Source organism: Oreochromis niloticus, linkage group LG1 (genome assembly GCF_001858045.2).
Source record: "Oreochromis niloticus isolate F11D_XX linkage group LG1, O_niloticus_UMD_NMBU, whole genome shotgun sequence".
Classification (NCBI taxonomy): Eukaryota; Metazoa; Chordata; class Actinopteri; order Cichliformes; family Cichlidae; genus Oreochromis; species Oreochromis niloticus.
The window spans coordinates 7,295,211-7,420,501 of record NC_031965.2 but is presented as its reverse complement, the minus strand read 5'-3'; the positions used below and the strand labels follow the sequence as shown (position 1 = coordinate 7,420,501).

Sequence of the window (125,291 nt, the reverse complement as noted above, 5' to 3'; positions counted from 1 at the left end):
CCAAAAACCCTCCATATCCCATATGTGTCTATTGAACCCTGTTCCCTTCTCATATAAAAATAATACACAGATTGTAAAATGAGGTAAAAGCTAACTCTATGTGAGGAGGCGGAGCTCTGGTTAAAATCACAAACTTTTAATCCAGGAAGGCAAATAGATTTATCAGCCTCCTGCAAAGTGTAACTTTTTAGTCACCCTGCTACTGTGAACCTTTTGTTAATTTTTAATATATGGAACAAACATCTACAAAACCAGCACCCTGCCACATATAGGTTCTTAGTTAAACCGAAACAGAGACCTAATTTCTGCAGGCACTAGATAATGAATGATTGCTATGCTGCTCTTAAAGTAATGCACTAAAAAAGGTCTGAAGTAATATTTTTGAGTAAAATGCAACTGAAATATATAACATCGAAGGTTTAATCAAATAATCAATTATTAAGGAAAACATGCTTGGTGTAAACTGAATTTATACCAGTCAAGTACATTTTGTTTGACCTGATTCCATTAAGTCAGTCTACTACTCTAGTACTTAAAGTCAGTACTTTGGGCATAAATATTTTTTCCAGTGTATAAATCACAAACCACCACTGAGCACCAATTTAATTAGATCATGAGGCTTTCAATTCATTCAAAAAATTTAAGAATTTCAAGTAAGGTGTTTACAGCTTAAAAAGCCCTCCAACTTTAACTCTTATGTCTTTTTTTTTTTTTTTTTAAATATCAGACTGAAAGACATCATCTTAATCGACTGAGCAGAATGAGGTCTTTCAGTATCCCTTCAGGGGAATCCACATTTTACCTGAACTCAAAAGGAATTAATTTATTTGCATATGCTGTAACAGCTAGCACATTTCTGTTGAAGAACATTTTTCCATAACATCCAGCTCTTTAGATAATCCCACATACAATACAAACAGAGGTCTAGCTGCCTCTTGCACTTCCAGGTGAGAGGCTGTAGATGGCCACAGCATTCAATTTATGATCAGAAGCTGCTCATCTGCTGTGTTTCCACTTGCACTTTTTTGGAGAGCATCTAAACAGACATGGTGGTTGTGAAGTTAAATTTGTTTATTGTCCTGGACTGTAACACTGAATAAAGTCTGAATAATCCCTTGCAGTAAAAATCAAATCTGCTTTTGATTTTGATTGTTGCAGAGTGTTTGATTTTTTTAAATTAAAAAAAACAAAACAACTTTACTGCTATTCATGATTGAAGACAATACAAGTCAGAGAAAAAGTTAAATGCTATAGTAAGCATTGTTTTAAAGAAACTGTCGTTATCTTAGACTCAAAAGGATAAAACAAATTCAAGTTTGACTGTGCCTGCCATCTTTTTGCAAGGGAAACAAAATCTTTAAACAGATATTTAATCCTAGTGTGTGCTTAAAAGAACAGTGAATGTAAAAAAACCCAACCCATACATTAAAGCAAGATGGGACCGCTTTGTTATTATACATGTTGGTGACTGGCCTGCTCATTGTTTATTAGTCACTGGAGGGTGCTCTGAACACGAAGGATCAGATTTCAGGAACACCGTGTCCTTCTACACATTCACACCTAGAGCTGACAAGTACAGTGCCGTGGAAAAATATTTGCCCCCTTCCCAGTTTCTTAGTTTTTTGCATTTGTAATTACGTGTTTCAAATCATCAAACAAATTTTAATATTAGTCAAAGCTACATGATAAAATATAAAATGCCATGTTGAAATAGTAATTTCACTTATTAAGGGAAAAAAACCTCACCAAACCCACCTGGCTCTGTGGGATAAAAAAGTAACTAAAATATCACGATCAGTGCAAATACTTCTTGATGCCACTGTAGATGTTTATGTTCATGACTGCTGTTCTTTTGCCTACCTCCTTATTTAGTGTGCATGCCAAGAAGTGAAATGGGCAACCATTTGCTAAAATGTTGCTGTTAATTTTTCAGAAACACATTCCTTTTAATTTTATAATTAAATACATTTGTTAAATTTGAACACAAACTGTTTATGTGTGCAATAAATGAAATACAGTATATAAGGCAGAAACAAAGTTAGTACAATTCTGACAAACTTGAAGCTTTCTTAAAGCAGTCAGGAAATTTGCCTAGGCTTCAAAGGTCTTCAATAATATTGGGATTAGTTTGGGATTATTGTCATGCTGAAAAATGTAGCTGTTACCAGTGATACCCTTTAGAGACTACAGAGCCCCCACTGTGTTTTACCGATGGCTCAAGACACTCATTTTAGTTTCTCTCTCCTCACCCCTACCATACTGATGAAGATTTGACCCAGAATTTTAAAATTCATGTGTAATTTGGCAAACCTCAACTTTTCTCCCTGCTTCTTTTTCTTAAGAATGACTTCGTGACAGCCACCTTTCCTCTGAGACCATTTCTGATGAGGCTTCAGAGAAAAGTAGGTGGATCAGCTGAAGGGCCAGATGCATCTCTCACACCTGATACTGGTCAGGTTTCTGCTGGATTTATTTTCTCTGTTTCTTTAGGACTTTCAGATACTGTTTACCTGCTGTAGGTAGTTTTGTTTTTAGGCCGGCCATTTCTTTTTATGTCCTCCGTTTCCTCAAAATATTTATAGACACACTGCACACCCCGCTGAGATAAGTCATATTTTTAGTTAATAACTCTTTGGGAATCACCTAATTGTTGAAAAAATACTAATTTGTCTGTCGAACTGTGTTACATTTGGCTTTTTTCATAGATTCAGCTAAAGAAATGGGAACAAATTATGTATTTTTGTGACAGGCTGCTAGTAAAAAAGGGCCTAAATATACAAGTTAAAATTGGCGCTTTGCCAAGTTTTCTGTTGTGTGTAGACACATATGTTTGAATGATTCATAGGACAGTGTTGCGGATTAACAAAAACAGCGACAACAAGAAAACACACTTTTCTGGTTCCTTGGCAGCGAAATATGAAGAACTGAGGGTTGGCTCAAGTCTTTTGCACAGTATTGTATATGTTATAATGAAAAGGAACAGCTATATAGTGCTTTATCTTTGGTGTAAACTCATATTGTTCAGTGAGGGCACAGTGGGGTCATTAAGAACCGGACGATTAAGGAAACAGAGCATTCCAATGAAAACTTGTGGAGGATGTGTTACTCACTGGTGAATGAGCAGCAGAGGACCGTTGAATGAGAGGACTTTGCTCCCAAAACTCTTTATGGAATTTGGGGTATTTTTATTGTTTTGGGAGCTTGTGAAAAACTAAAACTAAAAAGAGTAAAAGTAAAAGTGTTTTGTTTATTGGACTCTTACAGTGATAATAGTGTGCAGCACATGGTGCTATTGCTTCTTTTATTTCTTTCTACTTCTTACTTCTTCTGTTTCTATTGTGGATCTTTAAATTGTTTGAATATCACTCAAAATGTTAAAATGCGACATCAACAAAATCAAATTTTCTCAGAGGCTGAGCGGCAGAAATTCTGGTTATACATTTGCTGATATATTTAAGGAAGCCTTGATTTGGGATAGGGCTTTCTATATCAGCATATTTTTACTTGATGTTAAGCACATTAAAGATTTACTGATTGTTTGATTTTGTTCAGTTTTCATTGTCATGGGAAAATCAGCGCATCAGAGTTAAAGATTGGCTTCAGTTTCATATCAACAATGCACAACAGCCACCTTGCTACTAACAGATGTTTTTGTTTAGGGCTGCTTTGCTAAAGGAACTTCTTTACCGTTTCGTTGGTCTATCACAAACATATAACACACAACTACGGTTCCAAAAAGCTGGGAAACTCCGTGAAATATATATATATAAAAAAACATTCATTGATCAGATGAAACCCGTGTTTAATTGGAAGTAGTACAAAGGGGACGGCTGTAGCTCAGGAGGTAGCACAGGTGACCTATTAAGCATAAGATTGGTGGTTTGATTTGTGGCTGCTGCATCTACATGAATGTGTGTGAATGTTAGTCAGTGTTGTTCTGAGAAATTGTGCTTGCATGAATGGGTTAATGTTGTGAATTGCCGGTAGAGTAGAAAAGCACTTTATAAGAATCAGCCCATTTACCACTACTTGTTCTCCGTGTATCCATAGGGAATGTTTCTGAGAATAGGACATGATTGTGTTTCCCTTTTTTATTTTGTCATACTACCTCATCTTTTCACACGAGTCTTTAAGTCTTTGGTAACTCACTGTAGTTTTGAAATCCTAGTATTTCACCAGTGGAGCTTGAGAGTGAATTTCAGTGCCTGCTTTAGTCATATTTTTATTTCAGAGTAAGTCAAAACTTTTCGGTGGATGACAGCGCTGGATTGCAAGCAGGCCAGACTCCTTCTGTGCAGAGCCACGCTAATGTAAGAAGTGTAGTTTTAACTTAGAGATTGTCTTGCTGAAAAATGCAAGCCCTTGCCTGAAACACAGCTCTGGCTTTAACTCTTTTTAATGTAATGAAAAGTAACCTGAACAATGCTCGGTAAAGCTAAGGGGGACAGGGGAGTTAGCGATAAATTTCTGTGACTCTGACGCTTTGAATTAGTTCAGTGAGACTCAACTCTTATGAGACAAACATTAAAAGGATTTGCAAGTATTCAAGAACTATCACGATTACCTGAAAACACATTTAATCCCCACAACGCATCTCAGTGTAGTCGCACTGAGAATGAATAAGTGAGTAATATGCTGAGAACCCTGCCGTGTTCTCAGTGAGAGCTGCTCTCCAGAGGCACTCGCAGATATGGAAGTGAGAAGACCCCGACTGGTGGAAGTTAATTACGGTAATAAAGTGAGCGGTGGCGTGTGGGACTGAACGCCGTGTCTGAGTCTGCTGCGATTGTTGTACTCTCTGCTGGCCATTTCATAAAACAAAAGAAGAAGTGCTGTGATGTAAATGCTTTATCTTGAACAATATGATAATCAGAGATAAACTGAACACTGGGAAATCAGGATAATTTTACTCTATGCATCTCCCCGTCTCTGAAATGAGTCAATAAACTTTAACCTTACTCATCTTATCCTAAAGGGAACCCACTTGAGAATAGCAGCTAAAAACAGCCATTGGCTATAAATGAAGGGAGATATTTGAAGCATCCAGATGGAGCCTCATAGCAGCAGCAAATGTGTCAGCAATTTAAAACTTCATGTTTTTCTGCATCACTTTGAGCAACATCTAATACTGTGTAATGCCACCGTGTATCAACTAATTGATTTCAAATGTCAACGTTGGCCCAAACTGCCCTGACAGACTCGCAGTGTTAAATAAGCTTGGTTATGCAATTAGTAAGCTGAATTCAAACTAATTCAGCAATAACGAGGAGTCTAGAAGACAGGATTCCTTTAAGCAAGAGGATGTTTTTTATTTTAGTCTGAACGAGGACCAACAGCTAATATATACTGATTTATTACTTTTGATGGGGGATCGCTACTCGAGTCTAGCTCGCTACAGCACGCACCATCAGTACTGGCGTCTCCTCAACCCTGGGAAAAACAAAGAAGTAATGCAATTGCTACGATTACTATATAACAGATATAGGTCGGTATGAAAAATATTAATTTAGAAGATCATCAATGAACTTGAAAATAGGTAGGGCGTGAGCCACACAACACATCCACTGCATTACGATGAGCTGGGAAGAAACGGATGATGCAAAATTTACTGTGCATATTTAAATAAAAACAGAATCTTTTGTGAGTGATTAATCCAAAATGGTTAACTGTGTTGGTTGCTACTGATAAGCCTTGCACATTTTGCCAAAACACATTCACTAATACGTAAAAGATGTTTCTGTTGCATACAGTTCAGAGTGAGGCTGTTCTTTGCCCCAGAAAAGAGACAAAAAATGCACTGTAACGCTAAAACTAAATTGAAACAAAGTTTGATTTTTGCATCTTTTTTGCAGTTTCCCAGCCCTACCAACTGTCCTGCTTTTTAATGCTGTTTCACAAAACTGAAAAAGAGTGCATTGGGCTCTGTCAATAAGGTTACAAGAGGGTGGCACTTGAGGTTTAATTATTTTGTCGGTTGAATTTAGGTTAAAGAAGACTTCTTCTTGTTCCTGTCAATGATTTTTTTTCTGATGCCCGTGTTGCTGACTCAGATAATTCCCATAATAAGATGTAGGCTTGTCGGGTTCTGAAACTAGGCCAAACTCTTACTGTCTCGTCCTTGATCTAGTAACATCATTACAGTGGCACAGATAACACTGGGTGATTGCTAATTTCAGACAGCAACTTTTAGAGGGAGTAACATGATTAAAAAAATTTAAAAATAAAAATGACAAAAGACAGGGAAAAAGTAAAGCTGGAACTTCTTTGTTTTCCTCTACATAAGAAGACTCCATTTAAAAGCCAAATGACATTTGTAAGTATGGTTGTAAGCATGTAATCATAGCCATGGGATACAACCTTCGTCAGAGGTGTGGTTAGCATGCTTTATAATTTAAATTTAATAATTTATAAAGGCTATATTAGATGATTATTTGTCTAAGAATACATACAATAAATGCCAGGAAACCTTTTCACGAAGACTGTAGCAAATGCTTAATGACCAAGGTCAGACAGGAAGTTGCATCATGACTGTGCTGTCTATTATGAATTTGGTTTGCGGGAAAGAACAAAAAACATAAGAATAAAAGTACCTCGCTGTGTAAGTGTTTATGAATGTGTATTTTCATTGCCTCTGATGAGAGTAGCCAATACCCAGTCCTTCTCAGGGGATTCTGGGAAATGTAGGGATCAGTAGACTGAAGAAATTCATAGATAAATATAACAAGTGACCTGTTTTACAAGAGACACCTGAAATAAATTGAACAGAATAGTCTGAAAAATGGTTTGCAGCCATTAAAAGCAGGGGATTTTCATTTAAATGTCAGACACTAAAAAGAATACTGACTGTGCTGGAGAAGTCTTCTTCTCTGCAACAAAGCAACTCCACTTTATTCCCGGCTATCCTGTCAAATACTCGCACCTCTTAATTAAACAAAAAAAGAGAAAAAAAAAATCAAGAGCATTATATCCAGATAATCTGACTGAGTCTGACTCTCCGAGTCCAAAAAACACGAGGGGGGAAAAAAGCCCCAGAAGCAGTAGATATTGTAGGATGTTCCTGTCATGCTGCTCCTCCTCCTCCTCACTGCCATTCCCCTATTTGGGAGTTCAATGGCAGGGTTACGGTCTGCATTTGAACTCGAGGTCCAAAGGCGTTAGGGGTCAAAGGTCGGCCTCATACACTGCTGACCAAAAGAACAAAGGTCTTTAACTAAAACCCTGTGTGACCTTTTTTTTCTTTTTCTTTTTTTAGCATGCTGCATGTTAATACTGATAACAAGCAGGAGAGAGTGGGAAGGGGAGGTAATGTTTAAAATGATTCTGTTTTAAAAGACTGTTATAGACACGCAGATGTAAATCAGTTTGACGACGCGCAGTTGTGTCTGCGTGGAGTGGGGCATTTACAAGGCTGGAGCCCATAAATGAAGCTAAAATACAAAGACACTTAAGAATGACAGTGAATGAAAGACACTGAGGCTGCCAGCCGAGATTCAGTCGGGGCCGGCGTGAGCTTTGTTTTGCCATTTGTTTTTGCCCTCAGAGTTTGGGTACAGAATCAGCGAGCAACATTACATAATAGAACAGAATAAATCAGGGAGCAACGTTCAAGAAAAAGCTGCAGTTAAATAATACAAATGCTAGCAAATACGCAGAGGTTCATATGCAACGACAAATAAAAGTACATGCTGTGATCTTGTTTAATGGGTTCTTGATCTTTAGCGTTGCCTCACCAAAACACAACCAAGGGGACCCACTAAAACCTATGAAATGCAAATAAAAGGTAAAATGAAACACATTGTGCACCGTAAATATGGGCTTGTACAGAAGGACAAATAAAACATTTACACGACTGTGTCGCCTCCAACAAAGACAACTTCATACTGAAGTTCGCAGATGACACTACAGTGATCGGTCACATCACTGGAGGGGACGAGATGGCCCACAGGAGTGAGGTGGCCGGTCTGGTATGGATGAGATCAATGGACTCTTCGGGGTATATGAGGTAGACAATTTTAAAAAACAGTCAAATGCCTTTCTCAGATTAAGAGATTGTGGAAAAATCTGATTGGTTTAAGCAAGGCAGGAACACAGATGTGAGGAGAGTTTGGAAAATTCACAGGTGCATGTACCTGTATTCTTTAGACTGAACTCTGGCTTAGCTTGACCTTAAAAGTCATACAAAGCAGGGCTTTGTAGAACTTTCACCCATATTGCTCTTTACGAGGATATTAATATTTGCTCAGTTGTCATGAATTGTAGAGAATTTTTTGCGAGCATCTGAAGGGCGTCTTGTTCACGTTAGACTCCATCTGCCGACGAAGATCACGTGACGCGACTGAAGCCCAAGAGCAGCTGCTAAACAGACCTGAGCTTGTTTGTCTCGTTCATTAGTTGTATTTTCACTTCTTTCCAAATGTTTGCATTCTGAAAGCTATGCGGCGATCGCCACGCCATCTGTGAGAAGACATAAGAAAATTTGCGAATCCGTCTTGAAGTTCTTTACTTTTCGCTCCACTAATGATGTTGCCGTACACATTCGTCTCTGGAAACAGAGATTAGCTCAAACAGCTCAGATTTCCAGGATATTCTGGCAGGCAGGTTGGCCTCCTGCCAGCAAACAGCTAATTTGATTGTGCACCTGTTATTTCTGCCACAATGGTGAAAGTAACATTAAACAGATTTGGCTGTGAATCTTGACAACGATGTTTGTAGATTCGAGTAATCGACTCGCTCAAAAAGTCCAGTGCCTGAAAATGAAGGGTCTGCAATGATTTCAATGTCTTTAATATTCTGACTACAACAGGCCAATCTGCCTGCTAAAAAATCTGCTTTGCAACAACAACTATAAGGTTTCTATTAAGTTTTAGCTAGACATGCAGACTCACTATCTTTTCCTTCTGTTGAAAACCCGTCCGTCTCTTTATCGACATCTCACCCAGTTTTGATAAAATAAAGGGAATCGATGAGCAATGATGGTTTTTACCCTGGACTCACCCCATTATGTCCTTCATTAAAAAGAGAAAACTCCCAAAGTAGCTTGTACATCCACAGTGGGTGTTTGTGTTTGGTTTCATTTGTCTGAGAGCGTGTTTGCGTGTTGCACAGAAAGAGGGCTACTAAGAGGAGGTTTTTTTTCCTGCTTTCTGCTTGCCAGAAAGCAGGAAAGGGGGGGGGATTTCTGAGGAGGGGAGGGTGAACTGGGTAGAGGGGGTCATCCAAACAACAAAGGGCAGCGGGGGCGATAATCCCACCTAGTCCCTGCTGTCTGCCCCAAATCTGCGGTGGCTCTCTGGTGAGTGGCAGATTGAGTGCACTCATGCAAAAGGTTACTTTGGTGATCAAGTGCTCTTCTCAGGGGTGGGGGTGGGGGGCAGCTCATGCCGGCTGTCTTCAGCAGACGCTGTGGGCCCTGGTTCATTTGGAGCAGCAGCAGAAGTAGAAGTGGCTGCTGATTCAGCAGAGTTCGGACTGCCGTGTCGTCTCTGGTCATGATTTATGTAACAAGCCCTGCGCTGGCTGAACAGGACATTCGCAGACTGGGATGCTCTTTGACACGACAGTGGGGTCAGGCAGGGATGAGGCTGGAGTGAAAGCGTAGCCCAGTGTTCAGAATCATTGATCCCTTAGGTTGAAAAAACATTCTGTCCAAAATGCAATTCTGCTCATCACTCCAGGCTTTCTACTCTTATATAAACACTACAAGAAAAGAAGAGTTTTCAATTCTTTTTCACATTTGCAGTGCCCAAAAAATTAGGCAGTCCAACTCCTCCAGGATGGCACATTAATATGTGTCATTTCCATAAGGTTTGCTGTGTCTCCCAGCACAGTCTGAAGAACATGGAGGAGACTCCAGGAGATAGGCAGTTACTCTTTAATCCTTCAGCAGGAGGGTATCTGATTCTTTGTGCAAGGAGGAACAGGATGAGCACCGCTAGAGCCTTACAAAATGACCTCCAGCACACCACTGCTGTGAATGTCTCTGACCAAACAATCAGAAACAGACTTCATGAGGATGGCCTGAGGCCCCTTCTGGGACCTGTGTTCACTGCCTGCCACCGTGGAGCCCGAATGGCATTTGCCATAGGATAAGAGAACTAGCAGGATCACCCATGGCACCCTTTTTTTTTTAGAGATGAGAGTAGGTTCACCCTGAGCATGCGATACAGACGTGAAAGGGTCTGGAGAAGCACCTTTCATATCCCGTTAGGTATTGGGATGAAATCCTTGGACACATTGTCAGAGCCCACTGGTGCAGTGGATCTTGACTTTCTCCTGGTGCACAACAATGCCTGGTGTCATGTGGTGAGAGTATGCAGGCAGCTCCTGGAGAATAAGGAAATTGATACTACTGACTGGCCCTTTAAATTTAGAACACCTCTGGAACCCTGGAATAGATCTGGGAGGAGACCCCCCCCCCCCCCCCCAGGACACAATCTGTTGCTGACATTGTCAGCACATGAGGGCCATACAAACTGCTGAGTTGCTGCAATGAAATTATGGCAAAATGGAGTAGCCTGCCACATCATTGTTCCACTTTGATATTTAGGGTGTCTTTAAACTCAGCCCTCTGTAAGTTGATAATTTTCATTTCCACTGAATGACGTAGTATCCTTTTATTTCTAACACATTACCCAGCCCATATCAGTATAGACATCCAGCATGATTTTTTCCCATTGAGATTTGATGTGTTTTCAAAGTGTTCCTTTCATTTTTTGAGCATTGTATTTGGGTGGTGATCGCAATAGGATAAGAAGGATATCCTAGATGTCCTTTTCCCCAGCAACATTTTCCCATTCCAACCCAGATAATTTAAATCATCTTTTCAGCAAATCTGTCTGCCCTAGGTCTTCTTTCAGCTGGGCTTGCCTGGAAAAACCTCACCAGGAGGCACCCTAATTAGATGTCCAGAATCACCTAATGAATCCAATCAGCTCCAGTCAATTTAAATAATTATTAAAGGACATTCTTGGAAATGAAGGTACCAGTGTAAGCGAAACAGCTCCCAAATGATCTACCAGACAACAAACTGACAGTGCCAGACAGAATTTTAAAGTAAATTTCACCCTTTTAAAAAATCTGACAATTGTTACATGTACGTGTTGATAAACAGCTCATATTAAGCCCAGAGGACATGAACTCTCTCAGCATAGTAATGATTCCCATTAGCACATGAAGCAGTCAGAGATGAACTTCACAGGTAACCTTTATTAAAACCACTTCACCACATGGGATTGTTGTCACATTGCTGGCTCATCTGCTTTAATAAAAACACATTTTGGTGGATATGTAAATTTGCTGCAGCGCAGCGAGCTGACAAATGAGGTGAGCTTAGCTCAAGGGTTTTAAACGCCTTGTGTGAGATAAAGGAATTTTGAGCTAAGGGATCTGAGTGAAGGGTTGGCAACAGTCTTCACTGGACAGTGTTCAAGTTGTGCTTAATCTGCTCATGTGAACTCTGCTGCCGTGCCCATCTGCTCTCAGCTACAAAAGCAGCAAACCATTGCCATTCTGTAAATTATTTACATCTCTCTCATCAACACAGGTAATTTCACAGCATACAAGTTCATTTGAATTGTCTTCTGTCTTTATGGCATCCCTGTGCTTATTCAATTGAGGGGAATTGGGTTTTTCATTTCACCCTGACATGTGACTATAAGACCCTCCATCATTCTCCTGTTTTTTGTGACATGAGAAACATGTTTAAAATAATTCTAAATAGATTAATTTCATCATATGGGGCTGTAAACAAACAGTTCTATCTCAAATCCCAGAGGAAAGCCATCTACCAATGAAAATAATTCTCAGAGTGTTTCTCAAGTGTTTTTTAAAAACTCATTAATGAGAAGGTTACTCTAATGGCATTGTGCTTTTACATTAGCTAGAGTGGAAGATCTGGAAGATCCATAGATTACTTAAAGTTGTAAAAATCACATGTTTCTTACATTTAATTAAGTTTTAAGCTGTGAATTTTCTGCTGTTTCGTGCTGCAGAGGGTTGGAAACAACCTGTACCCATGACGTGTGGTGTCACCAGACGCTGTAAGTTTATAGTTGCAAACTAACCAGATCACACAAAGGCTTTAAATGCAAATTTGTGGTAACATTTTAGAACAACGTAAATGTCCATTTAATTGTCCATTTAAAAAAATAACTTTTTTAAATTAAGAAGCAACCTCTGGGAGTTAGAATTGAAGCCAGTGCAGACTGTCTGGTATTCTGAAGCTAACTTTTCCTTTTTCATTCTTATTTTATTTATTCAATATGTGTGGATGATTGTTTTTGGTTTATAATTCAGCTGTTTAAAGTGTGTTACAACTTAAAGTTATGCATAAACATCCATATTTTTGATTGTCTGTTTTAAGTGACAGGTGGGTGGCTATAGCTGCTAGCATTCTGTTAGGCACACCTTACCTATTTCACACCACCGAATTGGCCCTGTCTACCATGTTAGCTGTTGCCTTCTGGAGCATTTTTACTGAAATTTCCTGACAAATAATAAACTGAGCAGTTAATTGTGTAGGTTTTGTACGCAGTATTTTCTGTTTTACTTAAGAATTGTAGGCATCTGTCTTTATGTGATACAGCGACACAGTATATGAAAGCACCTTGATGACCTAGTTACTTAGTTTAACTGGATAGCTTAGGATTCCACCCTCTCATCCCAAGATGGTCACCAAGATGGTGACAAAGGCATTGCAAAAAACCAAAACGCTAGTCTATAGACAAATTGATGGCACAGTTTTTGTTTTTTTTCAGTCTATGGAACATGGTCAGGACAAGCATCTCGGACAGTGTGGCATATTAATGACAATTAATGTGTGTATCCAGTGTTACGAAATAAATATATATTCTTAGTGCTTATTTTCTGATTATATTGTTTTATGTACTTTAATAATGAAGGCTTGTAAAGCAAGGCCAGTTTTGACTCACAAACTAAGTGCTCAGCCAGACTGAAAAAGAGGAAGTTAGTGTAGAGCTGTGCAAGGAAGGGAAGATGTTAGGATTGAAAATGTTTGATTTCTTTTTGATTTCTAGAATAAGCGTTTCAAGGGCTCTCTCTTCCGGAAGATGATTGAATAAAGAATTATAAATGTTTTGACCACTCCTAAGTCGAGTTTTCCCTGTTCTATCATGGGGATCAAAGAATCGTCTTTGGCCATAGTCAGCCATTGAAAAATGTGCTTGTTTCATACTCATAGGAAGCTACAGCTATCTCTGTTTAACAGGGTTTTTATAATACAGAGACAGAAACTAACAATGACTGGAACTGAGCAAGCTACGACACTGGAAGCTTTTTCTGGTAGATTATGGATAAACCTCTGGTCTTTGATGGTAAACTGATCACATCAGTGTGCGAAGCAAGTCGTTGCTGGCTCAGCTTTCACTGCTCTGATATCAGCAGTTACAAGTTAAACAACCCTTACCGATTTGTCATCGTAAAAGAGGAGGTTCCTCTTGCTAACCGTCTTAGCCACACACGTACACAAAAAGTTGTTAATGACTTCTCTAGTACATTACCAAGGACAGCTCGGACCATGATTTAGAGGGGGCAGCAGTTCTATGTCTATTCTTATAAAACAGACCACGAAGTTGACAATTTTCAGATTAGCATCTATGAGAATGTTGGAATGTAATATGTTTAACCAGCTGCTTTGCCAACAGTCCACATTTAATTTTTTTTCATTCACATTTTTAATCCCCCAAAGGATATTGACAACTAACCATGTCACAGACTGGTCAAACCTTTTAAGTCAGTTGATTATTTTGTTATTAATATTTTAACATACTTTTTAAAAGTTGAGATGTAGGTCTGCGTCCTCACAGGACAGCCACTGCAAACATATGATTTATCGAAAATGATGCTGACATTAAACAGAATATAAAGTATTTAAAATGAGGTCATAATATCAATAATGTTAATCCATATAATATTGATGGGGAACATTTTTCTGCAGAATAATTATTTTTACTTTTGATACTTTATCCACAATTTTCCAATAATACAGTTTTATGTGTAGTGAGGTGTTTTTGGTGTTTTATTGCTTCTTTTCCTAAAGGAACGTTTGGAAAAAATGGAAAAATCCAGAAACCATAAGCTCTGTACCTGCTTCCATAATCACATATAACCTTTTGCCCTCTGACTAAAGGGTTGGGGTACTTTCCTGCCCAGTATTTGGATGCTCTACACAGCACCTATTACAGGTTGTCTTTCACATGTGCAGGCGGTTTTTCTTGAGCAGTGAGTGACCTTGATGCCATGATGCCATGTGGAGCCAGGGGAGCAGTAGATTCTCTCTCTGGCCAAGCCTCTGTGACTTGGGATCGTAACTCGAGAAAGCAGAAAAGAGCAGAGAACATTACAACCATGTCCTTGATTGGTAGCTCATCTCCACTGAGCGCTGCTCACCGGCTGGTATGCTGTGGCACTTTATGGCGGATCGAAGCTGCTCGACTTTAATGTGTTTGTGGCTGTCGCGGCTCTGACAAAGGGTGCAATACATAACACAGGGGTAATAGAGGAGGACAACCCAATCAATAGCTTGAGAGGCCGTTTGACCCACACTTTAAAATGACAAATTTCCAGCCGTGTATCACAGAAAATGCATCTCCACTTTCAGCTGCTGCCAGCGTCTGCCTGCAGGGATGGTGTGCAAAAATAACCAGAGTGGACACAACGTCTGTCAGGTGAACGAGTCTCCCTTTCACTGGCATCCCTTATAGCTGATGTGTATGCGTGCACGTGTGTGTATGTATGTGTGCAAAATCTCTGTTTCAGGTTCAATCTCAAAAAGGCCAAACTGGCAACAAGAGTCTTGTAAGTAAAGACGGGGGTTTCACCTGTGAAAAAGAGGCTTTTGTAGAAGCTGCCTCCTGTTTCCTGGCAGATAAAGCACATCTGCTTCTGCAGGAGATAACACCATGCATACGCTCACACAGCCCTGCTCACTCTCACGTTCACCTTTTCTTCCACTTTCCCTCCACTCCTCTCCTCTTCATTCATATCTATTTTTGTAATTCCCTCCCTCAACTGCATATTTTTTTTGCTCGCTCTCATTTTCTTCTCTTTTTTTTCTTCTCCCCCTCATCTCTTCTCCAGGCTCATCTTCAGTCTTTTCCCAATCTGCCCAAGCACCAGCTGCTCCATACAGACACAGTCAACTCTGTTATAATGCCCTGAAGTGGCCTGTCCTGGAGATTACCTTGCCCTCTGTCAGGTTGCAGCCTCTAGGATTAGATTGCTAACCCCATGGGTCGTGTGTGTGCGCGTGTGTGTGTTTTCTTTTTGCTCGAAGGGAATAGGACAAATGCCTCAAAGGGAGCAACCTGCTGCTGTTCAGCTTGTGGAATGAAAGATAATTATTTCTAGGCAGCTAATAATGAATCTGTGGCTCACTATGTGTCTTTTTTTATACCATCAACAACTAAGAAAAAAATTATTTCCAATTATTATTTTTTTCACATTTAATCATCTGTTTCTTATTTTATGGTAAATGGCCTGTATTTGTATAGCGCTTTACTAGTCCCTAAGGACCCCAAAGCGCTTTACACAACCGGTCATCCACCCATTGGTGATGGCAAGCTACATTGTAGCCACAGCCACCCTGGGGCGCACTGACAGAGGCGAGGCAGCCGGACACTGACGCCACCGGGCCCTCTGACCACCACCAGTAGGCAACGGGTGAAGTGTCTTGCCCAAGGACACAACGACCGAGACTGTCCAAGCTGGGGCTCGAACCGGCAACCTTCCAATTACAAGGCGAACTCCCAACTCTTGAGCCACGATCGCCCCGCGATCCTTTTATCCCAAGGAACATTTCCAATCTTCCTTGTGCTTGCATGATAATGGATAAAACTGGCATATTAATAGCAGGCTAAAGAAAACAGTGGTATGAAAACACATACCAGCACCAGTTCTCTTCACACGAACCCACACCAGCTGATGTAATGCAGGGTTATCCATACACTCCAGTTCCACCATTACTGTGTAACTCTTGTAGGCAGAAGCTGGATTACTTTGGCCAAGAAGCTGCTGTAACTCTAACGCAGTAGCAAAAGAGAAAAGCAAGACTTACCCCTCTAGTATTAACCCTTTGTCATCACCTTCCATGTAACCTGACATGCACCTCCTGAGAAATGTAGCTACATGTCAGGTTGATGTAGCCCACAACAAGTCTGATTATGTGGAAGATTACGGCATAGGGTTAAGAGGGGTTTCCGGTAACATTGTAAGTAACTACATTGATTTCCTGCTAAGTATAATTCATGCATTAATCACGCATTAGACTGCAGCCCTGAACTTTTGTAGTCATTTACCAGAGTTAGATGTGAGTAAGCAATTGTTAGCCAGTCTTTACCTGCCAGCTCCATATTATGAAGCCTCTGCCAGAGTGCACAGATTTGTGCAGATTTGAATTCTCTGTGAGTGAGTGGTCATCCTGTGTTCTCTCCTAGACGGAATCCTCGTGTGAAATGACGGACGTGAAAGAGGCTGATGCAACTTCTGCTCTGTTACATCAGCCTTTATTAGTTAGCAAGGTGTAGCTAATAAAGTGTACTGTGCTAGCTAATTGAGTTGGACCCTTTTGCCTTCAGAACTGTCATAATCCTTTGTGGCATAGATTTAACAAGAAACTAGAAACATTCTTTGGAGATTTTGGTCTTTGTCTGGTACATGATAGCATCACACAAGTGCTGCTGAAAACTACACAACTACAACTATGCCATGCTTAAAGTCCATTAAATCACCTTTCTACCTTTGCCATTCTGGAGCTCGGTTTAAACATCTTGACCATGTCTGCATGCCTAAATGGATTCATTTGCCTTCATGTGATTGGCTGATTAGATATTTGCATCAATGAGTGGAAGAACAGACTGATGGCGTACCTAATAAAGTGGCCCGTCAGTGTAGAAGGTTATTTAAACGTAGCATACACAAACATAACTGAACATAGCCAAGCACCTGAGCAACACTGCAGGATATTTACTAAAGAGCATTTACTGTCAGGAACTTCTTACGGCATCTATCTGTTTTCTCAAAACTACAACTCTCTCCCCGCTCCTCCTCCTCTGCCTCCTTCTTTGGTTTCAATATAGATTAAAGAGGAGAAATCAATAAGCTGTTTCCTGGATTCGTCTCATGCTGCACTGTTTTGGGGTTGATTCTCAGCATTTCATTTCATTTCAATTACCTTTTAAGTTTTTTGGCCTTTGGAAATGTAACCTTTGTTGTGGAGAAGGACAGAGACAATGGTAAATGTTTGACTTTTGAACTCAGTGTTTTTCCAGTTGCAAACATTTTTGTATTGATACCGCGAGGATTTTTGGACAATTCTGACACTGAGCAAGAAGCTATAAAATGTATGCTGTGATGGACATATGGATTGGACAGATGCTACGGACAATATTTTTTATATTCATTTCATAACCATTTAGACTTTAGGTTGGCCTTTTCTGCTTGTGATGTGATGTCCATTTTCAACGTTTCACGCTTCCATATTTATGTACTGGAATAATATTCTTCAACTAATGTAATTTTTGCTTTGGTGCTAGCTCGGCCAATAATAACTATCAAGAAAATCATGATTAATTTTTTAATATTGTCATTACATAAAAGATTTCACAGATTTTCATTTTATGTCAGTGTATTTATATATATTTAGTCTATCTTCCCAAGCCTGGTTCTGCTGGAGGCTGGCAGTTCCTTCCTCTTAAAAGGGAGTTTTTCCTTCCCACTGTCGCCCAGTGCTTGCTTATAGGGGATTGTCTGATTGTTGGGTATTTCTCTGTCTTATTGTAGGGTCTTTACCTTATAATCTAAAGCACCTTCAGGTGACTGCTGTTGTGATTTCATGGTGTATAAACAAAATTGAATTGAATTATGTTTCATACAGGCAGGTTTGGCCAGGCTTGCAGTGGATCATTAAAAATGTGACATAATTTTTAGTTTAAAAATCTTAACATCAGCTGTCATCACCTAATCCTGTCAAAAATTGCACATATATTTATGTAATAGGCATTGCATACATGTGTATAAATAAATACATAAATGTTTGAAATACACGATGCCTGATACATGATACATATTGGCTCTCACAGTTTCCTATAGGGTTTACAAGGAGATAGGGAACATACATAAACACATACATCATTATAGTATGATACTAGTAGATGAACAGAGGTGTTCAGAAACATTTTCTCTTTGCTTTGTCTGAGGAGAAATGAACAGAAGGGGACACACAGGGACACCAGATAAAATAAAAGCAGCATCAAAGTACATACAACATTGATTTGACAAACAAGACAGAGCCAGAGCAATTGATTAGAAAATCCAGTATTAATGACTTTGCTCAGCACAGTACACAGTGTTATTGCAGCAGAATCACCCGAGGAATCAAATCAGACCAAAGTAAACACTGTTTGCTTTGAATTACTTTCAGTATCAATACGATCTAATATGCATATGAAAATAATAAAATCTCACTCCACTAGTTTACTCATGGTATCACTTAGATAGCACTGAATTAAACCGGGGGACAGAATTACAGGTGCAGCACTTCATACTGAGGGCTGTATGTAAATATGTTTTAGAGTAAATGCAGACACTGCTGCATCCTGGTGTGATATTATAATGGGAGACAGAGAAAGAGAGAGAGAGGGCATGCGAACGTAGAGAGGAGGTGCGAAGGTGTTATTGGGATGGGGGTGCGGGGTTTGGTTGGCGAAGCTCATTCATCAAGTCATTACGGGAGGTGGCTCCTGCGGTATTTCAGGCTGTCCATCAGTGGAGGAGGAGGAGGATGGGGAGAGATTCCCAAAGGAGGACCAGTGCTCGGCTGCCTCACCCACTCACCCATACCCCCCCGGCTGTTCCCACTCTGCTTTTCCTCTGACAGCTCACCTTCTGACTGCTATTACTCCCCCTTCTTCCTCTCCTCCATCACCTCGACTTCCACTTTATCTGCCCCCTCTATTACATCTTCCATCCCTCTCCAATTCTCCATCTCTCACTCTCTCCGGTACACACACACACACACACCATCCTCCCTCTACATTCTCAGTACGTCCCTCACTCTCGTCCTTTTTTACATTTCTCCTGGGAGGCAGCCCCTGACTCTCAGATGTCCCTCGCATGCCAAAAATTACTATTGACATTTCAATTCAGTGGGGTTTTTTTCTCCCACTGCTCTCTGCTGATGCCTTATAGCAGGAGGACATTTACATGTCAATGGGCCAGACAAAAAAAAGGAGGCAGAGTGTGCCCGCTCCCGTGTCCTGAAGACAGTGGCTGTAACACTGAATTTGTGGTGACGAAGAGGCTTTGTGTGCTGGGCCCCTCTGGATATGTAAAATGGATTATTAATATATAAAGAAACCCTTTGCCAAGGATAAAGTATCATCAGCATTTTCTTGTGGCTTTACAAAATGTGCCACAACCCCTTCTGATCTGTGAGGCAAAATCCTGGATACATTCAGATCAGACAGTTGATCTTCAATCTGTGAACCGATCAGTGAGTCTTCCAATCCCCCCCCCCGAGTTGCCAGAAGATGTCCAGGCCATTTATGTCCACAAGCCACCAGTTAATGTTTGCGAATGTGTATAAATAATAATAAAAAAAATCATAAGCATGGCCGTCACAAAAGATGTTTATCCAGTGAATTTCAGAAAATCCCTTATTTCTATTGCTCTCCACACGATTACCTGCATGCAACCAGAGCTTGCCAGATGCCATTGGTTAGTTCAAGTGGACAAGAAAAATTAGGAAGCCATGTAGAATTAAAAAACAAAAAATGACAACCAACTCTGTTGATAGAAACCTCTATTAAAATTGCACATACGCTTTTAATACTTCTAACTAACATGTAATCTGCAGTGTTGCATCAGGTTGTGCACAAAGTGAACAAGTCACAAGTTCCAAAACCAGTTGTGAAAATGTTGATCTGGAAATGACTTGCAAATTTCATAAAGCCACATTTTATTCACACTAGAATGTATTTTACTATTTCATGAAAAATAATGTTTCGTTTTGAATTTGATTGCAGCAACACATCTCAAAAAATTTGGACAAAAATCAGCTGGAGGAACAAGACTGGGTATAAAAAAGAACAGTGTCTACAAATTGTTGAACTATTTCAGAAGACCGTTCTTCAATATTCATCAGTTGTGAAGACTCATTCGTCACCTACAGTACATAATTTCATCAAAAGATTAAAGAAAACCTAGAGAAATCTCTGCATGCGAGGGATGAGACTGAAAATCAATACTGGATGCTCATGATCTTCTGACCCTTAGGTGGCATTGCATTAAAAACAACCATGATTTTGTCATGGAAATGCATGCACTCAGGAACACTAAGAGAAATTGTCACACAGTTCACTGTGTCATCCACAAATGCAAGTTAAAGCTCGTTCATGCAAAAGACCCATACACGAACATGATCCAGAAACATTGCTGTCTACTCTGAGCCAAAGCTCATTTAAAATGGACAAAGCAAACAAAACAGGAAAACAATATTAACTCCTAATTACAGCCAATAAGAAACATGTGCAAACACGTGGTTTAAGTCAAATTATTATTATTAGTGCACATTAAACATCCTGAAGCTCAGACTTGCACTTTGATGCAATCAGTTTTTGACTGAAGGTGCTGTACTGTTGATAACCTCCACAGCATGGACTGAGTGTGCAGGGTTGATCATAACTGATTTCAGATTTTTCTCTCCGCCACTTGCGGAGTTCAGACCTGATGACAGAGCCTTCTTGATAAGTTTTTCTACTTCCTGCCACCTTCTTCTAACAGCACACAACAAAAAAGCAGCACACTAGCCACCACTGTATTATGGTAGACCCTAAACAGAAAGGGTTAGCAGATATTCATCAGGAAATAAATAAATTCGTCTTTGTCCCTTACTGTACACTCGCTCCATATGGCTCTTCCAGTCCAACTTACTATCGAGTGGCAGACCAAAACACCAGTGGTTAAAGACCACTTCCTTCTCAGTGCCGCAGATGGTTTATTGGTGTTTGTTGTATCTTTCTCCTACCCCTCTTGAAGTCCGCAACCCAAGAGGGTTTTTGCAATGGTAAGATGGAGATGACTGCACTCCAATCTGGAAAGTCCTTACTTTCTCCTCTGTATTCCACATCTTCACCTCCTTTGATTAAGCTGACAACTGGTGTATCATCAAGAAAATTTGGAAGGAAGCAGCTGTCAGTGTTGTGCCGGAAAGCTGCCATATAGATGGTGAACAGGAATGGGGCCAAAAAGGTTCCTTGTGTTGCTGGGGTGGTGTGCGACTGTCAAATCTGTGAAAGAAAATCCTGTTTGGATCGTCAGCCAGATTCTGATCACTATCAGTTAGTGATAGTGATCACTTTTTCCTCCATCTTGCTGTAGCTCCTCTCTTTAATGAAACTAAAAGTATGACAAAGAAGACCGAGGACTGTGCAGCAGCTAGAATATCATCTATATCAGCTGGTCTTCCTCAGTCTCCCAGGCATGCACAAACTATTGTTAAAAGACAAGGAAATGCTACACAGTGGTAAACATTGGACTTGTTGCTGTCATCAAATTCAAAATAAGCTAATTTTTTTTTTTTTAATTTACATAAGATAACCTTTATTAGTCCCACATGTGGGAAATTTGTTACATTTACTCAGTTTAACATTTTCTATGTTCCTCTGTTTACAAGTTTTACAGATCATTGCGTTCTTTTTACATTTACATTCTACACAGCGTCCCAACATTCTCGGTATTGGGTTTGTATACTTCTGCAGAAACCTGACTAACTTGGATAAAGCTCTATTTACTTTTTCAATACTGAACACAGCTGTCAGTATGTTATTTAAGCACGCTAAGCAATAAAATAAAGCACATTGTAGGCAGTGTTTGACTGTCTTTGTCTGCAGCCTATAAAACCTGATATTGCATAAGAAAAACAAAGAAAAAGAAAAAAACATTTTTTTCTTTTTTTTCTTTCTTTTTTTTCTTTTTTACTGGGGGCACAATATGGGTTATGTGGGACAAGACAGGGATTAGAGATATTGATTGCTGGTGGAATATAAGCAGGGGCGTGAGTTGTCCCTGAACCTTAAACACAAGAACCGTTTCTGCACTCTTGGCGTAATGCGACTTCAATTGATTCCATAGTGTCTTTGATATAGAGTCTACCCAGAATGCAGTCAGTTTATTCATGCATGAACATGTTGGAATGTTTTTGTGCCTGAGTATATTTCTCTCATAAGCAGGTTTTTCAGACATGCATCTTCATTTCCTAAGCCCTGTAAGGTATCACCACCTGACGGGTCCCGAGGCACCAGGGATTCCGCCTTGCTGTGATTATCTTAAAGGAGATGTATTGCATATGTAAATGTCCTCTTTTGGAGCGAGCTGGCAGTTGTTCAAGCGAGTGGAGGAGAAAAAAAAACCCTCAGCATTGATCTGCCCTTCTGCATTTAGTCTGGGTTAAGTGTTCAGCTTCCATTAGGACCAAATTCATGCAGGGGTTTGTATAATTATGCCAGAGTCAATCCCCATTACTCCTTAGCACTATCGAGCAGCTGCTTACTTTAATAAAAACACATGTCAAATTCAGGGAGAAGAGCTGCTGTGTATGTCCGCGTGCCCATGTTTTCCAGGGTGCGTGCATATTCTTGTGTTTGCACATAATTTGAATCAATACACACAGGAAGGAGGCATTAAAGCAGCAAACCAGTTGCAGAAGGCAGAAAAGCAGCAAGGAGGCCTTGTGCACCAAATGTTCTGTCAACTCCACAGTCCTTTCAATCAGTGCAACAAACAACTCTTTCAACATTTGTCTCTTTCTCCCCCAGGACACGATTCCTCTTCTCCGCTCCGTACTGGAGTCCATCAATCTGTAGCTTCTCCCTGTTGCCCATCTTTCATCATTTCTGCTTTTTTTCCCCTTCCAATGAGAGCTTTCAAGCCTGACCTTTTCTGCCCTTGGAAAGGACTCCTGTGGGTAACAAAGACTGCCAACCAATCACAGATTGGTCCAACTGGCCTTGGGTATGTGAGTCTCATCCTTAATGATAGGAAAGCCAGATTTTGGAATTGCTGCTGCTAACTCCTAACACGCATGCAGACATGTGATCACTTCCAACTCTGAGTTTACTGTGCCCCTGCCCTGACTAGCAACTTGTTATTTTTTACAAATGATGGTCCCAATAAAATGTTCAAAAGAGGACCAGTAATCTCTCACAGCCTTTTTGTAATGTCATGAATTTACGAACACAACAAAACCTTTGCTAGAGGATTAAAGGAGTAGTTTAACATTTTCTCAAATACTCTTGCTTACTTTCCGAGAGCTTAATCAAAACCACAATTTACAGTACTGTGCAAAAGTCTTGAGCCAGCCCAATTTTCTTTTACAGTTTGCAAGAAAACTTGGAAATAAGTGCATTATTGAAATGTGGAAACAAACATGGAAATACAGGTTGCTTGGAAGCAAAGCTGAAATGCTCTCGCACCTACTCTTGCTTCCATTGTCATGCTTCTGTGTTCTAACATGTATTTCCCCTCCCGCGGTGCAGACCTCCCTCGGTAATTCCCTTCCCCTTTGGACTGTGGTGAGCGTGTGTTTTGTGAGTGGCTGTTGGTGAAGAGTGTGGAGCCTAGACATGTGTTACTTTTCCCTGGATTTCTGGAGTCGCGTTTCCCCAGCAATGTTGTATATAGCACCTGGTGACTGGACTGTAAATAAATAACTTCTAATTGTACGATTTGAAGTCCTACCTGGCATCTATGACAACCACACCAAGATATGGCAACTTTTTGGCTACAAACTCGTTGGGAATCACCTTAATGTATAAAAAGGCTATTTAATGCCTGTCAAACTGTGTCATCTTTGGCATTTCCAACCAAAAGGAAAAAGGAAAATCGTAGGCAGTAGGCTTCTAGTAACAAAGTGGCTAAAATGTCATTTAAAGTTGGTTCTTACTGTGTCGACTGTCATATGTTGACAAAACTCAGATTCATCTCTTTAGTTAGGTACTTTTAAATGGCAAGTAAAAAGAACTGATCTCAGTTTGACCAACACTTGTGTTTTAAATAAAGTGTTTATCCCAAAATACTAAGGCAAAGATTGAAACAAATGCTTTTCTGAGACAATGTTCTGTTCAAAGCAAGGGCGTAGATTTGGCATGGACGGAAGGGACATGTCCCCACCAATATCCAGCGATTATTGAATTGTCCCCACCAATAATTTGATCGCTTCTTGTAAAGAAAAACAAACCCGATAGAAAGAAAAAAACGATCTGTCAACGTCTCATTCACCAAGCAGTGCAGAAAGAGTTAAATTACGTTCTCTACTGGAGTCCTGCCTCATGTGACAAATATGGCCAATGTGATTGGCTGTGCCTTTCAGAGAGCTCTGTTTAGTTTTAGCAGCGGCAAGCCTGCGCTGCGAGGACCTGCAAGGAGGAGAGGAGGATGGCAGCAAAAAGGAAGAACCTGGATACAAGAAAGTATTTTTCAAAGAAACCTGTATGTCACTTAAAGCCAAGTTAACTCATAAAATGTGTCCGTCATAATAACGTTACAGGCTATGCTAGGCTTTGGCCCACATCAGTCTAAAATTGTATGTAACCATGAATAACGTTTTTTGGAAACTAACTGCACAATAGGCAGCACTATTAGTTATCTCAGTCTCAGGGTAACATTTCTAATTTTGATTGAAAGTGTCAGAAAAAACAGCAGCCTCGAGTAAGCCAGGATATTAGTTTAAAGAGGCTGTTAAAATTATATGTCTAACATTAAAATGTTGGTGACACAATAATTTCATCCTAGTGGCACTGACATATTCATAGGGTTAATTTTTGAGACAAAATATCATGAGGTAGTCATGATATTGCAAATATTCCACCTTGTAGTGCAGTTTGCATAAATTGTTTTAAAAAAGGACTCACCCTACAAACATTACTGATGAGTTAAGATCTGCACAAATTGACAGAAACACTGAAGCAGCTACCCATTTTATTCTTATTGTCATGTATGTCCTATTTGTCAGGTGACAGAAGAACCAACACCAAGCTCAGAGAGCAATGGTGATACAAGATCACAGGTGAAATTGGATGTTGACTTGGTGGTTCATTACTGTATTTGAAGCACATATGTGACTGCATGTATTTGGAATGTCTCACTGTTATTTGTCAGGTGACAGAGGAAGCTCTGCCATGTTGTAGCTCGGACAGAGGTGAAGAGGCGAGGTCACAGGTGACTGACTGATGATTCGGTGCTATAGATTAACTAGTATTTATTATCATGACAATTGTTAGGCTGCTGATGTAAATTGATTCATTAGTGTATATTTGACAAAGAATCTGAATTGACAAGTCTCACTTTTTATATGGCACGAATCAATGTGTTATTTTATCAGGTGGCAACATGTCCTAGTGCAGTCAGAGGGGAAGAGCCAGGGCCAAAGCTGAGGCACATCAAGCACATAATAATAATTTTGTGGTAATCTTAGATGAGTAGTTTTATGGACAAAAACCACCAGGTCATTCAGTGTTCCCTTAGTGCTAATGTATAAGAGATGTTGGTGTACTATAACTGAAGTAATCTTGTTAAGATAAGATAAGATAACCTTTATTAGTCCCACACGTGGGAAATTTGTTTTGTCACAGGAGAAAGTGGACAGTGCAAAGTTATATAGCAAAAATTAGAATACAATAAGAATAAAATACTGTACACAACTGTACAGAATAGAATAGAATAAAATAGTAGAATAAAATAGAATAGAATATACAATAGGATAAGAATAGAATACAAATGCTATATACAACTGAGTAAAAATACAACTTTGTCAGAAAAGAGTATTGCACTAGTCTTATTGCACATGTGTGGGTTTGTGTGTGTTTGATCAGCTGCAAAAGTCTTTGTTGTGGAGTCTGACAGCAGTGGGGAGTAAAGACCTGCGAAATCTCTCTGTCCCACATTTAAGTCCTTAAAGTCATATTCTTTTATTGTCTTGACTGTATTTGAAGCTATTTTTATTTTTGTATGATACCTAATTTATATGGAATATGGCTGAAGTAAACTAAAGTCTAAAATACTTAGTCATTTGTTTAATAGTAATTTAACATTATATAATTCACATATAAAACTATGAATTGTAATTTTAAATGGTTTAAAAGCATGTAGAATAGCATATGTAGGCAAGTATATTTCTCCTTTTTTATCAAGAAGCAAAGACAAAAAGGGAAAAAAAAGAAACAGGGCAGGGTTCGGTGGTTGAAACACCCGTCCCCACCAATGCCAAAACCAAATCTACGCCCTTGGTTCAAAGCACAAAAATGAAGGAACAACAACCTGAGTCTGCAAAAAAGTCAAAATACAGAGATTGCTTGCCCGTGAATTTTAACGGATTACGCTGCTTTCACATCATCATGGGAATAACTTTGGTTCTTTTGGATAGCTTGTTGTTGTGTTTGTCAAAAAATTCTAGTGTTTCAAACTTCATGCCACATATGTAGAGGTGAGAAAGTAAGGACGATTTGAACAGTGTGTCACCACCCTGATGAATAAAGCATAGCACACAGGAGAAGAGTTGTGTAATGTCTTAGATGGGCTGGCATTAAACATCACACTGGGCTGCACATCACTATGTGTGAGCTCTTACAGTAAGACATCGAAACACCAAGAATACATCCAAGTACTGACTGTCTAAAAGTAAAATTAAGTAAAATAACAATAATTAATACTAATAATTAGTAAAATAACATTTTTGCATTCACAAAAATCTTTTAGCATAAAGACCAAAAACAGGGGAAACATTTAGCCTGGCCGAAGGCTAAGTTATGAAGGGCTACTGGTGTTAGCTTTAAACTGTATTTAGATATATATAAATGTGCAAAAGTATTGAGACAACCTTCATTTCTTCATATTTTGCTTCCAAAATTTTTAAAGTCTTGAGAAAGTTCTTGAGGAAAACCTTTGAAAGCCTTTCAAAGTTTCAAAATATCATGTATGTGACATCACCACTGTTTTTGAACTAGTGCGAAGTAATGGTCTAATAAAATACTAGAGCAACAAGGTCCAATTTAACAACTTCCAGTAGTGGATGAGGCCTAGTTAAACTCCAATCAACTACAGCTGTCTGTGTTGGGACACATGTTTGCATATAGTTCCATTATCGAGGAAGAGTTATAAAAAATTGCCCCTACTCAGGGTTGTTATGAAGGGATAAACTATCCTCAAAGTTCAAAACCATCATTTCTACCAGGCTGTAACCCTGATTTTGAATGCTGTAAAGTTTGCCATTTTAACATGGGAATGTATGGAGACTGACTCGCTTTTGGAGCCAGCCTCAAGTGGACATTAGAGGAACTGCAGTTTCTGTTAATTCCAAGTTGGCTTCATTTTTTTCAGCTTGGGAGGCTGAAAATCATTCCACAATATCATACCATGTCTATCTTGACTGATTTAACACCTGTAACGCACACAAGCTGGCCTTTGGTTTTCTGCATGTGTTCATCATTTACTTTAACAAAGATGTCTGTGAAGGTTCTCAGTCAAAGATGACTCCCTTTGTCTGCACTACTTCTTGTAGGACACAAAATTAGAAGTAAATAATGTAAAAAGACTGAAGTTTTTGATGATTTTAACTGTTTTGAACTCCACACTCCACACTCTGGGTTTATGGCTTGTCATGTAAAGATGAGGAATTCTGGGACAGAACAAGGGGACAGAAATTTTATGCATGCAGATTTAGGGGAGTCTCTGGTGCAATAGATGTGGCTGTCTGTGAGAGTGTCATTATGATTACACTGATGTAGTGGAACAGAGAGTGAACACCACTGCTGATGGGAGGGAGATCTTGGGTGTTTTATAGATGGAAGTAGGCCAGGGAGTGTGCAGGGAGGCTTCTGGGTGCTGTAAATGCAGAGTAGGTGGAGTTCACTGATGTATCCACATGAGAGAGAGATTTTTGTGGAGCTGTCCTTCTTCCCTGACTGCCACTGGAAATGAAATTGCAACCAATTGCACTGAAAGTAATTTACAGAGATGCCTTTTCCAGTCGATTGTGCAACATTTGGTTTGAGCTTTTCCCCCCAAAATAATATACTGTGATCTTTCTTTTAGACTTAAAAATGTAAGGCTCGCTAACGAAAAAGCTAGGGCATAAAACAATTGTCTCTACTGAACAGGTTTAGTTTGACAAGGAAATTTGAAAGATTTCAATCAGGTAAACTAACAAAAGCTCAAACAAGAGTGCTAAACCAGAAAAAAAAATGCTTTAATTCAAAATCACATTGTTGGGAAATAACACATATAAGAGGGAATAATAAAAGTCCAATTTCATGCAGATGCTGTAAAAACCCAATAATAATCTCAAACCAGGGGGAGCTCTTCAACCTCTATGTCAGGAGCAAGAAGGGCAATTATTTTATTACCTCTTCCATTTTTATTTTTATCTACCTGGTCCCCTTTGTTGCTTCAGGTTAGCTAGCTAAGGCTAATTAGTGAGTTGCATAGCAACAAGAACAATAATGAATGCTCCTTCAGCCCTCTGAGCTCCTGTTCTCTCTGTTGCTAGTGAACCCCACAGCTGAGCTTTGTAAATGAGCTGGAAAAAAAACCCCTGGATCAAATCGCAGCCATGATGATGGTCATAACAATGGCTCTGTAATAAAACCTGATGAACGTTGTCTGCAGATGCTGTAGATCTATATTCCTCACAAATGTTTTTTCTTCATCTGCTTTCCTGTGACGTCCTCTCCAACGCAGTAATTACTGGGGATTTAATTAGTCAGAGAACAAAGACAGCTTGACCTTCTCTCTGCAGGTTCAAAATAGTTGTGTGCATCACACAGTGAGCACACACTTCCTATTTTCCTCAGGCTAGTGTTTTTCCTTAAATGCACTCGGGTTTTGATTCCTAACGCACAGAAACCTTGATGGAAACTCACATCCAGCTTGTTTACTGAGATGACATCGATAAAATGACATTGTGTGTTTCTGGGTGCCACAGGTTTGCTCATCTTCACTGAGTTCCACGGGAGGGAGAGAGAGAGAGAGGGAGAGAGAGAGAGAGAGAGATCCTTGTTATCTACCCAGCGCTCACAAAGACAGTAATTACACAAAAGGCCATTCAATAAAGGAGGCCATGCACCTACACGGGTAGTTACGAAAAAAAAAAAAGAAAGCAGAATCGTTAATTAAATGATTTAAACCTTGACTCAAGGCCACCGCACTGAGACCGGCCGCAAAAAGAGAGATGAGAGACGTCCCTCGGCTGAATCCTCTGATCAACACTGGAGGGACACAACAGTCAAAATAAGTGAATAAATAAAGGGAAAAAAGCATTAATACGTTTCTGCTGGTAAGAGATTTTCTGATATTTGCTTAAGGTTCTGTTTAATCAACTAAAAAATAAATTTTAAATGAAAGGAAGAAAAAAAAATGCATTCCACACTATTCCAAGTGTATGTTCCAAATGATTTTAAAGCTGCTATTTTAAGGGGAAAAGTCAATATTGTTACCGTATAGCAGACAATGGTCTTTCCTGAACTCTAACCATACACCGCAAAGAGCCGACAAACATAAAAAGTACAATGATGCTCTTCTCACTGCAAGGGGATATCTGTACTGCAAGACTGGAGAGTTTTGGAACACACAATGTTTCCTCGTGACAGTAATAGAAAATAATGTAAAGTAGCTCAAGTTACCTTTCCTGAAACACTTGCTTTTGGAATTTTATCCACTTTGTCTGACAGAAATGTATGAAATGAACTTAACCACATAAAGAACACGTTACATAGTTGGTGCACATAGCATGTTTAAGCTATGTGTGAGTGGCATGGAAAAACCAAGAGAAAGGAGCTTTGTCCTTTTTTTCCCCTCCATGAGCATGATCGGTCGGGATTGGGAAAGGATCATGGTTGCGGTTTTGTGAATAACTGTTTGCCGTCCTTCTGTAATCTTTCGTTCCGCACTTTCTTTTTGTTTTTTGAAGACCACATCTGTGGCCACTTGCAGTCAGTTGATAGCTTCAAAGCAACTTCCTCAAGATACCAATAAAAGACAGACTCAGTCTGCAATCAGTCTGCTACCAGTTTGCAGTTGCATTGGATCAAGGCAGTTACTTGCAATCTGTTTGCGATTATACAATTATAAGCTGTGATAAATCAGTGAAGATTCCAAATCTGTTGCCATCTACATACACAGGAATTAATATTAAACAGAAAGTTATATTGACTACTTAAGGACGGCAATTTTAACTGGAAATGAACGCTCAACAGCCTTGCTTTTATATAGCAATATAACCACAATACAACTAGCTCTCAATTGTTAGACAGCAATTATTTGTAATTGTTTGGGACAGGTTGCCTCCAGCCAGGCAGGCAATCACCTTGCAATTGATCATGGTGACTGCAGGGTTGAGGGTGTTGCAGAGTCAACCTCTGGGTGACCAGAAAGACATGGTCATCAGTGTAATCACAGAACAACTAGATTTTTTTCTGGTTAAAAAGCAGTTGCCATGCTATTTTCATCACTGAAAAAATGGCTCAAAATTCTGAAATTTTAGGATGCAGACTTGTTGTCTAACGTATATACACACCAAAAGCATTTAAATGAAATCAGCAATAAGCAATGATGAACTGGTCCTGATGTTTCTAAACTGGGATTCTGGGTTCATCCAATTCTAACGAGAAGGCAGCAGGAGGGAGGATTTAATGGTTTGATCCCAGAGTTGAAGCTTTATCATAACCACTTTTGTACATATGTCAGGTTGGTAGATTTGGGACCACATCTGAGGAGGCAGAAAAATCATGAGATCACAGTGTCTAACTGTGCGTCTGAGGTAAAACAGTATTTTACTGTTTCCACATCATTGTACATTCAGTACTTGTGTTTATTTTGAGCTACGAGAGCTCTGGTTGCCAAATGCAGTGGCGTGATTGGTCAGATTGGTTTTTTTACATTTACATGCAGAATTACATGTTTGGTGTGAAAGGATTTATTAAGAATAGATGAGTCTGAAAATGAGTTTTCAGTCACAATATATTTGCATGAATTTCATGTGTCCGGTGTGTAAAGTGCTTAAGTCAGATATTTCCAAGTGGGGAGATGTTTGCTTGTACTAAATACTGAGGTTACAGAAAAAGTTTATATGTTTTTTATTTGTAAGAAAAAAAAATGCAGCACCAAGAAGTGATTATAAGTGACAACTTGGGACAGAGAGACGTGTTTTATGCATTTTAACAATACATCAATATGTAAGACGCTATAGGCTTACAATACCTTACCTTATAAATGCTCATCTTACAATATGGAGTGCTATAGGAATTCAGTTTAATTCAATATATATATTGAATTAAACTGAATTCATTTTAGCTTTCACATTGAAAAGAAAGTCTGAGGAAATTGTAAAGAAATACTTGATATATAATTAGAACTTCATGGTGTTTGTTGCTGCAGAATTCATTGAATTTGCTCTCAGTCAAAAATGAGACGTTTTCTATTAAGGGTTTAGTTTTAATGAAGTGCAAATGTTGCCTTAATTATGTGCCATGTATCCTTAAAGACCTTGTTTGTATTTATGCAGCATTTGCCAAAGAAATAGTGTTTAATTCATCTAACAAAAGACATCAAATGCTTTCACATTCTCTGCCGAATCCTTTTGAATTTCACTGCGTGGCAGTGCAGAAAGGAGAGCTGCTGGATAAACAACTGTGACACGGAGGTTATCATACTCAATTAAGCCGCCATAGCTGAGAAACAGATCTTTTGTCATGTGAAGGCAGAAGGGGCCGAGGGCGAGGCGGTGTCTCATGTCGAGTGGCTGCTGTTAACTCTCAGGGCAAACACAATTGACACTGTGTGCCAACTATAACAGCTGTAGTGCGTCTGAGTGAGTCTCAGTGTGTGTGTCTGTGTGTCTGAGAGAGAGTGTGCCAGAGATTTGCGTCATCAGGGAAAAAGAAGAAACGCTGGCGCCAACGGAGGGTTTCACAGGGCAGAAGGAGAAATTCTTCAGGATTACCAGAAGAAAAATCCTCTTCAGATTCTCTGACTGTCTTAAGTCTCATCAGTCTCTAATTCTGTTTGCTGTTTGTATGTGACTGAACTGCTGCAGCGGAAATGGAAATGTTTCATTAATGCTAAATGTCTTGGAAGTCCTTGGGAGCTTGTCTCTTTTGTTTCTTTTTTGTTTCTCAGCATGGCTCTGACATTCAAAAAAGATTAAATGACTCACTATATTTTAAAAGACAACAAGGAAAGTCTTCAAATGTTTTGTGTCATCACAAATGAAGCCTACTTCTCTTTTGGTGTGGTCACTTTGCTTATTTGACCTTTTTTTTCTACACCTTGTTTTGTAAAAGAACTATATGAATGAAAATGAAACCATCACTGTTAATTATATTTACAGTATGCAAAGTAATACAAGAAGTTCTCAGATCTTTAGTACATAATCAGCTGGTCATATGGCAGCATACGCAAAGCATTTATGAATGTAGACATGGTGAATGGGGAAGAAAGACAATTTAAGTGACTTTGAATGTTGCATAGTTGCTGGTGCCAAACAGGCTGTTCTGAGTATTTGAGAAAATGCTGCTCTAGCAAGATTTTCCATCACTGGTGGTTTACAGAGAATGGTACAAAAGGAACATATCCAACAGGCTGCAGTTCTCTGGACAAAAATGCCTTTTTGATGTCACAGGAGAATGGCCTAGAAGACTGCTTCAAACTGAGAGGAAGACAACAGTAAGTCAAATAACTGCCTGGTCCTACAAAGATATGTAGAAGAGCATCTTTAATCACACAATTCATCAAAGCTTATAAACTGAAGCTACAATTCACAGAGGCTCACCAACACTGGACAACAGAAGACTGGAAAAACATTGCCTGGTCCGATGAGTCTCCGTGTCTGCTGCAACTTTCAGATGGTAAGATCAGGATTTGGCATAAACAACATGAAAGCATGAATTCTGATTCAGTAAAAGGACTAGATGTTGCAATCCCTGATAATGCATTGCTTTAAATGGAGAAAATCTTGAGCGATGGCTGTTATGAGGAAAGGCAGCCCAGAAACTTTACCAGCTACACACATCGTTGTGCGCCTCTTTTACCCAAGCTACTCTGCCATTTTTTTTTTCCTTGGTTAGGTTTAGGAATTAGAGATTTGATCTAGATTATCATATTAAAATTTGGGACACATCGTCAGTAGTGGACCTTGGATCCATCAAAACCTTGTATCATTGTTTCGGGGTGCTGCTGGTGCTGTAATGTTCTTCAATTGAGAATCATTTAAACACCACAGCATACTTGATTAAGTTGCTAACCATCTCTTTATGACCACAGTGTACCCATCTTCTGACGACTGCTTTTAAAAGGATAATTCACCATATCATAAAGTTAAGATCGTCTCAAAGTGGTTTCTTGAACAATGAGTTCACTGTGTTAAAATGGCCTCCACAACCACCGGTGGAGTACTGCTCCAGTACTGAATATTAGGGATGTGGTATCAGGTGGAGTTCTGAGAGGCTAAATGTGTAATCACATTTGCAAAATTTCAAATTTTCAGATTTATCAATTTTAACAAACTGAGAAGATTGGTTTGAAAATTGCTCTTTTGTAAGAGGCACAAGCAGACCCCTATATGTTTACTGTCATTTTTTAATTTAAACTCTGAAACTGAAGTAACAGCTCTTTTGAAATGAAAATATATGGACTAAAGGAAACAATACAAAATAGTATCACATGGAAAAAAAAAGTTCAAGCAAGCCACCAATATTGCAATTTGTTGTGCATTTTCTTCCTCTGTGAATGTGAACATCTGACTGATTAGATTTCTCCTTTCATGTCTATCAAACCTTTAACTGGCAGCTGGAGACAGTCAGAAAGAAATACTGATCTTCAATTCCTAAAGACTGATATCAAAATTTGGTGTGTAATGTTGTTTCACACTGCTGCATAATCTTATGCCCTTCATCTAAGCAAGAAAGTGGGTTTTTTTTTTTGGCCCTTTTTCAACTTTGTTCAATAGACACAGTGAAGAGAGGACAGGAAAGCAGGGGCAGAGAGAAAGGGGAAGACATGCGACAAAGGCCCGGCCTCTCTTAGACGTATGGCATGTGGTCGCCCGCTCAATGCACTGAGCTAGCACCCAAGTGTTAATATGGAATCTAGAACACACAGAACCAAGTCAAATAACAAATGAACATCATAGCTTATTTAATTTTAATCACAGTTGTAGTCTTATAATGATTTTTATCATTATGCTTGAGTTAGACATGTAAGTATTAAAGTAAGTGTTACAAGTAAAATAAAATTCTCCCATTACTTTCCAGGATTTCAAAGTCTTGTCATTTGTCTTGTGACATTGTAATGCTTTAAGAGGCAGTTTTACCCAGAAATTAGCCTCAATCCAAAACAGAAAAGAATACATTTCTTTGTATTATGTCTGACTCCATGCTTTATTTAGTGTGAGCTTGCATCTTCCAGCGTTGTTTTGGCTCCTCAGCCAGTTTGTGGTGCAGGTTTGAAAACAATTTTTTTTTTTTAAATCAAGTTTTTGCCAAAGCACCAGCCTCTCCCAGCGTGCCCTCTTGACCCTCCCAGTGCTGTGGTTGGCACCCTCATCAGCCAGCACAGCCATAATGCTCTCCATATGGCAGACAACATCTCCTGCTGAGGGACTCCTTGATTTCTATTAATACACACACTGTAATAAAGGGCTCAATTGAATTAATCAGCTTGAAGACATTAATCAGACATTAATGAAGTATTAACCTCTGCACTGCACTGCTGTTCGCGGTGTCTGCCTGCCTGTTTACATCTCCACTCACATCGACCTGCTGCTCTGTTCCTTGGAAGGCTGATAGTTGAAGATCTGCTTTTCAGGGTGCTGACATGAAAACTGACTCTGTGGCTAAGTTTCGTATTTGATAAGGCGAAATAAATTATCCACATCATCCACAATGGAAAAGACATTTTTCATTTTTTAATGAAATGGAAATGTGGTGCAGCAGGTGTGGTGCGGTGGTGTGGTTTAGTCTTGGCCGTTGGTGTAGTAGTATGAAAAACAACATTATTTTGTCATCTGAACTCATATTTTTCCTCATATTATATTTTTTTTTAATAGGATTGCATTTGATAATTGATATGCATTTGAAATTTATTGAAAAGCTGGAAAGTTTCCACTGGAAAAATGAAACAGTTGAGTTTTGGTGTCACAGATACAAAGAAGTAACAAGGGATGACGCTGACTGTGAAGTAGTACAGTTGCCAAATTTCACCATTCCCGCCTCTATCTTACACAGGCTCAGGGAGCAGATGTTGCTGCATTGCAACAGGGGTTTGCAGATGTGTTTTCCTCCTTGCCTGGTTGTACCAATTTCATAGACCACCATTTCAAAACGCAGCCTGGCATGATGGTGTGTTCACGGCCCTAGAGGTTACCTGATCATAAGAGGCAAATTGTTCAGAGAGAATTGGCTCACATGCTGAAAATGGGAGTAATAGAAGAGTCACACAGCATGTGGTGTAGCCCCATAGTTCTTGTAGCGAAGAAAGATTGGTCTATATGGGTCTGTGTCGACTATCGCAAGGTAAAATGAATGAAGTGTCACAGTTTGATGGTTATCCCATGCAGAGGAGGTCGACGAGCTCCTAGACTGGTTAGGCACTGCTTGCTTTTTTTTTTTTTTTACCACACTGGATGTTAGGATTCAAGGGCTACTGACATGCCCTTGTCTACAGGGTCAAAGGAAAAAACGTTCTTCTCCACTCCATACGGGTTGTACCAATTTGTCACACTTCTGCTCTGCTTCTTCGGAGCTCCAGCCACTTTCCAGTGCCTCATGGACCAGTTCCACAAGCTGCATATGCTGTCGCCTATTTGGATGACGTCATCATCCACAGTGCCACCTGAAAGGAGCAGGTGCAGTGGATGGCCGTGGTCCTGGAGTCCCTGAGGCAGGCAGGGCTTCACGGCCAACCCAAAGAAGTGTGCGGCTGAATGGAGGGAGGTACAGTATTTGCGGTACCACTTGGGAGGTTGCATGTGCACCCCCAGATGGATCAAAGAGCAGCCATTGCATCCTGCCCATGTCCCAAGACCAAAAAAAAGGTGAGACAGTTCTTGGGGCTGGCGGGTTACTACCGCCGGTCCGTACCTAGCTTTGCAGAGCTGACCAGCCCTTTGACTAATTTCACCAAAAAGGGTGCCCCAGATCTGGTCCGGTGGACAGAACAGTGCCAGGTGGCATTCGTGCAGGTGAGGAAGTCTCTCTGTGATGAACCTTTGCTCTAAACTTTTCCCTCCCTTTTATTCTGCAGACTGACGCCTTGAACAGAAGGCTGGAGGTAGCTTTTTCCCAGCAGGTAAGGGGGGGGGTTGACCGCCCAATTGTGTACATCAGCAGGAAACTGTGTGAGTGGGAGGCCAGGTGGTACGGTGGAGAAGGAGTGCCTGGCCATCCGGTGGGCGGTAGACTCTCTTCGTTATTACCTCCTGGGCCACCCCTGTTTAAGTTATTCAGATTTTCTTAAGTACCATCAGTAATGTTTCTAAACAACATTAACACTGAATAAGACCCTAAAGCACAGTAAATTTATTGTATAATTTGCCCCTGTTGGAGGAAGATGGGGCTACTCTTATCCAGGCTGAACTGAAGAAGCAGCAGAGTTCTTCTTCCAAAAAACCTGAAGTGCTTTTTCTTCATTTTCAGGTGAAACGCTGCCTGAGGGAAGCAAAGGACACCTACAGGAGGAAGGTGGAGCAGAAGTTGGAGAGGAACAATATGAGGGAGGTCTGGAATGGTGTGAAAACCATCACGGGCCACAACACCAAGAACAGCACAGTGGGGGGGACTGTGGAGAAGGCAAACGAACTCAACAACTTCTTCAACAGGTTTGACCAGCCCACAACCCCCCCACCCTCACCCTCACATCCACCGTTACTACAGAGCCCTCTCTCCACTCTCCTACCTCCCTCGCTTCCCCCCTTCCTGACACTATGACACCCCCCTCCTCCAACCCCTCTCTCAACAGCAGGACCCCCCCCCTTCCAATCATCTCCCAGTGTGACAGTGGATTAGGTCAGAAGACAAGTGAGGAAGGCAGCAGGCCCAAACAAGGTGTGTCCTAGGATGCTAAAGGCATGTGCTGCTGAACTTGGGGAGCCGCTACAACGAGTCTTCAATCTCAGTCTGCGACTGGGGAGAGTGCCCGCCCTATGGAAGACATCCTGCATCGTCCCGATCCCCAAAAGGAACCGGCCCAATGAGCTGAATGACTTCCGACCGGTGGCACTGACGTCACATCTTATGAAGACTCTAGAGCGGCTCTTCCTCAACCTCCTCCGACCACAGGTACAACATGCCCAACATGGCATCCTCTACTCCAACACCCGCCTTGTATGTGAACTGCATACAAGGCGGGTGTCGGAGTAGAGGATGCCATCCTGTACCTCCTACATAGAGCCCACTCACACCTGGACAAGGGAAAAGGCACGGTCAGCATCCTGTTTCTTGACTTTTCCAGTGCCTTTAATACCATCCGGCCCTGTCTGCTCCAGGAAAAACTAAACAGGATGCAGGTGGACCCCTGCCTGGTCACTTGGATCTCCGACTACCTCACTGACAGACCACAGTACGTCAGGCTGAAGGACATTATGTCTGACACTGTGGTCAGCAGCACGGGAACACCACAGTGAACTGTGCTGTCCCCTCTTCTCTTCACCCTGTACACCTCTGACTTCTGAATTATGCCATATTCAGAAGTTTGCAGATGACACAGCCATCATGGGGTGTATCTGGGATAATCAGGAAGAGGAGTACAGAAGTCTGGTGAGGAACTTCGTCACATGGAGTTACACAAACCACCTGCAACTCAACACCTCAAAGACCAAGGAACTGGTTGTGGACTTCGGGAGGTCCAGAGCAGGTCCACTGCCGGTTCAGATAGAGGGAGAGGAGGTGGAAGTGGTCAACAAGTACAAGTACCTCGGGCTGTGGGTGGACAACAAACTGGACTGGTCATGCAACACAGAGCACCTGTATAAAAAAGCCCAAAGCTGACTGTACTTCCTCAGGAGGCTGAGGTCTTTTAACATCTGCAGGAAGTTCCTGAGGATGTTTTACCAGTCGGTGGTTGCTGGAGTACTTTTCTATGCTGTGGTGTGCTGGGTGAGCAGCACAGCAAAGAAGGACTCATCCAGGCTGGAAAAACTGATCAGGAAGGCTGGCTCTGTGGTCGGCATGAAGCTGGACACTCTGGTGACAGTGGCAGAGAAAAGGACACTAAAGAAATTGCTGGACATTATGGACAATGCTGGGCATCCTCTGCACACGGCCATAAACAACCAGAGGAATCTGTTCAGTGACAGGTTGCTTCTCCCAAAGACAAGAACCAACAGACTTAAAAAATCCTTTGTCCCACACGCCATCAGACTGTTTAACTCCTCTCTGGAGGGGAGAGGGAGGGGAAACAGGAGGACAAAGGAGGGGGGGACAACTACCGTATTTTCACGACCATAAGACGCACTGTACTAAAAGGCGCAGTCTCAGTTATGTGTGGCATTACTGTATTTAACACACACATAAGGCGCACTGGATTATAGGGCGCATACAAGTACCGTATGCGTATTTAAAAATAAAGCGGGAGCAAACCTGAGTTCGGTACCTTACTCACATTTCTATTACCGGTAATCGTCATCATCAACAACACACAAGCATACAAGTGTGCATATTTAAAAATAAAGCAGGAGCAAAACTGAGTTTGGTACTCACATTTTTATCATCAATCAAACCCATCGAAGTCCTCATCCTCTGTGTCTGAATTGAACAGCTGCGCTAAATCTCCATCAAACATGCCAGGTTCACTTTCTTCACTGTCAGAGTCACTTTCCGTGCCGTGCGGCTCCTCGGAAATGATGCCGGCTTTTGCGAAAGCTTGAACAACAGTGCCAGCAGACATGTTAGCCCAAGCATCTACAATCCATTGGCAAATTGTGGCGTAACTCGCCCGGCGCTGCCTTCCACTCTTGGTGAAACTGTGGTCTCCATCCGTCATCCATCGCTCCCACGCCGCTCGCAGCCTTACTTTGAACGGGCGGTTCACACCGATGTCCAGCGGTTGGAGTTCCTTTGTCAGGCCTCCCGGAATGACAGCAAGCTCACAGTTCATTTGTTTCACTAGTTTTTTCACATCGGCTGTGAGATGGGCACGCATAGAGTCACAGATTAAGAGCGATGGTGATGCGTGGAAAAAAACACCTGGTCTCCTTACATACACCTCCCTCAGCCACTCTTTCATCATTTCCTCATCCATCCAGCCCTTTTCATTTGCCTTAATGATGATTCCTGCTGGAAACTTCTCTTTAGGCAAAGTCTTTCTCTTAAAAATCACCATAGGTGGCAGTTTCTGTCCATTAGCATGGCAGCCAAGCACAACAGTAAAAGAAGACTTTTCATACCCCGTTGTGCGTATCGCTACCGTGCTGGTCCCCTTCTTCTCCACAGTGTGACTCACCGGGATGTCAAAAGTGAGTGGGACCTCGTCCATGTTTGTGATGTGGCTGGGCTGGATGTTTTTGTCACCGATGTGTTTGCTGCAGTAGGAGCGGAAGATGGCCAGCTTTTCCTTATAATCCGCTGGAAGTTGCTGCGCTACCGTAATGGCACCGTTTCATAAAACGAAAGCACCAAGACGGGCCTCCTTGGAAATGTTCAATGTTCATCTCTTCAGCTAGTGAAACTGCTTTTAGCCGAATGGTGACCGTCGAAACGCTTCTCCCGCTCGTTCTTTGCTCGATGATCCACCGCTCGAGTCTTTCCTCCAACTCGGGCCACCTCGCCTTATGTCTGCGGAAACTCAGCTGCGTTTTCTTGACCTGCCGGAGCTTGTTTTCTAGCTTCCTCCATTTGCGAACCATCGATTCGTTAATCTTAAATTCTCTCGCCGCTGCTCGATTTCCATGTTCCTCCGCGTAGCTGATGGCCTTCAGTTTAAACTGTGCTTCGTAAGCGTGTCTCTTTGCCATTTTCAGGGTTGTTAAAACAACGATGTCCTGCATAACGCACATACCTGTACTTTTATACAGGTATGTGCGATCGTATATACCGCTACAGTCAACGCCCACACTTCACCCTTTAGCGTTCTCATGGTGTTCTCTACTACGTCCTCATTACAACACACAGGGCGCACTGTACTATAGGGCGCGCCGTACTTTTTGAAGACAATCTAAGACTTTTAAGTGCGCCTTATGGTCGTGAAAATACGGTAAGCTGCAGTGCCTTTTCACTGTGCAATACTTTTTGCTAATATTCAACGGTGCAATAGACTTCAATAATTGAAATGTGCAATTCCCTTGTATTCTTATTCCTATTTATTTTATTTATCCCTTTTGTATACTCTTTATTTATATATGTCTCTGTATTTATATATGTGTATATATAGTATTCTGCTCACATTCTGTAACTTCTGTCAGTGCTGTGCTATTTGGAAACTGAATTTCCCAGAGGAACCCACCCGAGTTATTAATAAAGTTTTATCTAATCTAATCTAATCTAAGGTACAGTTGTTGCAGATCTTTGTTCTGTGCTATGAGGTTTGTCATGTCACCGAAAAGCTCTTCATACTGCAGCTCAAGTTTCTTCCAAAGTTTCTCCAGTTCTTCTTATTTTGGTTGCTTTTCTTCATGCTTTTCTTGGAGTTCTTTGTTTTTCTCCTGCAGTTCTTTATATTTTTCTTCTTGAACTTTCTTTTCCTCATGCATGTTATTGTTGTTTGTTGTACTTTGTCATGGACGGCCAGTAACTCTTGATATCTCCTCTGCAGATTGTGAAGCGCACACCGGATGTCTTTATGTATTTTTTCCTGTCTTCGCTTCTACTCTTGCATTTCAGTGTTTGTGTATTGAACTTCATTATACAGTCCTTGCAAATGTTTTTTTGGGGGGGACTAAGGGGGTAGACTCCACACCATAATCCTCCCTCAACAAAAATTACACTTTGCACAATGCGATCGAGACAAGTACCATTCTCGTGGCAACCGGCAAACCCAGACTCATTACTAGTGGTAGCGTGCTTTACATCACTGCAAGTGATGCTTTGCACCAACCTCCCACAGGGGTGGCTGCTGAAAACACATGCTCAGCACCTGAAGATTTTTCTCAGAGTAATTTCTGGTCATTCATCCTACAGCATGTGTTACAAGTACTGCCTTTTCCTATGATGACACGCACATGCACACACAAACTCACCAAGTGAAAACAGCTTCACTATTGCTGCTGGCAACAATTTGTCTGTTTACATCTAATTACCTGTTTGGCAAAATCAAAACGTTTACCATCAGATGGGAAAGCTACAATGATGCATTTGACTGTCACGAATTCTGATTGTCCATTTGCAATGTTCTTGATTAGTGAGTAATGGGACAATGGTGGCCAATAACTGTAATTACGGTAATTCACTAAACCCCACACAATTATTCAATGAGGTGCCTACAAAACGGCAGCAAGAAAGGAGAACACGAGCGAGACAGCGAAAATCAAGAAGGAGGTAAATTATATACCATTAGACAAATCTAGCCTTTGTCTCTGCGGCGATGTAAAGAAACAGTGGAGGCGCTAATCATCTCCAGTCAGTCAGCAGATCCACTTGTGATAATCACGCATTGTATCGGGGTCGCGGGGGGTCAATTCTCTTCCAGTTCAATCAGCTCTCAGAGATTCTTTTGAAACTCTGAGAGCGAAGAGAAATAGCTGCACAAATCCAGTCCTGCGGGGGAAATAATTAACTTGGGAAAATAATCACCCAGTGAACTTTCAATTTGATTTAATTCAATCAAGTTTTACACTTGGAACTGGCTAAATTAAAACTGAAGCAGTGCCTGTGTCTGGTTTGCACAAAGCTGTGGGTGACATTTTAAATGCATGCCATTTTTCACTTTTTGCTTAGGAAATGCTAAATTCTGGCTTTTCTGTTCTCTTTTAAACATCACAAAACTCTTTTTTTCTGTTTTTAATCCCCATTTTCAATTACCTTCTTCAAATAAACCCCAAATAATGTAAACTGTTATAATAAAACATTTGGTATGAAAGATGTTAAGTAAGACCACGTGGGAAAGATGAGCAAATGGAAAGCATGAGCCTGCATGCCTCTGATTTAGAGAATTATTTCACAGCAACCCCACTCACGCCAAATGAGCTCCAGATTACAATAATACCACCGGCGGGCAATTAAGTCCATATAAACAGGGCATGCAGAGCGCTGGCACCAGGATAAGCCACACACGTTCCCACAGGTTGATGTGGGCGCTCGGAGCCTTCACCCTGTCTTCCTTCGAATCCGTCAGGAGCAGATGAAGGCTAACCTGACAAACATCCAATATTACCAGCAGCTGCCTGGGCAAGGATAATTAATACAGCCAGCAATTTGGCGGAGCTATAAATGTCCTGACGCTGAGACATCAAGGGCTGACTGACAGAGAAACTATCATTAACAGAGAGGGCAGGAGGGAAACAAAGAAAGGAAGAGGGAGAAGCAACGATAATCCAGGAAACAGAACAGATCTGTCTGCAACACACTAAGAAAACCAAACGTAATTATCACTGTCAAAGGACAAATCCACTTTAAAGACACTCCTTTGTTCATTTACTGCATAGTTGATGTTAGCTGACTGGCTGTTTGGAGCACTTTCAAGGCTGATATATGTAAACTCTTCATGCTGAGTAACTTCAAAAAAATAAATAAATAAAATAAAATCAGGTAAATTCAGAAGCACAATTTGGTTTTAATAAAAAAATCAAAAGTACTGACTCCTAAATGTAATTTTAGCAATGATTCTCTTCACATACGCTGCCTGACTGGCATTTTCTTTATGGTAATGGAGCTAATGAGTGTTGCCTACGTAGGACTGCCAGTAAGAGACAGAGGTAAGTGGAATGGAAATGAAATTCACAGACTTGTAGAAATGCCAGGCAAACTAACAGTTGGCAATTTAGACGGTCTATTATAGCAAATACCAGTAGCGGAGATGTGGTTGTGTGGCATATGGCTCCAACGCTGGGTGGGTAACAGGTTGAATTCATCTAAACTTAGAGGTGTACAATTGAAGTTATCACCAGAATGGGAAGTCTTACCTCCCCAGCCAGAACATGGAGTTTATAGTGGCTCAAATAATTATTTGATTCCACGCTGAATTTGTAAGTTTGCTCATTTACAAAGTAATAAACAAATAATAATCTTCATGTTTGTTTCATTTTAATGCAGAAAGACTATCAGCCAAAAACAGAACAAAAAACACACACAGATTATATTAAAGTTATAAGCTGACTGACGGCATGGAGTGAAAAAGTATCAACCACCCAGAATTCGGACTCCCACATATTGTGTGCCTGTGTTTACCACAGATTACAATCAATCAATTATAGATCTCAACTCATTTTGTGTATAAAGCACACGTCCACAGAACCATTTCATTTCATTCCAGCCTCTCCACCACAATGGGCAAGACCAAAAATGTCAAAGGACAGCAGGGACAAGATTGTAGAGCTGCACACACCAAAAACACCAGCAAGAAACTTAGTGAGAAGGTGAAAACTTGGTGCGATTGAAGAAATATAAATCTGATCATAAATCTCCACTCATACAAGATCTTGACTCATGGGGTGAGGATGATCATAACAAAGGTGGTGGAACGACCACAGAACGGCGTAACGGATTGGAATTTTGCAGCGCCTGCAAGATCCCCCTGCTTAAGAAGGCACATTTATAAGCCCTTCTTAAGTTTGAATCGACCAAAGAACAACAAACACACAGTCAAGCACAGGGGTGAAAACATTATGGTTTGGATCTGTTTTTTTGGTAAGGGTACAGGATGACTTTACTGCATTGAGGAGTCAATGGATGGAGCCATATACTGAAAAACCTGTAAAAAGAGAATCTTCTTCCCTCAGCTAGAACACTGAAGAGCACAAACATACCACCAAGGTTACAAAGGAGTGGCTAAAAAAGAAGAACATTAAGGTCATGAGTCGGGCTAACCATTCTTTAGACCTCAAACCTACTGAAAAACTGTTGAAGGAGCTGAAGCTTTAAGTTGCCAAGCAGCAGCCAGTAAACCTAAAGGATTTAGGTGACCTGAAATCTGTTTTGTTGTGACCTGAAATCTAAGTTTGAGTAACTACTCAGCTATGCTTTGCTTGGCGATCAAATATTTATTTCACTCAATGACATGCAAATCAATTTCTAACTTTTCAAGTGATCAAAAAAACATTTCCCCCACTGTACATTACCACCGACTGTGTTACAAATGTGGTGCATGACAAGCTCATTGGTTTATGCGTGGATGACTTAAAACTGATGTTAAAAATGTGCAAATGTCCATGTTCAGCCATTTACCTTTGTTAGCTAAGCATGTTGTTAATCAAATTAGCATTGACTGGTCAGAAAACATTGTGGTGTTTAACAATAACAATGGAGTTCCAACATATTAACACAGTTGAAGTTAACAGGCAACATGTTAAAGCTAATTCAAATTGTAATTGCTCTGTAACAATCATATTGCCTTCATATATACTGAGACTATATGAGGGCCTGGATCAAAGGACTGAACACTGCAGATCCACAACATGTGCCTACACACGATTTGAATAAAAGTACCCACATGCATTCACACCCGCTCTAAGAGACCGAACAGCAGAGCCAGAGCAGCCATGTCTCCTCCTGCTCATCTGTGGCCTATGTTAATATGATTAGACTGGATTATGGTAATGTGCTGGGGGATCTGGTGGGTGGGGGGCGATGCCTTGCTGCTCTCGTTTCGGGGAATAGTTAATTGGTTGGGCTGCTTTGATGTTGTGGTGATGAGAGAATGGGGTTGGTGGGAAAGGCTGGCAAAGGGGCTCTACAACTCGAGCCCATTTTATTTTTGGCCTATGAGGGATCTGTGCTGGCGAGTGGTAAAAAGGAATGAAACCTGATGAAACCAATGTGCAGATCTGCAGCTGAAACACTGTGACTATTCAGATGAGTGTGGGAGAAGCGCGAGCCATATTTGAATTCTCTGTCACTTGACTGTGGCATCTTGAGTCAACTGTTGATCGCTATTATTACCAAGCATCGTTTGTGATACAACTAAAAAAGGCTTCTTCTTTTTTTAAATGTAGGTATTCTTTTAAATTCTGGCACCTGAAAGCATATTGATTGAGTGCTTTGGATATTCAAAGCATATAACCGTCAGTAACAGATGTTACCTTTCACAAATAAACCGTAACACTAATCCAATATTTTACCCGTAGTCATGAAGTCATTTTCAAATAGCAAGCTGATGAGTTCAGGGTGCAAACAGATTGATATTTTAGCTTTAGCAGTTTTTAAAAAAAAATCTAAACAGTCACAGCAGGAATAAAAATCCGCTTCACTTTATTTACAACTGTGGGGTCAAGACTTTTAAGTGTTTTGTTCTGGCCTCACCACAGAGAGGGCTGGCAGGTGTGCTGCCTGTTGAGGCAAAACACCTGCTGTGAGGATAGGCTGTACAGATAAGCATACATTTACTTTGTAAATAAGTATTCAAATAAGTATTAGAAAGTAGGCCAAGCCTGCTCGCAGCTGTGTTGACTGGCTGATACAAACCAGGATTGTTTTTCATACAACTTCAGCTTCATTTTGTTTTTTAAAAAAAGGAAAACTCTTGGTTGGTTTTGCATAAAGTGGATTGCTGCCACAGTAAAAGTGAATATACATATGGCACATAACATCAGGGTGCAAGATGCTAGGAGGCAGGGCATACATGGAACACCATAACCAAGTGGCATAATATACAGAAGCATCTGTGCTGAGTATGGCCTGGAAGTCCCCAGGTCGACCATTCTCCACCACCAATGGGGTGGAGAATGGTCGAGCCTTCCAGATAAAGACGGACAAACTGGTGGTGGTTAACCAACTGGACATTTTGGTGGTAGACAAACAGAAGAAGACGGCTGTAGTGATAGATGTAGCAATTCCCAATGACATCTCAGTCCTCCTAACAGCTAAGATACTGCGCAGGACCCTCAAGCTCCCAGGCCTCTGGTAGTGGACCCGAGCTTGAAGGATAGACAAATCCTGGTGGATAAAGATACAAGTTTTGCTTTGGCTCTGTACACCATCACAGTGGATTTTAAATCAAATAATATCTCAATGTGTGACTAAAGTTGCAGACCTTCATCTTTAATTCAAGATCTGTTAAAGAATATTCACTTTTTAGGACTTACTGACATTTTTACGCACATTTTCAGAGGCTTAAATTTAAGTAGACAAACTAACCTAATTTTAAATCTGTGGATTGTTTTTAATGATTAGCTGTCTGAAGTGTAGAATCCATGGACATCACCAGATGTTTCCTTCCTTGAGGTGCTCTGCCAATCTTTTACTGCAGCCACCTTGATTTTCTGTTTGTTTGTCGGTCTCTCTGCATTCAGTTTGGTCTTCAGTAACTAAAATGCTCGTTCGATGAGGTTGAGATCAGATGAAGAATATCCCACTTCTTTGCTTTGAGAAACTCTTGGGTTGTTTTTGAAGTATGCATTGGGTCATTATCCATTTGCACTGTGAAGTGCTGTGTGGTCAGTTTTTGAAGCATTTTGCTGAATCTGAGCAGAGAGTAGAGCCCTGTACACTTTACAATTCATCCTGTAGCTTTACAGTGCATCCAGGAAGTATTCACAGCAGACTGGAGTCCAGCTGTGGTGAATTCAGTTGACTGGACATAGACTTGGAAAAGTACAAACCTGTCTATATAAAGGTACCATAGTTGACAGTGCAAGACAGAGCACAAACCAAGTCTTGAGGTTCTTGGGGGAATTTCCAAGTGAGCACAGTGGCCTCCATTATCCATAAATGGAAGGTTTGAAACCACCAGGACTGTTCCTAGAGCTGGCAGCCCAGCCAATCTGAGCAGTCGGGGTAGAAGAGCCTTAGTCAGGGAGGTGACCAAGAATCCAGTGGTCACTCTGACAGAGCTCCAGTGTTGCTCTGTGAAGAGAGATACTTTCAGAAGAACAACCATTTCCGCAGCACTCCACCAATCTGGCTTGTGTGGTAGAGTGGGAGACTAGTCAGGCTCAAGGGAAAAGTGAATGTAGCAATGTACAGAGACATCATTGATAATAACCAGATCCACAGCGCTCTGGATCTCGGACTGGGGCGAAAGTTCATCTTCCATGAACTTCTCCTTTTTTGTTTTTACTAAAAAGCTGATCTCTCAGCTGTAGTGCACACGTTGGACTGCTTATATCTTTGGATTAAAAACAAAGATGGAGTCTCATAAGTAAAAATCTTGCAATTTTATTTGCATATAAAGGCAGCTAAATATATCACAATGAACTGAAAGAGAGAACTAACATTTCCATGAAGAGGGATACAATCAGAGAAAGAGCGAGAGAGGAACAGAGCACGAAAAGAGCATTTACAGCGGCAAAGTTGAGACAACTATTGGCAACTTTTTTTGTGCTAGCAAGATTGCATTTACACACAGTGCAAAATTAGAAAAAAAGCAATAAAACACAAATACTATCAAATTTACACTTTAAAGGACAACTTAACCATGTTTAGGCAGGTGTGTTGTTGGGAACAATCAGCACCTGTTGGATTGTGACAAATTTTTCCTCTCTCATCCAAAATAAACATCTACCCTACTGGGAGAATTGATACAAAAATCATTAAAGAAACGTCTCAAGAGATTTTTAACGAGAGAATTAAAGAAACATGGCAAACATACTGGTGCATACAGAAAAAATGCACTTTTTTTTGTCAAACACAACTTTTAGTACAGATGTTTTACAACATGAATATATAATATATATATTTTTATACATTACATTTTCCAAATCAGATCAGAAATCCATAACAGGGCGATACAAAGGGAATTTTTCCGGCTGTAACTGGATAGTCTTCTGTCCCTGCGTTGGTTAGGTGTTGTTTTGCGGGGATGATGGGTAATAAATAAGGACTTTTTTTCTCTGAGCTCGCAGAGAAGGGGGGCTCTAGCTGAGAACATTAAAGCTAGTTTAAGGCAGCGTCCCTGTCAGCCAATAAGAAAAAAGAGGAACTGACGAGAGGTTCGAAACAAACAAGAAGAACCCAAATATGAAATATTGTGATGACACATCCATGGTATGCATTGTCTGGCTAACACAAACCAAACATTAAAAAAAAAAAATTATACAAATTCACATAGCATCATTTATCTTACAGATCTGACCATTATTTATCAAGAGCAAGATTGTTTAATCACAAAAATCCCCCTAAAAAGGAGAATACCAGTATCAGCCAGGCTCATAGCTCAGCAGTCCCTCCAAATCTGCACACATTTAGACTTTAAAACCTTTTTATTTATTTTTTTTTAAATTCAAACATTCCAAATTTCTGCTGTAACAAACAATGTGATAGTATGGAAGCCTTGAAAGAGAATATTCCTTACATTTAATTTTGTATTTAAAAAAAAGAAAAAATTCAATTTGAGATCACAGATTTCTTCCCTGTGGCCAAGTAGTGTTTTAAGAGCGTGCAAGTTGAAAGCATTGTTCTCGTCTGCCGTTTTGCAGTAAGGTAACATCTTTTTGAGGGATTAATTCTTCCTGTGGCTGACAGGAAGCGGAGTGTGAAATGAAGCTGCACCGACATAATAAACACTCGACCCTACACAGTCAAAATCAGGACAAAAAGTTTCTTCAGGGATTATCTTTGCTTTGTCAAAGCTGTTTCTCATATTGAACAAAGCTGGAAAGCATGCTGGAGGAAAACGGGCCCTGATATCCGCAACTGTTCTGACTGTGTGCAGATGAACAACAACAATAATAAAAAAAAAAGACCGGGACTGCTGGCACAAGCTTAAAAAAAAAAAAAAAACGGAAAAGAAAACCCTAAATAAAAACAATGGTATTCTCCTTTAACACTACCACACACGCTCCCACCCCCACCCTACGTCTTTAAATCTTCTCTGTCTCACAACAGGTTGGAGAAGATTCAAAGTTTCCAAAGAACCACTTATAACTTTATTTTTTTTATTTTTTTTTAAACTTGACATATTTTTTGAAAAGAAGTTGTTTATCCAGCCCTTGACCCTCCCCGCCCCCCCATCCTCTGATCTCAGGAGCTGGAAGGGTTGGGCAGGTCGAACACGATAGGGGGGTTGGTGGGCTGGAAGCTGACGGTGCAGGTTGACGCGTTGATGAACGTCGTGTAGCCGTCTGTCATGATCCCGTACCCTGGGGAGGCAGGAAGGGGAAAATGAGTGCCAGAAATAGGTAACATTCGATCATGTAACAGAGTTTGTAATACACTGTTTTTACCAAATCACTCCTTTGTTCACTCAATATACCAATTTCACACAGTCAGTTTAGCAATTTGTATGCTTGAATTTACTTTGAGTGTTTCCATGAATTCACAAGGTTCATTTGTCAGCTTTATTCTACTTTCTCATCTTGCCACTAATTGCTGTGAACTGTTTAATTTGGGTATGGTTAATATGCAGCGGTGAAACACTTTAGACCACAAACCCCCCCCCCCCCCCCACACACACACACAGTCAGAATAAGCTGCAGGTTCTTTGCATGTTGCATCAAACAGCAAGACGTTAGCAGCAGATCCTTTAAGACCTATAAGCTGCGAGTGAGACCGGCAGTGGATCAGGCTTGTTCAAGCACATCCCTCCAGCTATGCCTGGTTTTTTGCTGTGTTACTTCCTTGGACCACAGGCAGCTCATGCTCACTAATGCTGTGGGAGAGCACCACAAAAGCATCAGTGTTTGGGAGATGAAGTTCTGTGACCCACTGCTCCTGCAACCAAAACCTAGACTGCAGTAAGTGATTGTTTAATACGTCACAGCACTGGCCCGTGGGGTTGGTATGAGTCAATCAACGTTACTTATTCTGTTCTCAGTTAACTGATCATTCGCAATGCCAAGGAAGTTATGTGATTAGTTCTGTTTGTTTCTTGGTCAAGTGGAAATCATAGTAGCTCATTTGTGCTTGTTTGTGTAGGTATTTGTCTTCACACAACAAAGGACTTTGGCTTTTCAACCAACACAGCTGCATGTGTGTGCAGTTCTCCACAAAACAACAGCACAACAGTCAACTGGCTGCAGGTCTTCACCCTGAAAAGCTTCACCTTGTAGACTATGGTCTGCAAAAAGCACTAACGCACATGTGTTTGTATTATGTGTTCCCTGGCACCAAAATGGACCACACTCAATGTCACCACCAAGAAAATAGACCAACAGAAAAAAATAGTGGTTATTAAATAAATGAATAAATGAATATTGTTCAAATTAATATTTTTTTCCTGAAATTCATGGGCCCTGAATCTGTGCATCCCTAGAAAGGTAAGAAATGTCTGATAAAACATTGGATTCGTCTTGCTTTGTCTTGACACGTGTTTTAAAATCAACAGAGCACAATTTATTGATTGTGTGCATGTGCGTGTGTGTGTAAAAGATCCCTTTTCTACACTTGCACTTGCCAAATGCCACCTCCCTATCATGCAATCAGAACGTATTCTCCTCTGAGGTCCCCAGAGTCAAAGAGAATTAACAGTTTGGGTTTTATTGCCAGTACCTTCGTGTATGCCTCCAAAGGCATGAAGCTTGGGTCGCACCCTTTTCTGGACCGTGTTGAGCAGCTCTACACAGCCAACCCGCTGTAGCTCCTTAGGAACCCAGTCTCGGAAACCTGCAGAAAGATTTCACAGCTGTCAAAACAGTCCTGGTGTTACTGTCTTTGCTTCCATTTGATCAAAACAACTGTGACCTGTAACACATCACCTTAAAATAAGCAGCAGAAAGATGTAAGTTAGCATTAATGACGTGAAACCCCAACAAGAACAGCTGAAAACAAAATGTCTCAAGCGTGAATGTAAATGTGGAAACAAACAAAAAACAAATCACCACCAACATACATGTGCGCACACACATCACTCTGTACTATTACCTGGACGACTCCATATGGCCAACACTAAGCTGTACAGTAAAAATATCTGGGAATCTACGTATATCTTCATCTATCATGTTCTGAACATAAAATGGGTTTTTATGTTGAGCAGATTCATGCTGACGTTAGCAGCCATTTATCACGAGTGCTGAGATAGTCTCCATGCACAAGGTCAAATCAACTTTCCCTTACAGTTTGAATTACTTGAGTCAGCAGTTCAGAGCATTAGGACTACTACAGGTCAAATTGGGAGGGGACCTTTTGTCCCCCAAACTTTTTCAGCAGATATTTAAATTTCGGTGAATCACTACCAATTCACGCACAGCTTTTATTAACTCAAACTACCATTTGAGGCCCACTTTTGGCACAGTTTGACCACAATAGAGAATTGTTATTTCAGAAGAATTATGTAATAGCAGAAATAAAACAAATGTTCATTTACTGGGTTCATATCTGAATTTCACAGCTTTAAAATGTATCTGATGAATCCATATTTTTTCTCCACACTTGTGCAACACCCCTCTTTTCCCATCTCATTGTTTTGGATCTTCCATCTTTGGAGAATCATCCTAAATTTTCATCTTAAGCTGCCCCCTTCCTCCAGTGCTGCTTTCTTATCCTACGGTCTCTCTCCAGTTGTTCGCAGCATCTGTCACACTGCTGCGAAATCGAGTTTCCATGCAATCAAACAGCCACAGTGGCTGCCGCAACAACAGCGGCAGCAGCAACCCTCCGTAGGCGAGAGGAAAGGAAATCACTCAATAAAGCCAGATGGAAAGCACAAGGAGGAAAAACACAAAAAACAACACAAACACACACACACACACACACACACACACACACACACACACACACAGAGCAAAAAACAACAAAAAACAAAAACAGGAACCAAACAACCAGAGGGAAAACTAATACAGCCAGTAGTGAGGGAAAAAAAAATAAAACAAAATATATTGACTTTGTTTTTCATGAAGTCAAACACAAACATTGAATTATGAAGCATGTCGGAGTGTTCACTTTAGTTACTGTTGGATTTAGATGGAAACAACATTGATTATAATGTAAGACATGCGGAGATCTGCTCAAACACGGCCTACTGTCAAGCCACCAGTGACTTCACATAGATTTTGAAGAAAGAGCCCCGACTTCATTAGGAACTGCAATGCAGGGGCTGTGATTGGTTAATTGGACTCACCGAGTGGAGGTCCGTGGGTCATCAAGATGTCGATGCCCTCAGGGATGAGGTTCCATTTATCCAGCAGAGACTGTCCTCGAGGCAGGTTGAACCCCCAGCCGTTAAACCAGGGAGTCCTGCGGAGGCAGAGGGGAAGAGGTCATATTAACATCACTCGGGAGAGCAACTGCATCATGATTACGCAAAGCAAAGATGATATCAGAAAGCAATAAATACCACAAAATGTATGCACCTCTGTGCAACATTATCAAGTCAGTGTAGCAGATAAATGGCTGTTTAATAAAAGCACATCTCATCTTGTGTCCCGGTTTATTCCACTGACTAGAATATTATGTAAATGCTACATTTTAACCAGTTAAAAACCAAACCAAGGATTACTGAAAAAGGTAATATAGTAGCAATAACAACTGGCAAAAAGGCTGATACAACGATAATGCAAACTTAAGCGTAAAATGTTTCCAGACTACAGAACAGGACAGGGCTTTTCTTATAAGACAACTCCAGGAAGTTGTGCAACACATAACTACAGTTCAATTTGTCCCATTAAGGCCTCAGTCACATAGGCCTATAGACTGGTTGTGCCCCTAGCAACCACCGGTCGCTAGGCAAAAACTGAAGAGTCCAAAGAGTGAGACCATTTGCCGTCAAAGTAAAAGTTTCCACTTTTGAAATGTGGTGGTTTCAGCAGGGAGACACCAGTTTTGCTTTGAAGGCGATAGCGAGATACTTACCTTCCCTCAACCCGTCGCCAGCCTGTCGGGGAATCCACATTTCTCCCAAGCAACTGGTGATTATCAGGATCTCTGGACGAGCTTTAGGCTCGAGTGACTGGGGCTTTAGCAATCAATTTCACTATGACTGCCAGCAACAGCCAGCCCCCAACTTCAAAAAGTTTAAGTAATACTCATTTTTTCCCCAGCAACCACCAACTGGTTAATCATGTGCTGCGTGCCTCGTGCAGCAGAAGTGGTATCGAGCTCTTTCTATAAGTGGGTCTTTTTTTTGTTGGCATACTGAGAGCTCACAAAGTTACAGATTTGGCAGCAAACAACTTAAAACAAGTCTAATGTACGTTTGCATTTTTGTTCATGTGACTTTTTCCTCCTTTACGCCACCACAAGGAATCACGGATTAGTCCCTACACTTGGATGACTGGATGAATATATTGTCTTTCTGGCCATTAGTTCACAGCCTGTGGGTTTATTGGGATAATTTTTGTCATTTCATTTAGCTTATTTTATACTCTGCTTACTTCGGAATTCAAACTGCATCAATCAGTCAGTCGGGGGATTTTGGACTGACAATGGCTGAATGGAAAATTTTAAAGTTGCTGTGCAAAACTAGTAGAGTCAGAGTCTGTTAGTGGAATCAGTTTGCAATGCCTGAACAGATTGATGTTTTTTGAAAACGTTTTTTAAAATATCTGTAAGTAGTGTGACATATTGCAAGAAGGCAGCAATTTCCTCTCATCCTTAATAACTGTAACTATTTTTATGGCTGCAGAATCATTTTACATTGAACAAAATCATATTCATCTGTCTTCATCAAAAAAATAAATAAATAATCACAACACATTTTTTTAGTAATACTGACATTGCTACACCAAAATGAACAAGATAACCAAACCACAATATATTACTGTACAAGTCCAGGTTACCTTCAGTCAAATACACAACATACTCACAACTAACTACTAATTGGGGCGACTGTTTACCCTTGAACATGGGAGTGCTTAGTTTGGAGGACTGGAGAAGCTTTAAATTCAAAGGGTCACAATCTTGATTTGTTCATATTAGAAGCCAAAATAAATGACTGACTGTGCAGGCCTGGTAGGAGGAAGAAAAAAAAAGTGAATTTCTAAACAGCAGGGATCCACATCACATGTCAACCCCCACTCCCTCTGCTTCCTTTCTACAGATTGATTGACAGCAGCCGGGCCACCTCCAGCAGCCTGGATGGGAGTCTGCATCTCTGGGGTGACAGGCAGCATCTCAGCCTTCCCCAGCAGACACAAAGAGCCTCGATCTGGCTGAGTGGGAATGAGGAATAGATGGATGGATTGGATAGATGGATGGAGAGGGTAGAAACAGATGAAGAAATAAAGTGAACTGCACAGGGGTTAGATATAGAAGCAGAGTCGTGGAAACCAAAGGGAGAAACAGAAATCGAGGAGAGGCTGGTTGATAAATTGAGCCTTCATTTATCACAATAGTGGTAATAGCCGAAGAAGGCTGACAACACAGGAAAGGAAGATAGATTATCATCACATAATACCTCAGTATATAAGCTGACCTACTGCTAGAAACCCAGAAAGAAAAAAAACAATCTTTTGATTTTAATTTGAGGGTTTTAGGTCAGTGCAGCAGAGTCACTGATGAAAAGATGACACTATTCCCAGGTTACTTTGGGACAGACTGCAGAGTTTAGACCAGCTTCCTGTCACTTAGCAGTGGTGCTGGGTATGGCATTTGACCGAGGGGAAATCAGGGCTCCACAAACATCAATAGGCTTTGTTACAGTGAAAGATGGACGCTCCAGCGCAGATCAATACCTACTGTTCCAGAGGAGTTCCAAGAGGGGCTAAACAGAGCTAGCACAGACTTGAGATGTGTAAAACATAAGATCACAATCCCCCCTGTTCATTCTAAAACACAACTGAACAACAAACGTACACTGCTGAAAATAAGAGCCTTAAATTTTTTTTTTTTTAAATCCCATTAATTCACTGTGGTGAGAGAAACAAGCATTATAATGCAGTCTAAGCTCCAGCTCAACCTGTTTGGAGTATCGAGTGTTCTTGTGTGCTTGGACAGAAAAAAAAAAAAAAAAAAAAAAAAAGAAAAGCCAGTGAAGCTTGCTCTTTGATTTGCTCGCTCAATCGTTGCCTCGTTCTCTCGCTCAGTGGAGAGCTGAGAAATGAGGTTAAAAATGAAATGTGAGGAGCGCGCAGGGGAGTGAAGGCCACAGACTGAACTGATTAATTAGAACTAATCACACAAATCGGAGCTAATGGAAGTCTAATGGATTACTGGGAAGACTCGCCACTTCTCCGATGGAAAGAGTGCTGCCGCTGCGGTGTGGACAAACTTAGAAAGCTGGTGAATCAGAGCAGAGCTGGCCTGGTCGGCTCGCTGCACATAGAACGCACCAGCAGGGCATTTGTCTGCCTCAGGTTTTGACTAATAGCAACAAGGCCAAACTTTGAAAAATAGCCAGACACATTGGTCCCCCCCCTCCCACCTCCAGTAAAATAAATCGTGGTTTCTTGCAGCAGAAATAAATAAACATCTGGAGCCTTGATTTTGCTCTGTGTTTCACATGTTTTCTCTCACATAAACACATTCATCTGAGAGATGAAACATAACCCCTGACATGAGCTGTGGATCCAGAGCCAAACTGAAAGATCCTGACTGAATGCAGTACTGGCTGCTACAGCTCAACACCACAATGCCCCCATTGTCGGCTGTCTGCCTATGAAATATACCTTCTATGCAAGTGCATTTGTTAACCTCTGCCAAGATTAATGACATCCCAGTCGCATAAAGGAGAGACTGTTTCCTGCGTGGCTGTGACACAGGTTTTATTATACTGTACTGCTCAGTGTGTGTGTAGTGGGCAGAGTGCGCATCCAAGAAGCTTCCGAGTAGGATGTGAGCAAACAAAATGTACTGCTACCAGTCTCCTCTCTGACTGCATATATGCAGGCCAATGCATGTGTATGTGTGTACATTCTGAGCCCAGTCTTGCCTTGACACTTGCCATCTGGAGAGCGTCGCCGTGGCAACAAAGGAGAAGCGTCTGGAGGCAAGCGCAGTGGGAAGTAAAACACGGCCACAGAAATAGAAGCAGAAGTAAGAGAAAAGGAGAAGAAAGGGAGGAAGGATGCGCAAACACCGCAAAGATGGGAGAGAAAGAGGAGGAGGAGTTGTGCAGATAATGTCGAGAGCGAATGAAAAAGTTCACCTGTCAGATGTTGTCTGGTTGCTTTTGTGCAAACTTGAGAAAAGCGAGTGTTTAAGTTCAGCGGGAGGATAATCAAACGTCACGCAATCATCAGGAAAAGTAAACCGTCTTTAACTCGAACACCACCGGCTTCAAACACCAACACACAAAACAAAAAGAAACGCTGCATTAAATGCACAAGAAATTGGTAACCATAGCAACAGGAACATTAAACGACCCCCCACCCCCACCCCACCCCCAACCCCTGAGGGAATCAAACAGTGCCAATGGGTTAAAAATATGCAGCCTTAGCTGGCAGTAAGAGGTAAAGCAGACAGAAGCCATTTAGCCCTTGTGTGCAGAACGCCAATATTCAATTAGGCCGGTGGACATCATTAGGACGGCAACACGACGTCTCTCTGGGCGTGACACCACTCTTAACCCCCTGTACTCCCCCGAGCTGTTCTTTCTGGGTCCTGTGATAAGCTACAGGACCCCCACCCCCCCATCACCACACACATACACACAAACAGAATGCTTGAATGCTTGATTCTTCTCATTACATCTTTTATTCTGACTCCTCCCTTCCTAAATGGATAATTTAAAGCATTTTCTTTCCCTCCACATCTCACTGGATCAGCTGTTTAATGGTAAAGGTCCACATTACATAACATCATGATGAGCCAACATGATTTTGGCGTTTATGTTAATAGTTTGAAATAAATTGTGATTTTGTGACAGTACAACTGATATCAGACTTTCAGTGATTATCACCATTAAAAAAAAGTATTAATTAACAGATAAGTAATCAGGTTAGTGCGGTAAGCTTATTTGTTAGCGTCCTGTAAACAAGAAACCTCATGCACTCAGGGGAGGAGATTAGAGAAACACGACACCCTCTTGTTGATTTCTGTGCCGTGTTTACACATAACCTGGTTTCTAATCTACTTACACGACAAAAACACGTACACACAGCAAAAAAAGATAAATTTAAAAAAAAAAAAAGACTCGATTGAAGGAGAGAACAAGTCACAGTAACAGGAGCCAAAAGAAGTCTCAATCGTTCGGTTTTGATATCAGACAAATAACTTTACCTAAAGAACCAATCACTGCTAGTCCATATTTGAATGTGCACCTTCTGTTTTAACAAAAGACATCTACTCAGGTTTTTAATCATATAACACTTATAGCAGCATGTTGACTGTCACTGACACTGTTGCTCGACACCAGCTTCTTTGGTATGGATGAGCTCTTTGTTTAGTGCAGTCTAACATATTTTTTAGCCTTCATAATATAGATCACAAAGAATAACGCAGTAAGATGACTGTAAATTGTGCTGCTTTTTAGTAATTGGCCCCTCCCACCCAGTCTAAACTAAGGTCAAACTCTTTCATTATGTTCCTAAATCTCTCTCTCTCACACACACCTGCATTTACCCTGTGCAAAGAGACTGTTTACCAAACACAGTGCAGACTCACAGCCACTTCTTGTCATATCTCATTCGACATACATCTGAGTCGGCGCTACAGACCTAACAAACATGACGGAGCTTGAAACATTAGGCAAACACTGACACTGTGCTACTGTATCACTACACCTCATTTATTCTTCAAGCTCAAAAACCGAACAAAGACTGGCTCCTCACACACTGTAACAGGGCCTAAAAGGCTTCGGTGCACCTGTTTTAAGTTCATACCAACTGTTCATTTGTAATCTAAGGACAACAAATGATGATAAGCACCCATCACTTTTATATATTTCCTGTGTACAAGACGAGCCAACACACCAATGGATTTATCATCGAGAAGGGCAGCTAGCCGCCATAAACAACATTAAAAACTGGCCACTTTGAGACCGCAAAACTTCCAACCTGATTCTAAGTTTCCTTACCTAATTATAAGGAAATCTGGCCAGTATTTATTGCTAGTTAGACCGATCAATGGCTGCCACCTCAAATACATGAGCACCCACTAACATTTGTTTTAAAAAGCACACAAACAGTGACATAAAAAGACCTTTGATGTCAGAAGCAAAGGACATGCTTCTTTTTAGTTGGCATTTGCATTCAGCAATCACAGAAAGACAGTCTCACAAGCAGAAACAGACAATCATTTGTGAAAGCAGAGAAGTAGGAAACTCACCAGCATGCAATGCAGCTGAAACAAAATCAAGTTTAAGGGGCTCAGGTTAGGTTATTGCCTGTTATCACACTCTTTCTGAGCCACACTGCCAAAACCAAAGGTGAAAATGCTGCAAACTCTCAATGCATGGAACAGTATTGTCTTCTTTTTTTTTTTTAAATCAGGTCAGTGTGTGACCGCACCCATGTTACCCAGTAACCAAGAGTGTGTTTCATTTAGAGGATTCCTGCTTCTTTTCCATGCTTAATAATGGTTTGACACTCAACTAGACCCCTAAGGAATGTTCCAGAAGGATGAAAAAATTGTGCATACACGTGTGCGTGTTTTGGTCATGTTGAGAGCAGAGATAAGATCGAAACATGTCGCAGGTAAAGTATGATACTCTGGCTAAAAGCAGGAGCACAGCTGCACCCTGGGATATCAGCTGGGTGCTGAACACAAAACAGGGACCAACAAGGTGTCTGTGACCAGCTCAGAGATAACAGCAGAAACAAGGAGGGAGAGTTAAGAGTGTGTGTGCAGGTCCAGCGATCCATCGTGTCTGACCTCTGAGTCAGAGCAGCCCTGGGGTCAGCAGGGGGAGGGGTCTAATTGATCAACCTGTCAGAACCAATGAGGAGGGCCATGTTAATGGGACTTTTATAAGCCCCGCGGGACGCACCACCTGACACTGAAAGCCGTATGAGTATGTGCAAAGCAGAGTTCATTCCCTGTGTGTGCGTGTGTGTGTGTGTGCGTGTGCACAATCCCAGAGCCCAGGTAGCCTTATTAAAAGGAGCCAAGTGGAGACTCTGGCTGGGTTTTGACAAATGGCCTCTCAACACCAAGGCCACCTTTGCAAACTTTGGGGACAAGGTAGAAGGCGAAGTCACAAGGGTGAAGGGGCCATGTTGTTGTGTGTGTGTGAGAGAGAGAGTGGGAGAGTGTGTGTGTGTATGAGCCCTGCTCCAGCACTAATAACCTGTGCCTAGTGACTGATGGAGTGTGGAATGGATTAATCTCGCTGCAGTCATGGTGCCAAACACAGAGGCGCTAAGGGTTAGCCACCAGACTTAGCTCACTTAGGAAAGGCTACAACCATGGGGACTGGCTGTTTTATACACACACACGGAGACACACACACACACTCACTGTCTCCCAGGGGTTCGTCTCCACACCGAGATGCAGCCAGCTGCAGTTTGACCTGCGGGCTGCTAATGTAAAACAAGCACTGCAGACACCTCAAAGCAAACACAGCTGCTCCCGACGACCTGGCAGCTCCCAGCACGAGAAACAGAGGAAAAGAAACGGCAAAGGGCCAGTGCCCAACGATGTAACAGGAAATCAAATAAGAGTAGAGAGGGTCAGAGTGTATCCCCTGCCATTATTACATCTAAGAGACTTCCTCAATAAACACCCAACACCCCCCCGCCTAGCTCTGCAGCACAAACTCACAGCAGCCGTAGGTACAATGGATTAGCACAGACATCAAAGACTCCACTAACTGAACCTGAAAGTGACCGTCTATGAAAATACATGCAATGCATCTGTGTGTGTTGTCTGTTTTGCCAAGAACTGAATGTAGAATGTGGAAAGCTATGGCTTTTATGTAGGAACTACTCATTAAGTTAATATAATGGAACCAAGAGTGCAGAAAACGATTTACATCCAACCCACAGAAAAATGATGACTTACAACTATTCAACAAAAATAGAAAAACAAAATCAAAACATAATTTGCCTTTTTTTTGCTGGTATAAACGCCTCAGACACTTCTGACTTCTGTATTTTGATTACAATGTAAAAAGTGTAATTCTCACAGATGTACAAAAAACCCCCCTGAAACAACAATCTGGTTCCCAAAACACCAATTCTGCATAATCAATATACTGTAGGAGAAGTGTATCAATAATGCATTACACGGCATTATGGTAAATTAACCTATCATTTTTTTGTCCCACTCTAATCATAGATTGACCTCAGTGTCAGTATTAACTGGTGTGGCACTGGGTGATAATTCTGCCCCAATGTAATATTAGGGCTGAAACAGACATCTCTCTCTCTCGTTTTTTTTTGTTTTATCTCAAAAACTGAGAAAATGTCCACCATAGTTTACTTGATTTTCAGACTGATAATTATCAGGAAGTCCTAAAAACTCCCCGAAAAGCCTTCAATTAATCCAAAATGCTGCAGCAAGAGTATTGACAGGGATTAGAAAGAGAGAGCATATTTCTCCTGTATTGGCTTCCCTTCATTGACTCCCTGTTAAATCCAGAATTGAATTCAAAATCCTGCTCCTCACATACAAGGTCTTAAATAATCAGGCCCCATCTTAATGACCTTGTAACGCTTGTGACCTTATAACCCTATTAGAGCACTTCGCTCTCGCTCTGCAGGCCTACTTATTGTTCCTAGAGTATTTAAAAGTAGAATGGGAGGGAGAGCCTTCAGTTTTCAGGCCCCTCTTCTGTGGAACCAGCTTCCAGCTTGGATTCAGGAGACAGACACTATCTCTACTTTTAAGATTAGGCTTAAAACTTTCCTTTTTGCTAAAGCATATAGTTAGGGCTGGATCAGGTGACCCTGAATCCTCCCTTAGTTATGCTGCAATAGGCATAGGCTGTCGGGGGACTCCCATGATGCATTGAGTTTTTCCTTTCCAGTCACCTTTCTCACTCACTATGTGCTAATAGACCTCTCTGCATTGACTCGTACCTGCTATTAATCTCTGTCTCTCTTCCACATCATGTCTTATCCTGCCTTCCTTCTCTCACCCCAGCCGGTCGCAGCAGATGGCCGCCCCTCCCTGAGCCTGGTTCTGCCGGAGGTTTCTTCCTGCTAAAAGGGAGTTTTTCCTTCCCACTGTCGCCAAAGTGATTGCTCATAGGGGGTCATATGATTGTTGGCTTTTTCTCTGTATCTCTTATTGTAGAATCTACTGTACAATATAAAGTGCCCTGAGGCGACTGTTGTTGTGATTTGACGCTATATAAATAAAATTGAACTGAATTGAAATAATCAAAATAAAATAAAACTGTAGAGATGACAGTGGACTTCAGGAGACATCCCTCAACTCTGCCCCCCCTTACCATATCAGACAGCCCTGTGTCGACTGTGAAGATCTTCAAGTTCCTGGGTACCACCATCTCCCAGGACCTGAAGTGGGAGACCAACATCAACTCCATCCTCAAAAAGACCCAGCAGAGGATGTACTTCCTGAGACAACTGGGGAAGTACAGTCTTCCACAGGAGCTGCTGATCCAGTTCTACACTGCAGTCATTGAGTCTGTCCTGTGCTCCTCCATCACAGTCTGGTATGGTGCAGCCACTAAACAGGACAGGAGCAGACTGCAGCGGACTGTACGGGCAGCAGAAAGGATCATCGGCGCCCCCCTGCCCTCCATCCAGGATCTGTACCTCTCAAGAACCAGGAAACGGGCAGGGAAAATCATCACAGACCCCTCACACCCTGGACACAGACTTTTTGATCTGCTGCCCTCTGGCAGACGGTACAGAAGCCTGCAGACCAGGACCACCCGACACAGGAACAGTTTCTTTCCCCTCGCCATCTCCCTTCTAAACAGTTGACCTGTCACACTGCTCCCACTTCCAGACTGCAACTGCACCTTATGTACATTCTGTAGTATTCATTCCACCTCATTTCATTTCTGTATTTTTATGTATATAAGTTTAGATTAGTTATTTATAGTTGGTTTACACAGCTTTGTGTATGTATGTGTATGCATGTGTAATGTATATATAGACACGTGTGTGTGTGTGTGTGTGTGTGAGAGAGAGAGAGATTTACATTGCTGTGCTTGAGAGCCACCATCTACCGGAACCAAATTCCTTGTATTTGTCTGCACATATACTTGGCCAATAAACACGATTCTGATTCTGATTCTGAAAATGAAAAATGGCAAAAACTATTTTTAATTTCTCTTTAAAAATGCTTATTAACTGATTGTCAAACTGTTGTAAAATAACTTAATAATCATTTTTGCTTCAGTTTTAACATATTCTACATTTATTTTCAGATTTTATTAATCTTACCAATTTCCTTTCAAGTCAAGTTCACAGGACCAGTTTCTACTTAGCATTACCCTTCTGAGGCATGAATGCAAACATGTTTGTTAGTTGTAGTGACTTTGTTTTCTAGACCATCATTTGCCTTCATCGGTCCCACTGAAGTTTAATGTAACTTTACAATGCAGTAAAGTCCCATTTGCAACAGATCTCAACTTAAATCTGTTTTGGTGCCTGTGAAATGCTTATTACAAGGCTTTGTGTGAAGCAGCTGTAGTAGCAAGATGAGAAAAGGTATAAGAGCTGCTTGTGGACAGCTCAGGTGGGGTTGGAGTGAGCAGTGAGGTGTTATGGGAACATAGACACGACTACATGGAACATGGAGTCCAAACACTTTGAAATATGGATCCGCCAGGAAGGAAGGCAGGTCTGAGAAACTGGAGCCCAGACTAATAAAGAGAGGGGATCTGGGTCCTATTCAGAGGCTGTATGGGAGCTGGGGGCAGGGGCCAAGACCCATTCAACCTTCCCTGAGACACAGGGACAAGGGTCCATTACCCTCCTCCATCCCCGGCCTCCCCGAACTTGATCCTGGAGAACAATGTATGAAGGGGGGGAGGGGCGGCGGGAGGGAAAGTAGTAAGGGGAGAGGATAATATCTCTGGGAAATTAGTGAGTTTTCTTCTGTGACAATAACTGACAAGCAAGGTTTCATTACCCAGCTCTGCTCCAAGGACCATGGCTGCAGCGTTTTTTCTACGCATTTCAAAACGGGACAAGGTGATCTGAAAATGTACTGAACGCATGCAGTCGCACAGGTGTGTCTTTCAGACAATTACAAAGCTCTTCCGTCTTACTGCTTTTCTTCCTCGGCACAAAGACGACAGCTCCGGGTCTACAAGTTAATTGAAAAAAAAGAACTGAAAAAGCTGTTTTGAACAGTTGAACTTTCATTTCTGACATACAATACTGACAGCAGATAAGACATGAAAGGAAATTATTAAAGACAGCCATTGTGCGTTTTGGCCTCTGCCAGTTGTCGTACCAATTCAGGCCCAAAGCTGAAGGTCTGCTGCACATCAGACATGAAGAGAATTTAAACAGAGTCAAAGAATAAAGAAAAATAAATTGAGTTGTTTGACATGGAAAAGTTATAACTCAAGAAGAATTTGGACTTCAAATCCTTGTTTCTTTATGAAAAAGACACACTGTGTTCAAAATAAATCACTTTTCAAAACATCAGGTCAAGTATTATCTGCCCCAGGTCCCTGTGCATTCTTTTACTAGTCAGCAGAAGACACTTTGCAATGCTAGTTTTCATGCCCTGCATTCAAGAACACTTTTCTGAATGGCCTCTGCCTTTAGAAAAACTTCACGGTCAGGGTAATGTCAGATTCTGGTGACTGACACCAAGTCCCACTTACAAGTGGATTTTTTCTTTCTCTTTTTGACCCCCTTCTCCAACCATCTTCTCTAACTTCTAAGCTCAGAAGTGAATGGCGACTGCTACTCGACCTGTACATACAACATAGCATCACTACAGATGTATTAGGAAATTGCTTTCCCTATAGTACAAGAACAGTTAGCTGCAGTGTTTCCAAAAGAATTTGATTCAGGTTTTGGCAGTAGAGCGGCACAAGAGACAGGAGATGCATTTGTGGTATCATAAATTATTATGTAACACTACGCGTACTCACTACCCACTTTATAAGGTATACCTTGAAACCAGCTGGACCCCCTTGCTGCCTTTAGACCTGCTTTATTACTTTGTAGCATAAATTTAACAAGGTGCAGGAAACATTCCTTACAGACTTTAATCCATGATCACCAATTGCTGCAGATTTGTTGGCTGCATATCCATGATGTAAATCTCTCATTTCACCACATCCCAAGGGTGCTCTGTTGAATTGAGACCCGGTGATTGTGAAGTACAGTGAATGCTTAAACAAAGGGGCCCAAAGTGTGAGAGAAAACCACTCTCCACACCATTACACCACTACTACCGGCCTTTTCTGTTGATACAAAGGGGGAGCAGAGCCAAGCTTTCAGGTTGTTTATGCCAAATTCTGACCCTACCATCTGAATGTTGCAGAAGACCTAGCATCTTCTTTTGTCCAGTTTTGGTAAGCTCTTGTGAACTGTAGCCTCAGTTTCCTGTTCTTAGCTCATGAGAATTACATCCGATGTGGTCTTCTGTTGCTGTAGTCCATCTGCTTCAAGGACTGATATGTTGTGCATTAAGAGATGCCCTTCTGCAAAGTTTAGTTGCAACACATGGTTTTATGAGTTTTTATTGCCTTCCTATCAGTTCGAAGCACTCTGGCCATTCTTCTCTGAAATCAAACTTGACCTTTCCACCCAGAGATCTGCTTCTTTCTTACCCTAGTGATAAGTCTCTGAAATACTGGCAATAACAACCAAACCATGTTCAAAATCACTTAACTTCAAACAGGTCATGTGCCTAATGGCACTGAGTTGCTGTTTAGGTATTTCCAATAGTGAGCAAGTGAACAGATATACCTAATAAAGTGTCTTTGTTTATTGTTACCGATATATTATCAATGAAGCAATAATGCCTCTCCATCAAGGTGAAGAACTCCAACTCCACCTCTTAGCGTCTCTGGCTAGCAGTTGTAGTTCTCATTTAGCTTTGCTCAGTGTGGCAGCACATGAAGCCAGGCTGCAGGTTCTCATTAGAGCGGATCTCTAACTTGCAGTATCTCCATAGCAGATGAAGAACTCCTTTCACCAGCTGCAGTTTAATATGTGGACCTGAATCCCACCCAACCACAAGAAAAAAGACTGTCTGGAAAAGCAGCTGTCTGAAATGAATCTGTCCCCACAGCAATGGAGTCCGATGGCTGAATGGGACAGACAGGGCTGGGGCTAGCTTCAGTGCAGTTTTACCGGACCCACTAACAAAACAGAGAAGGATAAGTAACATATATAGGTCAGTTTCACACAGCAGTCAGTTAAACTTTAAATATTTCAGATCACCTTTATCAAATATGCTACGGTTAAAAGTCCTGTAAATGGAGAAATGCCAAGGGGGTGGAGGCTAATTAATTCTTTTTTTATCTTAATTTAACATCATGATAATCTAGTTTATGATCAAATTACCCGCTTTGATTATATTGCTATTTGTTTGTCCCATAGGGTAGAATTAGTCCCCTCAGAGACTAATGGGAAAGAAGGAAGCACATTTTCACACAGTCCTCTCAAAAGGCCTCGAGCACAGCCTGCCTTGTCCTGACATGACAGGCCAACCAGTATTTGCTGCAGAAGTCAAAGGCCAAGGGAGGAGGACGAGGGGTGGTGTTAAAGGCAACAGGAAGGGGCACGAGGTCAAGCCGGTGCAGATACATGGCACTCTGTCTGCAGCTATTGTCTCGACCTTACAACGAGTGGATGTTACCAAGGGCACAGAAACATAGCGGCAACAATAGGCACCGGGAAGCACACAAACTGGCATTGTTACTCTCATGGGTTTGTATACAGAGAGCCAGAACAGAGTCAAAATAAAACACAAGGCTGAAAAGGGCAGCCAGTGCAACGGAGCGTAGGAGTTATGCAGATGCACCCATAAAATATAAACAACAAAATAGCAAGTTGGTGTAAATACAGACTTTTTTGGGGACAAATCCTATTTATTAGATATCCAGAAGCACAGGGAGCAGGTAAACTTCCTTGTAAAACATTTTGATATTTGATTAATAAGTAACCTATCAAGTAAAACTGGGAAGATTTTCTGCTTTAAACTTAAAAATTACTGGTTACAACTCTATAGGCAGCCCACTGACCTCAGAGCAACTAAAGCTACGTCGTTTTCGTTTCAAAGGGGCATCGTTTTCTCTCCGTTTTGGCCTCCCGTGCACACTGAGATGGCGTTTTCGCTCAAGGAAAATGCAGCATTTTGAAAACGTATACATTTGAAATCGGTGCTTTCGCGTCACAGTGTGGACAGCAAAAATGGAGACTTTTTGAAAACGATGACACATTTTAGTCATGTGATGGAGTCAAGTGACCAATTAAACTAAGATAGCGGAGGGCATTATACAGCAGTTGTTGTGTTTGCTCTCAATTTTGACAGCCCTATTAAAGATTAATATCAGTTTGTACATACTCCAGATAGCTTTTCTTCAAATTCTTTAACTCTTACTTACTTGTTTGCCTGACCCTGATAACTAAACAGAGGTCACACTTTTCTCACCTATTTACGACACTACATCCTTGTTGACACCTGTGTGTTCCTACAACCACCATCGGGGGTCTAAATTCAGCAAGTGGAGATAAGCAGAGTCCTGTCCTTGCTACTGAAGCTGTGCAGAGGTCAGCAGGAAGGAAGGGAAGTGCTGCGGGACAACGTGAATGCTATCACAGCCGAGCAGAAACCAGTCGGTAGGCTGCCCTTCTGTTTACAGAGCTGTCGTTACTGCTGTGATTGATGGCTCACTACAGACAATCCACATCACCCTCATGGGCCACACGGTGGGAGACCAAATGGGAAAAGCCAAAGTCTATGAGAGAGTGAAATAATAAATTTGATGAATTTTATTCTTTCATTTTTCTGGATGTTAAAATTAATGATATTTCATTTGCTAGTGTCTAATGAAGCCAACTTTAATTATCTAAATATCACTTTAAGAATAATTTCCAATTGAATCCTAAACTTTTATAAATAAATAAAAAAAATACATAAAAATGTTTACACAGTAATCCAAAAAATTAGATGGCTAAAATTATACGGACAGTGGAATATTAATTTCATCTAATGAGAATTAGAGGAAGTGGGAAGTCACCATAAAAAGCTCAGGGACTAACTATAGGTTAAAGCCAGTGCCTTGGGTAAAGGCCATAGCAATAGGAGAATTAACCTAGCATGTTTCTGATGGTGGGAGATCAGGGGGAAGTTCATCCCAAATGTGTTTGATGTGGTTCAGGTCAGTATCTGTGCAAACCAGTAAAACAGTTTTATTTTTATGGCATTTTTTATTTATGGGCCTAGCTTTGTGCACTTGGCCATTGTGTTCAAACACGAAGGAGGCTTTAAAAAACAACCTCAACAAAAATGGAAGCACTATTGTCTAAAATATTGTTGTTCATGTAAGCGGAAATTTTCCCTCAACTGGAACTAGACACACAAAAAAAGCACTTTCAGAGTCGCCCACTGTGGCGCCCCCTTGTGCATAAATAAGCTACTGAAAGTCGTTTCTTTAGTACTAAGAAACCCAAACAAATTAAAACCAACTCAAGATCAAAAAGTGTGTAGATTTTTGTCCAGACACCAGAACTTAGCTTAATTATCTTTAGTGAGAAGACTGAGGTGTAATCTTCACACACTAATGTGAACTTTCATACAAAAGACCGAACCTGAAAGGTGGTGTACTTTTAGAGACTAGCTACTGTGAAAAAGTAACATACTGGCTGAGCCTTCGCTTCATCCTTTCACATTTCGCTCCATCTTAAATGATTCATGTTTTCTTTCCTTTACAACTTGCAAGAAAACTCAGTGGAGCTTGCACCTTTTTTCACTCTATCAAAAACCTTGCAGCACTTAGCATCTGCAGGGCCGTGTCCAGACTTGTTGTCATTGATGGTATTTATTATTTATTTGAGCTTTTTATGGCTGTTGAATTCAGCTGCACTGCCACTTAGATTTGTGACCTTTCACACTGAGCTCTGCAGACAATAATGGCAAGGACAGTAAGGTACACTTTGAGCTGAAGTCTATGCTCAGGTGGGGAAAAAATAAAAAAATAAGACACGGTGGTAAAAAGTGCAGCTAATGCAGGGCTGCCACTCCTCAGGCCTCGGCAGCTGGGGACACAGGGCTTCCTCTGCTTTTCAAATATTTATCCCCTCATAGCGTGAGGCACAGCATGGGACAGAAAACAAGATGGAGTCCTGCTGGGCCCAGGAACTGCCAGTGTACACACACATATACACCAGGACAAACACGGCAGCGAAAAAACAAACAGATGGGCAGATCCGGAAACATACATGCACCCAGTTTTTAACCAGGATTACAGTGCTGATAATGATGGCAGCGGCTATGAAGCAGCAGCCTGTTCTGTCGTATGAACAGGTAGCCCGAGGTCGCGTTCAGGGGGTGACCAGAGGACCGTCTGCTGACAGATTGCCTTTATTCCCTGGCCGGTTGTTGAGCCATCTCGGGCTTCCATCCAGGCGATTCTGATTGCATTTTATAGCCTTGAGCAGTCTCCTCATGTTATGTATCCCTCATCATGTTTTAGACATCTGGGTAGCTCTGGGCTCTTCTAGTCACTCCTATGCTCCCTGCTGTGCTGGATCGTTTGATTAAGCCTGCATCGCCTGTAATCAGACTCAGAACTTCTTCCAACCTCCACCCCATACCTCCAGACCTGCTTCCCAACTTCCTGACCCCAACAAAAGGAATAATAAATGAAACCACTGCAGCAGGTCCCTTCTAGTCTGAGAGGTTAGAGGTTTGATATCTAAGAAAACTGCCACCATGACTTTTTATCCCCAACATGTTTTGTGTCTAGTGTATCAGATAGAAATTCTTTAAATCTAATATTTCTGTTCAAATGTTAATCTTATTTACAGGTTACAAAAAAAAAGGAAGATATTGATCTAGTTATTTTGTCAGTGTGAACAAGTAATGGAAAGCCTTTTGGTCTTTACACTCTCATCCTTCAGAATGCATAAAAGGTTTCTGATTTTCTTATGTCTTTTATCATACATAAATTCCACATTATTGATATTGTTTTTTTTATAGCAAGCAAGAAGTGATGAATTAACACTTCTTGAGCTATTTCTCGTTTTTACTGCAAAACTGCATGTTTTTAAAAGTCTTTTATTTTAACCAAAAAAGAGAAAAAAAGAAAAAAAGAAAGAAAGATATTTCGATTTCAGCTTTAAAACTCAACTTTGGCAGACTGCTTGCTGGGTGAGTCACTCATCTTTTAACACACTGTGAGACAAATTGTGTTATTCATTTGCATTTTCTAACCTGTTAAACTGTGAGCCACATGGAACCCATTTATTACCGCATCCTCACCTGCCCCATCGCTAAGCTATTTATTATCAAGGTGACTAACCTGCACAGCCATTAGCTGCAGTGCTATTCATATCCTGTTAGTTAGTGCAGGTATGCTGTTAATGGGCGACGTGCCATTAATTCTGCAGGTACAAAGAGACGTGACCCCGTTTCAGAAAGCCGTGGTGAGCCGGTGCGGTGCCATCACATGACCGCCGTGTGGTTAACGGGCCTCACAGGGGAAACAGACTAACAGTGTGTTTACACAGTGGCATCTCTGAGCTGGTATTAATAATAGAGCCACTTAGCATTCAGAGGCACTGGTCTCAGCCACGCTGTTTGTTTCACAGGTCATTAAATTTATGCCGCAGCCCTAATGTTCATTACAGCAGCAAGCTGGCCAGGGGTCTGTAACACTCGCTCACTGTCTTTAATCCCCCGCTGTATCCCCAACACTGGCTCTCTTTTCATCCCTCACCCCTTCTCGCTGCATTTGCTTGACAACAATCTCTCCCTGGTTTAATTAAAAAGACACTGCCAATGCTTCCAGGTTTCCTGTCTTTCTTTCTTATTCTGACCGTATCTTTAAACCTCTGACTGCAGGGCTAAAAGAACAATTTCAAACAAATGCCTCAACAAATATTTTCGTGTGAAGGAAAGGTTTGTGTTTTAGAAAAACTGCACCCTACAGAGAAGCAATTCTTCTACCTGTGCTGCTGTGAACTGTGCCAGTTTCACCTTGGTAGCCAAAACTGGCAAGAAGAAGGTGAGCCCTGCTCACACTTAACTGCTGCTAATTCCACTTCCACTGTGAACAAACCAAAGTCACTGTGTAGCAAGCTAGCTGAGACTGGAGGTCAAAATGAAAGACAAAATCCAACACACATTGTGAAAAGTCATTAGGGACTAACAGACATGATGGAACTGGGAAAAGATGGGAATTTTTAGTAACTAACACAAAAACATGAAGCAATTACTCTTTTTTTTTTTTCCTTCAGCCAAATAATTTATTCTTACTTTTTTGTCCATTACTCTCATATTCCTACTGTCAAAATATAACAATTAACATATCACATCTCCCACATCTTTTGTTAACATAAGTATTTAGTTTATAGCTAGCTTATAGCTATAAGTTTATAGCTTTTTCCTAGCAACACTTGCACTGCAAACAATGTTCTGACAATGGATACTTGTTTAATATTACATGCTGATATTACAGATAGTGCATAAGGCATGGCGGGAAAAGTATTGAGACATTCCGATTTGGCCATCCCTCCCAGTAAAACTGTGTGCAAGCCAGACTTTGTCGTGGCAGATGCAAGTACTGCAAAAGCTGGTTAAACACACAAGCCCTCGACAGCTTTTCATGTACTTTAGAGTGACCTGGGTACTTTAATGTAGCATACCAGAGTTGCAAAATGATTACAGGCTAGATATGACACATGTCTTGGGTGTTTTAGTTTGTTAATTCATTAAGCTTCTCTTCTGTGTCTTGTACCTCTATATTCTACTTGCACTGGGGTGCAGTGCTCTTCTCTTGTAAGGTGCTTCTAGAGCAAACAAACAAAAACAAATCATCTAATAGAGGGACTAGGTGGGGGCACGTTTAACATGCGTGCACACTCTGTAAATCAACACTGCATGATTGCATGTTGGAGCCACAAACAACCGTCTTGTCCCATAGGCTCCAAACCGCCAACCAACCCATTCATTATTCCTTAATGTGGCTGATTCTCATATTCTCTCTAGGAAAAGACAAGAAAACAAAACAAAAACCCAAAACACTGCCACACTTTCCTGCAGGACAAAACAAACACAGGAGCAAGCAAACAGTCTGTTTAATTGAAATAATCCTCTTGGAAATTCAGTGCACCGTACAGCTGCTGGAGGAAAAGGGAAAAGTTTTGTGGGTCGGACACCAGAAAAACAGCGACAGTCACTTAACAGCTGAGGCAGATACAGATCACAAACCTAAGAATGACGCAGATGCACAATAAAGTACAATTTTCCATTAAAAACAAAACAAAAACACACAAAGGGTGGAGAAGTATATTTTAAGGGGTTTGCTTATGTGTCATCCATTTTGAATGAATGTTTGAACATTTGCTGTCACAAAACAAAAGAATTACCTAATAATGAAGGCAAACAGCTTTGTAGTAAGCCTGAGTGCATTTACTGCTGGTACTTGTGCCGTGGGTCTGCATGGCCCTGAGAACTACCAAGGACTTTTTGTTACGAGCACAAAGCCATCCTGATGCAAACAGGACCAGCGATCTGCAGCTGCATGCTGGACCTAAGCTGAAATGTATGCACGCAGCAAGACAATAAAAACACGGTCTACTCATCTCTACTCCATCATCATTAAGTAAAGAGTGGAGAATGTGAACAGTTGTTATGTTACAGCTCACAAACCAGCAATCATGTACGAACATTAAATCAGAACTGACACTCTTTGGCTTCAGGTTAGAGGAACTCAGTGCTAAAAGCAAGAGCTAAGTCCTTGTGACCCCAGCCAAATGGAGCATACAGAAGACAATTCAACACTTTAGCTTGCTGGACAGTCATAACAGGTCATAATAGGGCTTTCTGCTAGCACCATAAGAATACTATACTGTCTGTTCTCAACCGCCACAGTTTTTCCATCATCCCTTTTCTCTTCTGCATTTTCTTTCCATCTCAATTCAGTTTAGTTTTATTTATCTAGCGCCAACTCACAATAACAGCTGCCTTATGGTGCTTTGTATTGTGAGGTAAAGCTTTTACAATAATACAGACAAAACCACAACCATCAGACCTCCTTTGAGCAAGCACTACTAGATATTCAAGGGTGCATGCAGAGCTGGGTCTCCAATTCACTGAGCATGGCTTCCAGAGGTTTAAACGGGCTACATTTCTTACAAGTATCATTATTACTATAGAAGGCCAGGGAGTAGCTGAACATCTGACACACTGAGTGGGAAAATGCGTAAGGGACAGGTGAAGAAGCCATGCTGCTAAACAAGCGAAATCCTAAAGACAAAATGAGTGAATAAAATGAATATATTTAGCAGAGTGTGCATGTGAAGAAAGCACTGTTCACTGTAAAGGCTAAAAATGCGGAAAGACAATAACAGGAATATAACAAGATAATCTTTTTCTATGATGTAGTGGTTATATTGTTCTACATATACTGGTATCAACAATGAGAACCAGATACAATTTGATTAAATATTGATAAAATGTAATTGCTGCCCAGTTGTTCTTTTGAGCTCCTGCCTTTGATAGCTGATGACCTCACGTGCTCTGTGTGTGTGTTTTAGTCATTACATGCATCTGTTGTCCCTTCTGCCCGATCAGGCCTGAATCTGAGGGTTAGCAGTCTAGGATCACAGGCTCTGCAGAGCGTCGCGTGGTGTGCCTTTCTAATTAAACCTGACGCTCCAACTGAAGCCCGCCAATCCCAGGGTCAAAGGTCACCACCCAACCCCTGATACAAGCAGGTACTCAGCCAGTGTGAAACAGGCTGAAAGGCAACCCCCGCCAACAGTCTCCCTTCCCCCATTTGTTTAACTCGACACTTTCCCTGGTCCTTGCTTCTCCTTTCCTTTTCCTCCAATTTCCTCTACTGCTTCTCAGAGTTTTGTCTTAAAAAAAGGGTGGGGGGTGGGGGCGAAGCCCGCCTTCATTCATTTATCTCGTCCTGACATAGGAGAAAAAGTAGAAAGAAGAAAAGGAAAAGAGCAAGGGGAGGAAGAGGAAAAGCTTTTAAACAATGACTGAACATCTATAGGAAACTCACACTTCAGAGTCCTTTTCAGTATGAAAGTGTGGGAACCATCGCTCTGAAGGCCATCAGCAGAGGGCTAAACATGTCTGAAGAAAAATAAATATACTGTAGGTGAAGCAGTTAACTGCTGCACGCTCCTCTCATGTGAATGATCCCGTGTGTTCATCAGAACAAAGGAACAATGTTGACCTCTACATATCTGTTCTGTAAGAGACAAGTGGAACAGGACCTTCTTGAAATACAGTGAAAAACTCTTTGGGGATGCTGAGCTAATCAGAACAACTGCACCAAAGAGGTCCATTTAATCACACTAACAAAACAAAACAAAAAAAGAGTGAGGGAGGACAAAAAACAGTAACCGCTTCAACGGCAGCGTGAAAGTTCCTTGATGAATTATGTCCAGCAGAAATGAACCTGAGCTGTAAACACAAGTCACACGGACTCAGAGATCTCTTGTTTACTGGTCAGAGTTGTAGCAACACGCCGACCCTGGAGGTCAGACACAACAGGCTGCAAAGGAGTAATAACTGCAACTTTTTTTTTTTGCCTCTTAGCTTTCCAAACCAAGATCAGCTGCTGGTTGTTAACATCCAGCTTAACACTTTCCTACCCAGAAACTATTGTGCTGTTTTCTTTGTTTTTTTAAATGTAGTTTTCTTTTACATGAATTTACATGGTCTCTCCTATTCTATTCTTGTCTTGTGGTTTATCTGATATGGAGACACATGCAAACACACTGACAACCTGAATGCAAAATTACAATGTATTGCACCAGATGTTACAGTTACCACCCATCGCCCATAATGAGACTTATTTATCAGCATGAATCCAGATAATATATCGGGTTATTACGCATTTTTATTAAATTTATAGCAAATAAATATTTGTGGAACAGAAGAAATGAGTGAACATGATCCAGTCTTCTATTTTCTCAATCACTTATCCCACTTAAGGTCACAGATATCATATGGTGGAACATTGGGCACATCTTGACCAGGTTACCACTCCTTCCCAATGAGAGACACAGAAAGCCAGAAAACCACATGTTCCCAAAAAATTTATATATTTATATTTATATAGGATGCAAACTTTTCTTTTGGTAGGTTATATTTTTATTAAAGATCAGAAAGACAGACAAAAGCTCACTTACACTCAGTCAGGATCAAGAAACTGACAAAATGAAAATGAATCCAAGAAACACATCCATCTCTGTCACACTGCAACCAAATTTAGCTTAAGATGAGATGCATCTCCTCTTCACCTCCTGTTAAGTGTCTCACAGCCACAGATGGATGGCATTTCTCACGCTTGTGCAGAAAATCAAGGGCTTCCACATAAAAGATGGAAACCATATTAGGTGAAAAGAGCCAGGTGACTCATAGCAGGCAGTGCTGCGGATTTATGTCATTTTTTTATGTAGAGACTGTGCTCTATATTTCAGGTACATTTTAGATGCATTATTTTCCTTTAGTTTGGCTTCACAAGTTTAAGAAGAGGAGGAAGTTTCTGTCCAAGGGATGAGGTCACTGCCATCTCGGATAGTGCGGACCGAGCTATCACGCTTTCTGAAAAAATACACACACCAGCAAACCGTCAGGAACAATTACCTTCCAGACGCAGGCTCTGCGCATTCTGCAACAAGAGCCTGTCCACACTACTAACAGCAACCTGACCTCAGCAGCACCAACAGTCTGCTACACCACGAGAGAAGAAACACAGCTTTGGCTCAGCAAAATATTAAAATTATTACTTTCATACACAGAACGCTTATGACTGTACTGCTAACATAAACAGAGCAAACGTTTGAAATTATTCATCATCCTTATAGAAGAGGAGAAAAGGAGGGAAAATGTCTCACTAAATATCAAAATCAAGGGCAACTTTGGTTTATTATGCATTAACTATGTTATTTTTTCATTTCTAACAGAACTGATTCTCTGATGAAAACTGAGAAATCCTACAACCAGAGACACACAGAACAGCTTCAATCCAAAACAACAAAAACAATCAGTCAATACAAACCAAAATCTGATGTCCGGAGAGGCTTCTAAATCGATACCAAACTAAATGACTAATCTGTCTTTTATTGGATCCACCACAAGTGTCAAGAAAACGTCACCACAATTCCCACAGCGTCTGGATATGAAATGGACTGGATCAAAGCAAAAGGAGACAGCAGGGGTTTTTGTTGTCCCATTGGGAGATTCTGAGATGACACTAGATTAATGTCCAAGTGTTTCTTCTTGAAAAACTGTAAACCTGTACACCGAATCTGGCAGCTGTGCCAGGGTTTTCATGAAGCAGATTTAAGTTATGCCATGTTAAAGTAAAACAGCTGTCACCTGGAATGAAATTCATTGTGATTTCACTGCAAACAAAAACTTGATCTTATTCCTGCAAACTTGAAACTTAACAAGCTGACAAGATCGAAAGCCAGAGTAAATGGATTATCTTTTTTTTTTTTTCCCAAGTGAATCTTGCACTTCAGCCCAGAGATCCAGAGCAGGATTTTGGCTGTGTCAGCCTTTATCCAGGCCTGCGAGTGTTTGATGGAGCGGCTGGCCGCTGCGTGGAAGACCTCTGCCTGCCCAGCCGGTGACTGATGCGCATGAGGCCATAGAGGAGAGCTTTATTAAACGACTGCAAAGACCCATCACTCTCCTTCTGACATATTGGGGGCTCACCTTGGGCTGGGGATGGGAGGTGCAACCAGAAGGAGTCAGGGAGACGTAAAACACTTAGTCGGCCTGTATTAACACACCGCTGTGAGGATGTGCACTACAGTTGTGCTTTTTTTCCCCCTAGTACACTACACATTTTAATTTTGATGTTCTTGTTGCATAATGCCCATTTGACAAATATACGTGCATGCAGGCGTGTGTGTATAGTGTGAGTCATTTAGAAGGAAACACTGGAAGCCATCATAATGCGGAGAGTGAGGGCGGGATGACAAATCCATCACTTTTCCCTCTTCTGACGCACACACTGGAAACACTTTACACAGCTGCTAACCTGGATGCCCCCATCCAGCCTCCAACACCAGCTGCAGGAGGCTCCACACACTCTGCATCTCTGTAACTCTGCAGCTGTAGTAGCACCCATGGGTGCGCACATACAGCAGGCGCGTCCACCACAATAGAGCCCAGGAAACAGATGCTTGATGATTTCTGTTTTATGCGCCATTAAGCTAAGGTGGCACATTTGAACATCAATAAATCATTAGCTCATTAATGAGCTGAAATATTGCAGTAATTAATGGGACACTTGGAAGTCTGCAGTCTGGGTAAAAATTTATGATTTTTAGATCCGTAGATATAAAAGTTGTCGATATATTTCAGTTTCAGATGATCACCTACTTTTTAACTCTATGTACACTTCTTGCACTACACTAAATGCAAGCTTCAGAAGGAATTTAGTACCAACAGAGTGTATAGGCTTTAATACTATAATTAAAAAAAAAAAGAATAAATGAATCACTCCACTTCAGTAAAAGGGAAATTAAGAGCATGACTATAAGAATCAGAGTCTTGAGACTTAAGTCAAATCTGATGAATTGCTTTAGATGGTAAAAAGACAAAGAGGACTTTTGCAACAGGGGTTAAATGGGTTAAACTCTTTAAAATTAAAGATAAAATGTCTTTACACCCTGGTAAGTATTAGATTGTTACCGTGAGTTTATGATTGTTTCATCTTCATAGGTTGCAGGTTCCCAAAGTCTTATTCTATATTCACATTACTTGTTTTAACCCATCGTCAGCCCTGAGATTAGTAGCAAAGTTATTTTTTTTAATAGAAATCTGAGAAGAGAATGATTTGCATTTTAATTTATAAAGTAATTTATCAAACAGCTGTACATTAATTTTCTAAGACATATTGCTTCCATCCATTTTTTTCTATGACATTACAAGAATTTCTGGATAAAAAATTAACTAAGCCATGGGCATGCATTTACACAAAGATTAAGTGTTTAAATTTTCTAAGTGCAAGTGCTGTTACCACTCTGTTGTTTGAGCATAATGTGACATTTCAGGTTCAGAAAGTTTCACTGAGTGAGGTCTCTGCAGAGTGAAAGAAAGAGGGCAGAACGGCCGTGAAGCCCTTGACTTTTTGGTGACGGACATTTATCAGGGCTCATTGCCTCATTGGAGGTGAAGCTGCCATGTGTTCTCACTCTGACAGGTAAAATAGTGTGTCACCATATGTGTGTGCGTGCGTGTTTTTGTGTGTATGTGGTGGGCAGACGGCCAACAAAAACTAACAGAGGCTGGCGCCAACAGAGAGGTGACTTAGGGGTGATTAAGCTAAAAGCAGCCAACACAAATGCCAGATCTTGTTGACGTGGACAAATGAAAATAGCACAAGTTAAAACTGCCTCCACTCACTTTACTAAAGTTTGGAAATAACTGTATAACTGTGAGGAAATTGTTACAAATTATTATATATTATGTCACAATGTCACAGTTTGGTTACCAGAAGATGATTTACTTTTGTAAAGTAAATAATAAAGAGAGAAAGGAGAAACATGACTTTAGTTTCTTAAGTGCCAATTAGTATATGCTGCTAATAGAAATAATGAAATCCTTAACATTGCATATTTGGCCCATAACAACCTCCCCCACCGATAAGGATGGATTTGGGCCTAAGAAAGAAAAGCTAGTTCGACAAAAAGAAGACATAAAAGTTAAATGGAGAATTCAGCGTCACACTGCGAGGGAACTGTGGTATATGTGGGACTTTAGGATCAAAGACCAAAGTAAAGCCGATACTGCTGACACATTTCTGTTGATGTGCTGTAGTTAATTAGTTGATATAAATAAATCCACTGTGCAGTTTTGCTATACTATAACGTGACAGGGCTGGAACCTATCCTAGCTACCAAGCACATCCTGCACAGGTCACTAATCTATCTCAGGGCTAACACAGAGAGACAGACAACCCATGTGCACACACATTCACACCTACAGCCAATTTAGAATCACTATATTAACCTAACATGCATTTTTATTTTCAGACTTTGAGCCTTCTTTTTGGTTCAAGGACCAATTAAAGACTGTAATACCCTGCCTCTTGCCCTGGGACAGGCTCCAGCCCCTCTGTGGCCTTGCATTAGATAAGCAGATGAGGATGGATCAAGGTGTGCATAAAAAGAGGTGGATAGAAACCAAACTGTTGTTAGAAAGGTTCTTTCTTAAAACAAAGTCAAGTAACACAGTATTGTTTAACATGTAATCTGTAGCATAACGATTTGCAGTAAAAAGTAAAAAGCTTTGGATCAAATGCAGACAAAAGTATGTGGTCAGGGTGCTTGTATAGAGTATCTATCTGGGGAGATGGGGAGAGGAGGCAAAAATGACTTCAGAGGAACACAAACAGCATAGATCTGTGCCCAACAACTGAGAATAAACATGCCAATATTCAAACATCATGGATATGTAAACTACCTCTCTTTTTTTTAAATTTTATTTATTTATTTATTTTTACGCACACACACACACACACACACACACACACACACACACACACACACACACACACGGTTGACCTTTACAGTGAAAAATGAATACATGAATACAGCTAAAATCTGCAAATGACAAATCTGCATTTGGCCCTCCAGGTTTCCCCTGAGGTGCGCTTCAGAGAGTCAAATGAGGGCAGTCGGATTTAATCTGCCACCTCTCGGAGGCACACACTGAGACTACTGAACCTACCAAGCAAACCTTGATTGCTATTTCGCTGGTTAACAGAATAAGTACTGAGAAGACCGACGACAGGAGAATAAAGAAAAGGGAAAATGAAATAGAACAGAGGAGAAAAGTAGGAGAAACCTAGTGACTCTAAAGTGGACGGCAGAAGGAGGAGGGCTGGGAGGATAAAGGAGAGAGAACACAAGGATCAGTAACAGTTTAACCTTCAGCCAAGGAGTTAAGTTGTGGTCAAGTCCAGAATCACAAAACAGGCCCGTCTCTACAGCAAGCAGAGCTTATCAGAGTCTGAATGCACATCCCACCCCTCTACCAATGTGTGAGCTGAGCATGCGGTGCATGAAGACGATCCATTTCTAATTTAAAACAACAACTACCGCTACAACATTATGTTTAAACAGCTTGTTTAGCCTGACAAACACTGACAGAACCCAAAACAATACAGCAAACAGTCAAATAAACTTGGAATATTTCTGAGTGAGAGAGGAAATTTTATAGCAGCTGAAAAGCCAAATTTTAAAAGCTCCATTTGACGACTGTGCTGACCTCTGAAGGAACAGAGCATCCGACAAGAAGGCTTAGTTTGTAAATAGCTACAATGTCACCAAGACTGCAGAGCCACATATTTTAATGGCGCTAAATTATTCAATTATATCTCACACAGAGAAAAGACCCTGTTCATATTTTAAAAGCTGTTCAAATATAACGCCTGATCTGTAGTTGATAAAAGGCAGAATCAAAGTCTTTGCTCTTCAGTGTCTCGGCACAGATCTTAGCATTTTAAGTTTTTAAACCTAAAGCAAAATCAGCAAGACTGCAGGAACGGAACTTTACTTTTATACCGCTTAGAGAGGCCAGAAAAATGGAAATGATGTTGGTATTTAAAAAGTAGATTAATAAAAAGCAAATTCTGAAACTCAACTTTCTGTTTAGTTAAAAAAAAAAAAAATTTTTTTCCCAGAGCATAAACACCTCATGTGAAGAAAATCCCAAACTGTCCAGCTCCACGAGACCTTCAGCTGCTCTTAAAGAGTTCTGACTGACAAGGTGCAGAAGCCCGCTCATCCTTCCACAGTGTGCACGTACGAGGAGGGGAGGCTTAGGTATTCGGTCTGTTAAGCATCTGTCATTAAACAGTGCGAGTTGTGTGTCTTTCACAGTACACTGCTTTCACTCCGATCACCTCTCTTTTCCAAACAGGAGTGAACCGGGCCCGAGCGCGGCTTTACTCAAAATGTTCAGAACGCAGCACCGGCAGCCACGAGGCATTAGAGTGTTTACCAAGTCAAATAAAATTAGCTTCTGATAAAGACAGAAAAGAGGTGGAACATGTTTGTTTTAGAACACACTGTAACAGACTCGTGGACATCCGCTGACAACATTTTGTCCTTCGTAACGCATAAGTTGCATTCATAGAGCTGATATCAAATGCGAATGGCTGACAAAAAAATAACAGAAAAGACGTTGATGACTAAAGAATCACCTAAGCTAATCTTTTAATCAAACTATTCAAACTGTTCCTGGTTTCAGCTTCTCCACTGCTGCTTTGATTTCCGGCTGAACCGAACAATCAGCAAGTAGATGTCACCTCAGAAAGTGCAGGTGTGATCATTTCAAAGGCCAATTTACAAAATAATAATCAGGAGCTCAAACTACAAAGAAAGAGCACTTTAACAAGAAATGTTTTGTGTAACCTCTTGCTAATCGCTTCCATACATCACCCCCTTTTTCTTTGCCACTAAAAGCTCAAGGATCTTTTCTTATAGAAAACATTTGTCTTTATTCACCATCTTCCTTTTCATGTTTCAGAAGCTGCATTTCGTTGTTCTTAAGGAGGTGACTGTAATTCAAACCCTTAATTCAGCCACAAGTGGAAATAGTTAAACCCACAGGACAGCAAAAAAAAAGAATTCATTTTGCAGATTTTTCAGGTCAACTTTTTTTTTTCTCTCGCATAAAAGACATGTGCAGCAAATATTACAGAGTTTTGTTTAGGGGAGGAGAATGACAGGAAGGAGTTCTTAGATTAAGGATCAATTCAACTTTATGAAGGCCAGCCAGTTTCTTTTGACTTTACTGAAATGGTGTCAAGAAGGGAAGAGAAACTTAATTTTATAACTGAATACTGATAAAATGAAATAAAAGGATTGAATGAATTATAATTCATAGCTCAATCTTTAAATCTTTAATTTTAAAATAAGTCCGGTAAAGTAACAGAAGCAAGGAAGAAAGGCTAAGAAAGGTTTGTGGCTAGAAAAAGCCCGACACAAAGAGGCAAGGTCTAAGGGCAGAATTTAAAGACCTCTGCTTTACATGCTGACTTGTAAATACTATGAAGTACATAAAACCTGTACAGTGGTTCTAAAAATCACAGACCTTGCAGAAGGCCAACATGTTATAGCCTCTCAGTAGAGCACAGACTTATGTTACAAATTTACCTCCCAAACTCATACAGCTAGTTAACCAAGACACATCAACTATAACTATTAATAATGATTTTCACCTGTAGGGGTTAGGAGGATGAGTACGTGAGATGGTAAAAGTAAAAAAAAAAAACTTGATGTCAGAGTCAATCAGAGGCAGAGTGAGGGGGGTGATCTTCTCAGAATATTGGTGGGAAAAAAAACAGTTCACAGAGAGTTCACTTCTCTTTGGAGCTGCATGACAGCGACGAGTTTGCATCTCTGCTCATCTCTCAATACATTTTTTCCCCCTTACTAATAAAACGAGCAGCTCGGGAGACGCATCAAAAATCTGGGGCATTTCTTCCTTCATAGCTGGTTTTCAGATACTCTAGCGGAATTAATTGACTGATCCAAGTTGCCAGCAAAAATTTACCCGATATTTAAACAACCACAAAGCTATGTCAGTGGTGAAGCTCGACCTTGTTCAAATCCACCTTTATTCCTGAAGAGCCGAGTTCAGAACACACTTTACTTCTCAGTTTAAGGAGATTAGAAACTTGAATCCATTTGTATGGAAATATTACTTAATTAAAAAAACATAGCTGCTCTTCAGTCATTGATCCAAATATTTTCACTGCAAATGGAAACCTAATGACCTGCTGCAGACAAATAGAAAACTGATTATGCTGTCGTAGAATCTAATTCTCATGAATAAGACCTTTAAAAACAAACAATCAAATGAAGGACTGATTTTTAAAAAAAATTAATGGTGATGGTGGGAAGAGTTATGGTGACAAAATTATGTTAGTGTAAGTTGATCAGTACAGATAAAAATCTTAGCATACTTCCTGTTTGCCTTTGCAGTATAAACCTGAGTAACTGATTTCATAGCTGATCTGTTTTGTGAATGCAAAATTACTTCAGTGGATTTCATGTAACACAACAGTGTTGCTTTGAGAAGAATATTTGTAGTCCTGTATCCCTCTGTGCTGGAGATAACCTAAATATCTGTATTGTGGTGTGTGGAGACACTTCGCATGAAAAATGTGTTTTCATTCAAAGTGGAAACAATCAGCTCTTTCATCTTACATGCAGAGAGAGGTAAGTGGACTCAAAAACTAAAAATCAGGTTTTTCTTCTCTGAGCAAACAAGCTTTTGAAAACAGAAGTTCAAATCACAAGACACAACCAGACTGCCTTTCGATCATTTTTTGTACCTGTCGTTAACAATACACATGTTTTAATTAGACAAGGCTGCGACATTTCTCGCTTTTTTAAAATAGGTCACTGTGGATATGAATAAATGTCTATCTATTAACATATATGGGAAAACTGCAATATCTAAAAGGCATGATTTTCTGAAAAAAGCCAGTGGCATTTATCATGACACTAAAAGTTGCTATACACACGCACACGCACACACACGCACGCACACACGCACACACACACACACACACGGAGGTAAGCACCACAAACTGTATTTCCAGACTTTCTGTAATTTTTCTAAGGACATTTAAGAAAATGCATGAAAACAGATGCTCATTAAAACAATTTCTCTGGTTAAACCACACAAAACTGGAGAGGTTAGTTCAGGCAATACAAGGACAACCTACAGTGGTAGAAAATGTTCACTGCTCAGGCATGTAATTATATAAAACCTGCAAAATAGTGACAGATAACCATTGATAAATAACACTTCAGTTCAATTCTGTTTTATTTGTATAGGGCCAAATTACAACAACAGTTGCCTAAATGACCTTTTTTTTAATGCAAATTAAAGATTAGAATAATACAGAGAAAAACCAACAATCGAGACAACCCACTTGGCAACAGTGGGAAGGAAAAACTCCCTTTTAACAGGAAGAAACCTGTTAAAGCAGGAGGAGGTTTAGGGAGGGCAGCTAGCTGCTGCAAATGGTTGGGTGTGAAGGAAGTAGAAAAGGGCGATATGACCAAAAATATTTATCACGATATACATTTGAAAATTTGCGATAACGATATAACTGACGATATAATTGACACTAGACAAAATACTTTACAACTCCACAACTTTATTAGTGCAAAAAACCCCATCAATGTATTTTCACTTAAACAAGCAGTTGTTTTTTATGTGCATTAAAGTTATATAAAAATGTAACAGTGCAAATTCCTTGCGGACAGTTTAACCAAAAGGCATTTCCAGTGGAAATTGGCCGACATATCCTCAGCATAACCATGTATAATATCCACAAAACTTAAAAAGAGGTTATACACACACACAATACGGTAAAATTATGTTGAAGCACAGTACGTAACACTCCGCGAGGCTCCTGCCTACGATAGCCGTAATGCTCCGACAATCCATCAAGCGGTGCGGCTTCGTAGCTTAGCAAAGTTGTACTAAAACATTTGACAGATTTTCGAGCGCCATGTACCACATAGAACCGTTTCGAGGTCAGTAAACACAACCAGAATTCATACATAAGGCACACGGGATTATAAGGGGCACTGTTGATTTTCAGAAAAATCAAAGGATTGATTTTAAGTGTGCCGTATTCTCCAAACAACACGGTAATAACGACGGCCCGCTAGCATGCTCTACCAGAAATAGTGCTTTGTTGTGTATCTGACGGACGAAAGCTAAACCAGTTCCACACCACTGAAGTTGCAGCATTTTTACAAACCAATTCTGGTTCATCTGTTTCATTTAACGATCCCCTTTCGCTCTTCTCATTCTGCGTCGCCGCCATGTGCGTATGTAAACATAGGCACTGCGCATGCGCGTTTTACCCATATTCTATCGCGATATTTCATTTTCCTATCGTTGCCCAAAATTACACCGGTATTACCGTGAACGGTATGATATAGCCCAGCCCTAGAAGGAAGGTTGCAGAAGAGCGCCAGAAGCACTGTGTCAATTTCTTTACAGTGAGTACTTTCAAATTGCTTGTGCACCTTCAGCTTTTTACTCAGTAACAACCTGAACAGGACATTTAGAAAAAAAAACATTTTCTTAGCTAAGATTTTTATTGTGGCTCTGACTGCTTTGATGGATGCTCAGGTTTGAATATTCATTTCACGTCAGGTTTTCACTCATGTAAACATAAGCAACTTGCTTTTAAAGCAGTAGCAGCAGCAGCAGCTTAGAGGACGACTGAACCCCGAGCCGCATTTATCAGGTGGTTGTTACACGCTACATTTCCTGAGTGATGCTGTCGGGTCCCGGCCTGTAGCAGCAGACCGCTGAAGGCTTGGAGGGGCTCGGCCACCCAGGCGGCAAGATGGCGAGCTGTTGATGAAGTGAGGGGTCACTTCAGGGCTAAGTGAGACCTCACACTGGACAAGTAGTCCAGACCTCAGGCCACGGTGGCATATGGGTGTGAAGGACTTGAGGAAGCTGAGCAGGAGTAGGTGGTGGTGGGGAGGCCAAGCTGTCCACTCTGCCTCTCACGAGACCCCCAGCTGTCACAACAGACATTTACCAGGCCTCACACTAAACACCCACCAGGGAGAAGGGGAGGGGTAGCATCCTTCCCCTTTCAAACAGAGGGATGGAATAGAGGAAGGACGGAGGGAAAAAGGAGTGTAATCTCTTCTTCCTGCTCCTGTGATGTCTGAGGAATGCTGCGTTTTGCCCCCGCCTCTTCCCTGCCACTCTCCTCTGCCACTTCTGAAGCCAGGCTGCAAACCTGCTAATTATAGCCGCTAAAGGATGAACGTGTGACCTCAATAGTTATTTTAGGTCTGCTGTGCAAAGAGAGCAGAGACAGTCACAGCAGGACGGGGAAAGCTCCAGCCTAAACTGTCACACAGCAAGACACACAGCTGCAGTGCAGGCGAGCCAAGGTCAGGCTGCAAGACTGTTCAGATACTGGGAGATGACAGCAGCTCACACTGAGCTACAGAGGTTTCTTTCTATTTGGCTTATCAAGCAAAGGCAAATGGATCAGATAGCTCAATAAAAAGGACCTTAAGACACAGGATACTGGCAAAGAAGGAGCAGTGGTCCAAGATCACCAGGACAAAACTGCAGCTTCTGGGATTCATTAGATTTAATTTGATAATGCTTTCAGACTAAAATAATTAGTTAATTATCAGATTAACAGATTTTTACTGGGAAGCTTTGCACTTTTAATTTGATCAGTGCTTATAATTTTAAGACACATATGGACATTTCTATGGAGTGAATCACTGAAAAAATAACTCATGGGTGGATGAGTGTGGCAATGTTTTAAGCAAAGATGACCGATGGTTAGATTTACTGCAGGTTTTACGTTATGGCGCTGCTTTCATATACATGTACATTTAATATAGCGTATATTAAATATATTTGCTTTACCATTCGGCTTAATCTGGTTTTACGTATGGTGTGTGTGTTTTAAGTTTCACCTTCCTAAAAGATCTCCTCCAGAGAACAATAAATTCTTAAAATCAATTAGCGAATAAATGATAGCATTCTTTACAAATATGAAATATAAGTATTAAAATAAAACACGCACATATCAAATCCTTATCTGGCGTGGATTTCTACTTCCATGGTGCAAAAATCCATACTTTATATGAATATTTATAAAAATACGGGACAGTGAAATGCTACTACTAAGTACAATAGCAGATTTAGCAGTAATCTCAGGAGAGTTTTCTTCATCCTCAATTCTTTGCGCACACACTTCTCACTGTAAAAACAACTCCCCTCTGCAGTTGTCTGCTGAATGAATGCCTCTCACACCATCTCTGTACCCAACGTGCTCCCCTTCCAGCATTACTTCCACACCTGAGAGGCTATTCACAGCGTCCTGGTACCACGCGTATCACTTAACCCTGTGTCAAAACACAGGTGTAACATAAGCACGGGGAGCAGGCGAAGGTCCTGAGCTCATAAAGGAATGTGCGTTCTGGGAATAACGCTTTGCATGTACGAGAGGCCCCTCGCTGTGAGCGTGCAGTAGACTACAGAGTTACTGCAGCGAGTAGCTGGAAGACAGCCAGAAACTGACAGACTTGGAGAAGGCATACCGTCACCTCAGGGATCCACAATACGATGAGACAGAAACGTGACTCAGCGGTTATGCTGGGCAGACAGTGAGGAGAGCAGTTTTAGTCATTAAAAAAAAAAAAAAAAGGTAAGTAAACAGGTGGCACTCTTACCATGGTGTCCCGTATATCCGGAATCCCTTTATGGTGACGTCTGAGTCCTGCAGGTACACACAGTTTGTGAGCAGTGACTGGACATTGTCAAAGTCCTCTGGTTTGAGCTTGGACACTGAGGGGAATCGGTAGTAATCCTGCTTGACCAGCTCAGCCATAAAGTCCTTATCGAAGGTCAGCTCATGGTTCCCCGCGATTACTACCTTAAACTCATATGGTAGGCCACCTAGAAGATAGAAGAGAAGCCAGGGAGAGGATGGTGAGCCGAAGTCCCAAATTCACACATAAACCTACACACTAAGCTCTGGTTGGACTTGTTTTCGAGGGCTCCATAGGCAAGACTGTCTTCCTCAGACATTTTTAGCACTTCTGACCTTACCTGAAACAAATGAGCATATACACCTTCTTTGCAAGGTAAGTGTAGTGATATGGGACCTAAGTGGTATATTTTTGACCAAAAAATTAAGAAATAGTGACATATATCTCTCAGAGTTTTGCTTATTATAGCAAGTTGGACGTAAGAGCTAAAACTCGAATACGACCTTAGTCTTTTTATTCCTGTAGGTGAAATCTAAAGAGAACCTCTCATCCTCTCACATCACTGGTCGACAGCACTATAGTGTCAAAAGTAAAAACTTAAAGAGACCTAAAGGTCATAGTATGACTAACATTTAAATTGATCTGATCCTTTGAAATTGATTTGTTGTGCGTTTCTGTACAGATCTTTGTCAAAGGCTTTAATATCCTGTGTCCTTCAGTTGCAGATCTCTGTTATGAGCACAATACGTGATTCAGCCTTAATATTATTCTTCTGCCAAAGCAGAGGCTGAGAAGCATCAAGGTTTATACACAAACCACTAAACCAAGTTTCGAGAAACTTGCAGGAGAGGTGGAGGCCAAACAAAGTGAGAACTCATTAACTTTTGATGCTGATCTGGATCACTTTTTTCAAAACTACCTTTGCTGCTCTCCTAGTGCCCCTCTAGTTGCAATATTAAATCAATGAGAAATGAAAGAAACATTAAAAAAGTTCACTTAAACTGAGAAAAGTTTAAACCTTTTTTCTGACCAATTTTTTTTTTTTTTTTAAATTCATGGGAGTTATACAAACATGGCATACACCAAGGCTTGGTACGTTAATTGTGTACCCTGCCTTAGAGTTTGCCCTCTAGTCCCTAGACCGAATAAGGTGTTCTGAGTCAAATCAGATTTTTTTATTAAAGGCTGATAATTTATCTATATCAAGCAGTTTAAGGCTGAACAGCATTTTATTAAATCACACAGTAGCTGTATGTATTTTCCACCTACCCTCTCTCTACAGAAACAGCAATTTATCCCAATAGTTTGTATATAAAGAATACACTTCCTCAATAGCTCCCTGTATACCTAACCCTGAGTACAGATCAGGGTTGGAAAGAAACACAGATAATTGGAGGGAAAAATACCCTCAATTCAGACAGTCAAAGAGGTTACAACCACAGCTGACGGCTCAGTTTGACCCCAACAGACCACCGTCTATCTCTGTAGATGCCAGGCAGCTGGAAAAGGCATGAACCTGAACTAAATACAGAAGAACATCTATTACAATTCTCATCCCCTCATCTTTCAACTTCTGCTGTGCCCTTTTCGCTCTCCTCTGTCGAGGTGATTTGTCCTGGTTCCCCTTCGCCATCAAGAAACTGACTTACTACTTTATTCCAGCTGACTGAGCACTCAATGAAAGGGCCTGGCCTTCATCACCCTTCGACTCACTCTCTATATTTCTCTTTTCCCCCCTCCTGGATTCTGTGTTTTAGGCTTCCTGGTGCTCTTGCTCCAGTCCTCCTTCCTTTGTCTTCTTGAATGCCCTGCGGAATATGTATAGACTAATATGCAGGCTCATTTTGTATAGTCAGTTGAGAAAAAGCCATGAGAAGAATGAGCTCTGAGGGAGCGGCAGTACTCTGCCACCCCCAAACACAACTATTAAAACAGACAATCTGACCACAGCTAATGATTTTTGTTTTAAAATAACGGATTAACCTCCTGGGGGTTTTCTTGAATTATCTAAAAACTGTTTGGTCTACAAAATGTTAGAAAAATGTTAGTCAAAGTTTCTTTAGCCAAAAAGTCTTTCAGCAAGTTTCATTGTTTAGTTACACCAACCTCCAAAATCCAAACATTTTATGCTCAGTATCAAATAAAAAAAGCAGACGTGCGAGTCTGAGCTAATGCGTGTTTGGCATTTCTGCTTAACAAATTACACAAATTATAAATCAATTATTAACATCCTTCCAGATTAATTTTTGATCATTTCCAAGAGCATTCTGTCAGTTATTGGATCTACTTTAGTGGGAAGGTTTGGATAAAATGAATACTGACTTGTTGCTATGCTAATGAATTCATCCTGATTACTTAAGTACATTTCTTAACACATGCTGCCACACTTGCTGGCTGTCATGCCATATAGTTCTGTCAAAGAGTGACTGTTCATACCTGGTACTGTAGTGGCCTTCTGCAACAAGGTATGTGTCTGGTTTTTGTTTCATAATGCATACATAATTTCAAGCTGTGAACGTTAATATATGGAACTTCAAAATAAAAGGAGTTGTGTAATTGCAGACGTTACACAGTCTAAATATGAGATGAAACACACACAAAAATGACACTAAACGGATGATTGTGCAGCCAGCATCACTTAGTTGTCCAGATGTAGACAGAGGTTTGTATTCAAGCAGGTTTAAGCTGACTTTAGGAGATCTGCTAAACAGGCTCAGTTACAAAAATGGTAGAAATTCAGTGTGTGTAACACTGCAATGCTATTACAGTTTTATAAGTGAGATGTCTATATCCATCTATAATATGGAGTTTGACAGGAAGGCAGTTGATCCCGGTTTAGTGTAAAATGCTTTTGTGCGTTTCTGTGCTTTGTTTTAAGTGTTGCCAGTTATAGAGGAATGCTGTGATGCAAGCGAAGAGGATAAATTGAATAAAATGCTGAATAGAAAGTCCAATAAAGAGTATTTATTGACTAAAATTGGTTTGGATTCATAATGGAAAGTGAAAGAAAAAAAAATTCAGCATATTGCTCAATTTCTGCAGTGGCCAAGACCAAAACTGGAACTAAAACTAATAGAAAGTGAATGCAAGAGAATAAAAATTCAATCAAAAGACATCAGCTCAAGACAAACAGAAAGTCTGCCACATCCAGCTCAAGTGTGTGTGTGTGTGTGTGTGTGTGCATGCATGTCTGGAAAAGAGTGTGTGTGTTCTCTAATACTGGAAATGAAAGAATCATGGCTCCCCGGTCTATAGGTTTCATTCCCGCTGCTCTAAATTAGCTCTCGTTGCATCTCGGGATCATAAATTCCAGTGTAAACTTAAATGAGAGCGCCGTCTCTCAGTCCCCCAGCACTAACTGGATCACGCATCCATTTGCACGCTCACACACAACCCAAAGCGAATCATCCGACACCAGGCAGGGAAAATCTGGGGAAAACATAATTACCATCAAACAACTCCATCTCCATTACTCCACTGGGAATTTCGACTGCTTTTTATTGCTACCGTGATACATCTAACAGAGTCCTGATGCTGTGATACACCTAGATTTATTTTTCATTCTTCATCGACAGCCAGAGGTATGAAGGAGAGTAAAAAGATCAAAACAAAACTCTGAAGAAAACCAAGCACTGAAATGTTTTGTCATACCTCTCAAAGAGGCAGACGAGACATTTAAGACGACATCTGCACTATAAAAACGTTTCATTTAGAAAGTGTTTTCCACAGTGCAACACTAAAAATACACACTTTGCCAGGGTTGAACAGGAGTTTAATAAATCATCCTTTTGTCTGTTTCTATAAATTCATCCCTTTAGACATGCAGAGTAATCAAGCTATGCAATTGTATTTAAAAATCTATTCTAATTAGAGCAGAAACAAAAAATATACCCCTATTTAACAAAACAATCGTTCACTCATTACTCAGTATCTAGATATTTAAATATCAGGGTTTCAGCTCAGAGTTGGCTTACCGGAGGTGGCAATCTGTGTCAGTAAACATGACCGGCAATAATACACTCCAGTAGGGATGGGTACCGGTGTCCGGTGCCATGATGGCACCGGTTCTGACATAAACGGTAGTAACCAGACCGAAAAGCAGCGCACATTTCGGTGCTTTATTTCGGTGCTTTTTTTTTCGGTGCTTTTTTTTTCCCTGAGCCAATTCTAGCCAATCATTTTACGGTTCCGAGGATAGTAGGCGGGGCCAGGTACGTACGTTCTTTTAGAGCAGAGCTACAGATTAAAAATGCCCAAGGCGAAGCGGTCAAAAGTCTGGCTGTACTTCACAGCAAAAGATGCAAACTCAGCAGCCTGCAACAAGTGCTTTAAGCTGATACTGTGATACTGTCAAAGGAGGTAACACCTCAAATCTGATGAAACACCTGGCGACGCATAGCGTTTTTTTTTTTAAAGCCGAGAAATGCGCCGTGTTTGATAGCTTGCTGCGAGACCTCACACCGTGCACATCTACTGCGGGTGTGGTGCCTGTTATCGGACCCGGAGTTAGCAACATCCCCCAAGAACCCGAAGAGTAGAGTCCTGGCCCCTAGCCCTGTCAGTGTAGCAGAAATGATGACGGATGATGATGGCAGCAGCAGCCGTTCTTCTCTGCGTGAGTAGCTTCATGTTGTTCGTGTGTAATTAACGTTGAGTAGGCTAACCACATTATTACATTAATGCATGTAAGGTGAACTAGCAAACACCGTCGTAGTTACATGCGGCTGTCTTCTTGTTTGATGGCAGATACTCCCTTCACCCTGGCCAAAAAGGCTAAAATGACCAAAGAAAAAGTGGAAAACAGTTAAACATGAGAGGTTTTTGGACAAAGTTTGTGTTTTTTCCATTGTTTAAGCACTGCTTCCAGCCAAGAGTGATACCATATATGCCCTATAGCTGCAGAAAAGGCTAACATTGTTATCTTTTTACAAAAAAAAACAGCTGAACATGAGAGGTTTTTGGACCAATTTTGTGTTCTCCATTCTTTAAGCACCGGTTTGAGCACCGTTTAAGCACCGGCACCGTTTCAAAAGTACCGGTTTGGCACCGGTATCGGATAAAACCTAAACGATACCCATCCCTACACTCCAGTGTTCTGACTTCCTACTAAGAAGCCAAAGAAAAAGATATATAAATCCCACAGACTCCATTAACATTATTTACCTACTTACTTCCATATATTTTGAGATGAATTTAGTCGTTTTTGATCATGCTAGTCCCTTTCATAGTTTGTCTCTTCAGCTGTCACCTTGTGTGTGTGCGTGTGTGCGCGTGTATGTGTGCGTGTGTGCGTGTGTGAGAGCTGGAGGGTAGAGCAGTGTGCAGCCAGTGAGGTAAGACAGGGAGAGGAGAATATAGTGAATAGAGATGACGACAATCCAGCATCAAAAGCTTCCCGGCAACTGTTAATTACTAGAAAACAAACAATGGACTGACATCATTGAACCCCAGTGTCTGATTGCAGTGGAGCTTGTCCTAACTATAGCATCGCTGACCTACTCGTAGATACAGTCTATATGGAAAGAATTCACTGTGGTTCACTTGTTCCACATAGCGTCATGTTACAACCTTATTCCAAAATGGATCAAATTCAGTTTTCACCACAAAATTCTACACACAATATCCTATAATGACAAGGTGAAAGAAGTGTCTTTGAAATTCCTACAAATTAAAAAAAAGAAAAGAAAAAAAAGACGTGCATAAGTAGGGATGGGAATTGAGAAGAATTTAGCGATTCCAACTGCATTATCGATATGACTTATTGATTCGTTTCCTTATTGATTCTCACTGGGTTCTCTTTGAATCTCCACCATTGGTAGAGAACAAAACAGAGCAAAGAAACCAAACAAAACAAACAAACAAATGAAAGCATTTATCCTGTGATCGTTGGAGGGAAAAAAAAACATTAATGAATGCTAATGATGCTATGTGTGTACTGGAGGCATAAAATGTGGATGTTTTACATCTCTAAGATGATGACCTCAAATGCTGTTTAGAGGGAAAAAAAGATAAGCAGATAAAAAAAAAGATTTTTTTTCTTTTTTTGCAGCTTGATTAGGTAATTGAGGTGATTGTACGTTTTTAAGTTGGGCCAATTGATTTATTCTTTACCCACACAAACGCGCACACACACACACACACACACACACTACAGAGCAGCTTGGGAGCAGCTTAAAGTAGGAGATCAGAGTCAATGCTCAGCCATCAGACAGTCCGGGTCAGGGGGGGACTCGCTCCTCAGCATCGATCTCCAATGATCTCCTCCAAGAGGCCAAACAGCAGTCGATGGCCCGGACAAACTGCTGTCTCCTCTGTAGTGTGAGAGGAGCAGATAGATGAGGCAGCGCAGATTTTTTTCAAAAAAAGCTGCACACCTACAACAAATTCCTCCTCCATCCCTGAAAATCTGTTCAGATTTAGTTGATGAGACCTCTGTTTTTCCCCAGTTTTGGCTTCAATAATGCTTTGTACCATTAAGATGCCTACTTGCAGGACGCCGCTTCTGCCCAATAATTAAACTGCGTTACGCAACTACTGACCTGGGAAACATTCCATACATTTTAATCTGGATCTTTCACCCTGAGAAACACTGAAAACAATTACTGAACTGCTGTGCCTGACAGATGTAAATGACGGTCTAGTCTCCTGGTCTCACTTTTCCTCTCTGAGACTCTCCTACATCAACAAGGCCCAAAAGTGGCCTTTAAGCCAATATCAAACCTTTGACAAGTACTTGCTTCACATTCATTTGAAGCCATATTGCATGTGAAGCTCACAGCAGAAATGAAAGAGCCACAAGATAAATAAACTACATTGCTCTCATTGTGGAGGCTGCAGAGACCTGTGTGTCATCTGAAGAGCAAATGATAAATATGATTTAAAAAAGACAAAAAAAATACAGCACAATCAAACAGTTTCCATTTGACCATATTATGTACAAGTGTAACGATGTTGAAAACTAAATTCATTTATTTAAAGGTTTTTTTTCCAACAAGCAGCTAGACTACCCCATTGCCATTTTCTACCTCTTCCATTCTACATCAGTCATTTGAGTTGGAGGACTCCCAACTACACAAAGTCATTTTCCACTTTGCTCTGCATCGATTCCCCATTATGGCCAATATCTCTGTTTTCACTCTGGATAAACAAAGCGCACAACCACGTCTGCACACGCAGACACACACGCACTGACTGTCTGGGTTGATGGACAACCTCCTGGTGGGGCCAGGTGCTGTTTAAGGGGGGAAGAAATGGGACGTGTAAAAGCCAGCATGAGTGTCTGTTCTTTTTTTTTGGTATGAGTGCATGTATGATGTGTGTGTGTGTTTCAAGGGAATTAAGGGCAAAGCACCTGAGAGTACTTTAAAGAGTCAAGCTGGCAAAGTGGGCGTACTACTGTGACTGACAACCAATCACATTCAGAATTCATAAAGCTGAAAATGCAGACTTTAAAGGTTTAAATGTGTTCTATCAGCTCTGACCAACTTTTAACGTTTGCAGCAGGTTCTGAACTTTGAATTTTGGTTTCAACGCTCACATTCAGCCTTTCACATTTTAGTTTAAAATGTTTAAGATGTGTCTCAGTGTACAAAGTCCTCTCTCCTCTAGTCTCTATCATGTTTAGCAATACTTTTTAGATTATATATATATATGTATTGAAACCAAGGTAAAAGAAAGTGTAGCTTGCAGAAACAGAAATCTTAGTGTGGACTGACACAGTGACATGAAAGTAACCCTGGTCGATAAAAATATTTGCAATGTATCTGCAGTCATGTGTTACATGGAGTATAGGAGCAGTAGGCTGTGAACTCAACAGGACTGTGTATTAGGAGTGAAACGAAAATGCATTTTCTATTAAATTCTATTAAAAATGAATTAAAAAATGGATACAGAGTGTTGGAGAAGTGGATCATGCTGCAGGAAAGGGTTGAGAAGTTTCTGTAAACTAGATTTTTATTTGGCTGTGAAAATTGGGTCAGTGCTGGAATCCACTGTAACTGCAGTGAAAACAAACTGACTGCAGCCCCTGTCATCTTTGGAGAGGCACAACTTTGACAGCCACCTTTCAACTCCACAGGGGGGCAAAGTGTTTGATACTCAAAACACAGATTTTGAGGAGTACTACTTCAAAAGGTTTACAAGCTAAAGGTTTCTACACTGAAAATATGATAATAAGTCGTGACAGGTTTATAAATCAACTTTAAAAAAAATAAATAAATCAATGTTTATTCTCTAAAAGTAAACGTTATTTTCGTTACAGTTAAATAACACCATCACCAATGCCACATGTTCAACATTTTCCATTTTCCGTCCACTTTTCAGCACACAGATCAAACTACTGAAATCAACATTATGTGCTGATTGAACACAAAGTGAGGGGTTTTTTTTAGGCTGATGAACTGTTTTTGCAGGCCATGTTTATTAAACCCCTCCGGCCAGTGAGAAACATTATGTAGGGCTTGACAACACCGTGATTCTGTGCGACAGTTCAGCACATAAGAGCTTGTGAGGGACTCCAATTCGTCCAACAATTTCCTTCAGCAGTCTTCACTCTACATGCTCAGGTACTGCAACCAAAGTTTAAAGATTCTTTCAGCTGCTCCTTTATTCATAAGAGGTCAATACAGCAGATAGCTCTGCATATTTGATTTGGCAAATTTTTTCGCCAGATGCCCAACCTTGTTCAACCTCAAAGGAATTTGAGTCTCCTCCTGGTATTGAACCAGGGAGACCAGGGGGTGTGTGAACTTGTAAGCCACACAGTCATAAAACTTAAAGGTTAAATGTAATTTCAGGACACTGTTCTGGCTGATCAACAGACAAATGCAAACAGTTAAAACTAAAGAAAAAAATAATTCAAAATCCTGAAGTACTATAGCTCAGTCTAGTTAGTGGTACCTAATGATTTACAGTGTGAGAGGCACAGGCATGGAGCGTGTGTGCTTCTACTGAGTGAAACATGTCTATAACATGGGGCCAAAAAGGGTTTCATAGGTCCACAAACCAAGCACTGGCTAACGGTTCTGAAACCACACAACCTAGAACACAAATACACACACGAAAGCTAAAGATTTACCTACAGCATGGGGCCAGAGGGAGAGGTGAAAGGTTAACTGATCCAGGGTGTTAGGTCAAAGGGGTTAAACTGGACACTTTAGCACAGCAGTTGGGGCTAAACAGAGGGGAGGCGGAGGGGTTCATTGTGTTGTCTGGTTAACAGTTAAACATGCTTCAGGCCCTGCCCCCTGCTCTTCAGAGACTTTGCATTTGTGTGTGTGTGTGTGTGTGTGTGTGTGTGTGTGTGTGTGTGTGTGAGAGAGAGAGAGAGAGAGAAAAACAATGCATGAATCTAGAACAGCTGTACTGAGCATGTGGGTTAAGTAGTTGAGTACCTAGCCAGTCGTTGAACTTCTTAACTTCAGAGGGCAGGCCCAGCTCAGTGAAGTCACCCATGTGCAACAGCACATCGCCATAGGGCATCTGGATGCCATCTGTACGCGAGTGTGTGTCTGAAACACACACAAACCTGGTGTGTCCCGCTGGCTTGGGAGTGTCATACGGAATAGGGTCCACCCTGAAAAAGACAGAGAGAAAGTTGCTGTCACTAAAGCTGCATTACATGACTGACTGGGACCTGACTAGCTCTTTTTCAGTAACTGAATTAATTACCAAAGACTATTTAGTGATTAATTAGAGTCAGTATATTAATCGCAGTACAATCTCAGTGTGTGGCTGTTGTCACAAATGGTGATTTGATACATTTTGTCACCATTTGTGACCATAGCCACATACTGAGATTGTTTGAAGACACTTTACCATCTATTTAAAAAAAAAAGTTGAATTGTCTGTAGGACCTGAGCTTCGACTTTCTCAAGAAATTTCTATTTACCTTGTCATTAATAAAAATAATAATGAAATTGAAAGTAATCAAACCTGTTTATATTTATTCAATTTCCAATTTTGAAAATGACCATCTGAAAATCTTCTCCCCGTTCGTGATAAAATATAAAGTATTCTCAAAACAAGAATTAAAAAAAAAGAAAGAAAAGAAAATATATGCTAATTTCACAGCAGCTTTTAGGAGGGACACAGCAGAAAATAGGACGCTTAAAAAGATCATTTGTTTTGCAAAATAAATTACACGGCTCACAGGATAATGCATGTAGCACAGTAAAATCAAAGAAAAGAGGGGACATTACAAGAGTGCCCCCCCAAAAAAAGGAAAAAGAAAAAAAAGAGTGTAGTTTGGACTGGAAAACAACCAGTTTGCTGTGGCTGATTTCTGCACATGGTGAGGGCAATAGCTGTTTTGTGGCATCAGATTGGCTAAAGAGATGGTGAATTAAGGCATGCCGTGTCCTTTCTATCCATTATCTAAAGAAAAATCACTTAGACCAAAGCCTGGCTGAAAAGTAACTCCTTTATTTAGCCTTTTGTTTGTTGTAAGCACTTGTGTTAAAAGGAAAAAAAAACCTGTATTTTTTTCTGACAGGAGGGAAGGAGGGAAAAAAAAAATCGTCTTGTCTGTAATTGAGGTCTACAATGTGCAATCCTCCAGCACTCTGGCACTAGACCATTATTTCATTAGAAGGGATGTCACTCCGTCGACAACATCAGACACATAATCAACACTGCAATCTCCAACCTGACAAGTATGCACACGTGTGCACACACACACACACACATACACAGAGTTAAACTTGCATGTGTGCACAAACATGGCGTGGAAACAGCCAGAGAAGCAGATGAAATCAAAAGGTTTCAGACTGGAGGAAACGCCATTAACGGAGATGGAGAAAATAGGCACTTCTGCACAAAAGAACATCTTATCTGGTCTGTGTGTGTGTGTGTGTGTGTGTGTGTGTGGGTGGGTGGGTGTGTGGCTTTACTTGTGTGTTCACATTTTCACGTTTTCTGTGCCACAGAGATCAGAATATTAGATGTGGCCAGCCAACAGACAGCCTGGATACTGGTGCTGTTCCCTTTTTAAAACACTTTGTTGAGTTAAAATGTCGCAGGATTGTGTTAATGGTAAGACAACGGTGAACAAGCTGGTCATTGTCTGTGGCAAACATCTCTAGTGTGCAGTCTGCTGTCAGTATGATTCCAGAAACCCTCTCTAAGCCTCCGTCAATGTCAATTCTCACCCTCAAAGGAAAACCCTACTTATGCACAGCATTCAACCTCCAAAACATTACGAATACCACTCTTCAAAAAGACGCGACTTCATTTAGTGGCTTGATCATACCCATCAGTGACCCCTGCTATGTTGTGATTTAGAGCATAATTTTTTAAATCAAAAGCCAAAAAAAAGAAAAAAAAGACGCAAATACATTTTCACCAATGTGATTAAAAAAATCAATACATGAAAGAATGACTAACTCACTGAATAGCAAAAATCATTCAAAAGTCATATTCATTGCTTTGCAGCACTGACCATAAAGGCCTCGCACATTCAGAAATGCTTTGATAGAAACAGAAAAGTTAAATCAAACTTTTATCATCTCAACATGTCTGCATCTCCATGTCGAACAACTGTTGTTGCTGACTCTACAAAGCTACATGAACTCAATGTACTGCAAAAAACATGCTTAAATACTGACTGACATGCCAAAGTCGGCTGTGCACTACATAAAAAAAAAACCAACTCGATTTTCAGACAGGAAAGCTTACAGATTCCCACCATTTATCAGCTGTTTACAGGTTGTGGGGTCTGCAGACCCCAGCCAACAGGATGGCTGGGGCAACAGGATGACAAACAAACAAACAAAACTAACAGAAAATGAAATGGGTCCTAAAATCCAAGACGACATTGGTAACCACGGCACTGCATTGTTCGAACGTGTTAGATAAATGAAGGCACGCATACTTTAGCAGAATAATAAGCAAACCACTGTGCAGTATTTCATCTGATAAAATCATGGATCTGTGACTCTTACAAAACATTAGCAATACCTGAAACAAACTTTCCCTTCACTTACCTTCTCTTTTGTTCTTAAATACAAAGGCAGAACTATGACATTCACACCCAATACCAATAATCTAAGAGCAACTTTGATTGAGAAAAGACCTCTTCAGTTATTATATTGTTCCTGTTTAATTTTTAGATCTTTATTGTACATCCCAGTGCCTGATTCTGGTCTACTGACTACAGTCTGACCAGTTGCTTGTGTTCACAGTATTCAACCAGAAATCTGAATCTAGCCTTTGACTTACATTTTCCTGCATGTCCCTTGCAGTCAGTCAGCATTTGCTATTCAATGCTTCTGTCCCTTCTTCCACTGCCTCAGCTGGGAGACCTCAGCTTTGCTCTGATACACTGTAGCATATGAAGTGTCTCAGTTATCCAAGCAGACCTCGACTACATATTAAACACACTGAACAAAATTAAAAAGTAGCCACAGAGTTAATGATATTTACTATTGACTGTGTGCAGTAAATGAGTCTCTCTACTCCTAACACACACACACACACACAAAAACCGAAGCCAGCAAAGTAGCGTGTACATTTGACTGTAGCAGCTGATTAGATTTGGTGCTCTGTGGTACCTGGGCGGCATGCAGCTTTACAGGATAGGACAGTTCTCGTCATGGAGAAAGGACAAATGCAGAACCACATGGGATGACAAAAATACACACACACACACACACACACACACATGCGCATTGATATTAAAACAAAGCCAGGAGAAAAACAACCTCCCCTTTCCTTTGAGATTTAATCCGCCCAGAGAATGTAAGTAAATACCAGCAGCCCCTATCAATTAGAGCAGGCCCAGGCCAAGAAACCTTCATGACAGTAATGCATTGGTCTCACATACACACACACACACCGAAAGAGAGAGAGAGCGCGCCCATGTCTTTCCTGTTAACATATGACTGTATAACAATCCAGAGGTTCATTAGTAATGTATACAGGAGTTCAGGAGTTCAGCGGTGCAGCAGAGGCCTCTGATCTATTGTAAATGGAGACAGCGAAAATGAAAAAGTCTTCCTGTGCTCCAGAAGCAGGTAAAAGAATATTCTCCAGTGACAGACTGAACTGTGTTAGCATGAAGGTTTGTGTTAACATGTCTGAGCTTCGGTGTGACATCAGAGGGAAGACTGTGGAGGGGGGGAAAGAAAAAAAAAGTGGTGGGGGGAGAGGAGAAATGCTAATGCGCTTGGGGAGGGCAGGAGCACACTCTGAAATCCGCCACGACACTGGAGCTGACACAAAACCGAGCTTTGCGGCTGCAGAAATATCTCGGCGATGAAGAAATGCCTGTGATCCTTCAGCTGGGAAACCGAAGGGCATTAACTCTGTTCACCTATGGCTGCAACACCACATTACTAATGTCAATTTAAAGAAATCCAACTATACTGCTGCAACGGTTTTTATTCTTACTGTCATGCCCTTATTGCGTCTTTAATGACAAAATTTGCAGATGACTATAAATAATCTACATTTTGGAACTGAAAAGCTCTTCTCTCAACAAAACTACAGCTTGTTCTTTCTTACTTCATTTTTTTTTTTAAAAATAAAGCAGGGAAGTATCTCTTCTAAAGTCATTTATTCATGTCACACAATGCAGCAGATTGAAATTTGACAAGGACGTTGTAAATTAATCACTTCAATATCATGATGTGATTATTAACATTAGAGTCTGGAGTAATATAAAATCCTCACATAAATACTGCGCTCACAATAGCAGCATTAAAGTCACAAGCTGGAGGTGCTTTGCAGAGAGGAAAACTAAACAAAGTAAATGTGAAGCGCAGCTAAAGCGTGGACCTTATACAGTTCTTGCTCACATGTGTCATTGCAGAAGAGTGCAACTGTGAGGAAAAACAACTCTGTGTGGGAGACAGCAAAGGAGGAAAGGAGAAGTGCTCTCTGATGTCTGTAGGAGGACATTTCGTTTGACTGAGCGCACTTGGCTCCGTGGCCTTTTGAAAAAACACACAAGCAAACGGGGTCAAAGTGCTCCCTAAGCTCACTCCTCTTAACTCGGTGCAGATAAGAAGGTCGCCATCTCTGTCACTCTCCTGGCTCGCTGAGCTCTTTAAGGATTCCACATAATCGTTATGATTGATTGCATTTCTTCCTTTTTCATTTTTTTCTTAGTGGAGAAAAAAAAACCCTAAACAAAACCAAAAACCCACAGATCTCTAATGTGTGCTGCACAGCACGAAGAGCCGGTTACATTTAAATCCTGCTGTCCAACACAAACAGATGACTTCATGTATACAACCTAATGTAGAAAACAAAAAGACCAGAGGAGTCACTGCACAACTGTAACTTCCCAAATATTACAACCGTGAAAGTCATTATTTTATCAAAGAAACTATAAGGTACAAAGACAAAAGAGAGACAGGTGAGCCTGAAGATCCCAAGACTCTTAGAGACACCATAGTCTGAGAGTTTATTGCCCCTTTCTCAAATGTCTGAGCTCTCACTGACAGCAGGGATTGTATTGTTTTACTCTGGAAATCTGTGCGTGTTCGTAATGATGACAAAATGTGTTCCTAATAGGATACACCTACTATATCAAGTGACATAAAGGCAGTTCTGAGTAAGAATGACATTAATATGAAGTCAGAGTTCAAAGATGGGTGAGGTCTGAGAAATCATTTGCGCTCTGACTAATCTGCTTGTAAATGTTTTTTTGTAGCCTAGTCGAATTTCATTTGTAAATGGCAAAGTTTTAAAAGTTTGTCCAAATGTTTTGCGGTCGGCTTTATAAGCCATTTAGTTACAGTTTGTCACAAATGTTCATTCATGTTTTTGAAACCTTAGACCCTTTCCTTCAAAATTCCTAATCACAAAGTCCAACTTCCAATTTGGGTTTGAACAAAAACCCCTGACCCTTCTGGCAAAAACCACACGAATGGCATGAAAACAGTGTTATCCATGCTCAAAACCACACAGTAGTGTTTTAGATCACACAGAGCCAGTCAAAATAATATCAGTACAAGGCATTCATTTACAGTCTACATGAAAACAAATGAAAACGCAGTGTTCAGAACACAAAACCCAGGTCTTTCCAACCACATGTGGCTCTTGTGTAATTCTGCAAAAGCTACAAAAATGTGATGCAAAAACAGAAATGGGACCCACCACTGCCACCCCCATCTCAAATTTAGCTTTTTATTATTATAAGTGTTGCATTGAAATATCAGAATACAGTAAAGACTATTATGGAGGCAACAGATGACCTGTTTAGGGCACGTTGTTCACTTTGGTCTACTTCCTTTATTTACAGAACAATCACAATAAAGCACACAGTAAATGTTTATATTTAATACATACTGTATATCCCACAAGACTTATGAAACATGAAGTAGGACTATTTACCGTCCTTACTTTTAGTATGAATCAAGTAAACATTATGTTGTAGGTGAAAAATGTGAAAGGAGGCAGTCATCGTCCAAGTCTCCCAGAATATGTTTTTCCCTCTTTCTTTTCATGTGGTTCATCATTTATATACAAAAACATGGTCTAGCACAGCTGCTCAAATTTCATCTGTAATTACTGTTCTTGATCTGGCTCTTCCTCATCTTCCTCCTCTGCTTCTCAGATTGCTCCCACCTATTGTTGGTGTCGACCTTCAGCTCACCCTCACTGGTGTATAATGGTTAACTGACATCATTAACAGCAAGAGTGAACAAAGTGTGTTTTGGAAATGACATCTGTGCTTTAGTTGTTTTTAAACTTCTTTCTCACTGTTATTGTTTAAAAAAAAAAAAGAATAAAAAGAAAGAAAGAAAGAAAAAAAAAAGGCCAAATAAATTCTGCAAATTGTTTCTAACGCGGTGAAAACTGTTAAAGATTTTGACACTGATAATGGGCTTCGGAGAATAGAAGAGCGTGTTTTAGCAATTTAGAAAATCTGTAATTATCCTCTTCCAATAGGAGTGCTCCGACATTTGAAATAAACTTTATGCCATTTTTAGGGATAATGCAATGTGATTGAACATAAATACACAGAATTAAGCTGATTTCTCACTAGAAAGAAGAACAACAACTATGCAAGATATTCAAAATCATAACAACGGAGCTCCTTTTTTTCTTTGTCACACACTTACCGGTTAACACAGTTACCATGGTTACCGTGGTTAAATTCCCAATTGCTAGCGTTACCGTTTCGAATTTTAATCATCATTAAAACCATGTTTGACTGCCACGCTTCTAATAAGTCACGGTAATCGCTCTCCAAGCTCCACCGAAGTAAGCAGCAGTCTCCCAGATGCCTCTACGCAGGCGCAGCTACAGAAAGACGCAAGTAGACAGAAGCACTGCAGGGAATTTTGTCAGTCTTTTCAACAGTTTTAACGTATTTTTAACACCATCAGTGACTGTTGTGACTAATCAGTTTTAATCTACAGAGATTTTATGATTTTGGACTTGTATACAAGAATAAACATTATGCATACAATACATTATGTATGAACTTAATGTACTGGTGATCTATCCTTGGTGTACCCTCCTGCTCACCCAGTGACTCCTGGGACATTCTCCAGCTCCACTGTGACCCTTAGTTGGATAAGCGGTTAAGAAGATGGATAAATAAATGGATGAACTTCACTTAGCAAGTTAGTCTAGCAAAGAATGAGCATGCCTGAAATCTGAAAACCACAGGTATCAATATGGTGCAATAGGCTTTGATTTGGGATCTGGTCCACACCAGCAAAGCTAATGACATCTGAGCCGTCCCCTTGTTTCCGTCTCAGCTGCCCATATATTTTATACCTGCTACCATCTGCTACCAAAGGATTAGCCTCTTCCTGTTTCTTAGTTGTTAATGGAGTTGTCCCATTAATCAATGGAGACCACCAGTGGATCAGCGATTCACTGACCAGCTGAAAGATGCATCTCATGTCCACCTGACTCTAAAATATTTATTTTAATATTTGTTTTAACTGATTAAACATGTATACTCAGTGCTAAAATGTTCCCATGTGACATCAAAATTAAAATGAGCAAACAGACTTTTCAGGACATCTTGCTTCAAGTGCTGGAGAAATCTGTAGGAAACAGGAAGAGGGGAGAGGTTTGTGGTACAGAACCACATTAAAGGGGAAACTGCAGGATTGAATTACTGCCTGAAAATGTTATGTCTGATTCTGGTACTACCAAAAAGATGTTTCCAATAATCAATTAGCTGTTAATTTGAAAAAGGTATCAGCAATGTATAATAACCACTCAAGCAAAAGGCTAAAACTCTGATTGGGTTCAGTTTCTCAAACATTAATTTTTCATTTGAAGAAAAAATTGTTACCTTTTTTTTCTTTTACATTATTTTTTTCTGTTGCAGCCCATAACATTTTCCAAGAAGAAGAACCAACTGAACTGTTAAAAACAACGTGACGTTTATACTGGTTTATTAGTAAGTATCATGCCGTTGGTCACAAAAGTTGGTTTGATTGTAAACTGAGCAGTGTGAGGTAGCACGACATAAGAAAAAAAAAAAATCATAGCAGCTGATAAATGATAATGCACTTCATCTTTTTTAGAATGTAAAGAGAAATTTGATTGCGTGTCCACTTTGCAAAAAGAAATGGAAAGCTCAGGCAAACAATGAAACTGGAGACAAAAACACTACTTTTTCACCACTCTCAAACTCCCTTTATCGCCCTTTCAGGAGAAACATCAACACACAATGCTCCCCATTTCCTCTGTCTCTAACCTTTGCATCAGCTCCCCTCCCCCTGCTGTAACAGTCGCACTCGCACGCGCGCGCGCGCAAACACACCGCTCACTCATCCAATACCATTTCTCTGAGAGGAGCACTGAGCGCCTCTCTTATCTTCTGCGTTTCAGCTGTCTGCGTTAATTCAATAAACTTCAGAGGAACAAAATGAACACAGGAATAACGGAGAAAGGGGCGCTGGTGGTGGGGGGTGTACAACTGAGCAGAGAAGAGAGGCAAAGGTGGGAGACGAGAAAACGGGAAAAATCCAACAGGGGCCAAAGCACAAACAGAACGTGCATTTATGAAATAGTTAAGGAAAAAAAATGAAAACACACAAGTATATTAGTAAAAATATTCAAATCAGAATTGATTTTCAAGAATGGTGAAATGTGGCCTTATGCCTTGATGCACCCCCCCTTTACTTCATTTGTTCAGCTAGTGTGTGTCCTCCTTATCCCTCCCTTAATGGCTGAGTAGAGCACACAAAGCCTACGTTGGAATATCAGCGCTGGAGAAACCTTCCGGCACTGCACTGAGAAATAAATTGCTTCTGCTAATGCCCCTTTCATTATGGCACAGCCCTTAATTGTGCTGCTGACAGTCTGCCTGGCTGCAGGGCTGATGGGAGAAAAGGCTGAGGAGACGGTCATGACGTGGTCCCCGGGGCCAAACACCAACCAGCGGACTGCGGGGAGAATAAACTAGTGGAGCTGCGTGTTCACCTGGACAGACAACATGGCTCATGGGAGCGAGTCTGTATTAAAAAGTGACTTTTAATATAACACTAGAAAAGACAAGATTATTCCAAAGGCTAAGAGCAGAGCTGGTTTTAAGGTTCCATTTAAAATACATATGTATGTATTTGAAACGCCAAGAATTTTTTAGGATTTATAGGATAGAGTTTGATCTTCGAAACAACTGTGGTACCAACCAGATCTATTAAAAACTACAGCCTAGCCATGCAGATCTGATTGGCTTCATAATCTTACCCAGTTAAAAGTCATATATCATTTCCTTCCTTAAGAATTTTTACAGCTTCGTTCAGATGAAAAATGCCAGAACACACACACACACACACACACACACACTTAAATTACATCACTTTTTAAAAACAACATTCTTCTGTCTTCCTCATTTTTCAGAGAAATGTGTTATTTGTCTCCCTTAAAAACAGTAGGATGCACTCACAGATTCACGAAAACCTCTGTGAAAAGAAAAAGAACATCTTCCATAAAAATCAACTTCCACAAAGTGTTACGAAAAGACATAAAACGACTATACAAATGAGTCATCGCTAAAGCCAAGCTAAACACTCTTTAAACTGCATAAACGGATGACTTGTCACATTGAGAAGCTGCAGGCTGAGCGTGCTTCATGTTAAAGATGACGTGACATTATCAAGGGATTGTGCCCCGCTATGCCAGGTCCAGCATGCAAGAATAGCCTAAAATCTCAAAGACATCAAAAAGGAAAGAAAAAAAAAGAAAGAAAATGAGACCTGTCCAATGTCAACTGTCACTTAACCCGCACCACCACCATCCCGCCAGGCCCCAGCAGCAGGTCAGGGGTAGAGAGGGAACTTAATCAGAGGGTTCTCCTGTTACAAAAACCCCTCCACTCCTGCTGGCAAGCAGTGGCAGGCCGACAGAAACAAAAGGCAAACGAACGCGACTAGCGTTTTGTTCTCAGGAGAGCTGTGACTGCGACTGCTGCTCCTCCACAAACTGTTTGAGTTTAAAACAGAAGAAGGGATGCCGAGGTCAGGGGTAAACATGAGGCTGGGAGCTCTTTATATGCCACCGACTCACAGGCTACTGAGGCGTTTTCAATTCTGGGAAAGTCTGAATTTGGCGAATCAATAGTCTGCCAGTGAATTGCTCTTCACTTTTTTATTATTCAGGCCGATGCATTCATTTTAGCCATTTGCTCTCAGTAGGGTCTGATGTATCATTTCAATAACAGTTTTTTTTTAGTCTAGTCTACAGAGACTGCTAGGTCAAACTGACTGAATAGAGGAGATGGAGGACACCAACCTGTACAGTTACGTCCATCTCATTTGCACTTGTCACCATTCCTTGTTGGAGTGAAGAAGAAAGGACCAGTGTAGCAGGAAGATGACTGCACCACCCAAAAATTGGACTCTCTTTGCCGTTTTTTCTAATCCATTTGAATCAATGAATAAATTGAAGGCGTGGGTAGAGATTAAAGAGATCTAAATCTGGGCTAGCATTTCCATTATGACCGATCTAAATCACAACCATGTGACCCAAATAAACAAAGGTGAAGAAGCAGCAGGGAAACCTCACACCAAGCGCCTCACATCAGACAAAACAAAATCTTGAACATATTTTAGTTCCTGAAACTAATCTGTCATCATCTGTCATCTGGAGACACTTCTGGTTTTTAAACCAGACAACCACAAGCAGGAACAGACTCTGGAAAGAGGTTTACCTTCAGGGTGCAGGTGAACCACAAACTAATAAAAAAATAACAGCATTACAACAACAGCAGTGAAATAGTCACCAGTGAAAAGCAGACTGTGTAGCCGCTGCTTTAAGAAACACTACAATTAAATATTTGGTCCAATAAGATTTGTTTTACCCACCAAGGCAGCCTTAGTTCAGCTCACACTGTTTCAGTTAAAATACAATTAGCAAATCAATATCAAGATCACAGAAATCTACCTTTAATCCAAGGAATATGAGTATTTGTGAATCGTGTTTAAAAAAAAAAAAAAAGAAAAAAAAGAAGAAAAAAAAAAGAATATTGACCAAAACACTTGCAAGTGTATTTTGAGAGTAATTATTTCTAAACAGAGCAGCCTTATTGATACATAGGTCAACTTCACTCTGATTGGCTGCTGCTTGCAAATAGAAGGGTTAAAAAAATTAGGGGGTGGGGCTTCTGTCTTCATAGCCTTTATTGTGTTGCTTAGCTAAATAGATTACGACTATCCACTCTCTGTGACATCATACAGAGGTGAGAGTAGAAAAAAAACCCTGAAACTGAGCAGCAGGTTATTTGTACATAAGATGACTGCATAATGTATTTAATGTGAACATTCACCGCTGCAACAACATACAACAAAGGATGGGAAAGCATATTAGGTCTCTTTAACAATTACACCGTGCCACCTAACACTTAAAACATCCAGCGTACCTACAGCGTAAGTGTGCTGTGTATACAGTTTTGATTCGTTTTGCATATCTATATACATATATACTGTCAAATCTTTATGTACATACATCATATATAGTAAACAGTTATCCATTCAAACTTTTTTGCAAGCCGCACCCTGACTATAATATTAGGTTAATGTGCTGGTATGGTGGTGACACTACAGAGCCTTGTTGTTCTAAATGGCTGGTTTGCCTCAAGAACTCAAACAAACATGAAGCAAAAGGAGAAACATTCTGTTTTCTCCTGTTTTTATTTTTGGTCTGCGATGTACTCGTTGCAACTGAAGCTCTGAGGAGAAGGTGTTTGTTGTGCTGTGCTCACTGACAAATCAGACAAAAGGAGGGAGCTTTAAAACTTCAGCATTTCTATTTACAAATCACACATTTATTCAACAATTATATCACCAATTATGTGAGCCTTTTCATCTTCAAAGCAACCCCCCTGGTGAAGGGTTCGCGTAAACAAGGTTTAACTTGTTTATCCACAACATGATCGAAGAAAAGCAGGATCTCCTGGACGGAGACACAGTCCATTTCATGTTGAAAATGGAGTCATATGGGTGGAAAAGCTACCATTACCCACTCGGAGATGGAAACGTCCTGTTGAATTATCATCCCGCCACCTCGAAAGGATTCTTCTGTCACGTGACTCTACATACTGAGCGACCTCCCTCTTTGCAATGAGCCAACTCATTTACAGACTGGAAAAAAAAAAAAAAAAAAAAAAAGGTGAATTTCACCAAACGCAAACACGACAGCATTGGCTCAGAAACGGGTACAGTTCCTCTCACTGTGCACAAATCCAGTTCCAAAAGCCATTTCCTCTGCTGCTTTTACAGCTCTCCTCTAACAGACTAGAAAAAGGAAATATGGCACATAAAAAAATCCTTCAGGAGTTCATTAATAAAACCAGGACTGTGCTGAAAATGAAAGTGTCAAAGCCGTGCGTGTGCTTCTGTTGGCGTTTCCTCACCAGCTCGTGTCAGAATATCCACGTGTATTGATGCACCGGTAAATGATTCATACTTACAATCTCCTCAATTATTCACAGGGCAGGAATAATTAACGAGGCATGTGGAGAAGAAGGATTTTGTTAAATGTGGAAGATTTTTTCACATGTGGGGGGGGGTCGGGGGAAATTCCATTTCTGTGCATCGCAGTGAATGTAATGAGCTCAGGTGTCTCCGGTGACTGATTTTAACAGACAGTAAATAGTAATAAAGCACCAGCATCACATGGGAAAAGAAAACATTTTAAGACTCTCTGTTCTCTACAACCTCACCATCATTTGAGCGTGGAGCATCTCTGTATTCACCAGTGATTTTTGGGTGTGAAGCTGTACAGGTTGGCTATATTCTTTTTTTAAATTTTGGCTATCTCAAAACCTTGAAAAACACTTCAAAATCCTGCCACATTTTACAACATACACATAGATGGATGCAATTCTTATTTCCCTTAATATAGGAAAAGCTTTTCATTTATCAGTTATAGTTAGGTAAATTCCACTGCTTTGTATTAAGATGAAATTGAGTACAGATAAGTACACGAGGAATTACAAAGCAATATAAAAATCTTTTCTCTCCTTTGCTTAAATGTTCTGGATGGCAACAACATTTGTTTATCACACACACACACACACACCTTTAAATCCTAATAAACGCTAAAAATTTTAACATGTAAGAATAAGTTCCAGGCTGCTTCTAATGCTTCTATTTGTTTATTTATTTATTTAGGTGCATCAGCTGATAACAATACATTTCAAAAAATTATCCAGCTGTAATGGGGAAAGTCAAGTTTATTCCTGCCACTTACCAACCATGGGATAGGAAGGGAAGTGATTTGCTTGTTTTACATGCTCTTGTGACAAAAGTTAAAACTGAACACTTTAATTTGAAAACCTGAAACACCATTGTCCATATTCACAGAGGTTTTAAAAATGCTCACACTGCTCTTAACTCAGCAGAGTTCCTTTTCAGGTGCCAGTGAGGAATGGACAACAACTTTGCAGCGTAGGTTCTTCTCCCTGAGGCACTGCCATTGGGCCTTCATTAAAAATCCCAGCATGATTCTTGTTAGTGATGCTGAATCCATGCAGGGAAACCCGTTCCATAATGACAAACATGATTTAACGGGGCTTACAGGTTGGGTCTGAAAGAAGATATCCCAAGTCAAGGAATAAAATTCGAGATTTAAATCAGATATTCCTCATGAATGAATAAATAATGTTGTTCAATCCGATTGTATCTTTAATGACACAAAAACGTCTCCCATCACCGACCCTGGCGGTGATTGAGAAAGCTTTCTCTGCTGACACAGTTTTGCTGGCTTGCACGGCACATCCAGTGGGAATTAAATAAATTAACACTCCAAAGGCGTTAATGGCGTAATGCAGTTAAATCATCAAGCAAGAAATGCCAACACATCTGCGATCAAGATCAACCACCAACAACATCATCTCTGCCCAATCTAATCCGGTGCACTTGATTAACTCCTCGTTATTATGGGCCTGGATCGTGTTTCTCCCTCCAGTGTTTTATGCTGGGTGTTTTTTTTTTGTGTTTTTTTTTCATGTCTTACCTGCACACTCCACTGCTTAAAATGTGATTACGAATTCTTAGGTTTAGGCATAAAAATGTGCAACAGCAGCTCTTTCCACCTGCTCAAAAGTAAGGATTTCTGGTTGGGCACTTTTAACATTTTTGACAATTTCATGTTATTAATAATAACAATTAAAAAAAAAACTATTAACATGTAGCTGATTGGAAAAATTATCATTACTTGCAGTGCAACTACGATTTAATTCCACTTTGAACCTGAAGAAATTAAAGGTTAAGAGCGATGCAGTTCAGCTGTCTATGTTCAAATGTTAGAGATATGACTTGCAACCAACCTTCCCCCAAAGTCCAGTAACATCATTTAAAGTCTTATTATAAATCCTGAAATGTAAATGTTTTTCAAGAGCTTTTCAGGAGTCCTTTTAGTTTCAGCTCTGCCTGTCTGTCTGTGTCTGCCTGTGTGTCAGGCCTTCCCACAGTCTTGCCCAGATCCTGCCCAAATTGGATACGAAGTCATTAGTGTCCCAACTCGAAGCATATGTTCCAAGTTGCTGAGCATTTCATTTCACAAGATGATGACGAGGGGGCTGAGGAGAGGGAGTTAAGAGGGGAAAAAAAAAAAGAGAAACAAAGAAACAGAAAAATAAACCAGATGCAAACTGGGCCAGACTGAGCCTGTTGCTCACTCACACACAGAGGCAGGGGCGTCCCATGCTCCGAAGAAAGTCCACTTTGACTTTGGGGTCACGTTCCACAGCATCAGCTTATGAGCGCCACTGTGTGCGTGCATGCGTGACTCTCTACATTCATGTTTTCATATGCGGGTCAAGGAATGATACCTTCCACGCCACACAAAAGGCACTGCTGTACTCCATCTGAGAAATCTAAATATTCTGTCTAGGACGGGAGGGGAAAAAAAACATTAGAGCGAGGATTATATTTCAAAAGGCGGGCAACCCCCTCGACCCCCCACCCCCAGCCTCCACCCCCACCCCCAGCCTCCACCCCTCTCTTTGCTTGCAGAGAAGCAACAACTTTATTTATGTCCAAATACTGCGGATGCAGTGAGAGAACGGCGAGCAAGTCGGATCATTATCTCCCAAATCTAAACAAGCCTTTACTTTCCTCGAACAGAGCTCGTATTCTATAAGCACTTAAACATAGCGGGGGTGGGGGTGAGGGGGATGGGCTCGGAGGATTGTGTGTGTGTGCGTGAGCGCGTGTAATCTCAGGGTTCCCAGACCGAGTTTAAGAATGACAGGGTAAAACACTGCAGGCTCTGTGGAAGCCAGGAAACAGCCTAATGTATTTATCCAAACACATATCTGCTGAGAGGCCCCACGGCTTTAACACATCCCCTTCTACAGGGGCTTCACCTCCAAAAAGAATCACACTGAAAACTGGACAAACAAACCCACTCCTCCCGCCCCCCAAAAACCCCCACAATGAGCAAAAAACACAAGACCAACAACAACAAAAAAACAACTGATTACAGTGATTATAGGAATAAATACTGAGATTATGTTCTCAAAGTTTTCAGCCACTGTATTATTACATTTTTACCACTCTGTCTTGCGCTGAAGTGAAACTCCTGCTGTAGACCCACTTTCACAAAACAACACCAAAAATACACCTTATAACGACTTTCTTACAGCCGCATCTGTTCTCGTTTGTCATCGTCTGGAATAAAAGTAAAACAGTCTCCAGATGACGGATGAAGATGATGATACACTTTTAGAAAATGTTTTCAAGAGTTTCCTTGTAAACATCAGGAAGATCCATCCTTTTCCTACTTTGCTTTCCCCCCCTCCTCCTCTTTCCATTTTCTTCCAAAGATGTTTTATGTAAGGCTTTCACAACTCAACTTATGCACAACTGCTGCAGCACTGCAAATAAAAAGGCAGGGAGAAACCATAGTAAGACTTCCCAGGGAACCAAAAACAAACCCTGTCAATCCAAGAAGCATAAAAATAATAAATCCAAAAATAAACCATGGTATTTTAGAAAAAATGTTACCTCAGAGAGGATGTGTTTGTTTTTGTTTTTTTTATTTTTATAAGGACAGAAAAAATGTTGTGTGAATGTTCTATTATTTGCCTTTTCAAAGACTGCGGAAGCCTCTCCAAACATCAAACCAGAGCAGAGTCTGCTCTGGTGAATCCTGTGCTGCTCGACATGTGTTAACCTGGACTCACGACGGCTCATTTGTTCTGATTTTTAATGCTGTCTTTGCAATCCATTAAAACAGGACTGATGTAATGCAAGCTGATAGGTGAGGTCGCCTCTCTTTTCACCACACTCGGAGGCACGGGCACTTGCTGTACTTGGCAGCCCCACTTGCAGCTAAGGAATCCCAAATCAACACAGTGGCACAATCGTGAGAACACTGCCAACACCAAGAGGAAGGCAAAACTCCACTGAGCTGTTTACACTACTCCATCTCCCAAAAATAATCCTGCTTACATGAATGTGATTATTATACACACACACACACACACACACACACACACACACACACACACACACAGGATTGTGGGACTCTGAGTGTTTCAGGCAAACTATATTTAAAAAAAAGAAAAAAAACTTGTCTGCCAGATGTTGCTGCTCCCTAAAGTGAAACAGTGCAGCTGTTTGTTGAAGATCTTAAAAACATCTCCTTTATGATTGTTTACATATCTGCATTATCTCAGCCTCTCACACTTCACATAAAAAAAATAAATAAATAAAAAAACTCAGTTCTGCACAACAATCCCGACAGCTGCCATCTCGGTTCAGCCCGGTGCAAACACCCCGCCACCACCGCATCTGCAGCCCAAAGCAAAGACTTCTCCCGGCCTCTTATTTGGCTTCATACACGCTAAGGCGACGTGGTTACTCCACTTAATACGCTGATTTGCCGATTTTTCAGCTTCACCTTTAATTTCAGTGTGATCTGAGAATGCTGTAGCTGCGCAACAAGATCGAACATGTGCGCACAAATCTTTAATCGTGGCTCTGCAGCTCTCTGGAACAGCGTCTTAGCGATCTCTAAGATGTGATTTTGAAGGTGCTGCAATGAAAGGATTCTCACAAGTCAATCATATGTTGTTGTTTTTTTTTGTTTTTTTTACCATAACATTGCCTAAACTGACAATTTTATGATTACCATTTTCTGCGCTAACAAGGAAAATTGTGAGGGGAAAAAAAAAGCCTTGAGCTTTGCTGTGATTTTACCCCCAACAATGTAATTATATGTGAGGACTTGGGAACGGCACATTTGTACAGACCTCACTGTGAAAGCTGTCTACAACAAAGATTAGAATGCTTTGGTTAGCGCTCTGTGTTTTGGCGTGGGCTGGATTTTCTCACATATTGTGCATTTTGGTGTTTTGACTTTCAAAAATTCAAAGCAGCGTCACCATCGGCATTGCTTTACAATGTTTATTGCAGCCATAAATTGCATTTATCCCTGTGTGTTCCGTTCATGATGTAAAAAAAAAAGAAAAAAAAATGATGGGCTGTGCTTTTCCCCATAAATAAATGCACACATAAAGGCAAAAAAATGAAAAAGAAAAGGGAAAAAAGAAAGAAATGACAAACAACTCCATTACAGTGATGATGGAAACTACTAACAGGCTCTTCAATCTCTTCCTGGCCCTGCTGCAGGTTAACTTCACAACATACACAGAGAATAAATGTCACGAGCACGCAGTGTACACAAAACCAGCAGTCACCAGCCTTTTGGAAAAAGCTCACAACTGCTCTAATTGGAAGAAGACACAAAGTGAGCTGCAGCTCTGTTAATATCTGGTCACAGCTAAAACACAGTGTTGTAAAGTGTGTTTGTGTGTGAGGGTGTGTGTCGAGGGTTGATGGGTCACAGTGCTCTGACCCACTAATGAGAGGAACAGCATAACCACATCAGACAAGAGCAACACTAAGTAACTGGTCTGATAAATAACTAAGGAGAGCGCCTTAATGCAGACAAAGCGTCCACATACCGCAATGACAACATGGCACAAATGATAACCATCTCACAGCGAGACCGCAGCACACGCCGGTGAACAGTACGCACCAACAGCACACGCAAGAAAGATTAAAAAAATAAATAAATAAAACAACACGACAAGTTAGAAAAACCAGCACAAGTATGTGTGATGCACAGAATTAGTGTTAGTCTTCAGATGCTGCACTTTTGTTCAGGGCTTCACCGCCACTAAAACTTTTATTCAAAAAGAATGGTTTGTACTGCGTTAAATCACGCACCACCGTACACTCAGTGAGCAAGGGCCAGTGATATCAGGAGTGTAAACAGAGACTGCATTAAACCTGCTGGCTTCCTGTATTGTTCTTAAAGCGTATGCATGATTCTGAAATTAGTTTAAAATGTCACCGAAAGTGCAGGTTTATAAATGACACTGCTGCAATGTGTCATTTAAATGTTCCTTGTGACCAGCTCAGTTTGGAATAAAGATCACAAATAAAATTCATTTGGAGAGAGAGAAAATATTTCTTTCTAATTTAACTTTGCCAGCTCATAACAACTGTGTATGTGTGTGTCCGTGAACTTACATGTGGACGTGTGGGGGCTGGAAGCGGCTCTGGTTGATGTTGTAGTGCGTGAAGGCCTGTGTGGGGTTGGAGCTGTACTCGTCCACAGTGATGGTCACTTTGCCATGAGCCATCCTTCCACAGTTTGGACATGAGACGCTGTTCGTTCACCGAGATTCAGCAGCGAGCCGTGCGGCAGTCATCCTTCAGAGCCGCTCTCCAGAAGCCCAGGAAGCCTCCCTGCAGCAGCAGGAGCAGCAGGAGCAGCAACCCGGCCGACTGACTCGACCACGACACACTGCACCGACAGGAGAGACAGACACACACACACACACACACACACACACACACACCAGCTGCTTTAAAAAGGCGTGCACTTTCTTCTGAATACACTCACGAGCAAGGGCTTCGCATAAGAAAATAAATAAATATTGCAGGTTAGACTTATACATTTTAAAGTGAAGCTCTACCCAAATGCAAAGACTAAAGACAAAGCATGCATGCATGCAGTGACGGCATGTACAGTCTTATTCAGCTTCAGAGAACAGAAACCACCTGAAATTTGCTAGAAAAAAAAAAATCATCAAACATCTCATCAAACACATCCTCATAAAAGCCTCAATAGAAAAATACAATGAGGCAATTTAAACACAATTAGCAGATGTACTCTACCTTTAAAAGCAGCAAGGGAATTTCTTAAGAGTAAAGTTTACAAAAAACTCTTCTCTGACTTTTTAAGCAACAATTTCCACTCTGGAAAGCACTTTATTAGCTTCAATGAAAACATATTTAAATGTAAAAAATTAAATTTAAATAAAAAATTTCAATTACTACAAGCATATTTAAAAAACAAAAAAACAAAAAGAAAGGCTGCAGGCAGAATCTCTGCTGGTGAGGAATTGCTGCAATTGCTTCTATAAAATGAGAAATTCTTCACAATGCATGCATCAAAGAGGTCTCCTTCCCCACTGACTGTAAGCCAAGCACAAAAACATATCCATGCTTCAATTTAGAAAGGATCTACTAGCAATTAATGAGATGCTATGGCATCTCTGCTCCACTGTACAACAAAGACTTAAAAAAGAAAATGCTGCTATAATGCATCCCTGGAGCTCACTCACCGGATCCGCTGTGAGTCTCCTTGCACCCTGAGCCTCCCTCCTGTCTGACCTCCCTAACTGATAGTAAAGTGGCCACTGTGGGCTTTGACAGCCGTTTTATACCAGACCTCCTGATCCAGCCATGAGCAAGAGAAGAAAAGAAAAGAAAGAGGGAGAAAAAAATGCCCTCAATTTAACAAGTCTGTCATATCTTTTGGAGGGAAATCAACAAAGCTCCAGAGTTCACATGATGGTTAAATCCTTGGATGGAGAAGTGAGATAAAAACAAAAAAAGCAGCTGCTGGATAAACAAGACCCCAATTTAAACTTTTTTTTTTTTTTTAAAGAAAATGTCCTATTTTCACTAAAGCATTGATTTATGTTTTCTGGGTCGGCTGCACCCTGCTTCCTATTATGCACGCTATAAATTTAAGTCAAAAAGATATATGCCAGCCGAGAAAAAGGTGGTTAAACTAGACTTTAAAAATAAAATAAATAAATAAAAATTAAAAATGCATGAGCAAAGTCTAAGCAGTTCCACTGCACACTCAACTCTTTACATTTCAAAGTGTGGAAAAAAAGAGAGTCCCATTAAAATCCTTGTTACACATGAAACAAGTGTATTGATCTTCCTGGGCCTTAAATTAAAAGAAAAAAAGAAAATTCACTTCAGTACAAAACTGCCCTGTCGGATGTCCTGCACTTCACCTCCTCTGCAATCAGTGCAAAATCTGAATCTAGTGCTACCGCTGCAGTTACTCGGAAAATTTGCTTTTTCTGGGCAAATGTAGGCCGAAAATCTGTGTGCAGCATGCTCCACAGTCTTCTGATTTTGTGTGTGTTTCTGTGTGTGTGTCGGGCTGCCAAAGCTCGCCTGTCTGTCTGTCTCTACCTTATGGCTACAGTAGTAGCAACTAGCACTCTAGCTTAGCCTGCTAAACCTGCCCTGGCAATAGATTTTTTTATTATTATTATGCACACTGTAGCTTCGCGTTGAGCTGCTTTTCTGTAACGGCGGTGCGCGCACACATGGCCGGTGCACGCACACATGGCCGGTGCAGTCCTCGGATATGTAGCGCGCTCGTACGCCAGCATATAGCTAACTTCACGAATAGAAATCACTCCGGTAAGCAGAGGAGGGGTTGAAGGCGAATAAATTGACCCTTTCTGATAAGACGCACACACAACGATGTGTGCTATGCGCCGCTCGCTATTAACACCGCCGCTTGCAGGAACGTACACAAAAAGAAAGGTCCATGCAATCCTGAACTCTGCTTCTGAGATACTAAAAGCACCCAAAGGTGGTCAGTGTCACAACACCGTCGCGCTAACCTCTGGCTCTTCCTCGTAAATGACAAGCCACCTTATAACCGACAGCTTTGTGTTTCTTTTTTCCCTCCCAGTCTCCTCTCTTTCCCCCCTAATTCCCTTCCCTTTTCGGTTCTCAAAGAAAAGCGGAAAGGTTGTTCTACCTTCGTCGTGTGGGGGTTTTTTGTGCGTGTTTTTTGTGGCCGGAGAAAAGAGTGTCGGGTCGGGGTCGCCCTCTACGCAGCGGCGGCAGAGGAGGCGGCGGCGGAGGGACGCGGGTCCATGCGGCAGCAGCAGCAGTAGAGCGGGCAGGTTCGTACGCGACCGTCCGGGGGTTGCGGCAGGCTAGGCGGATAGGGCAGAACCTTCGACCCGGCGGGACCTCTGCTGGCTCCTGTGGAAAGAAACCAGACAAGAAGAGAGCGGAGGGGGTAAAAGCCGGAGAGAAGGACGAGAGACACTGACAGACAAGAAGGGGAGAGAGAGAGAGAGCGCGAGAACAGCTTCGGTCTGACGGAGGGGGAGCCGGAGTGCAGTGAGTCGAAGCTGCCACTGGGGTCAGAGAGCAGGAGCAAGCACAACCCCCCGCCACCTCCCGTGCGCGTGCCCTTACCGGCGGGCACACGCAAGAGGCAGGAGAAGTGGAGGGGAGGGCGGGGAAGGAGGAGGGTGCTCCCGCAGTCCTGCTCTATGCTGCATTCACTTACTTTCGGAAATGGCAAGTCTTGTCAAATGAATGAAATGAGTAACGATGATTAGCCAGGATGAGTATTTTTTGTGTGTGGTAACAACAACGTTGCTTTGGAATATATAATACTTTATTAAACCAAAATGCATATTTACATACATTATTATTTTAAGCCCATGTTTCTAAACTGCCAGCTAATTTACAAAATATGTAAGTATATAGAGCCTAGACTGCAAACATGTGATATGTTATAATGCTCAGTTGATTTATTGGAGATGGATTAGTCATTTATGTGGCGACACTAAGATGCTGGAAATACATGTCTGTGGGGAAGAAAACGAGTACGTGTGGTATAAATGCAATAAATTAGTACTACAACTTACTAATGATGTGATCTTTTACTAAAGGGGATTACAAGTAGTAGCAAATACGTTATTTATAAAGAGATGTCAAGTGAGTTAGCTTTTAATAAATATAGGTTTCCAAGTATTGACTGATAGTATTAATATTTAAAATCTAAATTAATGCATTTTTGTGGCACAGAAGATTGTTGCCTGGAAAAAAGCTAAATTCTAAATTATTAAACAGAACTTTTTTTTGTTTCTTAAAGAACATTACATAGAGTCTGTAAGTCATACCTAATGGCTTAATTAATGATTGATAAGTCATAGAATGCATGCTTATTAAGATACATCAAAGTATTTGTTTTAACATATAGCTTCCGCTATTATCATGCCTTGTCCTTTTTATCTAGAGGACAAATCCAAATATCTATAATAGTCCATTCAGTGTCTTTTGAGAACATTAACAATAGACTTGGCAAATTCCCAACAGCCTTTAGTTACAGAGTAACAACATGACAAATGCTCATCTCAGGAATATTTCATAACATGAAAACCTAAACCTTGAAATACTAAGAAGCATCAATCCAGGTTCCTAAATTTACTGTTCTCCCTCTGTGTCTTCAGTTGGTCATGAAGAAAGCTATGGACTGGCAGGTTTGCTTTAGGATGTCAGGCTTTACGCCATGGTCTAACAAGAAGGTTGTTGATTTTATTCCTTGAAATATGCAGTAATCAATACATTGGTAGCTGTACCTTGAACTTGTTTGTAACAAGCATATATACTGAAGCTAACTGATCGTCTTGGCAGTGACAGACAGGAAAGTACTGATAGGAATGCACTTTTATCTTTTATGGGTAAACTTGGATACCTGTATGCCTCACTCTTTCCATGTATTTGAGCATCAGCTAACATGCACATTCTCACACTGAAACATAGATGAGTGGAAATGTTGACCTGGAATATTTTTTTTCATAAGATCACAGATGTGTGGGAAATGGTGCCAGAGTGTAGAAGGTGTTGTAAAATCTATGATTAGAAGACAGCATGGCCCCTTTGGGTACACAAGTAAACAATACTAATGAGTACCTGTGGGAGTCCATCACACAACCTGAAATGGGGCAGCACAGTTTCCAACTGGGAAAATCCTGAAACTTGGCTGACTGGTTGTAAAAGCAGCTTCCTGATCACCAGCGTTTAACTCACCGACTATCACTTCTCTGAAGTATAAGTGAAGTGTAGGAAAAAGGCTCGTCTTGATTTTCTTCAAACACATAATGTTTTGGTTGATCTTGAATTTTTTGTGTTTCTCTCTCACGGTGTGCAGCCTTTACTATGATCTGTTTGTTTAAAATGTATTTCCACATGAAACCAATGTCACACTTTCAGTATTCAAAGTAGAAAGCATCAGATACCGCATTTGTGTAGAGAAATAATCTAATCTCAACTTCTGGGTGCCAGCTTTGAATTATACTCTTTTTCAGTGCATGGTACAGGCTCTATTGTCATCACCTGAGCAAAGTAGGGTACCTGCCATCTTAAAAAAAAAATCAGGTTTGGCTCAATGGGAATTAACACAATTATTCAAACCATACTCTTGTATCATATAACTAACATATAATACTGTGCAAAAGTCTTCAGCCACCTCTCATTTTTTATATTTTTGCCAGGCGAATGGGAAATAGATGCAGCAATTTCCACAAACATGCAAAGATAAATGGAAATACAGTAGATAAGGCAAGAACAGATTTTTTACAATTCTAAAATCTTATGGTACAGGTCTATTTTTATTTTTCAAGCACAATGAATGGCATGCTGTGTTTTTACACTGTTTGCTAAGTGTTCATTGTTCATTTGCAATCCTTAGTACAAGTTTCTTCTCCAGGTGAGGCCCAGTCTCCAGGGCGCAGCAGCACAGAGCTTTACGAACGAAGGGTTTGTGCTGTTGAGTTTGACTGTAGCTTTGACTGGTAACTCAGTGTGAACTGATAACTGCATTAATCATTTTCTGTCTTGCAATCAATCTCATTTCAAATAATGTAAACATGCCAGCTGTAAGTTATTGTCCACTTCTGAAAAATGGAGGCGCCCAACTAGTTCCATCATAGTTAATGATGCATCACATCTACAGGATATTCACAGCTTGGCACCACATGTGCACCACATATGCACAGAATGAAAAAGAAAACCCAGAGTCTTGAATTATATTGTTAAAGTTGTTGTTTGTAAGGGTGCTGCTGCCACGCGACGTTCACGTTCTGTTCACGTCTCGTTTTCTGGCCGTTCACCTTGACTTAATTCGCTGTTATTGTAGACCTTCGGTGTTACTCATAGTCATTCAGCTATACTCATTAAACTACCGTTAGTGCAGAGTTATCATGTGTCTGTGAAGGGAAACCTCTTGCAGCAAACTATGCAATCTACTCAGAAAAGTTACCTGCACAGCCTGTAAGAAAACTGCAGAAGAGAGTATTCAGGATAAAGTGAACATTTTCATAGCAAATTGAAGGCTATTAAAAGTCTCAGCTTTAGGCAACATTAAAAAGATGAAACAATAAATCACTATATATTTTTTCTTTGGTCTTTATTAGACTAGAGTCTGTGTTGTGGGTCATGAGTTAAACTGCCTACAGACAAACTTTAAATAATTGATGATAATTTAAATGCTGCCACCTCTTTCCTTCACTGATTATTTTAGCTTATTCTTTGATCCCATAAAGCCTTTCTTTGAAATATTATGGTTGACCTCCATGTTTGCAGCCTTCTCTGAAGCTTTGAATCAGTCCCCAACTCACCTCAGTGACCACAGAGGATCTTGAGGTGAAAATCATTATACGTAAGGTAGAGCAAAGCAAAATGAAGGGAAATTATTATTTTGCAATTGCTGTCCATCACTGAGTTCAACAGCAATTTAAAGCATTCAAGAATTAAAATAATAATAATAATAATGATAATAAAGCATTAATTTGTCAGTGCCAAGGCTATACCTTTTAATATACTGATGGGATTTTTGATGAGAAAAGGCTGTGTGGGACTATCCATAATGGGCCCATCTGAGAGGCTCCACCACATTTACATGTCTGCCAGTTGAGGCAGGGCTGGCTTTTTTCTAATTTTACTGACATGCTTCAATTTCCCAGGACCATCAGCGCGTCCCCCCACTGCCACAACAGCCCTGCAAGTCATTTCCATTTGACTTTTCTCTTATCTGCGCAAAAAAAGAGAAAAAAAAGCATTTCCATCTACTAGCCGGGGGGTGTTAATGTGAAAGCAGGGTTTAAATTTTATGTGGAGAGGCCACATTTAAACATTTGACCAGCGTTTGTTCTCCTGACTGCATATAGAAAACTGATGATAGATACGGGACCAAATGTCAGAGAAAGAAATGGCTTTTGCTGTGAATGTTTTATTCAGCCCCGTGCCGCGCCGATCACATTTATACAATAGAAAATGTAAATGTTATGCAGAGTGCTAAAAAACCCCCACACTATATATTTTATGACCTTCTATAAAAGAGGGTAAAATGACTTTCCATCCAAATAAGGCAAAAAAAAAAAAAAAGGAACATATATTTAATGGGAGAGGGAAATAGGAGAGTGAGCTTCTTGCGGGAGGCACAGGGTGATATTCACTTAACCTGCCGGCTGCGGCGGTTCACCGGCTCTAACCTGCACAGATTTATGCCCGTCTGTGGCACTGTCTGTCTTCACTGCCCGCCTAAATAAAACGAAAGGCCTGTCTGTCTGAGAGGCCCATCCGCACATAGGCAGGAGTTGGGGTTTTTCAAATGTTAATGTCATTCAGATTTATGGGAGGCAGATAGATGGTTGCTGAGGGTATGGCAGGCTAGATACTGTTTATGTCATTGAAATGCACACAGACAAAAAAAATGTTTGCCCCTGAGCCACAGCAGCAGCAGCACTCTTCTGGCACCAGCCTTGTGTTTAGAAATGAACACACAAAAATGAATACTATCTCAAGATTCAAGGAGTTTTCTTTTTCTCACTTTTCCTCAGCCTGGTGTTATAGGACTGATAAAAAAAAGTGGGGGAGAGGAACTGAAATCTACATACCAGCTAATTTTATTAGCACATAAAGTGCTTTTGTCCAGTGGAGCTTGAACAGAAAGCGAAGAACAGAAGTGTAGGACAGAAGAAAGGCAAAGAGAGAGCATACTGGCACGAAAGCCAAGTGTATTAATTCCCCTCCCATTCTCCTGCTGTGTTGTGATAGACTGAGTAATATGCAGGCTCACTTTCTGTGCCAAAGGCTAGACGAAGGCTCACTCGAGAGGACTTTGTGAGTCAGTCTCTCTCTTTTTGCCTCCTCTCCGTCTCTTTCTTCCCAAGCCTCTTTCAACTTTAGCAGTGGTAAACTGTAAAAATAAAACAATCACTTCATTTCCCACCCCACCACCCCTGAGATCCAGCTTTACTCGCAACCATTCAACACAATCAGTGTGCCTCCGCTCCATCTCTCCATCTCTCCATCTCTCCCCACGTGTGTGAAAACGGTCAATACCGTATAAATTAGGAGAACTCTGAGGCACGCTGTGATCCACGTGGAGTGAGGGTGTATTAAATTACGTTAATTGACTGGATGAAGTTCAGAGGAGGACAACACTGGGTTGCACTCAGTCCTCAGCTGCTCTGCTGAAGTGGCTCCTGTTCTCCTCAGGTGATGACCTGAGCAGGCACATTCACAATTAATCCACTATTTATTCTATCACGGTGATAACTTTCTTTCCGTCCTCTGACTGCATTTTCCAAGAACTCCATGCACAGTTTTATGAGTCAAAGCCTGCATGTGTAGTCCACATGATGTATTCCAGTGTGTGGTATAAGCATGTGGCGCACTTAGTATTGTGGAAACTACACAGTGCATTACATATTCAATGGCCTGAACAAACTGATTTAAAAAAAATTCCAGTAATATTTATTATGTCTTTCAGCAGTCATTTGGCATGAGAGCCACTTATCCTTCCTTCTTTTGAAATTCACTTTAAGCCTCTTGTTGGGCGGATAAATGGCAGGAAGGGGTTAGACTTTTAGCTTGTTGTTGCTCTTGTTGTACAATAAAATGCTAATATTGAAATGCTGTTTTCGGTGTTCTGTCTGCTGTATGTAAAAGGGTTGAAAACACAGCACTTCTCTGTGTGCTTGTGTGTATTTGTGGGTGCAAAGGTTCGCCATTACACTTGCTTCTAAGGATCAGGCGAGTGAGAGGGAAAGGAGCAAATAACAACGGGATAAAAGCATGTCAGCAGGTCAGCTGGTCAGACAGAGAGGGCTGAACTTCCAAACACAGAGACTCACCCAGAAAACAGAGCGACAGAAAGAGGGCAGAGGCTGCAGATGAAAGCCAATGAACTCAAAAACAGCAGAGAGAGGGAGAGAGAGAAGCAGAGAGAGGAGGATGATACCAGTCTGTGAACATAAGATTAAAGGAAATATGCACATTTAAACAATGTTAAAATTATCCCCGGAAGCATACCATGCTTTGTTTCAGCTGGCTTTGCACCTCTCAGCTTTGCTAACCTCTTGATGCAGAGGGCACAGCTGAGTTGCAGACTCCAGTGTTCCACCTGCCTTCATTTCAATGATGCATCAACTTAAAAAAATGAAACTTTCTGGAGAAAAAAACCCAGACGCTCACATTTCTTTTCTTTGCTTCTAGTTTCAGCTTCTTCTATTGCCATACCAGGTTTGGGTTAAAATTGTTGGCAAAGAGGTACATGTTGTTGAGTTGAAATGGTTCTTCTTGTTGACTGTTGGTGTGCAGCTAGGAGGCAAGAAAAATTTTTGGACAATTCTAATATCTGAGAGTACCTTTCTGCATTTTGCTGTGAAAACCTCCTTCGACATCTTCCATGCAAACCACAAGCCACGGCTGCCCATAGTTTTTATGGGAGATGTCCACTTGTCTGCAAATAGCTGCCAACTACTCTCCAAGAGGCCGTGAATCTGTGAGAAGTGCAACATCAAACAGAAACAGACTGTATAAGCTGCACATTTTGACACATGCTAGCTGCAATTAGGTATAAGTTTTACTTTGAATGTGATGCTTTGGGTGTGCATCATACTTCCTCAAGTTTTACTACCGCTCATGAGTAGATAGTGAGTGTTTGCAGACCAGTTGGCGTCTTCCATGCAAAGTGCAGCAACTGTGGCAAAAAACAGGGAGGTTTTCAGCACAGCTCCCTCTTTCACCTACATTAACAACGGCCAGCACCCTCCAGAAACCACTCACAACCAGGGAATACAAATTTCATCACTCCGCACACATGGCACCCAAGTGGGCTTTAAGTCAAACAGTTTGTCTTCCCTGCATATCTTACAGTCTACTTTGATGTTTTCTTGGTCAAAATCAGTTGGCTGTATATTATATTTTTCTAAAGCCACTGCAGAGTTTGACATTAGCACAATCTTAAGTGAAAAATATTAACAGTAAAAAGAAAAAATCTACAGCCAAAGACAGGACTTCTGTCTACAACTGCCACTTTTCTCTCTTTTCCAGAGACTCTAGTCTTAAAGGTAGGCTTGTAGGCCTGTTTCCAGCTCCATGTTTTTTTTCTTGGACTCTGCTGGTATAGCTTTGTATGATTCACAGTTCAAAGACAATAATCCTTATTCATGTTCTGTGCTTACAGTTGGAGCCGTATGACTTTGATGTCATATCCAAGAGGAGGAAACGGAGCGTTTAGAGCAGCCAGAAGCCTTAGAGTTTGGCTCACGGGGCTTTCTTGCACATACCTCTATTATTTGAAACTTTGGCCATGTTTATTATGAACACTCACCATTCACTGTAAGTAAGGAAAAGCGTAATAGGTCATGCTGAATGGAGCAGAATGTAATGGAGTCTTGAGATCATCAAGTTGTGTTTCTAGTGTGGCTGCATCATTAAAAGTGCACTGTGTCTGAAAGCAATGCTTAGTTACTCATTTTTTATTTAAAAACAGTTTGTTCTATAGTGTGTAAATAAAATAGGATTTCTGGCACTTACGAATCATCAATAACAGATGTACCCTCTAGCGGAGCTTTCCTCGCCGCACCACTAACTTGTCACCAAAGATGGCGATTTGCTGAGTGCTCATGGATACACACATTTCTCGGCTAGTTGTTATCTTACCCGAAACGCCAACTTTAAAAACAAATTAACTGTTTGATTGTTGGGCTTTTCTCTGTATTTATTATTGTGCTATCTACTGTACAATATAAAGCGCCTTGAGGCGACTTTTGTTGTGATTTGGCGCTATATAAATAAAATTGAATTGAATTGAATTGAATAGCACTGCATAACTGTTTTCACACTGACAGTATCTATGACTCTAACAAGGGTTAAGGAGTATTTAGTGGAATTTTAAGCAATAACTAATATGTATGTTACAGAGTCTACTTTTTCTGGGGGTCACAGGTGTCACACAAAGAACTCAACTAAAATAGTTGGATTTAAGGTGGATCACGCCAATGAAGAGGGATTTCATCGCCTTCAACAAAACGTTTTTCAGGAAAGTCATATTTAAAGAAATCTGTTCTCTCTCGCACAGTCACACACTCACACCTGAAAGCTCCAGCTGCATCTCCTTAAGAGAATATGGTCCACAGTACTGAAAGAAGGGCTGGTTTTTATTT

At 40.8% G+C, this 125,291-nt stretch overlaps 1 protein-coding gene across 2 annotated transcripts; it reads right to left on the bottom strand.

Moving 5' to 3' along the window:
* Nucleotides 1–47,280: 47,280 nt before the first annotated feature.
* Nucleotides 47,281–117,333, bottom strand: mpped2a (metallophosphoesterase domain containing 2a). 2 transcript variants are annotated; one of them, XM_005458905.4, is made up of 8 exons: nucleotides 116,795–117,333; nucleotides 115,344–115,453; nucleotides 114,244–114,520; nucleotides 95,677–95,858; nucleotides 86,246–86,471; nucleotides 52,138–52,253; nucleotides 50,571–50,684; nucleotides 47,281–49,222 (listed from the first exon to the last, which is right to left on the bottom strand). In XM_005458905.4, the coding sequence occupies exons 3-8, from the start codon at nucleotides 114,354–114,356 to the stop codon at nucleotides 49,104–49,106; spliced, it is 870 nt and encodes a 289-aa protein (XP_005458962.1). In that variant the 5' UTR covers nucleotides 114,357–114,520; nucleotides 115,344–115,453; nucleotides 116,795–117,333; the 3' UTR covers nucleotides 47,281–49,103. The 2 variants fall into 2 exon arrangements, with proteins under 2 accessions (XP_005458962.1, XP_003454387.1); XM_003454339.5 differs by lacking the exon at nucleotides 115,344–115,453.
* Between the last annotated feature and the right edge of the window lie 7,958 nt (nucleotides 117,334–125,291).

Bases quoted from the DNA above. Each gene is read 5' to 3' on its own strand.
- mpped2a (XM_005458905.4), bottom strand. From the start codon at position 114,356: ATGGCTCATGGCAAAGTGACCATCACTGTGGACGAGTACAGCTCCAAC. The intron at 95,859-114,243 runs GTAAGTTCACGG...TGTCTTTTTCAG, and splicing joins CAGCCCCCACACGTCCACAT to GGTGGACCCTATTCCGTATG. The intron at 86,472-95,676 runs GTACTCAACTAC...TCTATCTTCTAG, and splicing joins GAAGTTCAACGACTGGCTAG to GTGGCCTACCATATGAGTTT.